The sequence below is a fragment of the Arachis hypogaea genome, chromosome 4 (genome assembly GCF_003086295.3).
Source record: "Arachis hypogaea cultivar Tifrunner chromosome 4, arahy.Tifrunner.gnm2.J5K5, whole genome shotgun sequence".
Taxonomy (NCBI): domain Eukaryota; kingdom Viridiplantae; phylum Streptophyta; class Magnoliopsida; order Fabales; family Fabaceae; genus Arachis; species Arachis hypogaea.
The window spans coordinates 86,395,466-86,539,644 of record NC_092039.1 but is presented as its reverse complement, the minus strand read 5'-3'; the positions used below and the strand labels follow the sequence as shown (position 1 = coordinate 86,539,644).

The 144,179-nt window shown below is 36.9% G+C and overlaps 2 protein-coding genes, 1 non-coding gene and 1 pseudogene across 3 annotated transcripts; 1 reads left to right on the top strand and 3 right to left on the bottom strand.

The window, feature by feature from the left end:
* Nucleotides 1–48,092: 48,092 nt before the first annotated feature.
* Nucleotides 48,093–48,200, bottom strand: LOC112798981 (small nucleolar RNA R71). Its single transcript, XR_003200573.1, has one exon. It is a non-coding gene; the product is annotated as a small nucleolar RNA R71 (small nucleolar RNA).
* A 9,352-nt stretch (nucleotides 48,201–57,552) lies between these two features.
* On the top strand, nucleotides 57,553–58,414 carry LOC112795003 (uric acid degradation bifunctional protein TTL-like). The gene is made up of 4 exons (XM_025836959.1): nucleotides 57,553–57,765; nucleotides 57,893–57,994; nucleotides 58,091–58,217; nucleotides 58,341–58,414. Exons 1-4 carry the CDS (start codon nucleotides 57,553–57,555, stop codon nucleotides 58,412–58,414), a joined length of 516 nt encoding a protein of 171 aa, XP_025692744.1.
* A 3,378-nt stretch (nucleotides 58,415–61,792) lies between these two features.
* On the bottom strand, nucleotides 61,793–100,749 carry LOC112795002 (uncharacterized; annotated as a pseudogene).
* Nucleotides 100,750–102,316: 1,567 nt separating this feature from the next.
* Nucleotides 102,317–104,316, bottom strand: LOC112796931 (thaumatin-like protein). Its single transcript, XM_025839609.3, has 2 exons — nucleotides 104,134–104,316; nucleotides 102,317–103,297 (listed from the first exon to the last, which is right to left on the bottom strand). The coding sequence occupies exons 1-2, from the start codon at nucleotides 104,192–104,194 to the stop codon at nucleotides 102,618–102,620; spliced, it is 741 nt and encodes a 246-aa protein (XP_025695394.1). The 5' UTR covers nucleotides 104,195–104,316; the 3' UTR covers nucleotides 102,317–102,617.
* Between the last annotated feature and the right edge of the window lie 39,863 nt (nucleotides 104,317–144,179).

Here is a 144,179-nt window from a genome sequence, read left to right as displayed (position 1 = left end):
TCCACCTGTAGAATGGTCCAATGACATTTTCGAAAATTCAGAGAGACCATAATAGAATATATCCAATAGGGTCCATTCTGAAAACATGTCAGATGGACATCTTTTGGTCAGCTGCTTGTATCTTTCCCAAGCTTCATAGAGGGATTTACCATCTTTTTGTTTGAAGGTTTGAACATCCACTCTCAGCTTGCTCAGCTTTTGAGGAGGAAAGAATTTATCCAAGAAGGCTGTGACCAGCTTATCCCAGGAGTCCAGGCTATCCTTAGGTTGTGAATCCAACCATATTCTAGCTCTGTCTCTTACAGCAAAAGGGAAAAGCATGAGTCTGTAGACTTCAGGATTAACTCCATTTGTCTTTACAATCTCACAGATCTGCAAGAACTCAGTTAAAAACTGATAAGGATCTTCAGATGGAAGTCCATAAAACTTGCAGTTTTGTTGCATTAATGCAACTAGTTGAGGCTTAAGCTCAAAGTTATTGGCTCCAATGGCAGGAATGGAGATGCTTCTTCCATCAAACTTGGACGTTGGCTTTGTGAAGTCACCAAGCATTCTCCTTGCATTATTATTATTATTTTCGGCTGCCATGTCCTTCTCTTGTTCGAAAATTTCTGAAAGGTTGTTTCTGGATTGTTGTAATTTAGCTTCTTTTAATTTTCTCTTCAGAGTCCTTTCAGGTTCTGGATCAATTTCAACAAGAGTGCTTTTTTTCCCTGTTCCTGCTCATATGAAAGAGAAGAAAACAAGAAAAGAAAGAGGAATCCTCTATGTCACAGTATAGAGATTCCTTTATGTTAGTAGAAGAAGAAAGGGGTTAGAAGAATGGAGATGGGGATTCGGATTTTTTGGATGAAGAGAGGTGAAGAGAAGTGTTAGTAATTAAATAAATAAATAGAAGAAGAAAAGAGAAGGAAGATTTTCGAAAATAATTTTTGAAAAAGAGGTTAGTAATTTTCGAAAATCAAAGACAAAATATAATTAAAATTAAAATTTAAAATAAAAAGAATTTTTGAAAAAGAGAGGGAGAATTTTCGAAAATTAGAGAGGGAAAAGTAGTTAGGTGGTTTTGAAAAAGATAAGAAACAAACAAAAAGTTAGTTAGTTGATTGAAAAAGATTTGAAATCAAATTTTGAAAAAGATAAGAGGATAAGATAAAAGATAAAAAGATAAGATAAAAATTTTAATAAAAAGATATTTTGAAAAAGATTTAATTTTTAAAAAGACTCAACTAACAAGAAACTACAAGATAAGATTCTAGAACTTAAAGATTGAACCTTTCTTAACAAGAAAGTAACAAACTTCAAATTTTTGAACCAATCACATTAATTGTTAGCAAATTTTCGAAAATTTGATATAAAGATAAGAAAAAGATTTTGAAAATATTTTGAAAAAGATTTTTGAAATTTTCGAAATTTATATAAAAAAATAAAAAAGATATGATTTTTGAAAAAGATTTTGAAAAGATAAGATTTTTAAAATTGAAATTTTGACTTGACTTGTAAGAAACAACTAATTTTAAAAATTTTTGACCAAGTCAACCCAAAATTTCGAAAATTTGGAGGAAAATAAGGAAAAGATATTTTTTGATTTTTTTGAATTTTTAATTATGAAAGAGAAAAACAACAAAAATATTCAATGCATGAAATTTTTAGATCAAAACAATGAATGCATGCAAGAATGCTATGAATGTCAAGATGAACACCAAGAACACTTTGAAGATCATGATGAACATCAAGAACATTATTTTGAAAAATTTTTGATGCAAAGAAAACATGCAAGACACCAAACTTAGAAATCTTTAATGCATGGAAAATATGAATGCAAAGGTGCACATGAAAAACAACAAACAACACAAAACAAGAATTCATCAAGATCAAACAAGAAGACTTGTCAAGAACAACTTGAAGATCATGAAGAACACTATGAATGCATGAAATTTTCGAAAAATGCAAGAAAAAAAATTTTAAAAGATGCAATTGACACCAAACTTACAAATTAACACCAGATTCAAACAAGAAACACAAAATATTTTTGATTTTTATGATTTTAAAATTTTTTTCGAAAATAAAGTTTGGAAAAATGAAAAATAAAAAGAAAAAATTTTTGAAAAAGATTTTTGGAAAGAAAATTACCTAATCTGAGCAACAAGATGAACCGTCAGTTGTCCATACTCGAACAATCCCCGGCAACGGCGCCAAAAACTTGGTGGACGAAATTGTGATAAAAGAGTTTCAGCCACTGTTAGAGAAGTTCACAACTCCGTTCAACTAACCAGCAAGTGTACTGGGTCGTCCAAGTAATAAACCTTACGTGAGTAAGGGTCAATCCCACAGAGATTGTTGGTATGAAGCAAGCTATGGTCACCTTGTAAATCTCAGTTAGGCAGATTAAATTGGTTTATGGGTTTCGAAAATAGAAATAAGAAAATAAATAATAAAAGGGATAGAATACTTATGCAGACTCATTGGTGGGAATTTCAGATAAGCAGATGGAGATACTGCATGGCTCAAGGACGTCTGCTCTCCTACTGCTTCAACCCAATCCTTCTTACTCCTTTCCATGGCAAGATGTGTATAGGGGTTCACCATAAGCAGTGGCTACTTTCAATCCTCTCGGGAAAATGATCCTATGCGGCTGTCACTCGCATGGCTAATCGTCTGGAGGCATCACCCATGGTTGATGGCTACATCCCATCCTCGCAGTGAAAACTACGCTCACGCACTCTGTCACAGCACGGCTAATCACTGGTTGGTTCCTGCTCCTACTGGAATAGAATCCCTTGATTCTTTTGCGTCTGTCACTAACGCCCAGCACTTGCAAGTTTGAAGCACGTCACAGTCATTCATTACCGGAATCCTACTCGGAATACCACAGACAAGGTGAGACCTTCCGGATTCCCAGGATCCTACTCGGAATACCAAAGACAAGGTGAGACTTTCCGGATCCTCATAAATGCCGCCATCTATCTAGCTTATACCACGAAGATTCTGTTGGGGAATCTAAGAGATACACATTCAGGCTCTGTTGCATGTAGAACGGAAGTGGTTGTCAATCACGTGCGTTCATAAGTGAGAATGATAATGATCGTCACTTTCATCATTACACTCATCATGTTCTTGGGTGTAAATGAATATCTTGGAATAAGAATAAGAGAGATTTGAATAAAAGAAAATAGAATTGCATTAATACTTGAGGTACAGCAGAGCTCCACACCCTTAATCTATGGTGTGCAGAAACTCCACCGTTGAAAATACATAAGCAAAGGGTTCAGGCATGGCCGAATGGCCAGCCCTCTCCATGATCAAGTGACCGAATGATCAAAGACTTAAAGTGGTCAAAAGATATCTAATACAATAGATAAATGTTCTATTTATAATAAACTAGCTCCTAGGGTTTACATGAGTAAGTAATTGATGCATAAATCCACTTCCGGGGCCCACTTGGTGTATGCTTGGGCTGAGCTTGATCAATCCACGAGCTGAGGCTTCTCTTGGAGTTGAACTCCGAGTTATGACGTGTTTTGGGCGTTCAACTCCGGATCATGACGTTTTTCTGGCGTTTAACTCCAGACAGCAGCATGAACTTGGCGTTCAACGCCAAGTTACGTTGTCAATCTTCGAATAAAGCATGGACTATTATATATTGCTGGAAAGCCCTGGATGTCTACTTTCCAACGCCATTGCGAGCGCGCCATTTGGAGTTCTGTAGCTCCAGAAAATCCATTTCGAGTGCAGGGAGGTCAGATTCCAACAGCATCAGCAGTCCTTTTGTCAGCCTTCTTCAGAGTTTTGCTCAAGTCCCTCAATTTCAGCCAGAATTTACCTGAAATCACAGAAAAACACACAAACTCATAGTAAAGTCCAGAAATGTGAATTTAACATAAAAACTAATGAAAACATCCCTAAAAGTAGCTCAAACTTACTAAAAACTATATAAAAACAATGCCAAAAAGCGTATAAATTATCCGCTCATCAGTACCACCACCAAGTCTACCAACTTCGTCAACTGCTTTACCCTTTTTCTGTCCTCTTCCAGAATTATTCGAGGACATCATGCATGATATCCACCACAAGGAGCAATTGGAGCAAAAGCGTTTTGAGTGGATAGCGGCAAGGCTAGAAGGAAGAGACCCTGGCCCACCTCCTAGAGCTTCATCCGAGCTATCTGGGGAGGAGTATGATGCAGTTGACCAACCCACTTCCGAGTCCACCAGCTGAAGGTGGCCCTTCTTCATTCTCCCGGAGCATAAGCATGCATGGAGGACCGTGCACAAACTAAGTGTGGGGGAGGATCGATGATTACAAGGGGGGTTAAAATTTCTCTTTTCAAGGCACTTTGCAATGTTTCTTGTAGTACTTTTTCCTTATTTTGAGTAGTTTTAAGTCTAGTTCATCTTGTTTCTAAACCAATAGTGCCATGTTCCGAACGCCAAACTAATTCGTTCAGAAATCAGTTGACTGCTTCTATAGATAAGGCGGAGCGTCCTTGGCTCAGCATTATAGCACATAGGGCTTCGGCGCTACTACAGCGCTTCGCTAACCCGAAGCGCCTCGCTATGAGAATCCAGCTTCGCTAACGCCCGGCTAAGTCTTGAACGGGCTAGGCTCTCTATTGATTGGGCTGCGATCAACTGCCACAACATCATCCAGGTTTCATGTCTCTTCATTAATAGCTACCAGGGAAAAAAATGTCTGTAAATATTTCTTTATCGTTTATGGATATGTGGTAGTTAGTATTTGCATGTCGCATGATTGAATGAATAAGTTGGTGAAACACCAAGGAATTTCTATGAGATCTTTTCTAGGGCGTACCATTGATTGAATTGAAGGAAATATTGTGTTTGCCAACTTACTTGGAGTAATTTGTTTGTAGAACATGGAAAAGAGCTCGAACAACATACCTTGTGAGACTTGAGCTTTAATAGATGGTTGCATCTTTTCAACCATAACGTTTTTCTTGTGTGTGATTATACTCCTTTTTTATTGTGATAATTGATTTGCATGATTCTTTATGTCCTGTATTTGTGTTTGGATGCATTTAACATGATTGAGGCCATCTTTGATGTTAAACTCACTAACCTATATGGTCAACCCTTGCATTAACCTTTGTCGAGCCTATGAATCCCCTTTTGTTATGATGATAGCACATTACTCCTCTTAAGCAGAAAACCATTGATATCCCGGAATTACTTTTGGGATTAGCTTGGGTGGATTAGTGTGTAAATTCTAAGTGTAGGGAAATTTTGGGAAACATTGGTAATAGAGGCATGAACTTATTGTGAAAAATTTTTTGGCAATTAGGTAATGCTCATACATTTCATTAATTAAGATATGTGCATTCATAATATATATATATATATATATATATATATATATATATATATATATATATAACTTGTGCATAACAGAGTATGAAATAAAAGAGTAAATAAAGGATGCATATGCCATGTTTGAAAAGAAAATGCATGAGTGAGGTAGGTTGTATTGTTATGTGTATATAGGTGAGATAGGATTAGGTGGACACTCAAGCTAATCAAAGAACTAATTTTTTAAGTCCACTTAACCATACTTCATCCTACCTAAACCCTAGCCCCACTACATCCCTCTAAAGACCTCATGATATTTGTTATTCATGCATTAAATACTAGTTGATTGTTAGATGACTTGTAAATCTTTAAAAAGCATGATAAAAAGAGAATTGAGTGGTTAAACCCTAAACACTGAGAGATTTGAGTGAATACACATCCGGTGAGTGGTTCGATCGCTCAATTCTATATTCTTACACCTTATAGTGTATCTTTTTGCAAGTTGTTTAATTGGATAGTTTTGATAATTTCAATTCAATTCTTTGGACATCGATATTAGCGCATGAACTCTTTGCATTGGCCCTAAAGCTTTCTTGTGATGGATTGGAATTTCATGGTTTGTTCCTACCAACTCTTATCATAGTGCATATTGGCAATTAGCCTTAGAATAGTTGCATGCATTTAAGTAGTTTTTAGCATAAGTCATTTTCCCTTTCATTTACCTCCTTTGAGTGCGTTTAGCATGAGGACATGCTAGTGTTTAAGTGTAGGGAAATTGATGAATCCATATTTGATGATTTTTGGTTAGAATTCAATGGATTTTATCATATAAACTTGCACTTATTCCCTTGAATAGCATGATTGTGAACTTTCCTCCCAAATTGTGCTTGATTATGAAAATATGCTCTTTCGTACCCAATTTGATCTATTTTATTCCATTTGTCTTCCATTCGATGCCTTGATGTTGTTTGTGAGTGATTTCAGGTGTATAAGGTAGGAATGGCTTGGAGAAAATGGAAGAAGAGCATGCAAAGTGGAGGAAACATGAAAAATCAAAGGAGATGAGTTCAGAGACATGTGCGTGCGCACAGCCTCTTGCGCGTATGCACAGGAGCCCAAGCAGAGCGTGTGGATCATTTCGAGCGCGTCGTGCTTCCAGCCAAGCATCGCCTAGTGTGCGTGCGCACAGCTACTTGTGTGTACGCACAGGAAGGGATTTTCGCTAAGTGTGCGGATGCACACGCCTGTGCGTCCGCACAGGTGTCTGCACATGACTTCATTAAAATGGCATGTGACTCGTAATTTGAGGGCTTTGGAGGCCCATTTCTGAAGTCTTTTAGCTCATATTGGAAGGGAAATGAAGAAAAGAACATAGCATATCGTTAGGATAGTTTAGGAGTAGTGGTAGGAAGTTTTGAGGTTAGTTTTCTCTAAGTTTTCTTTATTATCTCTACTAGGGTTTCTATTAGGGTTTTACATTCAAGTGCGATTTCCATTTTTGATCTTGGATTTTGCTAATTTCATTGTAAGTATTCTCTTGTTATTACCAATGTTCTGAAAATCAGACCGGACCAGCCGGTTCAACCGAGTTAACCAAAAATCGGTCACCTAGCAGGTCCGGTCCACATGCAAAACCGCGCTGCAAAAAACCAGTGGAAAAACATGATAAACCGGTGGTTAACTGGTGGACGAAATTGTGATCATCAACAATGGCTCCAAAGGCTTGGTGCTCTCAAACATGAATCACACTTTGTCACAACTCCGCACAACTAACCAGCAAGTGTACTGGGTCGTCCAAGTAATACCTTACGTGAGTAAGGGTCGATCCCACAGAGATTGTTGGTATGAAACAAGCTATGGTCATCTTGTAAATCCCAGTCAGGCGGATTTAACTGGATTAAGATATTATTGGTTTAAATAAAGATAATAAAATAAATAGAAAATAAAGATAAAGTTACTCATGTAATTCAATGGTGGGAATTTCAGATAGGTGTATGGAGGTGCTGTGTTCCTTCTGAATCTCTGCTTTCCTACTTCTTCCTTCTAGTTTTTCATCACTCCTTTCTATGGCAAGTTGTATGTAGGGCATCACCGTTATCAATGGCTACATCCCATCCTCTCAGTGAAAATGGTCCAAATGCTCTGTCACAGCACGGCACATCATCTGTTGGTTCTCAATCAGGTTAGAATAGAATCCAATGATTCTTTTGCGTCTGTCACTAACGCCCAGCCTTCAGGAGTTTGAAGCTCGTCACAGTCATTCAATCCCAAAATCCTACTCGGAATACCACAGATAAGGTTAGACTTTCTGGATTCCCATGAATGCCGCCATCAATTCTAGCTTATACCACAAAGATTCTGATCAAGGAATCCAAGAGATATGCGCCCGGTCTAAGGTAGAACAGAAGTGGTTGTCAGTCACGTGCGTTCATAGGTGAGAATGATGATGAGTGTCACGGATCATCAGATTCATCAAGTTAAAGTGCAATGAATATCTTAGAACAGGAATAAATCGAATTGGATAGAAAATAGTAGTAATTGCATTAAAACTTGAGGTACAGCAGAGCTCCACACCCTTAATTTATGGTGTGTAGAAACTCTACCGTTGAAAATACATAAGTGAAAGGTCCAGGCATGGCCGAATGGCCAGCCCCCAGATCTAAGAACTAAACGTCCAAAGATAGCTAATACACTAGTAAAAAGTTCTATTTATACTAAACTAGCTACTAGGGTTTACAAGAGTAAGTAATTGATGTATAAATCCACTTCCGGGGCCCACTTGGTGTATGTTTGGGCTGAGCTTGATCTATTCACGAGTTGAGGCTTCTCTTGGGGTTGAACGTCAAGTTGTAACGTGTTTTGAACTGGCTTGCCTTTGGAGTCTCTTTTCCATTGAGCTCCTTCCACACATATGTCCATAAGGACTTGGTCCAACCTTTGATCAAAGTTGACCCTTCTAGTATTGGGGCGTTCATCTCCTTGCATCACGGGCAAGTTGAATGCCAACCTCACATTTTCCGGTCTAAAATATAAGTATTTCCCCCGAACCATTGTAAGATAATTCTTTGGATTCGGGTTCACACTTTGATCATGGTTCCTAGTGATCCATGCATTGGCATAGAACTCTTAAACCATTAACATTCCGACTTGTTGAATTGGGTTGGTTAGAACTTCCCAACCTCTTCTTTGGATCTCATGTCGGATCTCCGGATACTCATTTTTCTTGAGCTTGAAAGGGACCTCAGGGATCACCTTCTTCTTGGCCACAACATCATAGAAGTGGTCTTGATGGGTTTTGGAGATGAATCTTTCCATCTCCCATGACTCGGAGGTGGAAGCTTTTGTCTTCCCTTTCCCTTTTCTAGAGGTTTCTCCAGCCTTAGGTGCCATTAATGGTAATGGAAAAACAAAAAGCTTATGCTTTTACCACACCAAACTTAAAATATTGCTCGCGCTCGAGCAAGAGAAGAAAGAAAAGAAGAAGAAGAAGAGAAAATATGGAGGAGAGTAGGGGATGTGTATTCGGCCAAGGTGTAGAAAAGGGGATTGTGTTGTGTGAAAATTAAGGAGAATGGTGGGGTTTATATAGTGAGGGGAGATGGAGTAGGTTCGACCTATTTAGGGTGGGTTTGGGTGGGAAAGAAATTTGAATCTTGAAGGTAGGTGGGGTTTATGGGGAATAGTGGATAGATGTGAGTGGTGAAGGGGGTGATTGAGGTGATTGGTGAAGGGTTTTTGGGAAAGTGTGTTATAGGATTATTAGGAGGTAAGGTGGGAATATGTTAGGTGGGGATCCTGTGGGATCCACAGATCCTGAGATGATCCTGTGGGGTCCACAGATCCTGAGGTGTCAAGGATTTACATCCCTGCACCAATTAGGCATGTAAAATGCCTTTGCATGCAATTCTGTTGTTTAAACACCAAAGTGATGCATGTTCTAGGCGTTCAACGCCCATGTGCAGCATGTTTCTGGCGTTGAATGCCAGTTCCATGCTTGTTACTGGCGTTCAGTGCCAGCTTTCTCAGGGCATATTCCTGGCGTTTAAACGCCAGGATGTTGCTTGTTTCTGGCGTTCAGCGCCAGATCCATGCTCTGTTCTGGCGTTAAACGCCAGCCAGATGCTCCTTACTAGCGTTTAAACGCCAGTAAGTCCTTCCTCCTGGGTGTGATTTTTCTTCTGCTGTTTTTGATTCTGTTTTTAATTTTAAAATTTTTTTCGTGACTCCACATGATCATGAACCTACTAAAACACAAAATAACAATTAAATAAAAATAAAATTAGATAAATAAAAATTGTGTTGCCTCCCAACAAATGCTTCTTTAATGTCAATAGCTTGACAGTGGGCTCTCATGGAGCCACACAGGTGATCAGGTCAATATTGTATAGTCCCAATAGCAAACTTAGAGTTTGGTTGTGGGGATTCAACACCAAATTTAGAGTTTAGTTGTGGCCTCCCAACACTAAACTTAGAGTTTGACTGTGGGGGCTCTGTTTGACTCTGTACTGAGAGAAGCTCTGCATGCTTACTCTCCCTTATTACAGAAGGATAGCCGTGTGCCTTAAACACAAGGTAGTCCCCATTCAATTGAAGGACTAATTCTCCTCTGTTAACATCTATCACAGCTTCTGCTGTGGCTAGAAAAGGTCTTCCAAGGATGATGCGTTCATCCTCCTCCTTCCTAGTGTCTAAGATTATGAAATCAGCAGGAATGTAAAGGCCTTTAACCTTTATCAACACGTCCTCTACTAATCCATAAGCTTGTCTTACTGACTTGTCTGCCAATTGTAATGAGAATAAGGCAGGCTGTACCTCAATGATCTCCAATTTCTCCATTACAGAGAGTGGCATAAGATTTATGCCTGACCCCAGGTCACACAGAGCCTTGTTAAAGGTCATGGTGCCTATGGTACAGGGTATTAAGAATTTACCAGGATCTTGTCTCTTTTGAGGTAAAGTTTTCTGAACCCATGTATCTAGTTCACTAATGAGCAAGGGAGGTTCACCTTTCCAGGTCTCATTACCAAACAACTTGACATTCAGCTTCATGATGGCTCCTAGATATTGAGCAACTTGCTCTCCAGTCACATCTTCATCCTCTTCTGAGGAAGAATAGTCTTCAGAGCTCATGAATGGCAGAAGGAGATTTAGTGGAATCTCTATGGTCTCTATATGAGCCTCAGATTCCTTTAGGTAACGTTTGTTTTCAGGTACTGAGACAGAGATCGAGAGACTGAGATTCAGTATTGTGTTTGTTAGTTCAGAGACTGGTACTAAAATTTCTGTCTCTGTCTCCAAAATTTCAGTATTTCAGTACCTCCAAAAAGTAGGGACACAGGGGACTGAAATTTTTAGAGATGGAGATTGAAACTTTAATAACATTTTATACCTTAAACACTTTCATTTCAATTAATTAATTCCAATTTTACCCTTTGTGCAAATTAAATTAGAGTTTCATTCTTATTTCAATTCCTGTCTCCCATTTTGCACCAAACAGAATACTGAGATTTGTTTCAATCCCTGTCTCTCAGTCTCGGTCTCTCAGTCTCAGTCTTTTTGTCTCTGTCTCTCCACCAAACGCTACCTTGGGTCCTCAATAGGGAACTCCTTCTTGTTTGAGAGACGTCCCAGGAGGTCTTCCTCACTAGGATTTTCGTCCTTCTCCTCCCTTGTGGATTCGGCTATATTGATTACATCAATGGCCTTGCACTCTCCTTTTGGATTTTCTTCTGTATTGCTTGGGAGAATACTGGGAGGAGTTTCAGTGACTTTCTTACTCAGCTGGCCCACTTGTGCCTCCAAATTTCTGATGGAGGACCTTGTTTCACTCATGAAACTTAAAGTGGCCTTAGACAGATCAGAGACTAAATTTGCTAAATTAGAGGGGCTTTACTCAGAATTCTCTGTCTGTTGCTGAGAAGATGATGGAAAAGGCTTGTTATTGCTTAGCCTATTTCTTCCACCATTATTAAAGCCTTGTTGAGGCTTTTGTTGATCCTTCCATGAGAAATTTGGATGATTTCTCCATGATGAATTATAGGTGTTTCCATAAGGTTCACCTATGTAATTTACCTCTGCTATTGCAGGGTTCTCAGGATCATAAGCTTCTTCAGAAGCTGCCTCTTTAGTACTGTTGGATGCATTTTGCCATCCATTTAGACTTTGAGAAATTATGTTGACTTGCTGAGTCAACACTTTGTTCTGAGCCAATATGGCATTTAGAGCATCAATTTCAAGAACTCCCTTCCTCTGAGGCGTCCCATTATTCACGGAATTCCTCTCAGAAGTGTACATGAATTGGTTATTTGCAACCATGTCAATAAGTTTTTGAGCTTCTGCAGGCGTTTTCTTTAAGTGAATGGATCCACCTGCAGAATGGTCCAATGACATTTTGGAAAACTCAGATAGACCATAATAGAATATATCTAATATGGTCCATTCTGAAAACATGTCAGAAGGACACTTTTTGGTCATCTGCTTGTATCTTTCCCAAGTTTCACAGAGGAATTCACCATCTTTTTATTTGAAGGTCTGAACATCCACTCTAAGCTTGCTCAAGTTTTGAGGAGGAAAGAATTTATCCAAGAAGGCCGTGACCAGCTTATCCCAGGAGTCCATGCTATCTTTAGGTTGTGAGTCCAACCATGTTCTAGCTCTGTCTCTTACAGCAAAAGGAAAAAGCATGAGCCTGTAGACTTCAGGATCTACTCCATTTGTCTTAACAGTCTCACAAATCTGTAAGAACTCAGTTAAAAACTGATAAGGATCTTCAGATGGAAGTCCATGAAACTTGCAGTTCTGTTGTATCAAAGCAACTAATTGAGGTTTCAGCTCAAAATTGTTTGCTCCAATGGCAGGAATTGAGATGCTTCTTCCATCAAACTTGGACGTTGGTTTAGTGAAATCACTAAGCATCCTCCTTGCATTATTGTTGTTGGGTTCGGCTGCCATCTCCTTCTCTTGTTCGAAAATTTCAGAAAGGTTGCCTTTGGATTGTTGTAATTTAGCTTCTCTTAGTTTCCTTTTCAGAGTCCTTTCAGGTTCTGGATCAGCTTCAACAAAGATGCCTTTTTCCTTATTCCTGATCATATGAAAGAGAAGAGAAAAAGAAAAAGGAAGAGGAATCCTCTATATCTGGACAAAGAGGATCCTTATTATTAGTAGAAGAAGAAAGGAATAAGAGTGGAGAATCCAATCACAAGGGTGAGGATAGAGGCAGTGATTGGAGATGAAGAGAGGTGAAGAGAAGTGTTAGTAAATAAATAAATAAATAGAAGAAGAGAAGAGAGGGAGAATTCGAAAATAATTTTGAAAAAGTAGTTAATGATTTTTGAAAATTAAAGATAAGATATAATTAAAATTAAAATTTAAAACAATTAAAAAGAATTTTTGAAAAAGAGATGAGATATTTTTGAAAATTAAAGAGGGAAAAGTAGTTAGGTGATTTTGAAAAAGATAAGAAACAAACAAAAAGTCAAATAGTTAGTTGAAAAAGATATTAAAATCAAATTTGAAAAGATAAGAAGTTAAGAAGTTAGATAAGATATTTTGAAATCAAATTTTTGAAAAAGATAAAATTTTGAAAAAGATATGATAAAAAGATAAGATAAGAAGATATGATAAAAAGATAGGATTGAAAAAGATTTAATTTTTAAAATTAAAATTAATTACTTAACTAACAAGAAACTAAAAGATATGGTTCTAGAATTTAAAGATTGAACCTTTCTTAATAAGAAAGTAACAAACTTCAAATTTTTGAATCAATCATATTAATTGTTAGCATAATTTCAAAAATTAAGATAAAATTAAGAAAAAGATTTTTTTGAAAAACATTTTAAAGAATTTTCGAAAATTAATAAGAAAAATGAAAAAGATTTAATTTTTGAAAAAGTTTTAAAAAGATAAGATTTTTTAAAATTGAAAATTTGACTTGACTTGTAAGAAACAACTAATTTTAAAAAATTTTTGACCAAGTCAGCTCAAATTTTCGAAAATTTGGAGAGAAATAAGGAAAAGATATTTTTTTATTTTTAAATTTTTAATGATGAGAGAGAAAAACACAATTATGACCCAAAACATGAAAATTTTTTATCAAAACCAATTATGCATGCAAGAACACTATGAATGTTAAGATGAACACCAAGAACACTTTGAAGACCATGATGAACATCAAGAACATATTTTTGAAAAATTTTTTATGCAAAGAAAACATGCAAGATACCAAACTTAGAATTCTTTAATGCATGGACACTATGAATGCAAAAATGTATATGAAAAACAACATACAACACAAAACAAGAAAATATCAAGATCAAACAAGAAGACTTGTCAAGAACAACTTGAAGATCATGAAGAATACCATGAATGCATGAATTTTTGAAAAATGCAAGAAAAATTTTTAAAGCATGCAATTGACACTAAACTTAAAAATTGACTCAAGACTCAAACAAGAAACACAAAATATTTTTGGTTTTTATGATTTTATGATTTTTTTTGTATTTTTATTATTTTTTTCGAAAATTATATTTTTGAAAAATGAAAATAACAAAAAAATTTTGAAAGATTTTTGAAAACTTTTTTGAAAGGAAAATAAAACGAAAATTACCTAATCTGAGCAACAAGATGAACCGTCAGTTGTCCATACTCAAACAATCCCCGGCAACGATGCCAAAAACTTGGTGGACGAAATTGTGATCATCAATAATGGATCCAAAGGCTTGATGCTCTCAAACGTGAATCACACTTTCTCACAACTTCGCACAACTAACCAGCAAGTGTACTGGGTCGTCCAAGTAATACCTTACGTGAGTAAGGGTCAATCCCACAGAGATTGTTGGTATGAAGCAAGCTATGGTCATCTTGTAAATCTCAGTCAGGTGGATTTAACTGGATTAAGAGATTATTGTTTTAAATAAAGATAATAAAATAAACAGAAAATAAAGACATAAGTTACTCATGTAATTCAATGGTGGGAATTTCAGATAGGTGTATGGAGGTGCTGTGTTCCTTCTGAATCTCTGCTTTCCTACTTCTTCCTTCTAGTTTTTCATTACTCCTTTCTATGGCAAGCTGTATGTAGGGCATCACCATTGTCAATGGCTACATCCCATCCTCTCAGTGAAAATGGTCCAAATGCTCTGTCACAACACGGCTAATCATCTGTCGGTTCTCAATGAGGTTGGAATAAAATCCAGTGATTCTTTTGCGTCTGTCACTAACAACCAGCCTTCATGAGTTTGAAGCTCGTCACAGTCATTCAATCCCGGAATCCTACTCGGAATACCACAGACAAGGTTAGACTTTCCGGATTCCCATGAATGCCGCCATCAATTCTAGCTTATACCACAAAGATTCTGATCAAGGAATCCAAGAGATATGCGCCCGGTCTAAGGTAGAACGGAAGTGGTTGTCAGTCACTCGCGTTCATAGGTGAGAATGATGATGAGTGTCACGGATCATCACATTCATCAAGTTGAAGTGCAACGAATATCTTAGAACAGGAATAAATCGAATTGGATAGAAAATAGTCGTAATTGCATTAAAACTTGAGGTACAGCAGAGCTCCACACCATTAATCTATGGTGTGTAGAAACTCCACCGTTGAAAATACATAAGGGAAAGGTCCAGGCATGGCCGAATGGCCAGCCCCCAGATCTAAGAACTAAACGTCCAAAGATAGCAAATACACTAGTAAAAAGCTCTATTTATACTAAACTAGCTACTATGGTTTACAAGAGTAAGTAATTGATGTATAAATCCACTTCCGGGGCCCACTTGGTGTATGTTTGGGCTGAGCTTGATCTATTCATGAGCTGAGGCTTCTCTTTGGGTTGAACGCCAAGTTGTAACGTGTTTTGGGCGTTCAACTCTAGTTCGTGACGTGTTTCTGGCGTTTGACTCCAGAATGCAGCATGGAACTGGAGTTGAGCGTCAGTTTACATCGTCAAATCTTGAATAAAGTATAGACTATTATATATTGCTGGAAAGCTCTGGATGTCTACTTTCCAACGCTATTAAGAGCGCTCTATTTGGAGTTATGTAGCTCCAGAAAATTCATTTCGAGTGTAGGGAGGTCAGATTCCAACAACATCAGTAGTCCTTTGTCAGCCTCTTATCAGAGTTTTGCTCAGGTCCCTCAATTTCAGCAGAAAATACCTGAAATCACAGAAAAACACACAAACTCATAGTAAAGTCCAGAAATGTGAATTTAGCATAAAAACTAATGAAAACATCCCTAAAAGTAACTAGATCATACTAAAAACTTCCTAAAAACAATGCCAAAAAGCGTATAAATTATCCGCTCATCATTAACCGATGAATCGGGCAAACCGGCCCGGTTTTTCCAAGTAACGGTTTTTCCTCCTGCTATTGAAACGGCGTCGTTTGGCTATTTTATAAAAGAAAAAAAAGAAAAACAGGCTAAAGCGCTGAACAACGCGAGTAGAAGCATCAGTTTACCCTAAATCAATCCTTAATCTCCCAAAATCTTCGAAGAACACTCAACACTCCACTCCCAACCCTAAGCTCGAGGCTGGACAATCTGCATACGACGGACAACTGACAAATGCCGTGAAGAACACTCTCACCGTCGCGGGTCGTTGCTGGTCGTCGCACACTGTTGCCGCTGTTGGTTTCTGGCTTCTGGGTTTCTGGGTTTTGGTCACGGGTCGTGAAGCACCATTGTGGGTTCTGGGTTTCTGGCTTCTGGGTTTTGGTCCCTAGTCGTGAAGCACCGTTGCGGGTTATGGGTTTCGGTCGCGGGTCATGAACCACCGTTGCGGGTTCTGGGTTTCTAGCTTCTGGGTTTCTGGGTTTTTGGCTTCTGTTCGTGCTGTTTTTCTGGCTTCTGTTCGTTCTTCACTTGCGGTAAGTTATGGGTTTCTGGTTTCCGTTCGAATGTTGAATAAATTTGTTCTTCAATTTTTTGTGAGAGGAATAAATTTGTTCTTGAATTTTTTGTATGTTGAATAAATTTGTTGAAATGTTGAATAAATTTTTCTGGCTTCTGTTTGTAACTTCGTATGTTGAATAAATTTGAGAATTCTGCTATGCTCTGTTCTTCAATTTTTTTATCTTTTTAATTCTGCTCTATTCAATTTTTTGATTTTGTGAGCCATATAAATTGTATGAACTATGAACTATGAATTGATATATTGGTCTGGATTCTGGGTTGCTGGCATTCTGAATTTAGATGGAATAGTCACAAAATGATCAGCAACAACAACATAATGCTGTACAAGAATCTCAGACAGGTTCCTCTCGAGAAAAATCTTTGTTTAGTTGAAGTATAGTTTGTTGAATATTGTTTTTTTTTTTGTTGCAAAACATTGTGTTTGTCATTTATGTGCGTTTTAATTTCTTTAGTTATAAACTTTCATATTTGAGGTTATTTATGACTTTTTAATGATAACTTATGTAATTTTTATTTTGTGAAATTGTTAAATTTTGAATCTTATTAGTTTAAAAATTATTGCATTTAACTTTTTAAAATTATATATTGAATTTTTTATAATTTTACTTTATATTTAATTAAACCGGTTCAACTACGGTTTAACCTCGATTGAACTACTGAACCATTAAACCAGTCACTTTACCGGTTCAATGACCGGTCTGGTTCTCACAACCTTAGTTATTTGATGAGCGGATAATTTATACGCTTTTTGGCATTATTTTTAGGAAGTTTTTAGTAAGTTCAAGCTATTTTTAGGGATGTTTTCATTAGTTTTTATGTTAAATTCACATTTCTGGACTTTACTATGAGTTTGTGTGTTTTTCTGTGATTTCAGGTAATTTCTGGCTGAAATTGAGGGACTTGAGCAAAACTCTGAAAAAGGCTGACAAAAGGACTGCTGATGCTGTTGGAATCTGACCTCTCTGCACTCGAAATGGATTTTCTAGAGCTACAAAACTCCAAATGGCGCGATCTCAATGGCGTTGGAAAGTAGACATCCAGAGCTTTTCAACAATATATAATAGTCCATACTTTATTCGGAAATTGACAACATAACTTGGCGTTGAACGCCAAGTACATTCTGCTGTCTGGAGTTAAACGCCAGAAACACGTCATGATCCGGAGTTGAACGCCCAAAACACGTTATAACTTGGAGTTCAACTCCAAGAAAAGCCTCAGCTCGTGGATAGATCAAGCTCAGCCCAAGCATACACCAAGTGGGCCCCAGAAGTGGATTTATGCATCAATTACTTACTCATGTAAACCCTAGTAGCTAGTCTAGTATAAATAGGATAAGTTACTATTGTATTAGACATCTTTTGACAGTTTAATCTTTTGACTCTTTAGTCTTTGATCATTCGGTCTCTTGATCATTCAGGGGGCTGGCCATTCGGCCATGCCTGAACCTTTCACTTATGTATTTTCAACAGTGGAGTTTCTGCACACCATAGATTAAGGGTGTGGAGCTCTGCTATACCTCAAGTTTCAATACAATTACTATTACTTTCTATTCAATTCTCTTTTATTCTTATTCCAAGATATACGTTGCACTTCAACTTGATGAATGTGATAATCCGTGACACTCATCATCATTCTCACCGATGAATGCGCGTGACTGACAACCACTTCCGTTCTACTCTAGGCTGGGCGCATATCTCTTAGATTCCCCAACAGAATCTTCGTGGTATAAGCTAGATAGATGGCGGTATTCATGAGAATCCGGAAAGTCTAAACTTTGTCTATGGTATTCCGAGTAGGATTCTGGGATTGAATGACTGTGACGAGCTTCAAACTCCTGAAGGCTGGGCGTGACGACAAACGCAAAAGAATCAAGGGATTCTATTCCAACCTGATTGAGAACCGACAGATGATTAGCCGTGCTGTGACAGAGCATAGGACCATTTTCACTGAGAGGATGGGATGTAGCCATTGACAACGGTGATGTCCTACATACAGCTTGCCATGGAAAGGAGTAAGAAGGATTGGATGAATGTAATAAGAAAGTAGAGATTCAAGAGGAGCACAGCATCTCCATACGCCTATCTGAAATTTCCACTATTTATTTACACAAGTATTTTTATCCCTTTTATTTTCTATTTATCATTAATTTTCGAACTCATCATAAACCAATTTAATCTGCCTAACTGAGATTTACAAGGTGACCATAGCTTGCTTCATACCAACAATCTCTGTGGGATCGACCCTTACTCACGTAAGATATTACTTGGATGACCCAGTACACTTGCTGGTTAAGTTGAACGGAGTTATGATCACACCAGGGATTATTAAGATCCCAATTTATCACACCATGATCTCTTTGGGGTATTTTTGATTTCATACAAATACAAAGAGACCAACTTTGAGGATCACAATTTCGTCCACCAAGTTTTTGGCGCCGTTGCCGGGGATTGTTCGAGTATGGACAACTGACGGTTCATCTTGTTGCTCAGATTAGGTAATTTTCTTTTCAAAATTTTTTTCAAAAATCTTTTGCAAAAATTTTCTTTTCTTTTCCATTTTTCCTAACTTTATTTTCGAAAAAAATAATAAAAATCCAAAAACAATTAGAAAATCATAAAAATCAAAAATATTTTGTGTTTCTTGTTTGAGTCTTGAGTCAATTTTTAAGTTTGGTGTCAATTGCATGCTTTAAAATTTTTTCTTGCATTTTTTGAAATTCCATGCATTCATAGTGTTCTTCATGATCTTCAAGTTGTTCTTGATAAGTCCTCTTGTTTGATCTTGATGTTTTCTTGTTTTGTGTTGTTTGTTGTTTTTCATGTGCATTTTTGCATTCATATTTTCCAAGCATTAAAAATTTTATAAGTTTAGTGTCTTGCATGTTTTCTTTGCATCAAAAATTTTTCAAAATTATGTTCTTGATGTTCATCATGATCTTCAAAGTGTTCTTGGTGTTCATCTTGACATTCATAGTGTTCTTGCATGCATCATGTGTTTTGATCCAAAATTTTTAAGTTTTGGGTCATTTTTGTGTTTGTCTCTCTCATAATTAAAAAATTCAAAAATCAAAAAAATATCTTTTCCTTATTTTTCTCATAATTTTCGATAATTTGAGTTGACTTAGTCAAAAATTTTCAAAATTAGTTGTTTCTTACAAGTCAAGTCAAATTTTCAAAATCTTATCTTTTCAAAATCTTTTTCAAAAATTATATCTTTTTCATTTTTTTCTAATTTTCAAAAATTTCAAAAATCTTTTTCAAAATATTTTTCAAAATCTTTTTATTATCTTTATATCAAATTTTCGAAAATATGCTAACAATTAATGTGATTGGTTCAAAAAATTTGAAGTTTGTTACTTTCTTGTGAAGAAAGGTTCAATCTTTAAGTTCTAGAATCTTATCTTGTAGTTTCTTGTTAGTGAAGTAAGTAATTTTAAATTTTTAAATTAAATCTTTTTATCTTTTATCTTATCTTTTTCAAAAATTCTATCCTTTTCAAAATTTGATTTCAAAATATCTTATCTAACCTCTTATCTTCTTATCTTTTCAAATTTAATTTTAAATATCTTTTTCAACTAACTCTTTGACCTTTTGTTTGTTTCTTATCTTTTTCAAAACCAACTAACTACTTTTCCCTCTCTAATTTTCGAAAATGTCTCATCTCTTTTTCAAAAATTCTTTTTGTTTTAAATTTTAATTTTAATCTTATCTTATCTTTGATTTTCAAAAATTACTAACCCCTTTTTCAAAATTATTTTCAAAATTCTCCCTCTCTTTTCTTATTCTATTTATTTATTTAATTACTAACACTTCTCTTCACCCCTCTTCACCTAAATATCCGAATCCCCTCTTCTACTTTCTTCCCCCTTTCTTTTTCTACTAACATAAAGGAGTCTCTATACTGTGACATAGAGGATTCCTTTTTCTTTTCTTGTTTTCTTCTCTTTCATATGAGCAGGAGCAAGGATAAAGGCACTCTTGTTGAAATTGATCCAGAACCTGAAAGGACTCTGAAGAGAAAATTAAGAGAAGCTAAGTTACAACAATCTAAAAGTAACCTTTCAGAAATATTAGAACAAGAGAAGGAGATGGCAGCCGAAAATAATAATAATGCAAGGAGAATGCTTGGTGACTTCACAAAGCCAACGTCCAAGTTTGATGGAAGAAGCATCTCCATTCCTGCCATTGGAGCCAATAATTTTGAGCTGAAACCTCAGCTAGTTGCCTTAATGCAACAAAACTGCAAGTTTTATGGACTTCCATCTGAAGATCCTTATCAGTTTTTAACTGAGTTCTTGCAGATCTGTGAGACTGTAAAGACGAATGGAGTTGATCCTGAAGTCTACAGACTCATGCTTTTCCCTTTTGCTGTAAGAGACAGAGCTAGAATATGGTTGGATTCACAACCCAAGGATAGCTTGAACTCCTGGGATAAGCTGGTCACTGCCTTCTTGGATAAATTCTTTCCTCCTCAAAAGCTGAGCAAGCTAAGAGTGGATGTTCAAACCTTCAAACAAAAAGATGGTGAATCCCTCTATGAAGCTTGGGAAAGATACAAGCAGCTGACCAAAAGATGTCCATCTGACATGTTTTCAGAATGGACCATATTAGATATATTCTATTATGGTGTGTCTGAATTTTCGAAAATGTCATTGGACCATTCTGCAGGTGGATCTATTCACCTAAAGAAAACGCCTGAAGAGGCTCAAGAACTCATTGACATGGTTGCAAACAACCAATTCATGTACACCTCTGAGAGGAATTCCGTGAATAATGGGATACCTCAGAAGAAAGGAGTTCTTGAAATTGATGCTCTGAATGCCATATTGGCTCAGAATAAAGTGTTGACTCAGCAGGTCAACATGATCTCTCAAAGTCTGAATGGATGGCAACATGCATCCAACAGTACTAAAGAGGTAGCTTCTGAAGAAGCTTATGATCCTGAGAACCCTGCCATGGCAGAGGTTAATTACATGGGTGAACCTTATGGAAACACCTATAACTCATCATGGAGAAATCATCCAAATTTCTCATGGAAGGATCAACAAAAGCCTCAACAAGGCTTTAACAATGGTGGACACACTAGGCTAAGCAATAGCAAGCCATATCCATCATCTTCTCAGCAACAGACAGAGAATCTTGAACAAAACACTTCTAATTTAGCCAATATAATCTCTGATCTGTCAAAGGCCACTTTCAGTTTCATGAATGAAACAAGATCCTCCATCAGAAATCTGGAGGCACAAGTGGGCCAGCTGAGTAAGAAAGTCAGTGAAACTCCTCCCAGTATTCTCCCAAGCAATACAGAAGAGAATCCAAAAGGAGAGTGCAAGGCCACTGATGTGATCAATATGGCCGAATGCACAAGGGAGGAGGAGGACGAAAATCCTAGTGAGGAGGACCTCCTGGGACGTCCCTCAAGCAAGAAGGAGTTTTCTATTAAGGATCCAAAGGAATCTGAGGCTCATACAGAGACCATAGAGATTCCATTAAATCTCCTTGATGTGACTGGAGAGCAAGTTGCTCAATACTTAGGAGCTATCATGAAGCTGAATGCCAAGCTGTTTGGTAATGAGACTTGGGAAGGTGAACCTCCCTTGCTCATTAATGAACTAGATACCTGGATTCAGCAAACTCTACCTCAAAAGAAACAAGATCCTGGCAAGTTCTTAATACCTTGTACCATAGGCACCATGACCTTTGAAAAAGCTCTGTGTGATCTGGGGTTAGGGATAAATCTTATGCCACTCTCTGTAATGGAGAACTAAGGAATCATTGAGGTACAACCTGCCTTGTTCTCATTACAATTGGCAGACAAGTCATTGAGACAAGCTTATGGAATAGTGGAGGACGTGTTAGTAAAGGTTGAAGGCCTTTACATCCCTGCTGATTTCATAATCTTAGACACTAGGAAGGAAGATGATGAATGCATCATCCTTGGAAGACCTTTCCTAGCTACAGCAGGAGCTGTGATAGATGTCAACAGAGGTGAATTAGTCCTTCAACTGAATAGGGACTACCTTGTGTTTAAGGCACAAGGCCATCCCTTTGTGACAAAAGAGAGTAAGCAGGAAGAGCTTCTCTCAGTTCAGAGTCAAGAAGAGCCCCCACAGTCAAACTCTAAGTTTGGTGTTGGGAGGCCACAACCAAACTCTAAGTTTGGTGTTAAGATCCAATATCCAAACTCTAAGTTTGGTGTTGGGACTATACAACATTGACATGATCACCTGTGGGGCTCCATGAGAGCCACTGTCAAGCTATTGACATTAAAGAAGCACTTGTTGGGAGGCAACCCAATTTTATTTATCTAATTTTTATTTTGTTTTATTTTATTGTTATTTTGTGTTTTATTAGGTACATGATCATGTGGAGTCACAAAAAAAATAGAAAAATTAAAAACAGAATCAAAAACAGCAGAAGAAAAATCACACCCTGGAGGAAGCACAGGCTGGCGTTCAACGCCAGTAAGGAGCATCTGGCTGGCGTTCAACGCTAGAACAGAGCATCATTCTGGCGCTGAATGCCAGAAACAAGCAATATTCTGGCGCTGAACGCCAAGAATGTGCCTAAGAGGAAAAACTGGTGCTGAACGCCAGTAACAAGCATGAAACTGGCGTTCAACGCCAGAAACATGCTTTACATGGGCGTTGAACGCCCAGAATATGCACCACACGGTGTTTAAACGCCAGAATGGTGTGCAAAGGCAATTTACATGCCTATTGGGTGCAGGGATGGAATTTCTTGACACCTCAGGATCTGTGGACCCCACAGGATCCCCACCTACTATATTCCCACCTTACCTCCTAATCCTATTTTGTGATGAGTATTCCCCATGTCACACTTCCCAAAAAAAAACCCTTCACTAATCACCTCAATCTCTCTTCCCAGTCACCTATTCACCACTCACATCCACCCACTCTTCCCCATAAACCCCACCTACCTTCAAAAATTCGAAAATAATTTCCCACCCATTCCCACCCTAAATGGCCGAACATACACTCTCCCCTCTCCCTATATATACCCTTCCATTCTACTTCATTTTCACACAACACTACCCCCTCTACTATACCTTGGCCGAATCCATCTCCCCTCACTCTCCTCCAATTTCTTCTTCTTTTTCTTCTCTTCTTTCTTCTTTTGCTCGAGAGCGAGCAATATTTTAAGTTTGGTGTGGTAAAAGCATAAGCTTTTTGTTTTTCCATTACCATCAATGGCACCTAAGGCCGGAGAATCCTCTAGAAAAGGAAAAGGGAAGACAAAAGCTTCCACCTCCGAGTCATGAGAGATAGAAAGATTCATCTCCAAAAGCCATCAAGACCACTTCTACGATGTTGTGGCAAAGAAGAAGGTGATCCCTGAGGTCCCTTTCAAGCTCAAGAAGAATGAGTATCCGGAGATCCGACATGAGATCTGAAGAAGAGGTTGGGAAGTCCTAACCAACCCCATGCAACAAGTCAGAATCTTAATGTTTCAAGAGTTTTATGCCAATGCATGGATCACTAGGAACCATGATCAAAGTATGAACCCAAATCCAAAGAATTATCTCACAATGGTTCGGGGAAAATACTTAGATTTTAGTCCGAAAAATGTGAGGTTGGCGTTTCACTTGCCCATGATGCAAAGAGATGAACGCCCCTACACTAGAAGGGTCAACTTTAATCAAAGGTTGGACCAAGTCCTTACGGACATATGTGTGGAAGGAGCTCAATGGAAGAGAGACTCCAAAGGCAAGCCAGTTCAACTAAGAAGACTGGACCTCAAGCCTGTGGCTAGAGGATGGTTGGAGTTCATTCAACGCTCCATCATTCCCACTAGCAACCGATCTGAAGTTACTGTGGATTGGGCCATCATGATTCATAGTATCATGATTGGAGAGGAAGTAGAAGTTCATGAAGTGATCTCCAATGAAATCTACAAAATAGCCGAAAAGCCCTCCACCATGGCAAGGCTAGCTTTTCCTCACCTTATTTGCCATCTATGTTACTCAGCTGGAGTTATCATAGAAGGAGACATCCCCATTGAAGAGGATAAGCCCATCACCAAGAAGAGGATGGAGCAAGCAAGAGAGACCCTTCACGGTTCTCAAGAGATGCATGAGGAAGCTCATCATCAAGAAATCCCTAAGATGCCTCAAGGGATCCACTTTCCTCCCAACAACTATTGGGAACAACTCAACACTTCCTTAGAAGATTTAAGCCACAATGTGGAACAATTAAGGGTGGAACATCATGAGCACTCCATCATTCTCCATGAAATAAGAGAAGATCAAAGAACAATGAGGGAGGAGCAACAAAGGCAAGGAAGGGACATAGAAGAGCTTAAGGACATTGTTGGTCCTTCAAGAAGAAGACGCCACTAAGGTGGATTCATTCCTTGTTCTTATTTCTTTTTATTTTTGGTTTTTTTAATGTTGTGTTTATCTATGTTTTGTGTCTCCACTTCATGATCATTAGTATGTAGTAACCATGTCTTAAAGCTATGAATAAATTCCATTAATCCTTCACCTCTCTTAAATGAAAAATGTTTTAATTCAAAAGAACAAGAAGTACATGAATTTTGAATTTATCCTTGAATTTAATTTAATTATATTGATGTGGTGACAATACTTTTTGTTTTCTGAATGAATGATTGAACAGTGCATATGTCTTTTGATATTGTTGTTTATGAATGTTAAAACTGTTGGCTCTTGAAAGAATGATGAACAAAGAGAAATGTTATTGATGATCTGAAAAATCATGAAATTGATTCTTGAAGCAAGAAAAAGCAGTGAAAACGAAAGCTTGCGAAAAAAAATTGGCGAAAAAAATAGAAAGAAAAAGAAAAAGCAACCAGAAAAAGCCAATAGCCCTTAAAACCAAAAGGCAAGGGTAAAAAGGATCCAAGGCTTTGAGCATCAATGGATAGGAGGGCCCAAGGAAATAAAATCCAGGCCTAAGCGGCTAAATCAAGCTGTCCCTAACCATGTGCTTGTGTCGTGAAGGTCCAAGTGAAAAGCTTGAGACTGAGTGGTTAAAGTCGTGATCCAAAGCAAAAAGAATGTGCTTAAGAGCTCTGGACACCTCTAACTGGGGACTCTAGCAAAGCTGAGTCACAATCTGAAAAAGTTCACCCAGTCATGTGTCTGTGGCATTTATGTATCCGGTGGTAATACTGGAAAACAAAGTGCTTAGGGCCACGGCCAAGACTCATAAGTAGCTATGTTCAAGAATCAACATGCTTAACTAGGAAAGTCAATAACACTATCCGAAATTCTAAGTTCCTAGAGAAGCCAATCATTCTAAACTTCAAAGGAAAAAGTGAGATGCCAAAACTGTTCAGAAGCAAAAAGCTACAAGTCCCGCTCATCTAATTAGAATTAATATTCATTGATATTTTGGAATTTATAGTATATTCTCTTCTTTTTATCCTAATTGATTTTCAGTTGCTTGGGGACAAGCAACAATTTAAGTTTGGTGTTGTGATGAGCGGATAATTTATACGCTTTTTGGCATTGTTTTTAGGAAGTTTTTAGTAAGTTCAAGCTACTTTTAGGGATGTTTTCATTAGTTTTTATGTTAAATTCACATTTCTGGACTTTACTATGAGTTTGTGTATTTTTCTGTGATTTCAGGTAATTTCTGGCTGAAATTGAGGGACTTGAGCAAAACTCTGAAAAAGGCTGACAAAAGGACTGCTGATGCTGTTGGAATCTGACCTCCCTGCACTCGAAATGGATTTTCTTGAGCTACAGAACTCCAAATGGCATGCTCTCAACGGCGTTGGAAAGTAGACATCCAGAGCTTTCTAGAAATATATAATAGTTCATACTTTTTTCGGAAATTGATGACGTCACTTGGCGTTGAACGCCAAGTACATGCTGCTGTCTGGAGTTAAACGCCAGAAACACGTTATGATCCGGAGTTGAACGCCAAAAATACGTTATAACTTGGAGTTCAACTCCAAGAAAAGCCTCAGCTCGTGGATAGATCAAGCTCAGCCCAAGCATACACCAAGTGGGCCCCGGAAGTGGATTTATGCATCAATTACTTACTCATGTAAACCCTAGTAGCTAGTCTAGTATAAATAGGATAAGTTACTATTGTATTAGACATCTTTTGATAGTTTAATCTTTTGACTCTTTAGTCTTTGATCATTCGGTCTCTTGATCATTCAGGGGGCTGGCCATTCGGCCATGCCTGAACCTTTCACTTATGTATTTTCAACAGTGGAGTTTCTGCACACCATAGATTAAGGGTGTGGAGCTCTGCTGTACCTCAAGTTTCAATACAATTACTATTACTTTCTATTCAATTCTCTTTTATTCTTATTCCAAGATATACGTTGCACTTCAACTTGATGAATGTGATGATCTGTGACACTCATCATCATTCTCACCTATGAACGCGCGTGACTGACAACCACTTCCGTTCTACTCTAGGCTGGGCGCATATCTCTTAGATTCCCCAACAGAATCTTCGTGGTATAAGCTAGATAGATGGCGGTATTCATGAGAATCCGGAAAGTCTAAACCTTGTCTATGGTATTCCGAGTAGGATTCTGGGATTGAATGACTGTGACGAGTTTCAAACTCCTGAAGGCTGGGCATGATGACAAACGCAAAAGAATCAAGGGATTCTATTCCAACTTGATTGAGAACCGACAGATGATTAGCCGTGCTGTGACAGAGCATATGACCATTTTCACTGAGAGGATGGGATGTAGCCATTGACAACGGTGATGCCCTACATACAGCTTGCCATGGAAAGGAGTAAGAAGGATTGGATGAATGTAATAAGAAAGTAGAGATTCAAGAGGAGCACAGCATCTCCATACGCCTATCTGAAATTTCCACTATTGATTTACATAAGTATTTCTATTCCTTTTATTTTCTATTTATCATTAATTTTCGAACTCATCATAAACCAATTTAATCTGCCTAACTGAGGTTTACAAGGTGACCATAGCTTGCTTCATACCAACAATCTCTGTGGGATCGACCCTTACTCACGTAAGGTATTACTTGGATGACCCAGTACACTTGCTGGTTAAGTTGAACAGAGTTATGATCACAGCAGGGATTATTAAGATCCCAATTTATCACACCATGATCTCTTGGGGTATTTTTGATTTCATACAAATACAAAGAGACCAACTTTGAGGATCACAATTTCGTCCACCATTATTACTCTTTATAGTTACATTGTCATTACTCTTTCTTCTAATTCAAGCTATAGTTCAATTTTACTTCTCCTTTGCAATTTCAATTTTTTGTTGATGAATTTGATGTTTGATGTTTGTTTTATGCTTTCTTATGTTATTCTTGTTGATTGAGATCAATTGTTGCTTTTACTTTCAAATCTTTTCTCACTTTTCATATGTTTAAGCTTTTTGCCCACCAAGTGTTTGACAAAATGTCAAACATGGTTTTAGGCTAAATTTTTGTCTTTTGGCTTGGATAAAGTGAGAAATTGGGATCCTAGAGTTGGAATGTCCAACATCTAGTGTCAATTCTTGGATTGTTAATTGTTCTTGTTCCCACTAACGCTAATTTGTTGCTAAGGCAATTAGCAAGCAATTTAGGATATGTGGGTTAAGAACACTTATGATCATTTAACTTACTTTCCGATGTGAGGGTTGATCAAGTGAGACTAATCCATCATAATTGTCATAGTTGTTGTTCCAACAAGGAAACGACCCTTAGCTCACTCCAAGCCAAGACTCTTTTTATGCTTTCAATCTTTCATACATTGTTATGTTAATCTCTTTTATACTTTACTTGTTTATATTACTTAGTCGGTTCTTTAATTTCTTTATTAGTTCAATCATTACAATTTTGCATGTTCTTTTATTGCTTTATATGTTCATTTCTTTATTGACAATCCATTGATCACTACAACCAGAATTTGCACACTCATTGCTCTCAAGTGATTCATTGGGAGACGACCCGGGAGTCAAATACTCTCGATTTTAGGTTGGTTTTGAATTGTGACACATCTTTTGAACTTCAAACTTGATTGTGAGAGTTGTTGTTGGTTTGGGCTATGCTACCAACGGATTGATTTCATGTTTTGATTGAATTCCGAACCGACACAAAATTCTCGCTCATCACTTATTCTGAAGCATGTTCAAACATCCTGTATTTATTAAATTCTTATGAAAGCATCAGTGCCCAGAGGGTAAATCTTAATAAATCTGCTGTATTCTTTAGCCACAACACTCCCTCCACTACTCGTACACTACGGGCTAACTCTATGGATATTAATCATATTGGGGCTCAGGATAAATACCTTGGTTTTACCTTCTACAGTCTCTAAATCGAAAAAGGCTTATTTTAGTATGATCAAAGATAAGGTTCGGAAAAGAATCCAAGGGTGAAAGCGCAATCTTCTATCGTCAGGTGGTAGACATGTATTGCTTAAGACAGTGGGAGAAGCTATTTCTATCTATACATTGTCTTGCTTCAAGTTGCCTGATGGTTTAATTTTGAAAATTCACTCTCTACTTTCTCAGTTCTGTTGGGGCCAAAAAGGTTCTAAAAGGAGGATGACTTGGATTAGCTGGGACACTATGACTGGCCCACGAAGAGAAGGAAGCCTTGGATTTAAAGATCTCAGAATCCAAAATCTGGCACTTTTAGGCAAAAAATTTTGGTGACTCGTAACACAGCCTACTTCCCTATTATCCAAAATCCTAAGAGGTAAATACTTTAGCAATGGTAATGTTATAACGGAAAAAATTAGAGTCTTACCTTTTTGGGGATGGAGGAGCATAATGGAAGGCCGAAAGATTGTTGAAAAAGGTCTTAATTGGACTGTGGGTACTGGAGAGAATATCCGAACCTTTGAGGATCCTTGGTTGCATCCTCTGTATCCTTTAATGATTTCTGACATGCCAAATAGATAGGCTATTTCTGAGTTGGTTCCAAGAGTTAAAGATCCAATTACTGAAGATAGAAATTGAAATCAGAATCTCATTCAAGAATTATTTCTCGAAGACGTTGCAAACAGGATTTTGTCAGTAAAAATTCAGCAGAGTAGGGACAAATTTTAATGGGATTTGAACAAATCCAAGCAATATGATACAGCTTCAGGTTACAGAATTGGTTATTTATTTTACCATCCATCTCTAGAGCTTTGCCCTAATTATATGCAACAGAAAAAGCTGTAGATTGATCTATGAAAGTTGAACTTGCCTCACAAAATTAAGCTATTTATCTAGAAAGCTCTCCATGGCCGGCTTCCGGTGCTTGCTCAGATTCATCACCTCATCCCATCTATATCACCAATATGCCCCTGCTGTCATGAAGCAACAGAAACAGTCACTCATTATTTGATCGATTGCTCTAGAATTAAAGATGTATGGTCTCAGAGTTATCTTCGTGACTGTCTTTCCCCTAGAGTCCTAACGACTTTTGGACATGGTGGAATGCATCAACAGAGATGCTTAACCCGTTGAAGAATATTGATCGTAATCCTCGATTGCTTGCCATCATTTGCTGGAACGGCTGGAAAACTCGCAACCAGCTAATTTTTGAAGGTTCTATTTCAATGCCGTCTGCCATTCTAGCAAGCTCTATCAAGTTGTTCCGTGAAATCCAAAGAACTCTAGCCTAGGTCGTCTTCTCCATGAGGCAAATTTTTAGTTAGTTTCATTCAATTTGATTTATCATTCCTTCTTCTTTAAGATTTTTCTTCGTTTTTTGACCACGCACCATTGGATGAATACTTTTAATGTAGTATTTTTGGGAAATCTTCACCTTTTATTATGCTATCCTGTTTTTGGATATTTTTGTATTTTATTTTTTAATAATAAATGAAATATAATGTACTATCTTTAGGAAAAAAATCAAATTAATCATTTTGTTAACAAAAATGATGTATCACGAATTATTCATGCTACATGTCATCATTTAAATGATAAAATGACCATTCACAGTTGATATAGATTAATTATAGTTCATTAATTGGTATGAATTATATAAATTATGTGAGTTTGGATCTAAAGAATTTAAAGAAATAAATTGAGAAATATTTTAAAAAATATGTCATATTAATTTTATTATTTAAAAGCAGAAATTTGATTTTAATATAAAAAAATATTAGAAAATTATCAGAATTTATTATTTTTTTTATTATTATTTAGTTACCAATTTAATTTTTTTATTATAATTTTTTTAGTCTAGTAATCAAACCATATATTTTATTCTATAATTTTAAACATTAATAGCTAACCGATGGCCAAAAATAATAAATTTTAATGGCTTTTTAGTATTTTTCTTAGTATAATATAATAAAAAGAAATATTAGAAAACCATCAAAATTTATTATTTTTAGTCATTAATTAGCCATCAATATTTAAATTATGAAATAAAATATATTATTAAATTATTATATTAAAAAATTACATTAAAAAAATTGTATTTATGATTAAGAAATAATAAAAAATAATAAATTCTATAAACTTCTAATATTTTTTAGATAGTATAAAAAATGTTGGTTAAATAAAATTTATTTTTGACTGTCATCCTCTAATTGTAATTGATAGGGTGTTTGCGGTGTGATTTAGATCGGTTTTGAGTAAAAAATTTATTCGATTCGAACACTATTTTTATTTGCGGTGCGATTTGGATTGGATAATTTTTTAAAAAAAAATCCGATCCGATTCGGTCAAATTTCAAGCGGTTTGGATTGGATTAGATTTGCGATTTTGTAAATTAAAAAAATTAAATATATATAACAAGTGTCAAGATTAAATTTTAAATAATCAACAATGACTTAACAAGTCTCAACAAGATCTTTAAAAATCAACAATAACATAACAAATAGAAATAAAATTATAAGTTAGTTAAAATAAATAAATAAATCACAAATATAAAATATTTATTAAATAATAATAATAATACATGAATAATATAAAAGCTATAACAAATTGAACATGTAATAAGTATAATTGTAAATATAATAATAAAATAATAATATTATAGCACATTGTGCGATTTGAATTGGATTGGATCGATTATAAAAAGTAGATCCAAAATCCGATCCGATTTATCGGTTTGCAAAAAATAGAATCCAATTAAATCTAAATTAATGTGATTTTAACTAATTTTCAATTTAAACTAGATTAGATGAACGATCTAATTTAGATCGATTTGAATTTAAACATCCCTAATAAATAATCATGAAATTGATATATGAAACTTCACATCTACGAAGTGATATTCAAATAATGGTATTCGATAATTAAATATGGAAACTTTACATCAATATTAACTTCAGAATTATATTTATTTAAAGGTCTGAGTCTGACATGCATTTTGATTTTTGATGTTCTCATGTGCTGATTGGCTTTGCACTTGTTATATGTCTGTAGCAGTTAGCTCAATTGATGTAGTTTTAATTTTCTTTCTTCCCATATTCTAGAATAATAAACTTATATTTAACGTACCAAGAGAGCAACCACTTACTGATAAGTCCGAGTTAAGTGAAGAACACTAAACTACTTAGATAGGATTATATTAGTAAAGTGTCCTTCTTAGCACTGAAGCAAAAAATGTAATTGCTAATGCATATTTTCCTTTTCAACCTCTCTTTTGTTTTTTTTTTTTTTGGTGTTTTTTTTTTGTTGAGAATCTTCCCATGAAGAAGACCATTTAAGGAAGAACAACCTAGGACAGAACAATGCCTAATATACCCTTTATAAAGCATTAATGAAAATATTCCTTTCCTTCTTTCCTATATTTATTAGCAGATCTGTGAGGACCCTTGTTCTTGAGTTCTTTTTGACATCATTATCCTTATAAAGGACTGAAAATATGGGATTTTTAATTTCTTGAAGTTTAGGTATCCTTATAAAATAAGTTTCTTCCATGCTTTGCTAGTTTCACCATTACTTGGTCGTGTTTTTTTCATTTTCAGTTAATATTAGACTCTTGTCAAGAAGATCAAGGTTTATTAGAGACAAATAATACATATTATATTACCACTTTTTTTCAAAAGTTTAAATTAATAAAAAGAGACATATAAATAATTATAGACTTATTTGAGTGAATTTTTCAAAAAATATATTTTTTGAGTTATTTTTTTTAAAGATTCTATTCATAAAGGAAAAGTAATTTTATGTTTAGATATCTCATGTAAAAAGATCTTTTTATTTATTAATTATGTTTGGATATAATAATATAAAATTATTTATTTATTTATTATGTAAAAATATCTTCTTTTTAAGAAAAAAATCTTTTAAAAAATATATAAATTGTAATTTTTAAAAAAAGATATTTTTATTTTTGTAATACTTTTATTTTTATTACTAAAAATTTATCAAATATTCTAAAAGAAGATATATTTTTTATTAAATTTTTTTTCTATCAACTTAACCTAAACAAGCACTATATCTTACTCTAATTCAAGTTCTAACGCAAGAGCCTCTTTTAAGTTTTACGTGAATTATATCATACTCTAATACTATGTTATGATATCATTTTTCTCAAGAATTTAAACCGATAAATAACGCATATAAACGACTATATCTTACTCTAATAAAACCGTATGCTGTATATTAAGTTCATGTTCTAATAATATATATTCCTACCAATTGCACTTTTCTTTTGGTAGAACTTTTTCTTTGCTCGTGTCAATTTAGTTTTGGTTCTTTAACTGCAATTTGTGCCATCCGAGATTGGAAGAAGAAGAACTAGCCAATGTCCATCAATTATTTGAAGCTACACTACACCATTTCTGACAAATAGCAATAGTTATATACAGGATTAGCAGCGGTTTCTAATCGGTATCAAACGGATAGCAGCAGTTGATATATCTGCTGAAAGATAGTCTATGGCTAAATCGTTAGTAGCGGTTAATAGCAACCGTTAGAACAATCGCTGCTAAATGGTATTTTGCAGCAGTATAATTTTGCAGCGGTTCTTTTCACAAAAAAAAATCGTAAGAATATGACTGCTTGGAGATGGCAGTGGTTGTTAACCGCTGCAAAATGCTATCCGTTGACTTATTATGTTAAGATATAGCAGCGGATTTAAAATCACTGCCAAATGTAGAGTTATACTTTGTTTATAAAAAAACCCGAATTTGCATTCAAGAGCTAAATTGATGAGAATCAATCAGCTTTGGTGATGAAAAGAACATCACCTTGAAACACTAGAATTCATTCTTTAAGAACTCTGAAAAAATACCTAATCTAAGCAACAAGATGAACCGTCAGTTGTCCATACTCAAAACAATCCCCGGCAACGGCGCCAAAAACTTGGTGCACGAAATTGTGATTCATTCTTTTCAAAACTCAAACAGCCCCCAGGTAATGGCTCCAAAAACTTGGTGCTCAATACCATGGTCTAAACATAATTTCACAACTTCGCATAACTAACCAGCAAGTGCACTGGGTCGTCCAAGTAATAAACCTTACGCGAGTAAGGGTCGATCCCACGGAGATTGTTGGTATGAAGCAAGCTATGGTCACCTTGTAAATATTAGTCAGGCAGATTCAAATGGTTATGAATGATATATGAATAAAGCATAAAGATAGAGATACTTATGTAATTCATTGGTGAGAATTTCAGATAAGCGTATGAAGATGCTTTGTCCCTTCCGTCTCTCTGCTTTCCTACTGTCTTCATCCAATCCTTCTTACTCCTTTCCATGGCAAGCTGTATGTTGGGCATCACCGTTGTCAGTGGCTACAATCCCGTCCTCTCAGTGAAAATGTTCAACGCACCCTGTCACGGCACGGCTAATCATCTGTCGGTTCTCAATCAGGTTGGAATAGAATCCATTGATTCTTTTGCGTCTGTCACTAACGCCCAGCCTTCAGGAGTTTGAAGCTCGTCACAGTCATTCAATCATTGAATCCTACTCAGAATACCACAGACAAGGTTTAGACCTTCCGGATTCTCTTGAATGCCGCCATCAATTCTAGCTTATACCACGAAGATTTTGATTAAGGAATCCAAGAGATAAACATTCAAGCCTTGTTTGCTTGTAGAACGGGAGTGGTTGTCAGGCACGCGTTCATAAGTGAGAATGATTATGAGCGTCACATAATCATCACATCCATCAAGTTCTTGAGTGCAAATGAATATCTTAGAACAAGAATAAGCTGAATTGAATAGAAGAACAATAGTAATTGCATTAATACTCGAGGTACAGCAGAGCTCCACACCTTAATCTATGGTGTGTAGAAACTCCACCATTGAAAATACATAAGAACAAGGTCTAGGCATGGCCGTGAGGCCAGCCCCATGATCTAAGATAGCATAAGACTAAAGATAGCTACCCAGATCAAAATACAATAGCAAAAGGTCTTATTTATAAAGAACTAGTAGCCTAAGGTTTACATAGATGAGTAAATGACATAAAAATCCACTTCCGGGCCCACTTGGTGTGTGCTTGGGCTGAGCATTGAAGCATTTTCGTGTAGAGACTTTTCTTGGAGTTAAATGCCAGCTTTTGTGCCAGTTTGGACGTTTAACTCCCATTCTTGTGCCAGTTCCGGCGTTTAACGCTGGGCATTCTTAAGCTGAATTAGAACGCCGGTTTGGGCCATCAAATCTCGGGCAAAGTATGGACTATTATACATTGCTGGAAAGTGCAGGATGTCTACTTTCCAACGCCGTTTAGAGCGCGCCAATTGGGCATCTGTAGCTCCAGAAAATCCACTTCGAGTGCAGGGAGGTCAGAATCCAACAGCATCTGCAGTCCTTTTCAGCCTCTGAATCAGATTTTTGCTCAGGTCCCTCAATTTCAGCCAGAAAATACCTGAAATCACAGAAAAATACACAAACTCATAGTAAAGTCCAGAAAAGTAAATTTTAACTAAAAACTAATAAAAATATACTAAAAACTAACTAAATCCTACTAGAAACATACTTAAAACAATGCCAAAAAGCGTACAAATTATCCGCTCATCAGAACCCATCAAATCCTATTAAAGGAATCAGGCTGAATCTCTTTTACAATATCTTTCTACAGGCATGGACAACAATAACAAAGTTGAAAGGTGAAGGGGTTTTTGGTCGAGAGGGTTGAGGATGAGCAGACCAATATAGTAAGATAAAGAAAACATATAATAATTAACCACCTCAAACGAACTTACATATTATCAAAAGACACATCATTAGACATGAACAATTCTCGGCAACACAATTCAAAGAAGTGAACAAAAAGAAACCCAACATGCACTATCCTTTTCTAATTTACCAGACTAAAACAAAAAATTAGAAAACCAAAGAAATCCACCTACTAATAGAGTATAACAGCACATAAAAACAGCAACCCAATAGCTAGGAAATAATTAAATAATGTCTCAACAAATAATTAAAACCATAAAACATTCAAAATTTCAAAGTTAGAAAGGTAACAGAATCAACTTGTGCAAATGTGTTCCATATTTATTTTTCTCTGACATTTTCATTTAACCAAAAGTCATAACCTATAGCTACTCACTCTCTAATTGTTTACAATGGGAGCAGCTTTAACATTCTCATGAGGTTTATAAGTTTATCATTATTATTGTTATTATTATTACTACTACTATTAGTTACATTGCTATACACGAAGGACCGGATTAATTGGGGATTAAGTTATATAATAAGGTAGTGCAATTTACACTATACAAAAAAGTCCTTAGAAATTTATCGATATTCTATAAACAAATCTATATGGTCGATATCATGTGTGTGCGTCTTAATCTTTCCTTGAGTTGTTCATTTAATAGATAAAAGAAAGCATTTTACACCAAGCATTGGTAACGCCTTACTTTATATAAAAAAAACTAAACATTACCTTAAATTGGTCAAACGCATGCTCCTTGGAAGCCTTGCTCATTGTCTTCCAACTTTTTTCACAAATAGGTAACTGTTGAAAATCAAACGCCAATGTCCCCAAGAACCTGCTCAATAGGCCCGCTGCCTGACCAACTTGTTACAACTCTCTGTTATGGTTTAGCACGATATTCTTTCCAGGAGGAAGTGCTAATGCCTCCTTAATAATCAGCTCCATACAAGAAGTCACACCATTTTCTAACAGAGGGAACAAACTTTAATAGTTTACTAAGAGAATTAGAATGCACGGAGAAGAGTAATTACACTTTCTATGAAACAAGCATAAAAAGAATACCTGCATAAAAAGAATACCTATGACATCAACAACCCAATAATCGGTGACCTTTTTTTGCTGTTGGCATTGCCTTGACATTCAACTTCATGTGCGGCAAATAAGTCGTTGACATGGTCATCGAACGACTCGACCTCATCCTCATCCGGGTCATAGTCTTCATCTTCTGAATGGTCATCTACAACTTCATGTAAATCCGGATGCTTTCTATTTGTTGCAGGAGCTCGAGTGTCCCCAATGTCACTTGACAGAGCCACCCGTGTTTCATTACGCAGTGGTCAAAATGGTATAGCGTTAACACGAGATTGTCGAGCACCGTTGCTGGATTACAGAGGTGGAGGCGGTCTAGCACGTCACTGTGCAGTTGACGTATTTGCTCACGCATCATGCGTTCCATCCGTGTGATAAAAACAAAGTAGTTAGTACATCAACCAATTTTTTTCAGATTTTCCACAAATTATATTGAATAAAAGTCTATCTTAAAAGGCAAATGAGCATTCGAAATAAGTGGTGCATTAATTAACTCACCGGAGTAACGTGGGTTTGACTATTAGGGGCAGCTAAAGTTTCGGCCGCAGTACTAACGGTGTACCGAGGTTTCCTTGGCATTTGATTATTCCTTTACACAACACAAGGTCACTAGACAATTAGCAAGAGAACGACAATGTAAAACTCAATTGTAACACCCTACCATACAGAGTCTTATGCTTAAGTCATAATTCAGAGATGGCAAGGTATTACGACCTCTAAAATAAAAATTTAGTACGTATAGTAGTATGAATGATTGATTATAACTAGGAGCCTTTGTAGAAAAAGGGGTAAACAAAAATCGCAACTCTAAAGTGCAACACTCCGATCGATAACGTAACAAACAAGGATAACCAACGCGAGATTGTATATATACAAAGGAGTGTCAAAAACAGGAATATCAAGACTCGAAATCCGGCTGCGAAGATAACCGGTCCGAGCATAGCAATATATACATATGATAAAATAAGGAAAACCCCAAAGGAAACCCAAAGGGACACAAATACATAAAACCTATTCGTCATCACAGATTGAATTATTTAATGGAGATAAAGTATCTAAGCAAAACATATAAACCAAAACATAGTCCCGAGAACAAAGGATCTTCGCAAATCTAGAAGTCTCCAGCATGCCTCAGCGGAAAACCTCACGTCCTGCATCTGAAAACCACAAAATCTGCATGGGTGAGAACCAGAGGTCCCCAGCATGGTAACAGCTTCCACATATATAATACATAATAATAGAGGAAAGCCGAAGGCAATCCTAGAACTTCCTCCAGATAATATCAAAGCTTATAAACAAGCTAAACCATATGTGGCGACTGACTAAAGATTCTTCAGTCTAACTAATACTTCCCTTTCCAATTCCTTCACACCTCCCAACCACCAGCAGGAGTATAATGTAGCAAACACAGTTATATCATACAAGAAATATACAAGTAGGAACAAATAAGACATTTAGACAGTTAGCAAGTAATATGAGGTAAAATAGGCAATCTCAAACAGTTCATATAGTATGCATATGATGAATGCATGTCCCTAGTGGCTGATGATATCATCTGTCGGTTATAGAGCCAACCCGACAAGTCTTGGCAGCTAACCATTGGACTGTCCCTCTGTCGTGTCTCCCCAACTTGAGTCATACTCAATATAAACTTGATCATAATCATGATCCATATCCATCACCCTCACTGGTGAATATTTATGGGGGTGAGCTCATCCGGGGCTTTCACAGTGCCCGGCCACCCTGACAACATAGGGTCAAAAGAGCTTCAAGTCTCAACCTAGAGCACGTGGTGGCTAGCCACTGCTTTCTCCCAGGGAAACTCTCATCTCTGATAATGGAAGTGCAACATTCACAATTCATTCAACAGCATATATATGCATTTATTCTTAGTCATAATCATGGCTCCGCCGTAACACGGCAATAATCCAGCCATCCGGCTCACGGTTGAATCCATAACCAGCCATCTGACTCACGGTTAAATCCATAACCAGCCATTTCATTAACAATTACGACCTTTCGGCCCATGGCATAACAAGCACTTCCACCACCATCCTCCGCATCTTACATAATCATGCTTGATCCTCATTGATCATTCATTTTTCCCTTGCTTCACTCGCAAGTTACCACATCCCCTAGCTCCTTTTCTAATTGCTAGGCATATCATAATGATTTAAGACATAAGTGGTGAGATCGGAGGCTTAGAAGTATGAGATTTGGCTTTTAAAACTCAAAAATCAACTTCGGGATGAAAACAAGGCCACGCGTACGCGCACTCCACGCGCACGCGTGGATGGCCTCAAAAACTCCTCGACGCGTAAGCGTCATGCATGCCAACGCGTGGATTGAAAAATAGCCAAACAACGCGCACGCGTCAGCCACGCGTACGCGTGGGTAATCTCGTGCCCCAGGCACAAAACTGGCACTGTTCTGGCATAATTCTCTGGAAAAATGGTTGGGCATTGGGTGCAGCACATCGGCGCGCCCGCGCACATCACGCACACGCGTAGATGGCGTTTTCAAGAAGAACGGCGCGTACGCGCCAAGTGCGCTTACGCGCGGGGGGTCATTCTGCTAAAAATTTCTAAGTTAAAAACTGCAGAATTCACAAATCCAACCCTCAATCTTCCGACGGACATAACTTCCTCATTTTAAATCGTTTTTCACCCGTTCTTCAAATGGCATGGACATCCCAGATCCAATTTCATTTCTAAACAGATTTGGCACAAAACAAAGATCCGTATTCCAAGTTATGTCCCGTCATAGCATGCCCAAAAACCATGTTTTTCATACAAACCACAAAGTGCCATTTTCAAAACAAGTCATTTTCAACTCTTTTCAAAATCATTCAAAACATGCCAATTTCATCCCTTTTCTTTGAAATCAATCAAAATATATCAAATTCAACATCAAGCCTCCTCAACTCACACATTGACACATTATCTCAATTTACCAAAATCACTATCCCATCATTCTGACCTACTTCACCCAAGTGGTTCAAACCCAAACACATTGACATATCATATACTCTTTCTCATGCCAATTCTCAACAACACCAATTTCTAATAAATCATTATTGTACACAATCAATATCATACTCACCATCAACTTGGTTCAACCCACAATTCAACCATAACCAATCATCAAGCATATATCACAACATGCATATTTCTCATACATCATACCACCAAGGCATCAATAATCATCATCACATATATGACCACATCATATATCTCAATCATTCAACAACATCAACCATTCAATGCCTATCTTAGGGCCTCTAGCCTATGTATTTCCTACCACATTACATATTATATACGGGAAACCGAAACCATACCTTAGCCGATTTCCTAAGCTCAACCGGAGCACTTCCAAACCACTTTTCCTCAAGCTCTCAAGGCCTCAATACCTCCAAGAACAGATTTTTCACCACCAAACCCTTTCCAAGCTTTTCAATATCCCCAATCAAGCTCCAATATTCACATATACACAACCTAAGCCACAATCATCACACCCATACACAACATCTCAAAACCCAAACATCATAGAACAAAAAATTACACTAGGGTTGAGAATCTTACCACACCCAAGGTCCAAGGAGACAAGATTAACCTTCTCCTTCAAGAGAGTTGGGTCCTATAACATCAAAGAGCCCAAAATCTTAACATTTTTGCTCATGAAACTCGAAAACAAGGCTAGAAATTCGAAGAACAAAACATGGCTTACCTCATGATTGATTGTATGGGTTTTGTAGAGCTCTCTGCGGTGAACACGTGGCCATAAACGGTGCGGCAATCGGAGCTCTAGATCAAAAGTTATGGTGGTTTGAAGATCAAGTGAGAGATAGAAGTTTGAGAGAGTGTTCTTCCCCCATTCTTCTCCTTTTCAGCGTGTGTGTGTGTGTCTAATGAGGAGAGAGAGTGCTGAAAACTAGGGTTTTGGTTTACTTATGTTGGGCCAAGGGCCCACTTGGGGTCCGGTTGGCCCGGTTTGGCCCGTTCGGTCCAATCTTGGTCTGAATTCTATAAAATTGGTACCAAAATTCTCGTCTCAATCTCCTCTATCATATTTAGCCACAAAAATCACATTTTGGGCTTTCTAGAATACATTCTCATTTATAGGTTAATTAGCCGTTAATTAACCGAATTTTACATTCTACCCACCTAATTGGGAATTTTGCCCACAAAATTCAAATGCAATTACCTGAGAATAAGTGCGGATAATCTGTTCGCATCTCCGACTCAAGTTCCCAAGTGTGTTCCTCAACACCGCCTCGACTCCATGCCACTTTGACTAATGAAACCTCTTTTCCACGCGACCATTTGATACTAGTATCATCAATTCTGACCGGAGCCACTAGAAGCGTCAAATCTTCCCTTAACTGAATCGACTCAGGTTCTAACACATGGCTAGCATCAGGAGTGTACTTCCGAAGCTGCGACACGTGAAACACGTCGTGCAGGTTCGAAAGATGAGGTGGTAGAGCCATCCGATACGCCACCGGTCCAATCCTCTCTAGGATCTGAAATGGACCAATGTATCGAGGATTCAACCTCTTTGTTTTAATCGCCCTACCTACTCTCGTGGTCGGAGTAACCTTAAGGAAAACATGGTCTCCTTCCTCAAATTCTAAGGGCTTTCGCCTCTGATCGGCGTAACTCTTTTGACGACGCTGCGCCGTAAGCGTCCTATCACGGATTTTCTTGACTTGTTCAGTGGTCTCAGCTATCATTTCCGGCCCCAACAAGCCTTTCTCCCCAGCTTCATACCAACATAGCAGAGATTGACATTTACTCCCATACAAGGCCTCATATGGAGCCATTCCGATGCTCGCATGATAACTATTATTGTATGCAAACTCCACTAATGGCATATACCGATCCCAACTTGCCGGTTGGTCCAAAACACAAGCTCTCAACATATCCTCTAGTGTTTGGATTGTCCTCTCAGATTGACCATCTGTTTGAGGATGGTAAGCTGTGCTCAAGCTTAATTGGGTTCCAAAAGCTTTCTGAAATGCACCCCAAAACCTTGAAGTGAAACGAGGATCTCTATCAGAGATTATAGTAGCAGGTACACCATGAAGTCTCACAATCTCCTTTATGTATAACCGTGCTAGCTCCTCAAGGGTGTAAGTCATACGAATGGGTAAAAAGTGAGCTGACTTCGTCAGTCGGTCCACAATCACCCAGATAGCATCAAAACCAGCCCTAGTCCTTGGCAATCCCGACACAAAGTCCATTGCAATACTTTCCCACTTCCATTGTGGAATCTCTAAAGGTTGCAACATCCCGGAAGGTCTTTGATGTTCAATCTTTACCTTTTGACAAGTTAAGCACTTTGAAACATATTCCGCCACATCATTCTTCATACCCGGCCACCAAAACATTGCCTTTAAATCATGGTACATCTTAGTACATCCCGGGTGAATGGAGAATCCGCTTTTGTGTGCCTCCTTTAAGATATCTTGCCTCAAAGTGCCAACATCCGGCACAATGATCCTACCGTTGAACCTCCATAACCCATCTTTTTCTTCCGACACTCTCCACTGTTTCCCTTGCTCAATAGCCGGTAACACCTTCCATAATGCTTCATCGTTTTGATGAGCCTTTAGGAGTTCGGACTTAAAGTCACTTGAGATTTCTAATCGGCTCAAACACAAAGTTCCGGATACTTCTTGAGCCCCAATTTTCAGACTCTTGAATCCCTTGAGCAACTTCTCCTCTTGAAGCATCATCCAAGCCGCATATAATGACTTTCAACTTAACGCATCCGCCACTACGTTCGCCTTTCCCGGATGGTAATGCAACTCAAGGTCGTAGTCCTTCAACAATTCCATCCACCTCCTCTGCCTCATATTAAGCTCTTTCTGATCAAAGAGATATTTCAAGCTCTTATGATCAGAGAAAACTTGGAACTTAACCCCATAGAGGTAATGCCTCCACACCTTCAAGGCAAACACAACTGCAGCGAGTTCCAAATCGTGCGTAGGATAATTAACTTCATGCGGTCTCAACTGTCGTGAGGCATATGCCACCACATTATGATGCTGCATCAGCACGCACCCTAGACCCTTCAATGAGGCATCACAATACACCTCAAAAGGTTTGTTCGGCTCGGGTAACACTAACACAGGTGCAGTAGTCAACTTTTTCTTCAATGCCTGAAAGCTCTCCTCGCACTCAGGAGTCCAAACAAACGGAGTGTCTTTGCGGGTTAACTTTGTCATTGGCAAAGCTATCTGTGAAAAGCCCTTGATAAACCTTCGGTAATAGCCAGCTAAGCCCAGAAAACTCCTTATCTCCGTTACGGTGGTTGGTTGCTTCTAATCCATCACAGCCTCTACCTTAGTTGGATCTACGGCTATTCCCTTCTTACTCACCACGTGACCCAAAAACTTCACCTCACTCTTCCAAAACTCACACTCAGACAGTTTTGCATAGAGTTTCTTCTCCTTTAGAATCTGTAATACGGTTCTCAAGTGTTCCTCATGCTCTTCCTCAGTCTTGGAATAAATCAGTATGTCATCAATGAAGACAACAACGAATTCATCCAGAAACAGACGGAAGACTCTATTCATGTAATCCATGAATACCGCAGGAGCATTCGTCAACCCAAAGGACATTACAGTGTACTCGTAATAACCATAACGAGTCCTGAAAGCGGTCTTAGGGATATCCTCACCCCTCACCCTTATCTGGTGATAGCCGGATCGCAAATCGATCTTAGAGAAAACCCCAGCTCCTTGCAACTGATCCATGAGATCATCAATTCTCGGCAATGGGTACTTATTCTTTATTGTGACCTTGTTCAGTTGCCTGTAATCCACACAGAGCCGTATACTCCCATCTTTCTTCTTTACCAGTAGCACTGGCGCACCCCACAGAGAGACACTTGGTCGTATAAAATTCTTTCCCAACAAATCCTCTAACTGAGACTTTAGCTCGTTCATCTCTAACGGTGACATCCTATAAGGAGCGCTTGAGATTGGTCCCGCCCCGGGCACCAACTCAATAGCAAACTCAACCTCTCGGTTAGGTGAAAACTCATCAATATCATCGGGAAACACTTCCGGAAACTCACAGACAACCGGAATCTGCTCCAACCTTTGATCATCACCCGAAACACCCACGGTTAACAACAGGATACCCTGACATTCGATTCCAGAATAGTTCACCATCATCGAATTCAAGTAATAATTATTTACCACGACCGGCCCTTTTGTATCTTTCGGCATAAAGTACACCGACTTTGTAAAACAATCAAGCAGGACATGGTTCTTAGATAACCAGTCCAATTCCAAGATAAGATCAAGACCGATCATCGGCAAGCAGACTAAATTATGAACAAGATCACGCTGCTTGAACCTAAAGGAAACTTTCGGGCATCCTAGCCTAGTTACCGTGGCTTCATGGGTAGCATTGTACACTCTTAGATCATAACCTAAGGTTACGATCTTCAATCCTAACTCATGGGCTTTCTCAAATGCAATGAACGAATGCGATGCTCCCGAATCAAATAAAGCATTTAAAGTTTGACCAGCCATTTCACAGTTACCTCTAATGAGTGTCTTGGATCCCTCGGCACCTATAGCTGAGGTGGTGAACACCCGACCAGTCTGTTGTGCCTTTCTAGCACATTGTTTCTGCTTCTCCGGACAATTTGCGACTTTATGCCCCGCCTTTCCACAATTGTAGCACAAACCCCATCCGGCCTTGCATGGTGCTCCCGGATGGTGACTTCCATACCTAGTACAAGCTTGATCATTCTGAGGCTGCTTCCCAAACTTCTTTCCTTGGGAGTTATTGTTGTTGGGCCTCCTGAAAGAGCTTCCCCTCTTGAAAGACGGACCTCTAGGTGCAAAGCGCTTCCCTCAATTCTGTGGGAATGATCCTTTGTGACTCCCTTTCTCAGCGGTTGCCCTTTTCACACACTCTTCAGCAACCCTACACTTGTTCACCAATTCGGAGAAAGTCCTAATCTCCATTGGTCCCACTGAGCTAAAGATATCGCTCTGGAGTCTTCCATTGATGAGCGGATAATTTGTATACTTTTTGGCATTGTTTTTAGTATGTTTTTGATATGATATAGTTAGTTTTTGGTATATTTTTATTAGTTTTTAGTTAAAATTCACTTTTCTGGACTTTACTATGAGTTTGTGTGTTTTTCTGTGATTTCAGGTAATTTCTGGCTGAAATTGAGGGACCTGAGCAAAAATCTGATTCTGAGACCAAAAAGGACTGCAGATGCTGTTGGATTCTGACCTCCCTGCACTCGAAGTGGATTTTCTGGAGCTACAGAAGCCCAATTGGCGCGCTCTCAACGGCTTTGGAAAGTAGACATCCTGGGCTTTCCAGCAATATATGATAGTCCATACTTTGCCCAAGATTTGATGGCCCAAACCGGCGTTCAAAGTCACCTCAGGAAATCCCAGCGTTAAACGCTGGAACTGGCACCCAAATGGGAGTTAAACGCCCAAACTGGCACTAAAGCTGGCGTTTAACTCCAAGAAGAGTCTCTGCACGAAATTTGCTTCATTGCTCAGCCCAAGCACACACCAAGTGGGCCCGGAAGTGGATTTTTATGTCATTTACGCATTTCTGTACACCTTAGGTTACTAGTTTTCTATAAGTAGGACCTTTGAATCTTTGAATCTTTGAGTCTTTGGATCTTTATATCTTTTGATTACTTTAGATCTTAGATCATTGGGAGGCTGGCCATTCGGCCATGCCTAGACCTTATGCTTATGTATTTTCAACGGTGGAGTTTCTACACACCATAGATTAAGGTGTGGAGCTCTGCTGTACCTCGAGTATTAATGCAATTACTATTGTTCTTCCATTCAATTCCTCTTGTTCTTGTTCCAAGATATCACTTGTTCTTCAACTTGATGAAGGTGATGATTGACGCCCATCACTATTCTCACCCATGAACAAAGTGACTGACAACCACTCTTGTTCTACAAGCATTTGAGGCTTAGTGAATATCTCTTGGATTCTTTAATCGGAATCTTCGTGGTATAGGCAGGACCTGATGGTGGCATTCAAGAGAATCCGGAAGGTCTAAACCTTGTCTGTGGTATTCTGAGTAGGATTCAATGACTGAATGACTGTGACGTGCTTCAAACCTGTAACTTACTGGGCGTTAGTGACAGACGCAAAAGAATCACTGGATTCTATTCCAGTAGGGGAGGGAACCACACCGGTGATTGGCAGCACTGTGACAGAGTGTGTGCATTAGCTTTCACTGCGAGGATGGGAGGTAGCTGCTGACAACAGTGAGACCCTACACGAGCTTGCCATGGAAAGGAGTAAGAAGGATTGGATGAAGACAGTAGGAAAGCAGAGAGACGGAAGGGAAGGCATCTTCATACGCTTATCTGAAGTTCCTACCAATGAATTACATAAGTATCACTATCTTTATCTTTTATGTTATTTTCGTTCATCACCATATACATTTGAGTTTGCCTGACTAAGATTTACAAGATGACCATAGCTTGCTTCAATACTAACAATCTCCGTGGGATCGACCCTTACTCGCGTAAGGTTTATTACTTGGACGACCCAGTGCACTTGCTGGTTAGTTGTGCGAAGTTGTGTAATGCCATGGTATTGAGCCACCAAGTTCTTGGAGCCATTACCGGGGATTATGAGAGTTGTGAAAAAGTATAGTTCACAATTTCGCGCACCAAGTTTTTGGCGCCGTTGCCGGGGATTGTTTAGGCTGGACAACTGACGGTTCATCTTGTTGCTTAGATTAGGTATTTTTTTTCTCAGAGCTCTTAAGAATGAATTCTAGTGTTTCAAGGTGATGTTCTTATCATCACCAAAGCTGATTGATCTTCATCAATTTAGCTCTTGAATGCAATGTCCTGCTGAAGCTTGGCCGGCCATGTCTAATTTCTTTAGACTAAAGCTTTAGACTAACATTGCATGATTCCTGGAATTCTCATTAAGAACTTTGATACCTTTATTTTCTTTTTCTACATAATTTTCGAAAAATCCAAAAAAAAATTATAAAATCATAAAATCCAAAAATATTTCTTTTTTGAGTCTAGAGTCTCATCTTAAGTTTAGTGTCAATTGCATGTTTCTATTCTTATTGCATTCATGCATGTGTCCTCATTGATCTTCAAGTTGTTCTTGATGATTTCCTTGTTCTGATCTTTGAATTCTATTGACTTGAGTGTTTTGTGTGTCTCATATGCATTTTCGTTTTGTTAGTGTCAGTAGTATACAAACTGCTAAGTTTGGTGTCTTGCATGCATTGTCATTTGATTCTTGTTGCATTTTGGTTTGTCCTTATTATTAAAAATCCAAAAATATTTTTAATTTGTGTCTTTTCAAGTCAATAATACAGAGAATTGAAGATTCAGAACATACAGCAGAGGAATTGCACAGAAAAAGCTGGGCGTTCAAAACGCCCAGTGAAGAAGGACAGACTGGCGTTTAAACGCCAGCCAGGGTACCTGGTTGGGCGTTTAACGCCCAAAAGGGTAGCATTTTGGGCGTTAAACGCCAGAATGTATACCATTCTGGGCGTTTAACGCCAGGATGGCTAGGGGAGGAAGATTTTGTTTTCAAATCAGATTTTTTCTAAGTTTTCAAAATCTTTTCAAAATCAAATCTTTTTCAAATCAATTTTCAATCAAATCTTTTTCAAAATTAACTCCTTTCCTTTTTCAAAGATACTTACTATCAATTAATGATTTGATTCAACATTTCAAGTATGTTGCCTTTTCTGTTGAGAAAGGTTTAATGATTGAATCATATCTTTTCTTGTTAGTCAAGTTTTTAATTTTCAAATCAAATCTTTTTAAAATTGTTTTCAAATCATATCTTTTTAATCATATTTTTTTTTCAAAATAAGCTTTCAATCAAATCTTTTTGATTTCTAATTTCAAAATCTTTTTCAAAAATCACTTGATTTCTTTTCCATTTTCATTTTCGAAAATTAAGTGATGTTTTTCAAAAATGTTTTCAAATTTCCCACTTAATTTTCGAAAATCACTTCCCTCCTTCTCACATCCTTCAATTTATGGACTAACACTATCCCTTAAGGCAAAATTCGAACTCTATCTTCTTTGTTAAGTTCGAATTTTCCACTTCTGTCTTCTACTCTTCTTTTCCTCTGACACCTAAAGGAATCTCTATACTGTGACATAGAGGATTCCACATTTTCTTGTTCTCCTCTCTATCTTATGAGCAGGAGCAAGGACAAAGGCATTCTTGTTGAGGCTGATCCTGAACCTGAAAGGACCTTGAAGAGAAAGCTAAGAGAAGCCAAAGCACAACTCTCTTTAGAGCACCTGACCGAATTCTTCAAGGAAGAAGAACACATGGCAGCCGAAAACAACAACAATACCAACAATGCAAGGAAGGTGCTGGGTGACTTTACTGCACCTACTCCCGACTTCTATGGGAGAAGCATCTCTATCCCTCCCATTGGAGCAAACAAGTTTGAGCTTAAGCCTCAATTAGTTTCTCTAATGCAACAGAATTGCAAGTTCCATGGACTTCCAATGGAAGATCCTCATCAGTTTTTAGCTGAGTTCTTGCAAATCTGTGACACAGTCAAGACTAATGGGGTTGACCCTGAGGTCTACAGACTGATGCTATTCCCTTTTGCTGTAAGAGACAGAGCTAGAACATGGTTGGATTCTCAACCTAAAGAAAGCCTGGACTCTTGGGAAAAGCTAGTCAATGCCTTCTTGGCAAAGTTCTTTCCACCTCAAAAATTGAGTAAGCTTAGAGTGGAAGTCCAAACCTTCAGACAGAAGGAAGGAGAATCCCTCTATGAAGCTTGGGAAAGATACAAACAATTGATCAGAAAGTGTCCCACTGATATGCTTTCTGAATGGAGCATCATAGGTATTTTCTATGATGGTCTCTCTGAACTGTCCAAGATGTCCTTGGATAGCTCTTCTGGAGGATCTCTTCATCTGAAGAAGACGCCTACTAAAGCTCAAGAACTGATTGAAATGGTTGCAAATAACCAATTCATGTACACTTCTGAAGGAAATCCTGTGAACAATGGGACTAGTCAGAAGAAAGGAGTTCTTGAGATTGACACTCTGAATGCCATTTTGGCTCAGAATAAAATATTGACTCAACAAGTCAATATGATTTCTCAAAGTCTGTCTGGAATGCAAAATGCACCAAGCAGTACTAAGGAAGCTTCATCTGAAGAAGAAGCTTATGATCCTGAGAACCCTTCAATAGAAGAGGTGAATTACATGGGAGAACCCTATGGAAACACCTACAATCCTTCATGGAGGAATCATCCAAATCTTTCATGGAAGGATCCACAGAGACCTCAACAAGGTTTCAACAATAATAATGGTGGAAGGAACAGGTTTAGCAATAGCAAGCCTTTTCCATCATCTTCTCAGCAACAGACAGAGAGTTCTAAGCAGAATACCTCTGACTTAGCAACTATGGTCTCTGATCTGATCAAAACCACTCAAAGTTTCATGACTGAAACTAGGTCCTCCATCAGAAATCTGGAAGGACAAGTGGGTCAGCTGAGCAAGAAAATTACTGAACTCCCTCCAAGTACTCTTCCAAGCAATACAGAAGAAAATCCAAAAGGAGAGTGCAAAGCCATTAACATGGCCGAATTCTGGGAGGAAGAAGAGGCAGTGAACGCCACTGAGGAAGACCTCACTGAACGTCCACTGACCTCCAATGAGTTCCCCAATGAGGAACCTTGGGAATCTGAGGCTCAAACTGAGACCATAGAGATTCCATTGGACTTACTCCTGCCATTCATGAGCTCTGATGAGTATTTTTCCTCTGAAGAGGATGAGTATGTCACTGAAGAGCAAGTTGCTAAATACCTTGGAGCAATCATGAAGCTAAATGACAAGTTATTTGGAAATGAGACTTGGGAGGATGAATCCCCTTTGCTCACCAAAGAACTGAATGACTTGTCTAGGCAGAAACTACCTCAAAAGAGGCAAGATCCTGGGAAGTTTTCTATACCTTGTACCATAGGCACCATGACCTTCAAAAAGGCCTTGTGTGACTTAGGGTCAAGTGTAAACCTCATGCCCTTCTCTGTAATGGAGAAGTTAGGAATTTCAGAGGTGCAAGCTGCAAAAATCTCACTAGAGATGGCAGACAACTCAAGAAAACAAGCCTATGGACTTGTAGAGGATGTTCTTGTTAAAATTGAAGACCATTACATCCCTGCTGATTTCATAGTCCTAGAGACTGGGAAGTGCATGGATGAATCCATCATCCTTGGCAGACCCTTCCTGGCCACAGCAAAGGCTGTGATTGATGTTGATAGAGGAGAGTTGATCATTCAAGTGAATGAAGAATCCTTGGTGTTTAAGGCCCAAGGATATCCCTCTGTCATCATGGAGAGGAAGCATGAAGAGCTTCTCTCAAAACAGAGCCAAACAGAGCCCCTACAGTCAAACTCTAAGTTTGGTGTTGGGAGGCCACAACCAAACTCTAAGTTTGGTGTTGAACCCCCACATTCAAACTCTAAGTTTGGTGTTGGGAGGTTCCAACACGGTTCTGAGCATTTATGAGGCTCCATGAGAGTCCTCTGTCAAGCTAGTGACACTAAAGAAGCGCTTGTTGGGAGGCAACCCAATGTTTTATAATTAATTATTTTCTTTTGTTATTTTATCTTTTTTGTAGGTTGATGATCATAAGAAGTCACAAAAATAATGAAAAAAGCAAAAACAGAATGAAAAATAGGAAGAAAAACAGCACACCCTGGAGGAAGATGCTGCTGGCGTTCAAACGCCAGTAAGCCTAGCAGTTGGGCGTTTAACGCCCAGTCTGGCACCATTCTGGGCGTTTAACGCCAGAAAGGGGCACCAGACTGGCGTTAAACGCCAGGAAAGGGCAAGAACCTGGCGTTAAACGCCAGGAATGGGCACCAGCCCGGCGTTTAACGCCAGAAATGGCTCAAAACGTGGATTTTGATGCCATTTGGTGCAGGGATGCCTTTTCCTTGACACTACAGGATCTGTGGACCCCACAGGACCCTACCATCACTCTCTCTCTTCTTCCCCCATTCACCAATCACCTCAACACCTCTTCCCCAAAAACCCCTCACCTATCAAATCCTACCCTTCTCTTCACCACTCACATCCATCCTTCATAAATCCCCACCAACCTCACCCTTCAAATTCAAACCACTTTCCCTCCCAAACCCACCCATAATGGCCGAACCTTTACCCCCCTCTCTCCTATATATACCCTTCTTCAACCCTTCCTTTTTAAACAACCTAAACACCACTTTTCCCCCTCTTTGGCCGAACACACCACCATCTCCCTCTTCCTCATTTCTTCTTCTTCTACTCTCTTCTTTCTTCTTTTGCTCGAGGACGAGCAAACATTTTAAGTTTGGTGTGGTAAAAGCGTTGCTTTTTCGTTTTTCCATAACCTTTATGGCATCCAAGGCCGGAGAAACCTCTAGAAAGAGGAAAGGGAAGGCAAAGGCTTCCACCTCCGAGTCATGGGAGATGGATAGATTCCTCTCAAGGGTGCATCAAGTCCACTTCTATGAAGTTGTGGCCTTGAAGAAGGTGATCCCCGAGGTCCCTTTTTCACTCAAAAAGGGTGAATATCCGGAGATCCGACATGAGATCCGAAGAAGAGGTTGGGAAGTTCTTACCAACCCCATTCAACAAGTCGGAATCTTGATGGTTCAAGAGTTCTATGCCAATGCATGGATCACCAAGAACCATGACCAAAGTGTGAACCCGAATCCAAAGAATTATCTCACTATGGTTCGGGGGAAATACTTGGATTTTAGTCCGGAGAGTGTGAGGGTAGCGTTCAACTTGCCTATGATGCAAGGAGATGAACATCCTTACACTAGAAGGGTCAACTTTGATCAAAGGTTGGACCAAGTCCTCACAGTCATATGTGAAGAGGGCGCACAATGGAAGCAAGATTCAAGGGGAAAGCCGGTCCAATTGAGAAGGCATGACCTCAAGCCCGTGGCTAGAGGATGGTTAGAGTTCATACAACGCTCAATCATTCCCACTAGCAACCGGTCCGAAGTTACCATAGATCGGGCTATCATGATCCATAGCATCATGATTGGAGAAGAAATAGAGGTTCATGAGGTCATAGCCCAAGAACTCTATAAAGTGGCGGACAAGACCTCCACCTTGGCAAGGTTAGCCTTCTCTCATCTCATTTGTCACCTCTGTTATTCAGTTGGAGTTGACATAGAGGGAGACATCCCCATTGATGAGGACAAACCCATCACCAAGAAAAGGATGGAGTACACAAGAGATCCCACTCATCATGAGATCCCTGAGATTCCTCAAGGGATGAATTTTCCTCCACAAAACTATTGGGAGCAACTAAACACCTCCCTAGGAGAGTTAAGTTCCAACATGGGACAACTAAGGGTGGAGCATCAAGAACACTCCATCATCCTTCATGAGATTAGAGAAGATCAAAGAATCATGAGGGAGGAGCAACAAAGACAAGGAAGAGACATTGAGGAGCTCAAGCACTCCATAGGATCTTCAAGAGCAAGGAAGAGCCGCCATCACTAAGGTGGACCCGTTCCTTGATTTCCTTGTTATCTATTCTTCTGTTTTTCGAATTTTATGCTTATGTTTATCCATGTTTGTGTCTTGTGATCATTAGTGTCTTAGTGTCTATGCCTTAAAGTTATGAATGTCCTATGAATCCATCACCTTTCTTGAATAAAAATGTGCTTAATTGAAAAAGAAAAAGAAGTGCATGAATTTTGAATTTTATAACAGTTTAATTATTTTGATGTGGTGGCAATAATTTTGTTCTCTGAATGTATGCTTAAACAGTGCATGTGTATCTTGAATTTGTGGTTCATGAATGTTGGCTCTTGAAAGAATGATGAAAAAGGAGACATGTTACTGAGGATCTGAAAAATCATAAAAATGATTCTTGAAGCAAGAAAAAGCTATTCAAAAAAAAAAAAAAAAGAGAAAAATCGAAAAAAAAAAAGAAAAAAAGAGAAAGAAAACGAAAAGAAATAGAGAAATAAGAGTTGTGATCCAAGGCAAATAAGAGTGTGCTTAAGAACCCTGGACACCTCTAATTGGGGACTTTAGCAAAGCTGAGTCACAATCTGAAAAGGTTCACCCAATTATGTGTCTGTGGCATGTATGTATCCGGTGGTAATACTGGAAGACAGAGTGCTTTGGGCCACGGCCAAGACTCATAAAGTAGCTGTGTTCAAGAATCATCATACTTTACTAGGAGAATCATTAACACTATCTGGATTCTGAGTTCCTAAAGAAGCCAATCATTCTGAATTTCAAAGGAGAGAGTGAGATGCCAAAACTGTTCAGAGGCAAAAAGTTAAAAGCCCCGCTCATCTAATTAATACTGATCTTCATAGATGTTTTTGGAATTCATTGCATATTCTCTTCTTTTTATCTTATTTGATTTTCAGTTGCTTGGGGACAAGCAACAATTTAAGTTTGGTGTTGTGATGAGCGGATAATTTGTATACTTTTTGGCATTGTTTTTAGTATGTTTTTGATATGATATAGTTAGTTTTTGGTATATTTTTATTAGTTTTTAGTTAAAATTCACTTTTCTGGACTTTACTATGAGTTTGTGTGTTTTTCTGTGATTTCAGGTAATTTCTGGCTGAAATTGAGGGACCTGAGCAAAAATCTGATTCTGAGACCAAAAAGGACTGCAGATGCTGTTGGATTCTGACCTCCCTGCACTCGAAGTGGATTTTCTGGAGCTACAGAAGCCCAATTGGCGCGCTCTCAACGGCTTTGGAAAGTAGACATCCTGGGCTTTCCAGCAATATATGATAGTCCATACGTTGCCCAAGATTTGATGGCCCAAACCGGCGTTCAAAGTCACCTCAGGAAATCCCAGCGTTAAACGCTGGAACTGGCACCCAAATGGGAGTTAAACGCCCAAACTGGCACTAAAGCTGGCGTTTAACTCCAAGAAGAGTCTCTGCACGAAATTTGCTTCATTGCTCAGCCCAAGCACACACCAAGTGGGCCCGGAAGTGGATTTTTATGTCATTTACTCATTTCTGTACACCTTAGGTTACTAGTTTTCTATAAGTAGGACCTTTGAATCTTTGAATCTTTGAGTCTTTGGATCTTTATATCTTTTGATTACTTTAGATCTTAGATCATTGGGAGGCTGGCCATTCGGCCATGCCTAGACCTTATGCTTATGTATTTTCAACGGTGGAGTTTCTACACACCATAGATTAAGGTGTGGAGCTCTGCTGTACCTCGAGTATTAATGCAATTACTATTGTTCTTCCATTCAATTCCTCTTGTTCTTGTTCCAAGATATCACTTGTTCTTCAACTTGATGAAGGTGATGATTGACGCCCATCACTATTCTCACCCATGAACAAAGTGACTGACAACCACTCTTGTACTACAAGCATTTGAGGCTTAGTGAATATCTCTTGGATTCTTTAATCGGAATCTTCGTGGTATAGGCAGGACCTGATGGCGGCATTCAAGAGAATCCGGAAGGTCTAAACCTTGTCTGTGGTATTCTGAGTAGGATTCAATGACTGAATGACTGTGACGTGCTTCAAACCTGTAACTTACTGGGCGTTAGTGACAGACGCAAAAGAATCACTGGATTCTATTCCAGTAGGGGAGGGAACCACACCGGTGATTGGCAGCACTGTGACAGAGTGTGTGCATTAGCTTTCACTGCGAGGATGGGAGGTAGCTGCTGACAACAGTGAGACCCTACACGAGCTTGCCATGGAAAGGAGTAAGAAGGATTGGATGAAGACAGTAGGAAAGCAGAGAGACGGAAGGGAAGGCATCTTCATACGCTTATCTGAAGTTCCTACCAATGAATTACATAAGTATCACTATCTTTATCTTTTATGTTATTTTCGTTCATCACCATATACATTTGAGTTTGCCTGACTAAGATTTACAAGATGACCATAGCTTGCTTCAATACTAACAATCTCCGTGGGATCGACCCTTACTCGCGTAAGGTTTATTACTTGGACGACCCAGTGCACTTGCTGGTTAGTTGTGCGAAGTTGTGTAATGCCATGGTATTGAGCCACCAAGTTCTTGGAGCCATTACCGGGGATTATGAGAGTTGTGAAAAAGTATAGTTCACAATTTCGCGCACCATCCATCATACTTAACAAACTTCCATTCTTCATATTCCACCGGAGTCCCTTGGCACATACGAGAGAATCTGAACAGCTCCTCAAACTTGTCAGTATACTTAGATACGAACATAGTACCCTGCTTCAGCTGTAACAATTCAAGCTCCTTGGTCGTCCTAGCAAAAGTCAGAAAGTACTTCTTATAGAACTCCTCTTGAAAGACATCCCAGGTGATATAATCATCGCCCTGCTGATTATTCCCGGTCCTAAAATGCCGGGTAACGACATCGATGTTCATTTGGAGCCCTTGGTGGATGAGTTGAAGCAACTCTGGGATGGCGTTGAAACTTATGATGCTAATAAGGGGACCACTTTCAAGATGCGTGTGGCGCTAATGTGGACTTTTAGCGATTTTCCAGGGTTAGAATTTATCTGGGTGGAACACTTACAGTGGGCTAGCTGTCCCACGTGTAACGTGGACGCTGAGGCTCAACGACTAACATTCAGTCGAAAATGGTGTTACACGGGGCATCGCTGCTTCTTGAATTAAGGTCATAAATATAGACTAGACCGGAGTAGATTTGACAGACAAGTTGAAAGCAGAGATCCACCGAAGAAATATTCTGAAACAGATGTCTTAAGGCAGTAGTGTAACATATAAATATCGTTTGGGAAGAACTCAACTTTGACAGCCAAAAGAAGATGCATTGGTAAAGTTACAGATCAAGATGACTTATATTGAAAAAAGAGGAGTGTGTTCTTTGAACTCCCGTACTGGAAGGACCACATGTTACGTCATAACCTTAACGTGATGCATATAGAGAAAAATATTTGTGACAATATGGTCTTCACTATCTTAAATGATAGCGTCAAATCAAAAGATAATCTTAAAGCTCGCAAAGATTTACAAAGCATGGGCATAAGGCCTGAATTATGGCCAGACGAAGGTGGTAAATATCCTTCAGCAATCTTCACAATGTCGAATCCACAGAAGGATGTATTCCTAAAGACTCTACAGAACGTGATCTTTTCAGATGGTTACTCGAGCAATATTGCTCGTTGTGTTGACATCAGGCAGCGCAAGTTGTATGGGTTGAAAAGTCATGAATGCCACATTCTAATGGAACAATTACTTCCAATTTTAGGGAAGAATGCATTGCCAAGTCCGGTATAGACTATGATTGCGAATCCGTCCTTTTTTTCCAAGAACTCTGTGGAAAAGCTGTAAACCTTATGCAGCTTGGCGCTCTTCAGAATTATGTTGTGCAAACTCTGTGTTAGATGGAAATGATTTTTTCTCCATCCTTCTTCACTGTCATGGTTCACCTTACGGTGCATCTTGTTGATGAACTAAAACTTGGTGGCCCAGTACATTATCGGTGGATGTATCCAATAGAAAGGTTAGCTTGCTACTAAACGTATTTAAGACATTTTTTTCAATTTTGTTACGTATATACTAAGCGTTATGTCGTATTCATGTAAAACATACTTAGGACAATTGAAGCAATACGTGCGTAACAGGGCACAAGCAAAAGGCTCAATTGCGGAGGGCTATTTATTTGAGCAGATTTTGACATTTTGCTCCAAATATTTGGATAATATTGAGACTAGAATCAACCGACCAGTGCGAGTTGACGATCGACCTATTGATATTACAAACAATACAGGATGTACTATGCTCCCATAAATTGGAAAAGCTTCAGGGGCTGTATCACATTTTGTACTGACCCAAATGGAAAGAGATCAGGCACATCGTCATGTGCTAGTCAATTGCGAGGTCGTCACTCCATTTATTGAGTAAGTATGCACATGTAATCATTAAGCACGATTATAACCAATTTCAAGCACTTAGTCATTGGACTAATTTCTTGTTATGTCGTAAAGTACATTTAGGGCAGAAACCAAGCAAAAATTATGGGATCAAACAAGGTCACAATCTAAGATAGACCGTGTTTTGCATGTAGAATTTCCTTGCCGGTTCAAGCGTGAGGTTCGTAGAAACTTAACCTGACCAACTTATTTGTGCCCTAGAACTATAAATTATAAATTCCAATTTTTATATGAACAAACTCTAATTTATTGTGCTAGGTTCCAATGGATAGTACTGTACATTCGAAAGAAATGAAGTTGCTGGCACGTGGTCCCATGCTTTAGGCAAGACATTTTGGGGCGTACAACGTCAATGGGTACAAGTTTAGAACTATCACAAAGGAAGACGGGCTGAAAACACAAAATAGTGGAGTTTATGTCTCATCTAATACAAGAAATTATGCAGCATGCGTGACAACAGAGTGGCTGTTGGTAGTGTTCCATATTATGAAAAAATTGTGGACATAATCGAACTGAACTACAGCTGCCATTTCACAGTGGTTTTGTTCAAATGTATTTGAGCTGATACAACTACGAGTAGAGGAATCTAACAAGACCATCTGGGCTTTACCAGCGTTAATTTCACTCGTCCAATTCACACCGATGATCGAGAAGAGGATGAACTGTACATATTGGCATCAGAAGCTCATCTCGTGTACTATGTACGTGATGAAGTAGATCAAGAATGGAGTGTAATGGTTCATGTAAAACCACGAGACTTGTATGACATGGGAGGAGAGAATGAAGATGTTGAAGCTGCTTTTTCTCCACAGCCCGGGTTGAACATGTCAGCAGCAGGTGACATCAGTGATTTACATTTAACAAGGGATGATGATATAGAAGACCCAGTAGCAGATGTTTCTGATAACATCGATTATGTGGCATAGTGAAAATACGGCAAAACATGTACATCATTTTTAGAGTATCTGTGTGTGTTTGATAAGTTTAATAGTGTTTATGATGTACGCAGTTTGCTGGTTACATTACTATCTGTGTTTTTGTATTTGAATTAAGTTTTCATTTTAAGTTGATTTTCATGAATACCACCTGTTCCTCATTTTTTCCAACGATTTTTGCTTTTAAAAGTTAGTTTTCAAGGCTTTATTGTTCTCATCATCATTGTTATTGTTCTTAACCTCCAATAAAGAAAATTATGATATCGAGTAAATTATCTTGAATTACGATATTGTTATCATTGACAAATATATTTAATATAAAATGATGTTGTAACAGGAGTAATGAAAATGGAGGATTTCTCATCATGCTGTGCAGGCACAACATTCGCTAACGAAATGGCTATGGCCTCTCCATTCTCTTCATTGGAACATGCAATTACGGTTACCAGAGACATATGGTACCGTAAGTTGAATGTTAGGTCTTGGTTGGAGGCCATATCAGGACGATCTTGTTCTAATGAATACTTGGAAACGGTGAATGAAGCTACTGTGCAGGTCTGTTCATTAGCCATACCCTTAAACACTTGAGTTAAACATTATTTGATTAATAAGTATTTTACTTTGATATATGCGTACAACATTTAACCAATGATAGTTGTTACGTTCATGCTAAAATTTCTAGGAACTTCATGAATGGGGATCAAGGTACGAGGAGAAATTAGGCTATGTTTTTGTGACATTTGTAGCTGGTAGGACATCTGAAGACATACTTGCTGAATTAAAGGTTAGAAATAAATTTTCTAGCATAGAAAGTGAATTACAGAGACACAATACGCTTTACAAAAAAAGACCATCAACGATACATTTTATTATGGTGCAGATGCGCTTTAATAACTCGCATGGTATTGAGTTGGAGATTACTTCAACAGAGAAATTGAAGTATATAGAATGTGCTATTAGAGAACTTCTTTCCAAGAAATCTATCCAAACTACCGACAAAGGAGATGGTAATAGTTAATTTTGTATTTGTTAATTTTGAAAGTCCTCTTTCCATAATTCTGCAATTTTTTCCTTAATAATAAGTAATGACCTGGAAGTTATCAGTATCTTTTAAGTAGATTTATATTCAGTGTCAGCTGAATATTCAGGCGAAATAGTTGTTGACACTCTAGATGGAGTAGACACTGATTCAGAAGACGATTAGATGCTATCTCCTCCAGTGGATATGACATCTCCAGGGATGTTGAGCTCAATAAGGTTCCAGAATACAATGAAACTTTAAACACCCAACATAGAGAAGATGTCGTAGGTGCTGCAAAAAGGGGTTTCGATCTGAAAAAGTTGCCATGGTTTGGAGATGACTTATTAGATCCGTTATCACGTCATTGCAGTGGATTTCTGAAATAGTATTTCTGGCCAGGTCAATACGATGTTGATGAGAAATTTTGACTCAAAACTTGTTTGTCTACTTTAGTAATTCTGATTTTTATGCTCTATTGAACTTTGTTGAGTTTATGAATTCGGACGTTCACTTGATTTTTATGTTACCATTTATGGTTGAATACAAACTCAAAATGGCTGATAGTACAAGAGAAAACATGATTCGTAAATTTGTTTTTAGTTATTCATTTATAAATATTTTTTTAATTAATAAATTATTATTTATGTAACACAAAAATGAAATTTTATTTAATGCATTAAGTTGCAGTATTTGAAACATGTTTTTTCAGTCAAAAAAATAGCGAGAACTAGAATAGCTTTAAGAAGGAAATAATGTTTATACAAAAAAAATTCAGCGGTTGGAAAAAAACCGCTGCAAAATGAGATTATTTGGTTACGTCTCCTAAAATCGCCACAAGAACCGCTACCAAATGGGTACATTTCGCAGCGGTTACCGAAAAACTGCTGCAAAATGAGATCATTTGGTAGCGTCTCCTAAACCTCCATAAGAACCACTGGCAAATTCTATTTAGCAACGGTTGAAGAAAACCGCTGCTAAATATACGCCGCTATCTGCCGATTTTCTTGTAGTGCTATAAATTAAAAAAGAGCTAGACTTTAACCATCATAATGAAATTCTGATTTAGTCTTTGATGTTCAAAGGTTGGTTTTGGTTTATACTTTTTCTACTAAACCTTTTCCTTTGCCACTCCATGGGTTATAAAACCATGAGGTCAATTAACCAAAAGAGTAATGATATTTGCATACCAAAAAAAATTATTTGTGGACACATTTACTTCAATCTAATGGTGAAAAAAATATAACAAATAGAACATTAGAATGAGAATCTTACTAAAATGTACGAGTAATAGACTAGGCCTTTATACAGGGTATAAAAATCAGGTTGTTGAAAGAACGCTCAAAATTGACCTATAATCACTACAAGAAACCATTGATTTTGTTATGCTTTTAAAGCATAGCAAAAAACTACCAAAAGCGTAGCAATAGCTTTTGGCCATGCTTTTTAAGCTACTAGCATGCTTTTGAAAGGATCACATCTGCAAGCGTGCCAGTTATTCTATCACCACGCTTTTGGTGACTGACGGAGGAAAAATGTCGGTAAAGATTTTCACAAAAATATCACGTTGCAAGTATAGTTCTAAACTGACAATTAAACCTCAATCAATATTTAAATTGTTTGTCACTTAAGCAAACCCAATAAAATTAACCGAAGTATTTAAACCTCGGGTCGTCTCTTAAGGAATTGCAGGGAAGTGTTTATTATTGGTTATGATAAAAGTATATTTTTGAGTTTTGTGAAAAAAGACAAGTAACGTAAATAACAAGGAAATAAAATAACAACTAAGAAAAGTTCTAACAAGGATTAAGAATTGGAATTCCTATCCTTATTATCATCATCAATTGTGATGATAATTGCCTTTTGCTCTCACTTAGTTAACCTCTAACAATGAAGGAAAGTCAAATGAGCAAAATCAACTTAATTTCATAAGTCCTAATCAAAGACTAGATTTAGTGAAGCCTAAGCTAACTAGCAATTTTCAATCACCAATCAACAAAAGAATTTTGATAACTCAAGAGTCTCTAATTGATCAATCCGAGTTAAGAACATAAAAATCTAATTTAAAATCTAACCAAGCATTTTATCAAACACTTGGAAGGTACAAAATAAAGGCATAGAAAAGTAACAAGGAATATTAAGTCTAAACACCCAATTGAAACAAATTAACAATGACAACTGAAGAAAGCAATAACAATATGAATATATAAATTGCATTAACAAATATCCAAAGCATCAAGAGTGCATAAACATAAGGATAACAAAGTGAAGGAAATAACAAGTAGAATTGAAGAACAAAGGTGCTAGAACAATAACTTGCAAGGAATTGTAAATAAAAGCGAAGAAAATTGGAGTAGAAATCCTAAAACCTAGAGAGAGGAGGGAGCCTCTCTCTCTAGAAAACTACATCTAAACCTAACTAATGTGAATGAAAGTATAAATAAATGATGGATTCCCCTTTCCAGCTTCACTTTGCAGCCTCTAATCAGTATTTTCGGGCCTGAAACTAGGTCAAAAGTAGCCTAGAAATCGCCCCGAGCGGTTTCTGTAATTGCAGCACGTGAAGCTCTGTCACGCGTACGCATTAGTTACACGTACAAGTCACTAAACAAAATCCTGGTCACGCATATGCGTCATTTACGCATGCGCGTCGCTCGTCTCCTGCACCAGTCACGCGTGCGCATCGTCCACCCGTGCGCATCGCTACCAGCTTCTCAAAACTTCAACTTCTTGTGTTCCTTCCACTTTTGCATGCTTCCTTTCCATCTTCTAAGCCATTCCTGCCCTAGAAAACCTAAAATCACTTAACAAACATATTACGGCATCAAATGGTAATAAAGGAGAATTAAAAATTAACAATTTTAAGGCCTAGGAAGCATGTTCTCAATCATAGCACAAAGTTAGGAAGGAAAATGTAAAACATGTGAATTCTATGAATAAGTATGAGAATAATGAATAAAATCCACTCAATTCAGTACAAAATAAACCATAAAATAGTGGCTCATCATTGACCTATCGCCACGCTTTAATTTTTGCATTGCTTTTATAGTTGCCACGCTTAAAAGTATGGCTGTATGTGCCAAATATAGCCCTCTTTTAAAGCATGCCAATAGCGAGAGATATGGCTACGCTTTTAAAGTATACAAATAGTGAGAAATATATTTACACTTTTAAAGCGTGGCTATTGATTACTATTGTAGAATATGGCCACTCTTTTAAAGCGTGGCTATACGTTTATTCAGTAACCTATTTTTTTTTAATCTTTGTAGTAAAACCTTACAAAACTCATAGATGATTTTAAAATTTAGACAATGATAAGTAATTTTAAACCAACTAATCCAACTTTCATAAACTTGTCACAAAAAAAATGTGTTTGATCACATGACATTTTCTAAAAAATACCAAAAATCAAAGTCATAACAACTACCCATGAATTCCTAATACATGAATTATAATTCCAACAACTATTACATTATCTACTTTTTTTACATACTTCATTACAAAATATAAAATTTCATGATTACTGATCTTGATTTATTATTGTTGTATATAATCATTTTGTTGCTACTGAAGAGGAGCAGAGTCCAACATAGTAAGGTACTGAGTCTTGGCTTCTCCTTTAATGTTGACTTCAATGTCATAGTCAGCCAATGCATCTGAGCTTGATATGTTTGCAGATATTTCAGCTTCCATCTCCACATCTCTCTTTGAATCTGATGATGATGATGATGATGCACCTTCACCACCAACATTATTGCTATTTAAATCTTAGTTTTCAACATCAGAACTAGCAACATTGTGTGATGCTGATGAGTTTACTACTGCTTCAGATTGTGGCATCATCATTCTTTGCATGATTTCATTTGGGGTCCCACCACCTTCAACAACAACAACAACAACCACTCCTAATAAAAAGTATAATGAATTAGTGATTACATTATATTATATCAAAACTATATCACTATTCATTTAGTAAACTACTTTAGTACCTCTTGATCTCTCAAATCCCATATGCACATATCTCTCAATTTTAGAATAGGTATCCTGTCTTTATTTTTTTTCTTTTCTTTGAATCAATATAATCCTTCATGATAACAACAGTTGTTACATATTAATAAGACTAAGTGATGAGCGGATAATTTGTACGCTTTTTGGCATTGTTTTTAGTATGTTTTTAGTATGATCTAGTTAGTTTTTAGTATTTTTTTATTAGTTTTTAGTTAAAATTCACTTTTCTGGACTTTACTATGAGTTTGTGTGTTTTTCTGTGATTTCAGGTATTTTCTGGCTAAAATTGAGGGACATGAGCAAAAATCTGATTCAGAGACTAAAAAGGACTGCATATGCTGTTGGATTCTGACCTCCCTGCACTCGAAGTGGATTTTCTGGAGCTACAGAAGCCCAATTGGCACGCTCTCAACGGCGTTGAAAAGTAGACATCCGGGGCTTTCCAGCAATATATGATAGTCCATACTTTGCCCAAGATTTGATGGCCCAAACCGGCGTTCAAAGTTACCCTCAGAAATCCCAGCGTTAAACGCCGGAACTGGCACCAAAATGGGAGTTAAACGCCCAAACTGGCATAAAAGCTGGCGTTTAACTCTAAGAAGAGTCTCTACATGAAAATGCTTCAATGCTCAGCCCAAGCACACACCAAGTGGGCCCGGAAGTGGATTTTTATGTCATTTACTCATCTCTGTACACCCTAGGCTACTAGTTTTCTATAAGTAGGACATTATACTATTGTATTTTCATCTTGGTTCTTCTGGTTCCCTATTTGGGACCGAAGCCAATGATCACTCTTGTTCTTATGTATTTTCAACGGTGGAGTTTCTACACACCATAGATTAAGGTGTGGAGCTCTGCTGTACCTCGAGTATTAATTCAATTACTATTGTTCTTCTATTCAATTCCGCTTGTTCTTGTTCTAAGATATCACTTGTTCTTCAACTTGATGAATGTGATGATCCGTGACACTCATCATCATTCTCACCTATGAACGTGTGACTGACAACCACCTCCGTTCTACCTTCGATTGGGTGAATATCTCTTGGATTCCTGATACACGATGCATGGTTGATCGCCTGACAACCGAGTGCTCGCCTGACAAACGAGCCAGCCATTCCGTGAGATCAGAGTCTTCATGGTATAGGCTAGAACTGATGGCGGCATTCAAGAGAATCCGGAAGGTCTAACCTTGTCTGTGGTATTCTGAGTATAATTCAATGATTGAATGACTGTGACGTGCTTCAAACTCCTGAGGGCGGGGCGTTAGTGACAGACGCAAAAGAATCACTGGATTCTATTCCGGCCTGATCGAGAACCGACAGATGGATAGCCGTGCCGTGACAGGGTGCGTTGAACATTTCCACTGAGAGGATGGGAGGTAGCCACTGACAACGGTGAAACCCTTGCTTAAGCTTGCCATGGAAAGGAGTAAGAAGGATTGGATGAAGACAGTAGGAAAGCAGAGAGACGGAAGGGAAGGCATCTTCATACACTTATCTGAAATTCCTACCAATGAATTACATAAGTATCTCTATCTTTATCTTTATGTTTTATGCGTTTATCACCATACCCATTTGAGTTTGCCTGACTAAGATTTACAAGGTGACCATAGCTTGCTTCATACCAACAATCTCTGTGGGATCGACCCTTACTCGCGTAAGGTTTATTACTTGGACGACCCAGTACACTTGCTGGTTAGTTGTGCGAAGTTGTAGTGATCACAATTTCGTCCACCACTAAGACATGGTGTAATTAGTTAGTAAGTAGTAGTAATTAACCTGTAAATTAAAATTGATCTCAGGTTTTATGAGATCATCTAATGCTTTGTCACTATCATTTTCATTTCTTCTAAGTGCTTCAGCTACAACCTCCTTCTCAAAACTGCCACAATTGAAATTAGCAACAGCAAATTTTAAGAAAACAAAGCTAAAAATGAATGATAATTTTTTGACCTAATAGAGACTAATTCATCCAATTTCAGAAGATCAACAGGTTTCTTCAGAGGTGTAACCCCATACTAGCCTGACAGATCCACAAACATAAATAGAAAGAATTGATACAAGTTTATAGTACTAAATAATAATTATAATAATAATAAAGATCAAGTTAAGTGTAAGTGTAAGTGTAAGTTTAACCAACCAAATCTCATTCCTTCTTTAGATATCTTCCATCTACTTTTGCCACTTCTTGGCCTTTTCCTCAAGAAGAAATGGCTCCCCTAACATTTTGATTGGTCATTCACAATGTTCGCTTTGCATTAACCTCTTAGAAGCACATTTGTATAACAGCTGATAAAGTTCCATCAGACACTTGTAGCTGCAATATAATCAAACAAGTAAGCCAATATATGTTCAAATTCTCAATTCTAATTATAAACTCATCTCAAGTCCCACTAGGCCTTTTTCATACCCGAGAAAATTTTTCTTTTGCAGAAGTCGATGCTACTCTTGCTTTTTCAAAATGTCCACTATGATAAGCCACCACTCCCTCAGAAGCTCCCATCTCAAATGCCTATATATACAAACTCATACACATTAATAGTCTTCTCTAAGGAGTGATGAGCGGATAATTTATACACTTTTTGGCATTGGTTTTAGGTAATTTTTAGTATGATTTAGTTAGTTTTTAGTATATAATTATTAGTTTTTATGAAAAAATTACATTTCTGGACTTTACTATGAGTTTGTGTGTTTTTCTATGATTTCAGGTATTTTATGGCTAAAATTGAGGGACCTGAGCAAAAATCTGATTCAGAGGCTGAAAAAGGACTGAAGATGCTGTTGGATTCTGACCTCCCTACACTCGAAGTGGATTTTCTGGAGCTACAGAAGCCCAATTGGCGCGCTCTCAATTTCTTGGAAAGTAGACATCTTGGGATTTCCAGCAATGTATAATAGTTCATACTTTTCCCGAGATTTGATGGCCCAAATTGGCGTCAAAACACCGATCAGAGACCCTTTACTGGCGTTAAACGCCAGAACTGGCATAAAAGCTGGAGTTAAACGCCCAAACTGGCACCAGAGCTGGCATTTAACTCCAAGAGAAGTTTATGCACATGAAAGCTTCAATGCTCAACCCAAGCACACACCAAGTGGGCCCCGGAAGTGGATTTCTGCATCATTTACTTATTTCTGTAAACCCTATGTTACTAGTTCACTATAAATAGGACCTTTTACTATTGTATTTTTATCTTTTGATCATCTTTGATCTCGGAATCAGGTCTTTGAACCCTTTCTCGATTGTTTCATGTTATTTGGGAGGCATGGCTGAACCTTCATCACTTATGTATTTTCAACGGTGGAGTTTCTACACCTCACAGATTAAGGTGTGGAGTGGTGCTGTTCCTCATGAATTAATGCAATTACTACTGTTCTTCTATTCAATTCAAGCTTTTTCTTATTCTAAGATATTCACTCGCACTTTAACTTGAAGAATGTGATGATCCGTTACACTCATCATCATTCTCCCTTATGAACGCGTGCTTGACAATCACTTCCGTTCTACATGCTATAGCTTGAGTGTGTATCTCTTGGCTTCCTGGTTCACGATGCATGGTTGCCTCTCCTGACAACAGAGCCTTCCATTCCGTGTGATCAGAGTCCTCGTGGTATAGGCTAGAATCAAATGGGCAGCATTCTTAAGATCTAGAAAGTCTAAACCTTGTCTGTAGTATTCTGAGTAGGATCTGGGATGGGATTACTGTGATGTGATTCAAACTCGCGACTGTGGAGCGCAGTAACAGTGCGCAAAAGGATCAATGGATCTTATTCTGACACGATCGAGAACCGATAGCTGATTAGCCATGTGGGAAACCATAGAGGACCATTTTCACTAAGAGGATGGATGGTAGCCATTGACAACGGTGATCCACCTACATACAGCTTGCCATGGAAAGGAGTATAAATGATTGGATGAAGGCAATAGGAAAGAAGAGGCTCAGAGGGAACAAAGCATCTTCATACGCTTATCTGAAATTCCTACCAATGAATTGCATAAGTATTTCTATCATATTTTATGTTCTATTTCATTCTTTTAATTATCAAAACCTTATAACCATTTGAATCTGCCTGTCTGAGATTTACAAGATGACCATAGCTTACTTCAAGCTGACAATCTCTGTGGGATCGACTCTTACTCACGTAAGGTATTACTTGGACGACCCAGTGCACTTGCTGGTCAGCTGTACGAAGATGTGTATCACGATTTCGTGTACCAAGTTTTTGGCACCGTTGCCAGGGATTGTTCGAGTTTGGACAACTGACGATTCATCTTGTTGCTTAGATTAGGTAATTTTTTTTATTTTGTTCTACAGAATTTTTAAGAACAAACTCTAGAGTTTCAGATGATGCTTTTAACATCACAAGAGCTAGTTGATTCCCATCAATTTGGCTTTTGTATGTAATGTCATGCTGAAGCTTGGCTGGCCATGTCTAATCTTTTTTTAGACTGAAATTTTAGACTAACATTGCATGATTCCTGGAATTCGTATTAAAAATTTTGAGTTTCTTATTTTCTTTTTTAAAATAATTTTCGAAAAAACAAAAAAAAATTAAATTTATAAAATCATAAAAAAACCAAAAATTTTATGTTTCTTGTTTGAGCCTAGTGTCAATTTTTAAGTTTGGTGTCAATTTCATGTCTTTATTTTTCTTGCATTTTTCAAAAACTCATGTCTTTCTTATTGGCATTGTTGTTATTTTTGGCTGCCATGTCTTTTTCTTTTTCAAAAATTTCTATCAGGTCTTATCCAGAGAGTTGTGCTTTAGCTTCTCTTAGCTTCCTCTTCAAAGTCCTTTTAGGTTCAGGAACAGTTTCAACAAGAATGCCTTTATCTTTGTTCCTACTCATATGAAAGAGAAGAAAACAAAGAAAGTATGGAATCCTCTATGTCACAGTATAGAGATTCCTTGGTGTGTCAGAGGAAAAGGAGAATAGAAGGATGAGGTAGATAAAGAAGAATTCGATCATATAAAGAGGGGAGAGGGTTCGAATTATTAAAAGAGGAGGAGTGCTAGTGATTAAATCGAAGGAGATGAGAGACGAAATTTTTGAAAATTTTTAAATAAAATAAAATTAGAGTTTAAAACAATTAATTAATAAAAAAGATTTTTGAACAAGTTGTTAATGGTTTTCAAAAATTAGAGAGAGAGTAGTGGTTAGATGGTTTTGAAAAAGATGAGAATTAGTGAAAAGATTTGAAAATCAAACTTTGAAAAGATAGGAAGTTAGAAATGATTTTTTTGAAATCAAAATTTGAAAAAGATATGATTTGAAAAAGATTTAATTGAAAAAGATATGTTTGAAAAGATATGATTGAAAAACAAATTTTTAAAAGAGATTTGATTTTTAAAAATTTGATGACTTGACTAACAAGAAATTAAAAGATATGATTCTAAAATTCAAATATTGCACATTCCTTAACAAGAAAGTAACAAACTTGAAATTTTTGAATCACAACATTAATTGTTAGCAAGGATTTTTGAAAATATTAAAAGAAAAATGAAAAAGATTTGATTTTGAAAAAGATATAATTGATATGATTAGATATGAAAAAGAAAAGATTTTGAAAAATCAGTTTTAAAACTTGAAAAATTGAAAAAGATATGATTTGAAAGCAAAATTTCCTCCTTGGTTCTATCCTGGCATTTCCATTCTGGCGTTTAACGCCCACTTGTCTACCTTTTTGGGCGTTAAACGCCCAGCCAGGTACCCTGGCTGGCGTTTAAATGGCAGAATTCCTTCTTCATTGGGCATTTTGAACGCCCAGCTTTTTCTCTGTGATTCCTCTGCTGTATGTTCTGAATCTTCAATTCTCTGTATTATTAACTTGAAAAGACATAATTTTTTTGAAAATTTTTAGAAAAGAAAAAACATGCAAGACACCAAACTTAGAAATTTTCATGCTAGAGACACTAACAATTTGAGAATGCATATGAAAAACAACAAAAGACACAAAACAGGAGAATATAAAGATCATAGCAAGGAAGATCATCAAGAATAACTTGAAGATCAATGAAGAACACCATGCATGAGTTTTCAAAAAATGCAAGAAAAATAGAAACATGCAATTGACACCAAACATAAAAATTGACACTAGACCCAAACAAGAAGCACAAAATTTTTGGTTTTTTTATGATTTTATAAATTATTTTCTTTTTTTTTCGAAAATTATTTTGAAAAAGAAAATAAGAAACTCAAAATTTTTAATAAGAATTCCAGGAATCATGCAATGTTAGTCTAAAGCTTCAGTCTAAAAAGATTAGACATGGCTACCCAAGCTTCAGCAAGAAATTACATACAACAGCCAAACTGATGGGAATCAACTAGCTCCTGTGATGATAAAAATATCATCTGAAACTCTAGAATTCGTTCTTAAAAATTCTGAAGAACAAAATAAAAAAATACCTAATCTAAGCAACAAGATGAGCCGTCAGTTGTCCAAACTCGAACAATCCCTGGCAACGGCGCCAAAAACTTGCTACACGAAATCGTGATACACAACTCCGTGCAGCTGACCAGTAAGTGCACTGGGTCGTCCAAGTAATACCTTACGTGAGTAAGGGTCGATCCCACAGAGATTGTTGGCTTGAAGAAAGCTATGGTCATCTTGTAAATCTTAGTTAGGCATATTCAAATGGTTATGGGGTTTTGATAACTAAAAGAATGAAATAGAACATAAAATAGGATAGGAATACTTATGCAATTCATTGTTGGAAATTTCAGATAAGCGTATTAAGATGCTTTGTTCCCTCTGAGCCTCTACATTCCTATTGCCTTCATCCAATCATTCATACTCCTTTCCATGGCAAGTTGTATGTAGGTGGATCACTGTTGTCAATGGCTACCATCCATCCTCTCAGTGAAAATGGTCCTCTACGGTTTCCCGCATGGCTAATCATCTGTCGGTTCTCGATTATGTCGGAATAAGATCCATTGATCATTTTGCACACTGTCACTGCGCCCAACACTCGCGAGTTTGAAGCTCGTCACAATCATTCCATCCCAGATCCTACTCAAAATACCACAGACAAGGTTTAGACTTTCCTGATCTCAAGAATGCTGCCCATGTGATTCTAGCTTATACCACGAAGACTCTGATCGCACGGAATGGAAGTTCTGTTGTCAGGAGAGGCAACCATGCGTCGTGAACTAGGAGGCCAAGAGATACACACTCAAGCTCTCGCAGATAGAACGGAGGTGGTTGTCAGGCACACATTCATAAGGGAGGATGATGATGAGTGTCACGGGTCATCACATCCATCAGATTGAAGTACGAGTGAATATCTTAGAACAAGAATATGCTTGAATTGAATAGAAAACAATAGTAATTGCATTGATTCATGAGGAACAGCAGAGCTCCACACCTTAATCTATGGGGTGCAGAAACTCTACTGTTGAAACTCCACCTTAATCTATTGGCTGAGCATTGAAGCTTTCACGTGCATAGGCTTTTCTTGGAGTTAAACGCCAGCTTTAGTGCCAGTTTGGGCGTTTTACTCTAATTCTGGTGCCAGTTTGGGCCATCAAATCGCCAGCAAAGTATGGACTATTATACATTGCTGGAAAGCCCAAGATTTCTACTTTCCAAAGCAATTGAGAGCGCGCCAATTGGGCTTCTGTAGCTCTAGAAAATTTATTTCGAGTGCAGGGAGGTCAGAATCCAACAGCATTTGCAGTCCTTTTTCATCCTCTAAATCAGATTTTTGCTCAGGTCCCTCAATTTCAGCCAGAAAATATCTGAAATCACAGAAAAATACACAAACTCATAGTAAAGTCCAGAAATGTGAATTTTTCATAAAAACTAATAATTATATACTTAAAACTAACTAAATCAAACTAAAAACTACCTAAAAATAATGCCAAAAAGTATATAAATTATCCGCTCATCACTGGTCAGCTGTACGAAGTTGTGTATCACGATTTCATGTGCCAAGGAGCAATTAAAAAGGAGAACAGAGTTAAATGGCTCAAAATGCAAGTTTTAGAAAGAGACGACCTTGCAAGAGCCTGAGGCAGAGCAAGTTCTTGCCATTAGTGCGCTCTAGTCCATCTATAGCCGTTTTATGACGATGTCCTGCTTCCGAAAGTGAACTTATGTCGTGCAACATAAAGTAACACCACTCCATGTTTATTTGCAAAATGGGTATGTTATCAATAAGCTGAAACCAAGAAAAACACACAATTGTTAATTATATTCAAACAGGTAGAATTCATTATACTAGTGCCTCAAATAATTTTCATAATTTTCATAATATATACATTGACCAACAAATTCAAGTCTAGAATTCAGTGTCAAAAGTGAAGAGATTTGTGATAAGTGATAGAATAGAATGTATCACTGACCTCAAAGACTTTTGAATCACAGAGAGAAAATGCTTCCCGCAATAACAGTGATTAGAATTATTGATAAAATGCTTTGTAAAAACACATATGAAGGTGATAAATATCAAATTTCCTTAACTAACCTCTCGCATAGTAAGAACTTTAAGTGCATATTTGTAGTTTCTTGTCTAATAAGGAGCTTTTCATTTGCATCAAGCATTAACCCCATCATTACAGCCCTGCCAGCCAAACCCAAAACAGGAACTTAAAATCCAAAAAGATAACAACAGAATTGTTTCAAGTTTATTATGGATGGTTGCTTAATTATACCTCTGATCATTCTCAAAACCAAGTTGTACTTTCTTTCCACTTTGATCTTTAACTTCAATGATGAAGTCTTCAACATGTAATGATCCATCAGCATGCCTTCCAGCAAGTGCAGTAGCAATAGTCCTTGTTGCAAGTAATAAATTTTAGATAAAAAGAGCCACAAAGATTCAATATATATCAAAACCAACGATACTACATATACATAAAAAATTCAATAGCCATACCTTCATGTGATAAATTTTGATAAATGCTCATATTAAGTAAAATTAATTGTATAGCCCAAGTGAAAACTAGAAAGTTAACCAACAACCATCTACAATCCTCTTATTTTCTGCTCTGACTCTAATGATTGATTAATGTATACAATGCATTTTCATGTGAAAAAATTCAACCACTAAATAACAATAACTTCAATTAACAATAATCCTATAAAGTGCAGAAGAGCAAAGGTCTATGTGTCACATAAAACATACCTTCCTTTACTCGTAATGCCTACCAAATCCTTTAGGCAGGTAGAGAGTATCTTCACTAGATTACCATACCTACCCGTTATTACCTATGGTATATAACAATGTAGTAGCCATTGATGCTTTACTCAACAACTTATTTAGGGGAAGCAAAGGCAATAAGATTGGATGAAGTAGAAAAACAAAATTGTTCTTATATTTAAGGTTAATAAAATTAGTTCTTCCAGCTTTTTTTTAAAGAACAAAATTGAATGAGAAATAGCAAAGAATACAAACTCACCTAAAGTAGAGGCAAAAGCTGAGATAGGGACACAGAGAAGATTCGGAGTTTGGAGCTTCAGCATAGCCACACGGATAGGATGACGAGATGTAACACCCTAACTTTTAGCACCTCATGATCCAATTAAAACTACAGGCGTTATCTACCTATACTCCTTTAATTTTAATACTATATTTATTTAATATTGAGCCTTCGTGGATACAAACTGGAATTTTACTTAAAAAATGAAAAGTCTTTACTTTAAACCACTTGATCACATAAGTATATATTCACATAACATATATACATAGACTGATTCAATGATTCTCAAATACAACTCCTACCCCTCTAAAACTAAAACAATAAATGACGAGGGAAAAAATAAAATCTAAGACTAAACCAAATACAGAAAATATGAATACATATATACATAAAGTTCTGTAGTTCGGTTGCGGCTTGCCAAGTATTCCTGAACCTATCGCTGAAAAGAAAAATGTGTAGGGGGTGAGAACATCATCCTCGCAGGTTCTCAGTAGGAAAAGTGAATACCGTGAGAGTAAAGAAATAAAATACAAAAATTTCTTTATAACTTTAAAATAAATACCTTTATTTAACCTCTAGAATTCTTTAAAACTTACTTTAAAGACTTTATTCAGTTTCTACAAATTATGTTACTTTAAATAAATCTCAATCATGTTACTCAGTTTTGAGTTACATTGATCACTTTTCAATTATAGAAATCAGTTCATAGTCACCTCAATTTCATTAGTTATTCTTCAATTAAACAAATTAGATAGTTCACACATAAGTTCTAGTTACCTTAATCCTTGGCATATTCAAGAATCAACAAACACAAGCAAACACACAATACAAACATATAAATAATTCACACATAAATCAATTAGCAAGGAATCTACAAATAACACAACACAACAGTATAGGAACACTTAAGCAATTCATACAAATGCATATGATAAATGCCTTTCCTATGTAGGTCATGAGCTCATGTGTTGGTTGTCTACCTGCAACCCGACGTTACCCAGGGCAAACCCCGAATGTGGTTTCTCACTAAGTCAGTCAGGCACTGGAATCATCATGGGTGAACCCATGTTAGTCAGGCCGCGGCATCACGGATTTATCCATGTCAGTCGTGCCGGAAATAATAATAATAATTCGCTATAGCTTAGAAAAGTGCATCTTAGTGAAAAATAGGATATCAGTTAGATGGGCATCCCCACATTAGCAATTAGCACAAAGGCCCAATTAAGCAACCAGTTCTCATGTATAATGATAAGTTTTCAGTCATTTGTTCATCATTCACACTTTCTCAATTCATCGGTTCTAATTCCTTTTCTTTTTGTCATACCTCCACATCACCAAATAATCAATCATACCTCTGCATCACCACATATTCATTCACACCTCTGCATCACCATATGATCATTCACACCTCCGCATCACCAGAAAGGTACACTTTTAGCCATTTATCAATCATAACATCAAAACGTTTAGGTTATAAGTATTCGAACATCTTTAACATTTAATCGAGATAAAATTCATCTTCTTAATAAATCGAACTCAAATCAAAATATTTTTCTCAATAAATTAAACTCAAAACATAATACTTTTCTTAATAAATCGAACAAAAAACATGATTCTTTCCATAATAAATCAAAATCAAATAATGTGATTCTTAAATCAAATTTTCTTTTAAATAACGCTTCAAACAAATTCCCGGAGTTTTATAAAAATTTTGACAGCATCTCCTCTAAGATTTGAACTTAAACCACCCTTACATGTTCCCTCTTTCTATAACACCCTACCATATAGAGCTTTACGCTTAAGTTCTAAATCAAGGTGGCGAGGTATTATGACTTCTAAAAATAAATATATACTTAGGTATATAAGAAAAGAAGATTTAACTAGGAGCCTTAAAGAAAAGGTTAAACAGGAAACCAAATAACAGAGAACTGCATCACACTCCTTGGATAAAAGTAGAAGGATAAATAAGATTGAAAGGAAAACCGATATATATATCTATATATATATATATATATATATATATATATATGAAACCAGAGTTCCAAGGATACAAATATGAAGCTCCAGACTCAACCTGCGAAGCAAAGGCTGCCCAAAGTATATATATATACATATATACAACCTAACAGAGTATCCCAAAAATACAAAATATAACACTTGTTACTCCAAGTCAACATTTAGGAGGGACATAACATAAAATATACAGGGTGGAGAATACATGTACTATATATATATATTACATAAACAAAATACAAAACACCAAGTCCCAAAATAGTTCTTCGCTTCCAAAGAGACTCTAGAATGCTCAGCGAGGTGCCTCTTGTCCTGCATTTGAAAAACAACAGAATTTTGTATGGAATGAGAACTAGGGGTTCTCAGTATGGTAAAGATGCCCACATAGATAATATATAAGGCCCCAAAAAATTCAGAGGCATTCCTAGAACTCCGACAACACAGATCAAACTTAAAGTTCATATTAAACTAGAAAATTCGGTAATCTATCTAAGGGATTCTTGTAAAACCCGGTCAAACCATAATTAATTAACTAATAAATTAAATAGGAACGAATATGGTTAGAAAATTTAGCAAATGGAATTTGATAATTTAAATATGATATTTGGACTTAGTGAATTTTTCTAAGTAAGAAAAACATAATTTTCTGCGAAAAAATGCGCACTGAAAGTTGGACGGCAGTATCGGCTGAGATCTATCTGGTACTACAATTTAGGAAATTAATTATAATTAAATAAGGTTAAGAAATGAGAATTTATAAATTGGGACAGTATAAATATTTAAAATACGATTTAAAACCCTAACCTTAGAGGTTTTGGCCCAAAATTGGATCAACGGACTAAACCAAGTGAATTGGGCCCAAGTGGGCCCAAGACCCAACATATATAAATATTAGTTATGAGAATTTCAGCTTATTTACACTAGAAAATGAGAGAGAGGTGCAGCTATGGAGAAGAGAGGAAGAAGAGAGAAAATCCTAACTCCATCAAACTTTAAATCACCATAACTTTTGATCCAGAACTCAGATTGACGAGCTGTTTGTGGCCACGCATCGCTCTTCTTATCCTCTACAATTATATCTAAGTTTTGTGGTGAGTATTCTAGTGTCCTCTGCCTAGTTTTCATTTTTCTCTTTAAATTCGAATTTGGCTTGGATTTTGAGGAAATCTTGTGATTTTGGTTATTTAGGGGTGCTCTAGTATGAGCCATTGGTGATATTCATCATAAAAAATAGTGGGTTAAGGTAAGAAACCCTCCAAACCTTGTGATTTATCATTTTTATGAACCCTAGGTTGATTGTAAGTGTCAATTTGATCATGTTAGAGTATTGGTTGATTTTGGTGCACAATTGGGAGGTTGGTTTTTCTTGTGGAGCTTTGGTGAGGCTTAGAGCTAAGGTTGGTGGAGACTTCCAAAGAAGAGGCTCAATTGGTTTTGCTTCAAGAGGTATGGTTTAAGTTTCATTTAAGTACCGTATGGTGTGATGAGAATTCCTAGGTTAGATGCCCTTGGAATTAAGTTTGGATTGTGTAAATGATTGGTACTAATATGTATAATTGATATATAATGTAAATTAATGATTGGGTTGAGAATTGTGTGAATTTGTATGTTTGGTGTGTTGAGAATTTGATGAATTGGATAATAAATGTTGGTTTGTGGAATATGCATTTAAATTGTGAATTTGGGCCAGAGGCCGTGAATCTTGGGCCGAAGACCGAAAAGAGGTAAGGAAGGTAAATGATGTATGTATTGTGTGATGTCATACCACACATGCATACAAAGAAGATAATGTGACAATCATGCAATTTAAAGTGCTAGAAACAAATGAGAGGAAAAGGAACTTTACAACCTTGTAGTCCATCTTCTCTATTGTTGTCATTTTCCTCCCATTCTTCTCTTTCCCATACCAAATCAGAATGCTTGCTCTTCCTTAAGCAACAATTAGAACAATGGTGGTGGGGTCTAAAATGGATCATGAATGTCTCACACAAAAGGATGTCAGTAGCATATGTGTTTAGGCAAGCAAGATTAAGATAACAATCAAGGCACAGAGAAACAAAAACACTATGATTGCAAACATAAGAGAGTGTGCATGATACATTGCAAAAAAAATAAGTGGCACACCAAACTTAGTGTGACACTTTCACTTGAAATTAATGCAAGTATCTAGTAAGCATTGGAACCAAATTTTGTTGCATAGCAACACCAAACTTAGAATGCAACCATATGTCAATTTATTTGAACTAAAACTAAACAAAAGAAACTGTTATATGTTAAATACAATCACCAAGCCAAGAATATGTCATGAATAAGGATCTCTTGGTGATATATTAACAAAAATAGTTAAGAAGCAAAATAAGTGGAAGTATTAAAAATAAAGAAATAACTAAAGTAAACAGAATAATAAAGTGTCAAACCAAAAGAAAAACAATACTGCAAAGGCCTTATGATTATGCAGACAAGTAGTGTTGCTTAATGAATTGCATAGAGAATTAAGTGGCACACCAAACTTAGAATCTTAGTGTGTCACTTCCATTTTTGATTTGATGCAATCATCCAAAAAGATTGAAAACAAGTTGTTGCAAGACAACACCAAACTTAGAATGTAACCATATGCCCATTTATTGAATTTAAACAAAGTAAAGAAAGAAATGTACCTACAGTTGGGTTACCTCCCAACAAGTGCTCTTTTAGTGTCATTAGCTTGACATATTGCTCTTCACTTTCTTCCTCTTCTTCCAGTTTGTTAAGAGGAATGACCTCAAATGGGGAGAAGATTCAGCTACTATCCCTTGCCTTGGCATTTCCTCAGCAAGCTTCCTTTTGCAAATGGCTTGATTGATCTTGCTTGCTGGATTAGGGACAGAATTGGTGCTCTTGTTAGTTGCCTTCACTTCTTTGAATTCAAGACTTGGTTGTTGTGTGATTATTGGAGTTTTGTATTCATCCAGGGCTTTTTGCATTGGTGGTTCCATGAGCTTTTCGTCTATGTACTTCTCTGCTTCACTTGAGTTTGACTTCTCTTGAGTATCCTCCTCACTAGCTTGTTCTTCCACTTCCTCTTTTACACTCAACATTTGCTTTAATAGCTCTTTCATGGAGGAGGTTTGTTGATTTTCCCAAGCTTTCTTCATCTCCTCTTTATATTTTTCGATCAGTGTTGAGCATCTTTGGTCCAGGGGAGTTTGAGGAGGTTGTGAGTGTTCAGGTTCTCTTGTCATCTCAAGTGCAGTTTTAGGTTCAAATGTTTCCACCACCTCTTCCTTCTTTGCAATTTCACTTGATGCAGTAGCCTCTTCCTCTTGTTTTTCCTCCTTTTTCGTTGCACTCACCACTTGAGCTACGTGCACTTCCATGTTTGTGAAGAAGTTTTCTTTTCTTTTCCAGAATTTCTTTGTCTCCTCCTCATATTTTTTGAACATGGACTCAAGCTTTGAGAGCCTTGAGTGGTTCATGGAAGTTTGTGTGGGTGGTGAGTTTTGAAAGGGGCTTTCTGTTGAAGTATGGTCAAGTGATGATGTGTTTGGATGAATATCACATGGAGCACTAGAATTCCCTTCCCAGCCATTGTTAGAATCATGACTTGCATCATTTTGTGGTGGAGGGAAATATCCCATATGATTTTCTTTCTCATCTTGTGGTTCTGAAGCATAGCTCCATGAATTGGAGTGCTCAGAATCTGTATCTTCTTGGTGATATTCCCAACCATCATTAGAATAATGACTTGAATCATATTGTGATGGTGGGCAATATCCTATGAAGTTTGGTTGATTAAAAGATGAGGTGAACTCCATTTGAATTTTGTAGAACACAACACCAATGAAAATTGAAATTACTCATATCAGATATGAGTTTTGCTTAGTGAGGCAAAAACACAAACACCTTGGTTTCAATTTGAATCAGAGAACAAAAATAAAAAAAATGCTTGATCTAGACTTCTCACCCACTTAATCATTGTTGATCTAAATCAATCCCCGGCAACGGCGCCAAAAACTTGATGGTGTTTTTGTGGAAAAACGAATTTCCAACACACAAATCCAACCGGCAAGTATACCGGGTCGCATCAAGTAGTAATAACTCACTTAGAGTGAGGTCGATCCCACAGGGATTGATGGATCAAGCAATTTTAGTGGGTGATTAGTTTAGTCAAGCTAACATTGAAGTGAAGTTGGATGAAGTGTAACCAACAGAAAGTAAATAGCAAGGAAAATTAAAGTGCAGAAAGTAAAATTGCATAAAACTTAAAGAACAAGAAAGTAAAAGAGCTGAAACTTAAATTGCAAGAAAAGTAAATTGCATGAAAAGTAAAGGGGTTTGGGTGCAGGAAATTTAAAGGAAAGCAACAAGCAGCACTTATAATAATTGCAGAATAATTAAATTGCATGAAAAGTAAAAGGACTTGGGTGCTGGGAATTAAAATTCAACAAGAGAATGTAAGGAGCAATCAAGCAGAAGAGTTACTTGCAACAAATCTTAAACAGAAAGCAGAATTGCTTGAAGAAGCAAACAGAAATTAAATTCAGATTAATTGCCAAATGAGGTTGAAGATCTCAGGAACTCAAAGAGACTAGAAAACAAGTCTAGATCTCAATTCCTTCCTTGATCCAACCAAGAACGATTGCAGAAGGAGAGAAGATAAATGAATTGCAGAATTAAAAGAGAAGATGAAGCAGTATGTGAATTTCAATTATGCAGAAAAAGTAAACAAGAGATCTCAAGGTGAGAATGAAACAGAATTCCTCCAATCTCACTCAAGATTCAAAGCAGATAAGAAAACTAAAGGAGAGAACTATCTATTCCTAATGGAGCCGGCCTCCTTCTAATGGAGCTCCTCTTATTGATGCCTTTATATAGGCTTTACAAAATAAAAAATGAAAATGAAATTAAACAAATTACAAAAATGAAAATCCTAATTTAATTGATCCATGTGCCTTTGAGTCATGTTGAGTGGGCTTTGTTTGCTTTGGATTTGAGGAGAAATGGGTTTGGTTGGCCTTGATTCAATTTGTTGAAGAATTGAATTAATGTGAATTTTGGTTGATTTTGGCCCATGTTGCTCCCAGGAGGCTGCCCTGCCCTTGTGGAGGGCAGGGCAGAAAATTGAAGCTTGGTGCGTGCAATTGGTGCGTGTTGGTGCAGCCTTGTGCGAGTCTGGCACGAGTTTGGTGCGCCAGAGGCTGCCCTGCCCGTGCCAAGGGCAGGGCGGGAAAGTTGGTGCTGCCAGATTGAGGATTGCGTGCGGATGGTGCTGCCAGGAGAGGAAATTGGTGCGCCAAATTTGTTGCTTGGTGCGCCAAGTTCTTGTGCCATCCAAATGCTGCCCTGCCCGCGCCAAGGGCAGGGCAATGTTCCTTCCTTCACGTCCCAAGTTCGAATCACGGAGGAGGCAAACACGCTACATCATTTTCCTTGGCTTCTTTTTGCTTATTTTTGGCCCTTAAAGATGCCTCTCGTTCCTGCCCCAATTGTGCGCCAAATATGGATTTCTATATATCGTTGGAAAGCTCTGAATGTCAGCTTTCCAACGCAACTGGAAGCACATCAATCGGACTTCTGTAGCTCAAGTTATAGCCCTTTGAAGGAGGCATGGTCATGCTGTTAGCGCCCAGATTTTACCTTAGCGAAATTCTTGCTTCCATTCCTCAATGTGCATCACGATTCTGCCCTTGGCAAGGGCAGGGCAGAATCGTGCTGGCTGTTTCCTTCCTTGATTTGGTCATGGGCCACGCTTTTAAAAGCGTGGCCTAAGGCTCCAAAGTGTACCCCAACTTCAAAGTGTACCCCAAAGCTCTTTTTTTCTCCTTTTTTTGTGCTTCTTTGCTTCTTTTTCTTCTTATTTCCTACAAGATTTATAAAATTAAAATATCAAGAAAATATATCATTTAAGTACAAAAAGCATTCAATATTTAAGCACAAATCATCAATTTCTTGTATGAAAAAGCATAGAAAATGGGTATATGATGACATGTCATCACAACACCAAACTTAAATCTTGCTTGTCCCCAAGCAAGAAAAGAATCATGCAATAGAAATTGACAATCCAAGGTAAGAAGAGTAGCAAGTTAATGTTCATGGCAAGCTAGTTTTCTATGCATGCTACAATTACAAAAGAGATGTAAATGATTGATGCTTCTATCTAGCTTATTTTATGAAATCTTTTTCTTATAATTCTTCCTTGAAACAAGCTTTTGATTTTATATTTTTTTTTTAGCTTTTGGGTGCTTTGCCCCATGAGTTAATAACAAAGCTACGACTTCTAAATGCTTTGTTTTCAAGTATTACCACTTGATACATAAGCACCACAAGCATTTAATTAGAGGACTTCATTAAGCTCATTTTTTCTTTTCTTTTCTTGACTCTCTAATCATTGATGCTCAGAGCCTTGAGCTTTGAGGGAGTGCTTTTGCACTTGAGCCTAGCCTTGACTTCTAAGTGTTTTGTTTTCAAGCATTTGGCTTGATACATAAACACCACAAGCACTTAGCAAATAAATTGCCATTGGTACTCAGAGCCTTCAACTTTCTCATTCCTTCCCTTTTTCTTTTCTTGCCTTAATTATATTTGCTTCTTCAAGGTTTTCATGATTTCAAAAGATTTCACAAAATGTACTAGATGAAAGACTTCAATTAAATAAAATCCAATGCAATTGAGCAACAATTAATCATACTAGCTTTCCAATACTTGTATGCACATGCTAAAATCTTCTTTACTGCCTTGTTTGTTTATGATCATGATGCTTTATTGCTTTTGAATTCACAAAGCTCAAGTTGGTAGTTATAATGCCACAGCAACATATTATAAATCAAAATTCAAGCTATGCTTATTCATACCACACATGCATACAAAGAAGATAATGTGACAATCATGCAATTTAAAGTGCTAGAAACAAATGAGAGGAAAAGGAACTTTACAACCTTGTAGTCCATCTTCTCTATTGTTGTCATTTTCCTCCCATTCTTCTCTTTCCCATACCAAATCAGAATGCTTGCTCTTCCTTAAGCAACAATTAGAACAATGGTGGTGGGGTCTAAAATGGATCATGAATGTCTCACACAAAAGGATGTCAGTAGCATATGTGTTTAGGCAAGCAAGATTAAGATAACAATCAAGGCACAGAGAAACAAAAACACTATGATTGCAAACATAAGAGAGTGTGCATGATACATTGCAAAAAAAAATAAGTGGCACACCAAACTTAGTGTGACACTTTCACTTGAAATTAATGCAAGTATCTAGTAAGCATTGGAACCAAATTTTGTTGCATAGCAACACCAAACTTAGAATGCAACCATATGTCAATTTATTTGAACTAAAACTAAACAAAAGAAACTGTTATATGTTAAATACAATCACCAAGCCAAGAATATGTCATGAATAAGGATCTCTTGGTGATATATTAACAAAAATAGTTAAGAAGCAAAATAAGTGGAAGTATTAAAAATAAAGAAATAACTAAAGTAAACAGAATAATAAAGTGTCAAACCAAAAGAAAAACAATACTGCAAAGGCCTTATGATTATGCAGACAAGTAGTGTTGCTTAATGAATTGCATAGAGAATTAAGTGGCACACCAAACTTAGAATCTTAGTGTGTCACTTCCATTTTTGATTTGATGCAATCATCCAAAAAGATTGAAAACAAGTTGTTGCAAGACAACACCAAACTTAGAATGTAACCATATGCCCATTTATTGAATTTAAACAAAGTAAAGAAAGAAATGTACCTACAGTTGGGTTACCTCCCAACAAGTGCTCTTTTAGTGTCATTAGCTTGACATATTGCTCTTCACTTTCTTCCTCTTCTTCCAGTTTGTTAAGAGGAATGACCTCAAATGGGGAGAAGATTCAGCTACTGTCCCTTGCCTTGGCATTTCCTCAGCAAGCTTCCTTTTGCAAATGGCTTGATTGATCTTGCTTGCTGGATTAGGGACAGAATTGGTGCTCTTGTTAGTTGCCTTCACTTCTTTGAATTCAAGACTTGGTTGTTGTGTGATTATTGGAGTTTTGTATTCATCCAGGGCTTTTTGCATTGGTGGTTCCATGAGCTTTTCGTCTATGTACTTCTCTGCTTCACTTGAGTTTGACTTCTCTTGAGTATCCTCCTCACTAGCTTGTTCTTCCACTTCCTCTTTTACACTCAACATTTGCTTTAATAGCTCTTTCATGGAGGAGGTTTGTTGATTTTCCCAAGCTTTCTTCATCTCCTCTTTATATTTTTCGATCAGTGTTGAGCATCTTTGGTCCAGGGGAGTTTGAGGAGGTTGTGAGTGTTCAGGTTCTCTTGTCATCTCAAGTGCAGTTTTAGGTTCAAATGTTTCCACCACCTCTTCCTTCTTTGCAATTTCACTTGATGCAGTAGCCTCTTCCTCTTGTTTTTCCTCCTTTTTCGTTGCACTCACCACTTGAGCTACGTGCACTTCCATGTTTGTGAAGAAGTTTTCTTTTCTTTTCCAGAATTTCTTTGTCTCCTCCTCATATTTTTTGAACATGGACTCAAGCTTTGAGAGCCTTGAGTGGTTCATGGAAGTTTGTGTGGGTGGTGAGTTTTGAAAGGGGCTTTCTGTTGAAGTATGGTCAAGTGATGATGTGTTTGGATGAATATCACATGGAGCACTAGAATTCCCTTCCCAGCCATTGTTAGAATCATGACTTGCATCATTTTGTGGTGGAGGGAAATATCCCATATGATTTTCTTTCTCATCTTGTGGTTCTGAAGCATAGCTCCATGAATTGGAGTGCTCAGAATCTGTATCTTCTTGGTGATATTCCCAACCATCATTAGAATAATGACTTGAATCATATTGTGATGGTGGGCAATATCCTATGAAGTTTGGTTGATTAAAAGATGAGGTGAACTCCATTTGAATTTTGTAGAACACAACACCAATGAAAATTGAAATTACTCATATCAGATATGAGTTTTGCTTAGTGAGGCAAAAACACAAACACCTTGGTTTCAATTTGAATCAGAGAACAAAAATAAAAAAAATGCTTGATCTAGACTTCTCACCCACTTAATCATTGTTGATCTAAATCAATCCCCGGCAACGGCGCCAAAAACTTGATGGTGTTTTTGTGGAAAAACGAATTTCCAACACACAAATCCAACCGGCAAGTATACCGGGTCGCATCAAGTAGTAATAACTCACTTAGAGTGAGGTCGATCCCACAGGGATTGATGGATCAAGCAATTTTAGTGGGTGATTAGTTTAGTCAAGCTAACATTGAAGTGAAGTTGGATGAAGTGTAACCAACAGAAAGTAAATAGCAAGGAAAATTAAAGTGCAGAAAGTAAAATTGCATAAAACTTAAAGAACAAGAAAGTAAAAGAGCTGAAACTTAAATTGCAAGAAAAGTAAATTGCATGAAAAGTAAAGGGGTTTGGGTGCAGGAAATTTAAAGGAAAGCAACAAGCAGCACTTATAATAATTGCAGAATAATTAAATTGCATGAAAAGTAAAAGGACTTGGGTGCTGGGAATTAAAATTCAACAAGAGAATGTAAGGAGCAATCAAGCAGAAGAGTTACTTGCAACAAATCTTAAACAGAAAGCAGAATTGCTTGAAGAAGCAAACAGAAATTAAATTCAGATTAATTGCCAAATGAGGTTGAAGATCTCAGGAACTCAAAGAGACTAGAAAACAAGTCTAGATCTCAATTCCTTCCTTGATCCAACCAAGAACGATTGCAGAAGGAGAGAAGATAAATGAATTGCAGAATTAAAAGAGAAGATGAAGCAGTATGTGAATTTCAATTATGCAGAAAAAGTAAACAAGAGATCTCAAGGTGAGAATGAAACAGAATTCCTCCAATCTCACTCAAGATTCAAAGCAGATAAGAAAACTAAAGGAGAGAACTATCTATTCCTAATGGAGCCGGCCTCCTTCTAATGGAGCTCCTCTAATTGATGCCTTTATATAGGCTTTACAAAATAAAAAATGAAAATGAAATTAAACAAATTACAAAAATGAAAATCCTAATTTAATTGATCCATGTGCCTTTGAGTCATGTTGAGTGGGCTTTGTTTGCTTTGGATTTGAGGAGAAATGGGTTTGGTTGGCCTTGATTCAATTTGTTGAAGAATTGAATTAATGTGAATTTTGGTTGATTTTGGCCCATGTTGCTCCCAGGAGGCTGCCCTGCCCTTGTGGAGGGCAGGGCAGAAAATTGAAGCTTGGTGCGTGCAATTGGTGCGTGTTGGTGCAGCCTTGTGCGAGTCTGGCACGAGTTTGGTGCGCCAGAGGCTGCCCTGCCCGTGCCAAGGGCAGGGCGGGAAAGTTGGTGCTGCCAGATTGAGGATTGCGTGCGGATGGTGCTGCCAGGAGAGGAAATTGGTGCGCCAAATTTGTTGCTTGGTGCGCCAAGTTCTTGTGCCATCCAAATGCTGCCCTGCCCGCGCCAAGGGCAGGGCAATGTTCCTTCCTTCACGTCCCAAGTTCGAATCACGGAGGAGGCAAACACGCTACATCATTTTCCTTGGCTTCTTTTTGCTTATTTTTGGCCCTTAAAGATGCCTCTCGTTCCTGCCCCAATTGTGCGCCAAATATGGATTTCTATATATCGTTGGAAAGCTCTGAATGTCAGCTTTCCAACGCAACTGGAAGCACATCAATCGGACTTCTGTAGCTCAAGTTATAGCCCTTTGAAGGAGGCATGGTCATGCTGTTAGCGCCCAGATTTTACCTTAGCGAAATTCTTGCTTCCATTCCTCAATGTGCATCACGATTCTGCCCTTGGCAAGGGCAGGGCAGAATCGTGCTGGCTGTTTCCTTCCTTGATTTGGTCATGGGCCACGCTTTTAAAAGCGTGGCCTAAGGCTCCAAAGTGTACCCCAACTTCAAAGTGTACCCCAAAGCTCTTTTTTTCTCCTTTTTTTGTGCTTCTTTGCTTCTTTTTCTTCTTATTTCCTACAAGATTTATAAAATTAAAATATCAAGAAAATATATCATTTAAGTACAAAAAGCATTCAATATTTAAGCACAAATCATCAATTTCTTGTATGAAAAAGCATAGAAAATGGGTATATGATGACATGTCATCACAACACCAAACTTAAATCTTGCTTGTCCCCAAGCAAGAAAAGAATCATGCAATAGAAATTGACAATCCAAGGTAAGAAGAGTAGCAAGTTAATGTTCATGGCAAGCTAGTTTTCTATGCATGCTACAATTACAAAAGAGATGTAAATGATTGATGCTTCTATCTAGCTTATTTTATGAAATCTTTTTCTTATAATTCTTCCTTGAAACAAGCTTTTGATTTTATATTTTTTTTTTAGCTTTTGGGTGCTTTGCCCCATGAGTTAATAACAAAGCTACGACTTCTAAATGCTTTGTTTTCAAGTATTACCACTTGATACATAAGCACCACAAGCATTTAATTAGAGGACTTCATTAAGCTCATTTTTTCTTTTCTTTTCTTGACTCTCTAATCATTGATGCTCAGAGCCTTGAGCTTTGAGGGAGTGCTTTTGCACTTGAGCCTAGCCTTGACTTCTAAGTGTTTTGTTTTCAAGCATTTGGCTTGATACATAAACACCACAAGCACTTAGCAAATAAATTGCCATTGGTACTCAGAGCCTTCAACTTTCTCATTCCTTCCCTTTTTCTTTTCTTGCCTTAATTATATTTGCTTCTTCAAGGTTTTCATGATTTCAAAAGATTTCACAAAATGTACTAGATGAAAGACTTCAATTAAATAAAATCCAATGCAATTGAGCAACAATTAATCATACTAGCTTTCCAATACTTGTATGCACATGCTAAAATCTTCTTTACTGCCTTGTTTGTTTATGATCATGATGCTTTATTGCTTTTGAATTCACAAAGCTCAAGTTGGTAGTTATAATGCCACAGCAACATATTATAAATCAAAATTCAAGCTATGCTTATTCATACCACACATGCATACAAAGAAGATAATGTGACAATCATGCAATTTAAAGTGCTAGAAACAAATGAGAGGAAAAGGAACTTTACAACCTTGTAGTCCATCTTCTCTATTGTTGTCATTTTCCTCCCATTCTTCTCTTTCCCATACCAAATCAGAATGCTTGCTCTTCCTTAAGCAACAATTAGAACAATGGTGGTGGGGTCTAAAATGGATCATGAATGTCTCACACAAAAGGATGTCAGTAGCATATGTGTTTAGGCAAGCAAGATTAAGATAACAATCAAGGCACAGAGAAACAAAAACACTATGATTGCAAACATAAGAGAGTGTGCATGATACATTGCAAAAAAAAATAAGTGGCACACCAAACTTAGTGTGACACTTTCACTTGAAATTAATGCAAGTATCTAGTAAGCATTGGAACCAAATTTTGTTGCATAGCAACACCAAACTTAGAATGCAACCATATGTCAATTTATTTGAACTAAAACTAAACAAAAGAAACTGTTATATGTTAAATACAATCACCAAGCCAAGAATATGTCATGAATAAGGATCTCTTGGTGATATATTAACAAAAATAGTTAAGAAGCAAAATAAGTGGAAGTATTAAAAATAAAGAAATAACTAAAGTAAACAGAATAATAAAGTGTCAAACCAAAAGAAAAACAATACTGCAAAGGCCTTATGATTATGCAGACAAGTAGTGTTGCTTAATGAATTGCATAGAGAATTAAGTGGCACACCAAACTTAGAATCTTAGTGTGTCACTTCCATTTTTGATTTGATGCAATCATCCAAAAAGATTGAAAACAAGTTGTTGCAAGACAACACCAAACTTAGAATGTAACCATATGCCCATTTATTGAATTTAAACAAAGTAAAGAAAGAAATGTACCTACAGTTGGGTTACCTCCCAACAAGTGCTCTTTTAGTGTCATTAGCTTGACATATTGCTCTTCACTTTCTTCCTCTTCTTCCAGTTTGTTAAGAGGAATGACCTCAAATGGGGAGAAGATTCAGCTACTGTCCCTTGCCTTGGCATTTCCTCAGCAAGCTTCCTTTTGCAAATGGCTTGATTGATCTTGCTTGCTGGATTAGGGACAGAATTGGTGCTCTTGTTAGTTGCCTTCACTTCTTTGAATTCAAGACTTGGTTGTTGTGTGATTATTGGAGTTTTGTATTCATCCAGGGCTTTTTGCATTGGTGGTTCCATGAGCTTTTCGTCTATGTACTTCTCTGCTTCACTTGAGTTTGACTTCTCTTGAGTATCCTCCTCACTAGCTTGTTCTTCCACTTCCTCTTTTACACTCAACATTTGCTTTAATAGCTCTTTCATGGAGGAGGTTTGTTGATTTTCCCAAGCTTTCTTCATCTCCTCTTTATATTTTTCGATCAGTGTTGAGCATCTTTGGTCCAGGGGAGTTTGAGGAGGTTGTGAGTGTTCAGGTTCTCTTGTCATCTCAAGTGCAGTTTTAGGTTCAAATGTTTCCACCACCTCTTCCTTCTTTGCAATTTCACTTGATGCAGTAGCCTCTTCCTCTTGTTTTTCCTCCTTTTTCGTTGCACTCACCACTTGAGCTACGTGCACTTCCATGTTTGTGAAGAAGTTTTCTTTTCTTTTCCAGAATTTCTTTGTCTCCTCCTCATATTTTTTGAACATGGACTCAAGCTTTGAGAGCCTTGAGTGGTTCATGGAAGTTTGTGTGGGTGGTGAGTTTTGAAAGGGGCTTTCTGTTGAAGTATGGTCAAGTGATGATGTGTTTGGATGAATATCACATGGAGCACTAGAATTCCCTTCCCAGCCATTGTTAGAATCATGACTTGCATCATTTTGTGGTGGAGGGAAATATCCCATATGATTTTCTTTCTCATCTTGTGGTTCTGAAGCATAGCTCCATGAATTGGAGTGCTCAGAATCTGTATCTTCTTGGTGATATTCCCAACCATCATTAGAATAATGACTTGAATCATATTGTGATGGTGGGCAATATCCTATGAAGTTTGGTTGATTAAAAGATGAGGTGAACTCCATTTGAATTTTGTAGAACACAACACCAATGAAAATTGAAATTACTCATATCAGATATGAGTTTTGCTTAGTGAGGCAAAAACACAAACACCTTGGTTTCAATTTGAATCAGAGAACAAAAATAAAAAAAATGCTTGATCTAGACTTCTCACCCACTTAATCATTGTTGATCTAAATCAATCCCCGGCAACGGCGCCAAAAACTTGATGGTGTTTTTGTGGAAAAACGAATTTCCAACACACAAATCCAACCGGCAAGTATACCGGGTCGCATCAAGTAGTAATAACTCACTTAGAGTGAGGTCGATCCCACAGGGATTGATGGATCAAGCAATTTTAGTGGGTGATTAGTTTAGTCAAGCTAACATTGAAGTGAAGTTGGATGAAGTGTAACCAACAGAAAGTAAATAGCAAGGAAAATTAAAGTGCAGAAAGTAAAATTGCATAAAACTTAAAGAACAAGAAAGTAAAAGAGCTGAAACTTAAATTGCAAGAAAAGTAAATTGCATGAAAAGTAAAGGGGTTTGGGTGCAGGAAATTTAAAGGAAAGCAACAAGCAGCACTTATAATAATTGCAGAATAATTAAATTGCATGAAAAGTAAAAGGACTTGGGTGCTGGGAATTAAAATTCAACAAGAGAATGTAAGGAGCAATCAAGCAGAAGAGTTACTTGCAACAAATCTTAAACAGAAAGCAGAATTGCTTGAAGAAGCAAACAGAAATTAAATTCAGATTAATTGCCAAATGAGGTTGAAGATCTCAGGAACTCAAAGAGACTAGAAAACAAGTCTAGATCTCAATTCCTTCCTTGATCCAACCAAGAACGATTGCAGAAGGAGAGAAGATAAATGAATTGCAGAATTAAAAGAGAAGATGAAGCAGTATGTGAATTTCAATTATGCAGAAAAAGTAAACAAGAGATCTCAAGGTGAGAATGAAACAGAATTCCTCCAATCTCACTCAAGATTCAAAGCAGATAAGAAAACTAAAGGAGAGAACTATCTATTCCTAATGGAGCCGGCCTCCTTCTAATGGAGCTCCTCTTATTGATGCCTTTATATAGGCTTTACAAAATAAAAAATGAAAATGAAATTAAACAAATTACAAAAATGAAAATCCTAATTTAATTGATCCATGTGCCTTTGAGTCATGTTGAGTGGGCTTTGTTTGCTTTGGATTTGAGGAGAAATGGGTTTGGTTGGCCTTGATTCAATTTGTTGAAGAATTGAATTAATGTGAATTTTGGTTGATTTTGGCCCATGTTGCTCCCAGGAGGCTGCCCTGCCCTTGTGGAGGGCAGGGCAGAAAATTGAAGCTTGGTGCGTGCAATTGGTGCGTGTTGGTGCAGCCTTGTGCGAGTCTGGCACGAGTTTGGTGCGCCAGAGGCTGCCCTGCCCGTGCCAAGGGCAGGGCGGGAAAGTTGGTGCTGCCAGATTGAGGATTGCGTGCGGATGGTGCTGCCAGGAGAGGAAATTGGTGCGCCAAATTTGTTGCTTGGTGCGCCAAGTTCTTGTGCCATCCAAATGCTGCCCTGCCCGCGCCAAGGGCAGGGCAATGTTCCTTCCTTCACGTCCCAAGTTCGAATCACGGAGGAGGCAAACACGCTACATCATTTTCCTTGGCTTCTTTTTGCTTATTTTTGGCCCTTAAAGATGCCTCTCGTTCCTGCCCCAATTGTGCGCCAAATATGGATTTCTATATATCGTTGGAAAGCTCTGAATGTCAGCTTTCCAACGCAACTGGAAGCACATCAATCGGACTTCTGTAGCTCAAGTTATAGCCCTTTGAAGGAGGCATGGTCATGCTGTTAGCGCCCAGATTTTACCTTAGCGAAATTCTTGCTTCCATTCCTCAATGTGCATCACGATTCTGCCCTTGGCAAGGGCAGGGCAGAATCGTGCTGGCTGTTTCCTTCCTTGATTTGGTCATGGGCCACGCTTTTAAAAGCGTGGCCTAAGGCTCCAAAGTGTACCCCAACTTCAAAGTGTACCCCAAAGCTCTTTTTTTCTCCTTTTTTTGTGCTTCTTTGCTTCTTTTTCTTCTTATTTCCTACAAGATTTATAAAATTAAAATATCAAGAAAATATATCATTTAAGTACAAAAAGCATTCAATATTTAAGCACAAATCATCAATTTCTTGTATGAAAAAGCATAGAAAATGGGTATATGATGACATGTCATCACAACACCAAACTTAAATCTTGCTTGTCCCCAAGCAAGAAAAGAATCATGCAATAGAAATTGACAATCCAAGGTAAGAAGAGTAGCAAGTTAATGTTCATGGCAAGCTAGTTTTCTATGCATGCTACAATTACAAAAGAGATGTAAATGATTGATGCTTCTATCTAGCTTATTTTATGAAATCTTTTTCTTATAATTCTTCCTTGAAACAAGCTTTTGATTTTATATTTTTTTTTTAGCTTTTGGGTGCTTTGCCCCATGAGTTAATAACAAAGCTACGACTTCTAAATGCTTTGTTTTCAAGTATTACCACTTGATACATAAGCACCACAAGCATTTAATTAGAGGACTTCATTAAGCTCATTTTTTCTTTTCTTTTCTTGACTCTCTAATCATTGATGCTCAGAGCCTTGAGCTTTGAGGGAGTGCTTTTGCACTTGAGCCTAGCCTTGACTTCTAAGTGTTTTGTTTTCAAGCATTTGGCTTGATACATAAACACCACAAGCACTTAGCAAATAAATTGCCATTGGTACTCAGAGCCTTCAACTTTCTCATTCCTTCCCTTTTTCTTTTCTTGCCTTAATTATATTTGCTTCTTCAAGGTTTTCATGATTTCAAAAGATTTCACAAAATGTACTAGATGAAAGACTTCAATTAAATAAAATCCAATGCAATTGAGCAACAATTAATCATACTAGCTTTCCAATACTTGTATGCACATGCTAAAATCTTCTTTACTGCCTTGTTTGTTTATGATCATGATGCTTTATTGCTTTTGAATTCACAAAGCTCAAGTTGGTAGTTATAATGCCACAGCAACATATTATAAATCAAAATTCAAGCTATGCTTATTCATACCACACATGCATACAAAGAAGATAATGTGACAATCATGCAATTTAAAGTGCTAGAAACAAATGAGAGGAAAAGGAACTTTACAACCTTGTAGTCCATCTTCTCTATTGTTGTCATTTTCCTCCCATTCTTCTCTTTCCCATACCAAATCAGAATGCTTGCTCTTCCTTAAGCAACAATTAGAACAATGGTGGTGGGGTCTAAAATGGATCATGAATGTCTCACACAAAAGGATGTCAGTAGCATATGTGTTTAGGCAAGCAAGATTAAGATAACAATCAAGGCACAGAGAAACAAAAACACTATGATTGCAAACATAAGAGAGTGTGCATGATACATTGCAAAAAAAAATAAGTGGCACACCAAACTTAGTGTGACACTTTCACTTGAAATTAATGCAAGTATCTAGTAAGCATTGGAACCAAATTTTGTTGCATAGCAACACCAAACTTAGAATGCAACCATATGTCAATTTATTTGAACTAAAACTAAACAAAAGAAACTGTTATATGTTAAATACAATCACCAAGCCAAGAATATGTCATGAATAAGGATCTCTTGGTGATATATTAACAAAAATAGTTAAGAAGCAAAATAAGTGGAAGTATTAAAAATAAAGAAATAACTAAAGTAAACAGAATAATAAAGTGTCAAACCAAAAGAAAAACAATACTGCAAAGGCCTTATGATTATGCAGACAAGTAGTGTTGCTTAATGAATTGCATAGAGAATTAAGTGGCACACCAAACTTAGAATCTTAGTGTGTCACTTCCATTTTTGATTTGATGCAATCATCCAAAAAGATTGAAAACAAGTTGTTGCAAGACAACACCAAACTTAGAATGTAACCATATGCCCATTTATTGAATTTAAACAAAGTAAAGAAAGAAATGTACCTACAGTTGGGTTACCTCCCAACAAGTGCTCTTTTAGTGTCATTAGCTTGACATATTGCTCTTCACTTTCTTCCTCTTCTTCCAGTTTGTTAAGAGGAATGACCTCAAATGGGGAGAAGATTCAGCTACTGTCCCTTGCCTTGGCATTTCCTCAGCAAGCTTCCTTTTGCAAATGGCTTGATTGATCTTGCTTGCTGGATTAGGGACAGAATTGGTGCTCTTGTTAGTTGCCTTCACTTCTTTGAATTCAAGACTTGGTTGTTGTGTGATTATTGGAGTTTTGTATTCATCCAGGGCTTTTTGCATTGGTGGTTCCATGAGCTTTTCGTCTATGTACTTCTCTGCTTCACTTGAGTTTGACTTCTCTTGAGTATCCTCCTCACTAGCTTGTTCTTCCACTTCCTCTTTTACACTCAACATTTGCTTTAATAGCTCTTTCATGGAGGAGGTTTGTTGATTTTCCCAAGCTTTCTTCATCTCCTCTTTATATTTTTCGATCAGTGTTGAGCATCTTTGGTCCAGGGGAGTTTGAGGAGGTTGTGAGTGTTCAGGTTCTCTTGTCATCTCAAGTGCAGTTTTAGGTTCAAATGTTTCCACCACCTCTTCCTTCTTTGCAATTTCACTTGATGCAGTAGCCTCTTCCTCTTGTTTTTCCTCCTTTTTCGTTGCACTCACCACTTGAGCTACGTGCACTTCCATGTTTGTGAAGAAGTTTTCTTTTCTTTTCCAGAATTTCTTTGTCTCCTCCTCATATTTTTTGAACATGGACTCAAGCTTTGAGAGCCTTGAGTGGTTCATGGAAGTTTGTGTGGGTGGTGAGTTTTGAAAGGGGCTTTCTGTTGAAGTATGGTCAAGTGATGATGTGTTTGGATGAATATCACATGGAGCACTAGAATTCCCTTCCCAGCCATTGTTAGAATCATGACTTGCATCATTTTGTGGTGGAGGGAAATATCCCATATGATTTTCTTTCTCATCTTGTGGTTCTGAAGCATAGCTCCATGAATTGGAGTGCTCAGAATCTGTATCTTCTTGGTGATATTCCCAACCATCATTAGAATAATGACTTGAATCATATTGTGATGGTGGGCAATATCCTATGAAGTTTGGTTGATTAAAAGATGAGGTGAACTCCATTTGAATTTTGTAGAACACAACACCAATGAAAATTGAAATTACTCATATCAGATATGAGTTTTGCTTAGTGAGGCAAAAACACAAACACCTTGGTTTCAATTTGAATCAGAGAACAAAAATAAAAAAAAATGCTTGATCTAGACTTCTCACCCACTTAATCATTGTTGATCTAAATCAATCCCCGGCAACGGCGCCAAAAACTTGATGGTGTTTTTGTAGAAAAACGAATTTCCAACACACAAATCCAACCGGCAAGTATACCGGGTCGCATCAAGTAGTAATAACTCACTTAGAGTGAGGTCGATCCCACAGGGATTGATGGATCAAGCAATTTTAGTGGGTGATTAGTTTAGTCAAGCTAACATTGAAGTGAAGTTGGATGAAGTGTAACCAACAGAAAGTAAATAGCAAGGAAAATTAAAGTGCAGAAAGTAAAATTGCATAAAACTTAAAGAACAAGAAAGTAAAAGAGCTGAAACTTAAATTGCAAGAAAAGTAAATTGCATGAAAAGTAAAGGGGTTTGGGTGCAGGAAATTTAAAGGAAAGCAACAAGCAGCACTTATAATAATTGCAGAATAATTAAATTGCATGAAAAGTAAAAGGACTTGGGTGCTGGGAATTAAAATTCAACAAGAGAATGTAAGGAGCAATCAAGCAGAAGAGTTACTTGCAACAAATCTTAAACAGAAAGCAGAATTGCTTGAAGAAGCAAACAGAAATTAAATTCAGATTAATTGCCAAATGAGGTTGAAGATCTCAGGAACTCAAAGAGACTAGAAAACAAGTCTAGATCTCAATTCCTTCCTTGATCCAACCAAGAACGATTGCAGAAGGAGAGAAGATAAATGAATTGCAGAATTAAAAGAGAAGATGAAGCAGTATGTGAATTTCAATTATGCAGAAAAAGTAAACAAGAGATCTCAAGGTGAGAATGAAACAGAATTCCTCCAATCTCACTCAAGATTCAAAGCAGATAAGAAAACTAAAGGAGAGAACTATCTATTCCTAATGGAGCCGGCCTCCTTCTAATGGAGCTCCTCTTATTGATGCCTTTATATAGGCTTTACAAAATAAAAAATGAAAATGAAATTAAACAAATTACAAAAATGAAAATCCTAATTTAATTGATCCATGTGCCTTTGAGTCATGTTGAGTGGGCTTTGTTTGCTTTGGATTTGAGGAGAAATGGGTTTGGTTGGCCTTGATTCAATTTGTTGAAGAATTGAATTAATGTGAATTTTGGTTGATTTTGGCCCATGTTGCTCCCAGGAGGCTGCCCTGCCCTTGTGGAGGGCAGGGCAGAAAATTGAAGCTTGGTGCGTGCAATTGGTGCGTGTTGGTGCAGCCTTGTGCGAGTCTGGCACGAGTTTGGTGCGCCAGAGGCTGCCCTGCCCGTGCCAAGGGCAGGGCGGGAAAGTTGGTGCTGCCAGATTGAGGATTGCGTGCGGATGGTGCTGCCAGGAGAGGAAATTGGTGCGCCAAATTTGTTGCTTGGTGCGCCAAGTTCTTGTGCCATCCAAATGCTGCCCTGCCCGCGCCAAGGGCAGGGCAATGTTCCTTCCTTCACGTCCCAAGTTCGAATCACGGAGGAGGCAAACACGCTACATCATTTTCCTTTGCTTCTTTTTGCTTATTTTTGGCCCTTAAAGATGCCTCTCGTTCCTGCCCCAATTGTGCGCCAAATATGGATTTCTATATATCGTTGGAAAGCTCTGAATGTCAGCTTTCCAACGCAACTGGAAGCACATCAATCGGACTTCTGTAGCTCAAGTTATAGCCCTTTGAAGGAGGCATGGTCATGCTGTTAGCGCCCAGATTTTACCTTAGCGAAATTCTTGCTTCCATTCCTCAATGTGCATCACGATTCTGCCCTTGGCAAGGGCAGGGCAGAATCGTGCTGGCTGTTTCCTTCCTTGATTTGGTCATGGGCCACGCTTTTAAAAGCGTGGCCTAAGGCTCCAAAGTGTACCCCAACTTCAAAGTGTACCCCAAAGCTCTTTTTTTCTCCTTTTTTTGTGCTTCTTTGCTTCTTTTTCTTCTTATTTCCTACAAGATTTATAAAATTAAAATATCAAGAAAATATATCATTTAAGTACAAAAAGCATTCAATATTTAAGCACAAATCATCAATTTCTTGTATGAAAAAGCATAGAAAATGGGTATATGATGACATGTCATCACAACACCAAACTTAAATCTTGCTTGTCCCCAAGCAAGAAAAGAATCATGCAATAGAAATTGACAATCCAAGGTAAGAAGAGTAGCAAGTTAATGTTCATGGCAAGCTAGTTTTCTATGCATGCTACAATTACAAAAGAGATGTAAATGATTGATGCTTCTATCTAGCTTATTTTATGAAATCTTTTTCTTATAATTCTTCCTTGAAACAAGCTTTTGATTTTATATTTTTTTTTTTAGCTTTTGGGTGCTTTGCCCCATGAGTTAATAACAAAGCTACGACTTCTAAATGCTTTGTTTTCAAGTATTACCACTTGATACATAAGCACCACAAGCATTTAATTAGAGGACTTCATTAAGCTCATTTTTTCTTTTCTTTTCTTGACTCTCTAATCATTGATGCTCAGAGCCTTGAGCTTTGAGGGAGTGCTTTTGCACTTGAGCCTAGCCTTGACTTCTAAGTGTTTTGTTTTCAAGCATTTGGCTTGATACATAAACACCACAAGCACTTAACAAATAAATTGCCATTTGCGGGTCACGACTAGTGGCTAATTATTTATGTTATATATCTATATTTTGTTTTATCTTATTCTTCTCGACGAAATTATCCTTATATTGTCTTAGTTCAAGCTTTACCTTCTTTTGCTCGATACGTGAGTGATACGACTTCGCAATTTTATTTTTACTCTTTTCATGCTTCTCGATTAATACTCGCTTCAATTATACTTATAATTATGTATTGAAAATCCCCCTCGAGATTCGTACCACTTTATTATTATTGAATTATGACTCGAGCTTAGGGATTTGAATATTAGGGTGTTACATTCCAGTCCGAATCTATCTCTTTCCGTTTCGTCTTCTGCAACCTCCAGAAATCACCAAGATATAACCCTCAACACTCCTCCACTACTGAGGGATCTCTTAGATAAAAACACAGGAAAAATAGAAAAGGAAAGCACAAGTATAGATAGCAGTTACAACAGATAGATCAAATAGCAGTTAATTACAGTTAAGCAACTAGGCAATCCAAAACAAATGAAAACTCAAACAAATCATTCAAATGCATATAATGCATGCCTGTCCAACTGGCCATGAGCTCACGTGTTTGTTATTTAGCCAGAACCCAACACATTTGGTAGCTAACCCGGATATCGTCTCTTTGACATGCATCCACACTCTTGGGATATAATGCTCGTTACACTCTTGGGATATAGTTCCTGCCATACTCTTGGGATATAGTACCCGTCACATTTTTTGGGATAAAGTGTTCCCACAATCTTGGGATATAGTGCTTGCCATACTCTTGGAATAAAGTGTCTGTCACATTCATGGAATATAGTGTTCGACACACTTTCCAGCGTAAAGTACTCTCATACTCTTGGGATATAGTTCCTGCTACACTCTTGGGATATAGTGCCCGACACACTCTTGGGTTATAGTGTCCGACATACTTTACAAACAGAGAGAATATGATGCATCCAAAGCGGAACAAATTATACAAATCAATATGCTCATCACACTTATCTTTAACATATTCAAGATCAATCATATTCAAGATTAAAAACAAAATCACAACTCTATATACTCATCCAATCACAATTTCACACCACATTAACTTAATTATTCACTCATCAATTTCCTTCAATATCAATTTAGCTGTTACGGTAGTTTACAAGATTTTCAGGAAGGTCAAACAGTTAAAAACAAAGTTTTAGTGCAAAAAAGAACATCGTGTGTACGCATCATATTGTGCATACTCACACACCAGACAACTTTCCCACTGTGTGCATACGCACATGTAAAATCCATTGGGTGTGCATGCGCACACTCCTCTTGCATACGCACGAGCTTCAATATTTGCTCTGGTCTGTGCATGCGCACAATAGTGTGTGTGGGCACACATACTAGAATTTCTATTTTTCTGCAAAATTCTATTTTTAGACCAAATTTCAAACGTGAATAACATTTTCGTTAAAAATAATTTTTCGTCCGTTCTTCAAACGTCATAAACTACTCGGACCCAATTTTTATTTAATATAAGTTTCACCAAATTTGAGGGTTCAAGGGCCAAGTTACAGTGCGTCAAAGTTGGTTAAAAATTATTTTTTTTACCAAAAACTCAAAACCTCAAGTTTTTCAAACTTCCCAATTCAAAACCAAACAAATCATAACCAAAGCCATCCCAAGCATTCTCATCATTCACCAAATACTAATCCACTACTTGTCAATCATTTAGTCACCAAAAATACTAATACTTCATTATCAATTCCATATCATATTCATCACATATATACATATATGCATCAAATCCCACCATTTCACTACCAAATCCAACATCATACTCATTACATACATAGATATACATTTATTCCATTAAAAATCTAACCATTCAAACATTCAAGCCTATTCTAAGGCAACTAACCTAAGTTTTCACGCTAATTATAAATTAACTACAAGAAACCAAAATCATACCTTAACCGATTTCCTCCCAAGTAACAAAACACCACAAAACCTTGTTTTCACAATTTCCAAGCCTTCGAAGTCTACTTGACAAGCTTTGATATGTGCTTCAAATGTTCGTGATATGAAGAATTCAAGAGTTATTTAGAAGATATTTTAGTTTACATTTTTAGAATATTTTATTTAATGTATTTTGATTTTGTTTATTTAATTACTAGATTGGGTCTTATGTTTATGAGCTTTAGGGTTTTTCTTTGTTTTAACCTAATAAGAGGTTATAAATACCTCCTTAGCTATTGTAGTCGTAGTATAGAATTTTTAGAAGTTTTAAAAACCCCTTTTTGGTTTCGTGATGAAACCATGGTGTGGACAATTGAGGTTGAGGAGTCCCTCTCTTGTTACATCGGGGAATTGAGTAGAAGGTTGAGGAGTTCCTTTGATTCAATTTCCAAACTATGGCATTGGCAAGTTAGGTTGAGGAGTCCCTTTCTTGTTGCGTCAAGAAATTGGGTAGAAAGTAGAGTGGTTCTCTTTGTACTCAATTTCAACCTATCCCTTTTTATTTTTTTTTTCAATTTCAATGCATCTTTTTTATTCAATTTAAATTCTTGTCTTCTTTTTCCTTTTATTTTCGTATCATCTGGTAACAAAGCTCAGGCATTAGATTAATTCTTATTAATTTATATTTATTCTTCTTTTATCATAAAAAAGAGTCCAGTATCTATCGCATCTTTCATTAAAGTTCTTGTGTTTTTATTTTTTGTTTGTGTTTTATTATTATTGATTTTATTGTTTAAAAAAGACAAAAAAAAGCATACAGTGTAAAAAAGAAAAGAGAAAAAATATACAAGAAAGAAAAGAAAAAAATCTAAAATAAAAAATTATCTTCTTTGTAATTATTGTCCTTTTCATATACTATCTTTTTACCTACAAGATTCGAGGACGAATCTTTTTTGAAGAGGAGAAGAATGATACGTGCTTCAAATGTTCGTGATATGAAGAGTTCAAGAGTTATTTAGAAGATATTTTAGTTTATATTTTTAGAATATTTTATTAAATGTATTTTGATTTTGTTGATTTAATTACTAGATTGGGCCTTATGTTTATGGGCTTTAGGGTTTTTCTTTGTTTTAACCTAATAAGAGGTTATAAATACCTCCTTAGCTATTGTAGTCGTAGTATAGAATTTTTAGAGGTTTCAAAACCCCTTTTTGGTTTCGTGATGAAACCATGGTGTGGACAATTGAGATTGAGGAGTCCCTATCGTGTTGCATCGGGGAATTGAGTAGAAGGTTGAGGAGTCCCTTCTATTCAATTCCCAAACTATGGCGTTGACAAGTTAGGTTGAGGAGTCTCTTTCTTGTTGTGTCAAGAAATTGGGTAGAAAGTAGAGTGATTCTCTTTGTACTCAATTTCAATCTATCTTTTTTGTTTCTATTTCAATTTTAATGTATCTTTTTTATTCAATTTTAATTCTTGTCTTGTTTATCCTTTTATTTCTTTATCAAGCTTCCAAGGGTTCTAAATCAATTCATCAATCTTCAATCACCACAATTTTATTCCAATTTCAACAATTTGACTTCAACTTTACATATATTCAACCTAATTCCATATAATTTCATACACATTCAAAATTTTAAAATCCTGACCTCATAAAATTGGAAGATTCAAAAGAGTTAATGGTTTCTTACCTCACCCATTAATGATTAGAATAAAACCCAACAATTATCCAAGGCTAGATTGCACCTACACCACTAAAATCATCAAAATATCCCAATACCCACAACCAAAACACAAAAATAGAAAGGAAGAGGAAATTGGGCATAAAATACAAAGTGAATAGAATTGAAGAGGACTTTGAGATGAACACATGGCCACAAACGGCTGATCAATTGGAGATCCGAATTGAAAGTTATGTGAAAATGAAATTTGGCAAAGAATGAGGGTTTGTATATATTCTTAACCTCCACCTTTTTCTCAGTGTTCTTCTTAGGGAATGAAGGGGAAGAGTGGCTATGATAAGGTTTTATATGTTGGGCCTTGGGTCCAATATGGGCCCAGTTCAGCTAGTTCGGTCCGTCGGCTCAACTTTAGGCTAAAATCTTTAAAATTAGTGTTTTAATTCGTGTTTTTAATATTTTTACTCCTTCTAATTATAAAATTTTATTCCCTAATTTTCTTGGCTCATAATTAATTTATTGATTAATTATTTATTAACGTACAAGATTTTACACTTTCTCAACAATTCACGAGTCTGGTTCCAACAAATATCAAAACAGTATGATTCTCAATAATCAATCTACCTTAATTTAGTATAATAACCAATGTAATATTTTCAACATAACCAGGAAGAATCAGAATTTTCAAGAAATCAGTTTGTCAAGTAAACTTTAACTCGTTCAATAATTTTTAATTTTAATCTCAGTTCATCCAAATTCACTTCAACACTCAACACAATAATATCCAATCAAATTAACATATCCAGTAAACAACGATTTCCAAACCAGCTTGCAACAGTACCCACCATCATCAAATGAATTTCAATTCATACACCAAATCAAGAAATCAACATAACTAGAAATTCTAGCAACAATCACAACCTCAATCCAAACTCAATTCATGAATTACTCATACACTAATAAATCATTTATAATTACTCAATAAGTTTTTTGGGGATTATTAAATTAACAACTTTTAATTTAAAACAAACCCCCTACTTTAATGTCACATTTAAGAGAAATTGGAGGCAAAATTGTTGCAGTAGCGATTGAGCCAGCAAGAACAACAGCTTCAATATCCACTGGCATTGACAACAGTAGCTCCAGCGGTGTGACCTGGACGTTGGCTACCACTACAACTCACGGTAGCAGCTTCAATGGTGGTTTCTGTGTTTCTGGCAATGGCGACGATACGTGACAGCAACAACGACGACAGTCCAGCAGCGGAAGGAATGACCTCCTCCTTCCCCTCCTCACCGTGTCTCTTCCCGTTATCTCTGTCTTGATCTCTCTCTCTCTCTCTCGCTCTCTCTTTCTCTCTCTCTCTCTCTCTATCTATCTCTAGCGACGAAGTTAAGGAGTGGCGGCGATGATAGAGTCAGGTTCTCCTTCATCCTCACTTCGCGATTTGTTTAGTAGTGGTACTGGGCAAAGGCGACGGACCTTCCTCAATTGCAACCCTCTCTTCCCCTTCTATCTTTGATGGCGTCAACGACGACGAAGGTGCGGCAACGGCTCTGAGCAGTGACTTCCTCGCGATTACTCTCTCTCTCACAAGGTTAGCTTCAGTCTCTCTCAACTTCTCCTTCTCACCCACATGACGGTGGCGGCGGCGGCGGCGACGATGGGAGTGACGCCTACCGGTGCCATCTCCATCCTTCCCCTTCCTTCTTTCTTCTTCCCTCCTACATCCTCCCTTTTCTGATTTCTTTTTGCGTGTGTGTAGCGCATTTTTGTGTGTGAGGGAGTGGCTCAGAGTGAAACGCGTATGTGAATATGGGAGGGATTAGTGTCACGAGCGTGTGTGTGTGTGTGTGTGTTGGGTAAAAGGGGTTAGAGTTAATGAAATTAGGGTTTGGAACCGAAAATTTAGGGTTAGAGTTAGGTTTTTATAAAGGAATAAAGATAGAATAGATATTTTTATGAAATTGGTGGATAGAATAATAATTTTTAAAACCAAATATACTCTATTAAAAATATTTTGAGAACACTATTTTACTCAGTTCAAATAATTATTTCTAATTTAATTTATAAAATAAACATATTAATCACATTTTATAAAATATAGTTTAAATCTAAAATATTAATTATTCAAATTAAGTGACATAACTTTTTATTATTTTTCAATTATTGATATTATAATTTCAATTATATCAATTATCCAATTATGGTAAAAATTATAATTAATTTAAACTCTAATTATTGTGAAAATTATATATGACTCCTAATTAATTTTAAATTCAAAGTATCATAAAATTTTATTTAATTACTTTTAATAAAATAATTTTCTTAGAATAAAATCCTCAATAAATATAATAACAACGTATTATTTAATTTTAAAAAATTCAGGACGTTACATGAGACACGCGAAGGAGGCAGAAATTGGCGACCAGGAACATGACATGGAGGAAGGATAATAAAGACTGGCAGCACGAAAGGAATGCAACAGAGCCTTACGGAGCATGACGGAGGAGTGATGTTTGAGGAGAGAGAGAGAGAGAGAGAGAGGGGTGGGGAAGAAGGATTGGAGGCGCAATGAAGAGGCTTTGGGGTTAAGATTGGAGGCGCGATAAAACATAGTGAAGAGTGATAAAAAAATGCGCATTTAAGTATTTTTGGTCACTGTAACTCTATTGGCATGCTTTAGAAGTATGCCCGTTTTTCCCTATGACCTCGCTTTTGAAGTGTGGCACCAAAATATATAGTCAAATCGCTAATCAATTGTCACCCTCTTAAAAGCGTGGCCATTAACCTTTTTGGCCATGCTTTTGAAATTTAACAAGAAAAAACGCAGTCAAATCTCTAATCGATCGTCACTCTCATAAAAACATATCGATCGTCACTCTCATAAAAACATGGTCACTGACCCTGTTGGCTAACTTTTGAAGCATAACAAGAAAAAAGTATGGCAACAATTGTTAAACAAAAATATATCATTTATACACTAAACAATCTTAACAATCATTAAAAAATACAATTGTTACTAATTAATTGTGTATTTAAATTATTTTTTTATTTTTATATAAAATAAAGAAAACACCTATTTAGTTATTAAAAAAATACTGGTGTTAAAATCAGTGTTTATCATAAAAAGTATAGACGTAACGGCGGGAGTGAAAAATCATAAGAAAAGATATATGTCACTAACATTTTCATTATTTATTACCGAAACATTGGCAAATTCTTAATATAAGCTATTGTGCAGCCCACAATTTCTGCTATCTGCTGATGTTACTCAAATTTTAATTTAACTTTTTGCACAAGTGCAATATCTAGTGAACTGTACAAAGATTTCAACTACTGTTTCAAATTAAATTAGAGAATATATTCCATACATTGCAAAGCATAATCAACAACCACTCCCAAAAGACACAGGGAAGAAAAAGGGTGAAACTAATTATTATCACTCTAACCTTCCTACACTATCTACACAAGAAATAACATTTGCTAATGACTAATTGAAAGAACATCACTACACCAATTTAATCCAAAGAAAATACTAAAATATCAATTTAGAAAAGAACATCATCAGTGATAACTGACAATGATCTTAGCAAACCGGCAGCTACGTTAATCCAGATCGATTCTGATAAATATGGTTACAGCATTGCAGGAGGACAGAAAGTTATAACATACCTTGAAGCCCTGCATCTATTAAGGCTACTAGAGTCATCATATGCATAACTATAAGCCTTAGGACAAATAGCCTTAAAAAGATGAGCAAATAGTGTAGGCTTGCAAGTTTTTGGATCAGAGTAACTGCCAGTGCAACAATACTTAGCTGATTGCATAGCCAAACAAGCACTCTTACACCCAACAACTTTCCCATTCCTCTTCACTTCAAGTGCTGAGGGACAACAAACATTCAAATCAACCTCACAAGAAGCTACGCCACATCCCGCCCCGCCTCCTACCGGCTTCATCGACACCGGCAAGTTGAATCCGTCCACCAAGCTCACGTCGTAGAAATGGAGTGGCGATTTTGAGGAGCCAAGTGTCATTTCGACCACGGTTGCCGGAGGTATTCCTCCGTTGCCGTTACAATGTAGCTGGCCGTTGCAGTCACCCGTTAGGCAGTGGCCTTTTCCGTTTGTGTCGAAGGTGCAGCCTTGCCTGCCCCAAATCCTCCCCGACCACTTCTCCGGCACGTCGAGAACTACTTCTTCGCCACTTCCGAGGTGCAGTCCGCCGTCTTGTGGAGTTGGTTGCCCTGCACTTCCAAGTATCCCTGGCCACACACTTTCAAGACAGTTGTTCACTATAATCAGTTGAGCTCCATCTGTAACCAATAGAATACATATGGTTAGAAATTAGAATGACAGCATTTTGTTGAGAAGAAAGTCTTGTATACATTTTATTTCGTCACTTTTCATATATACTTTCTTAGTCAATGTATCAGAATACAAATTAATGTGACAAAGGTAATCTTGCATAGTGTTTTGGATCACACTAGTTATGTGACAAAGGTAATCCTGTCTCAAATTTCAACCGTTACAATGGCACTGGTTGTTTGTGGAGATATCTTTAAGTAAAGATGATATTAGATGATATTGTGAACCGTTAAATAATTTAATATATTTAATTAAATATGTTTGATTGAATTATTTAACTGTTCGTAACATACTTTTAAAATGCTAATGAATTATAATTCAAATGACATAATATTTGATAAAAAAAAACATACCATTAAAATTTTTAAGAGATTAAAGATGAAAATGATGATAGTAAGGAAATAGATCCTCCGACTCCCATGTTTCTTATCCACGTGACCAATTCATACTAGAAATAAAAAAGAAAAAAAAGACACCCTTTTAAATTTTGTTGAGCTCGGTTTAGCTGATTGAGTGACTCTTCTTCATGTGTATCCACCACAATTTGAGTCTATCTATTGTTTTCACATGACTTTGATATGAGTTGGATAAAAAAAAAAGCAATTATACGTTAATCATTGTAATAATAAAAAGACAATTATAGGTGAAATCAAGTATGTATATATAGGGGAAAAAAAAACCCTTATGGCAAGTGACAAGTGCATTTACCAAATTAGCATTCAAAAACTCTCTTTACAAATAGAGAGAGCAATCGACAAGGATTAAAAAGATGAAATAACATTACCTATGAACATGAAGGAGGAAAATGCAACAATGTAGAAGAGAATGGAGGAAGTTATTGGCATTGTTTCAGGTCAATTTTGTAGGTATGTGAGTGAAGCTTCCTACCTATAGAGGCATGAGTAGTGGCAAGTGTGTGTGAGGATTTCAAGTTCCAAGTATTTTGCCCTCGACTATATAGGTCGTGCCAAGTGCTAACTTTTTGTTTATTATTTATAAACAACGTTTTTTATTTTGGTAACTTCCCGCTTTCACCCTCATGAAGCTTTTGTCTCGTGCCTTTATTTTCTCGACTTACTTTCAACTTTCTCTTTCATAACAAAGGGGGCATTAGGCATATATGCATTGCTTCCAGCTGGAGATTTCTTTTCTACTTAACTGTTTAATTAAATTAATTATTATTGTTATTAATTAGCGAATCAATAATAATCACTTACGTGCTTACGAATTGTGAGAATTTGATTCAGGTTATATTCCTTATCAATTTTATTTTATCACTTAGTTATTTTCATGATTATTATGTCACATAATATATATACTCAAAAAATGTGAAACAATAAAATATGATTAAACAAATACTATATATTATATCATCTAAAAAAAAATTTTAAAAATAATTTAATTTTAATATATGGATGACAATATACAAAAATTACAAAGTAATACTAGAGAACTAACTTTTTGAGCTAAACATCAGATAATATTTTAAAATTTATTTTGTTTATCTTAAATTTTAAACCTTAAATTATAAATTCTAAATTTAGACCCTAAATTATAAATCTTAAAGTAAAGTTAGTTAACATTGGCTAACTAAAAATTAGTTTTATATACTTTTTCTTAATGACTTGTTATCTTAATAAAATAACTAATTTTCACTTCTGCTACATACATAAATAATCATTTAAAATCGAATATGATTGAATAATTATTAAAAAATATTTTATATTGTCAAATATCAACACATTGAAATTAAATTCTTTAAAAATATAAATTAGATATAAAATTAAGGTAGTTTTTCTCTTTAATTTTCTTGATAATATGTATAGATGTAGTTTATTAAAATATTCTGTTTAGAATACTGCTATTTTGCTACTAACTTGGCAAGTTGCAGCATCTTTCATCAAATCAGAAAAATAAAGCAATTGTCAAAAAACTGTTGCATGTGATACGAACTTTAGTTTCATTAGATAATATTCCTATGATAAACTTTAACGACGCGGGATTCTTTTTCCTAGACATGGAAAACATAATAGCGCTAGCTAGAGTATTTTTGCTTTACATCACCAATATCTGCTTCTGTTATGAAATGGAAAGGCATAATAGCACAAACATAATTAAGACCATTACTTTTGTTCAGCCTTGTAGCTTAAGATTTCTTTTATTCTTAATTGGTGTCACATATGACTATTAATTTAAGCAAAATTGAATTACCTACAACTGTTTTGAAAAAAAAAAAATTAACTATTCTATTGGTTCTTATAATTTTACCAAATTTTATTAATTAAATTTTTATATTTTTTTCAGTTAAGTCTTTAAATTACTTTTTAATTTTGTAATTAAGACTTTTTATGTCAAAAATATTAAAATTAACAAAATATTTCTCTTAAAAAATATGTGATAAAAAATTTAAGTAGGCTTTTAATTATAAATATATTCAATTTGTGAAAAAATATTCAGTTAATTCTCATATTCTTTTATACTAGAAATGACCTAGTTATAAAACTAAAAGCAGAGTAAGAACTCAATCGAAAGGAAAAAAAAGTATAGATACCTAATTACAAATTTAGTAAAACTATAGGAATCAACAAAATAATTAAACAAAAAAAATTACTTGTCCTGCTCGTGATCGATGAAAACTTGATTAGTAATAACCTAGAAATTTTGTGATTTGATTGTTATTTTTTATCAAGTATGATTTAAATGATTCGAAATATCAAGAGAAATATTAGGTGAATAAGTTATTTTCATAATCAAATTTAATTCAGTTTTTGTTTGTAGTCTCTTATTTCTTCTTCACTTTTTTTTTGTGGTTAAGTATGATTTTAGTCTCTTAGATATAGGTTGAAAAATTTTTTTATTTTAGACCTTTTTATGCATACAAAATGGTTCCTAAGGTTAATTTAGTTTTAAAATCGTCTTTTTTATTTAAATCTTAAATTTTATTACCAAATTATCCCTAACAAAAAAATGTATAAAATAAAAAAAGAAAAAGAGGAGAAAGAAAGTTCTGGAGTTGAGAGAGAGAAGCAGAACCATAGGGAAGGGAAAATGATGGTGAGGGAAGCAGCGCTAGGGACAAGCCAATGACTGTGGTGGTCGCTGACGCTGGTAGCTACAGGAACAGAAACAAAGGTCGCAACATTTGTCACGGTGGAGGAGAGAAGAGAGGGGAAGAAGAAGAAGAATAATGGGTAGCTCGCCGGTGGTTGGGACATTGGGGCTGGCAGTGGCAGATTGATAGTAGCAGCGAACTTGTGGAGAAAATAGGCCGGCTTCGGTGGTCTTTGTTTTGTGAGAAAATTGATGGCGAGGACAGGTGAACAGCTAGGTTGGGGAGGGATAAAGGAGGGAGATGTCACGGCGGCCTGGATTTCGATTACGGTGCTAGGGTTGGGTTCGTGGAGAGGGGAAGATAGAGGTGAAACCACGGAGATGGAGGTTACCTCGGCGATGGGTGATGTAGAGAGAAAGAAAAAGATGTGGCGGTGTTGTGGCGTGTTTTGGGAAGGGAGAGGCTGCGCTTATGGTGGCTGATGGCTTTCGACGGACGTCGACGGTGGGTGGCGGTTGGGAGGAAGAGGAAGATAGAAAGAAGGGGAGGAAGAAGGAGGGTAGAACCGGTGCAGTAAGGGTAGCAACGGTCGAAGGTTGGGTTGATAGCCTCTATTTTTTCTGCTTTTGATTATGATTTTGTTTTGGTTGTTGTTGTGCGTCTGATTCTAATTCTATTTACTTGAATTCATTGTTATTGCGCTTCTAATTTTATTGTTCTTCTGATTTCATTATTCTTCTGATTGAATTACTGATGATGAAGAAGAAGAGATGATGCTGCGATGGAGAAGAAGAACTGGTATTTTGGTAAAAGAGGATAAGGGTATTTTGGTTCGAAGAACGATTTTAAAACCAAGTTAAACCTTAGGGACGATTTTGTATACAAAAAAAAGTTTGGCGAAAAAAAGCCTATTGGTGCACGAAATTGTGATCTCTAATAATGGCATTCAACTTGCTATGCGCGTTTATAATTCAGCACTTTCTTCACAACCTCGCATAACTAACTAGCAAGTGTACTGGGTCGTCCAAGTAAAAAAACCTTAGGTGAGTAAAGGTCGATCCCACGGAGATTGTTGGTATGAAGCAAGCTATGGTCATCTTGTGAATCTCAGTTAGGCGGATTTAAATGATTATAATGGTTTTCAAAATTAATAATAATAAATAAACAGAAAATAAAGATAGAAATACTTATGTAAATCATTGGTGGGAATTTCAGATAGGCGTATGAAGATGTTGTGCTCCTTTTGAATCTCTACTTTCCTACTGCTTTCATCCAATCCTTCCTACTTCTTTTCATGGCAAGCTGTATGAAGGGCATCACCGTTGTCAATGGCTACATCCCATCCTCTCAGTGAAAAAGGTCCAAATGCTCTGTCACAGCACGGCTAATCATCTGTCGGTTCTCGATCATGCTGGAATAGAATCCATTGATTCTTTTGTGTTTGTCATCACGCCCAACAATCGCAAGTTTGAAGCTCGTCACAGTCATTCAATCCCTGAATCCTACTCAGAATACCACAGACAAGGTTTAGACTTTTCGGACTCTCATGAATGCTGCCATCAATTCTAGCTTATACCACGCAGATTCTGATTAAGGAATCTAAGAGATATGCGTTCGGTCTAAGGTAGAACGGAAGTGGTTGTCAGTCATGCGTTCATAGGTGAGAATGATGATGAGTGTCACGGATCATCACATTTGTCATGGTGAAGTGCAACGAATATCTTAGAACAGGAATAAACTGAATTGAATAGAAAATAACAGTAATTGATGGCAGAGCTCCACACCCTTAATCTATGGTGTGTAGAACTCCACCGTTGAAAATACATAAGTGATGGTCCAGGCATGGCCGAATGGCCAGCCCCCAAAATGTGATATGAATTCAAAAATAGGGAGAAGGACTAGATATGTGGTCAAAAGACGACTAATACAATAGTAAAATGTCTTATTTATATTAGACTAGCTACTAGGGTTTACAGAAGTAAGTAATTGATGCAGAAATCCACTTCCGGGGCCCACTTGGTGTGTGCTTGGGCTGAGCTTGAGCTTTACACGTGCAAAGGCTTCTTTTGGAGTTGAACACCAAGTTGTAACGTGTTTTTGGCGTTCAACTCTGGTTCGTGACGTGTTTCTGGCGTTTAACTCCAGAAAATCGATTTCGAATGCAGGGAGGTCAGAATCCAACAGCATCAGTAGTCCTTTGTCAGCATTCTTATCAGAGTTTTGCTCAGGTCCCTCAATTTCAGCTAGAAAATACCTGAAATTACTGAAAAACACACAAACTCATAGTAAAGTCCAAAAATGTGAATTTAGCATAAAAACTAACGAAAACATCCCTAAAAGTAGCTAGATCCTACTAAAACCTACCTAAAAACAATGCCAAAAAGTATATAAATTATCCGCTCATCACAACACCAAACTTAAATTGTTGCTTGTCCCCAAGAAACTGAAAATCAAATAGGATAAAAAGAAGAAAATATACTATAAATCTCAAAATATCAATGAATATTAGTTCTAACTAGATGAGCGGGACATGTAGCTTTTTGCTTCTGAACAGTTTTGGCATCTCACTTTATCCTTTGAAGTTTAGAATGATTTGCATCTATAGGAACTTAGAATTTCAGATAGTGTTATTGATTCTCCTAGTTAAGTATGTTGATTCTTGAACACAGCTACTTCTATGAGTCTTGGCCGTGGCCCTAAGCATTTTGTTTTCCAGTATTACCACTGGATACATAAATGCCACAGACACATGACTGGGTGAACCTTTTCAGATTGTGACTCAGCTTTGCTAAAGTCCCCGATTAGAGGTGTCCAGAGCTCTTAAGCACACTCTTTTTGCTTTGGATCACGACTTTAACCACTCAGTCTCAAGTTTTTCACTTGGACCTGCATGCCACAAGCACATGGTTAGGGACAGCTTGATCTAGCCGCTTAGGCCTGGATTTTATTTCCTTGGGCCCTCCTATCCATTGATGCTCAAAGCCTTGGATCCTTTTTTTACCCTTGCCTTTTGGTTTTAAGGGCTATTGGCTTTTTCTGCTTGCTTTTTTTTTTCTTTCTATTATTTTTTTTGCCACTTTTTTTTCGCAAGCTTTTGCTATTCACTGCTTTTTCTTGCTTCAAGAATCAAATTTATGATTTTTCAGATCATCAGTAACATTTCTCTTTGTTCATCATTCTTTCAAGAGCCAACAATTTTAACATTCATAAACAACAAGATAAAAAATATGCACTGTTCAAGCATTCATTCAGAAAATAAAAAGTATTGTCACCACATCAATATAATTAAACTAAATTCAAGGATAAATTTGAAACTCATGTACTTCTTGTTCTTTTTGTATTAAAACATTTTTCATTTAAGAGAGGTGAAGGATTCATGTATTTATTCATAGCCTTAAGACATAGTTACTAAATACTAATGATCATGTAATAAAGACACAAACATAGACAAACATGAAGCATAAAAATCGAAAAACAGAGATAAGAACAAGGAAATTAAGGAATGAGTCCACCTTAGTAAGGGTGGCACTATTTTTTGAAGGACCAATGGTGCTTTTTGAGCTCCTTTATGTCTCTTCCTTGCCTCTGTTGCTTGATCCCTAGTGATTTTGGTGCTCCTATCCTTAGTTGCTCCCAATAATTGTGTGGAGGAAAATGTATCCCCTGAGGTATCTCAGGAATTTCTTCATGAGGGAATTCCTCATGCTCTCTTGATGTGCAGTCAAATGCTCTACTACTGAGCTATGGACCCTTGAGATGAATATCTCCATCTCACATGACTCAGAGGTGGAAGCAATTGCCTTCACTTTCCTCTTTCTTGAGGTTTCTCTGGCCTTAGGTGCCATAAATGGTTATGGAAAAACAAAAAAAGCTATGCTTTTACCACACCAAACTTAGAATATTGCTCGTCCTCGAGCAAAAGAAGAAAGAATAGAAGAAGAAGAAGAAGAAGAAGAAGAAGAAGAAGAAGAAGAAGAAGAAGAAGAAGAAGAAGAAGATATGGAGGAGAGGGAGAGATGTTTGTGTTTCGGCCATGCAGGGTGGGTTTGGGTGGGAAAAATGGATGGATGTGAGTGGTGAAGAGGTGATGGGGAAGAGAGATTGAGGTGATTGGTGAAAAAGAGAGAAGGTGAGTTAGGGTAGGTAGGGATCCTGTGGGGTCCACAGATCCTGAGGTGTCAAGGATTTACATCCCTGCACCAATGAGGCATGTAAAATGCCCTCTGCATGCAATCCTGATGTTTAACGCCAGATTGATGCTTGTTTCTGGCGTTAAATACCAGTTATATACTTGTTTTGGGTGTTCAACGCTAGTCTGCAGCATGTCTCTGGTGTTGAAAGCCAGCTTTCCTCAGTGTGCAATCCTGGCATTTAAACGCCAGATTGCTGCATGTTTCTGGCATTCAACGCCAGATCCATGCTCTGTTCTGGCGTTGAACGCCAGCCAGATGCTCCTTACTGGCGTTTAAACGCCAACAATGTCTTCCTCCAGGGTGTGCTGTTTCTTCTACTGTTTTTGATTCAGTTTTTAATTTTAGTATTTATTTTGTGACTCCACATGATCATGAACCTAATAAAATATAAAAGAACAATAAAAGAAAAATAAAATTAGATAAATAAAAATTGGGTTGCCTCCCAATAAGCGCTCATTTAATGTCACTAGCTTGACAGTGGGCTCTCATGGAGCCTCACAGGTGATCAGGTCAATGTCGTAGACTCCCAACACCAAACTTAGAGTTTGAATGTGGGGATTCAACACCAAACTTAGAGTTTGGCTGTGGCCTCCCAACACCAAACTTAGAGTTTGATTGTGGGGGCTTTGTTTGACTCTGTACTGAGAGAAGCTTTTCATGCTTCCTCTCCATGTATACAGAAGAATACCCTTGGGTCTTAAACACAAGGTAGTCCCCATTCAATTGAAGGACTAATTCTCCTCTGTTAACATCTATCACAGCTCCTGCTATGGCTAAGAAAGGTCTTCCAAGGATGACGCATTCATCCTCCTCCTTCCTAGTGTCTAAGATTATGAAATCAGCAGGGATGTAAAGGCCTTCAACTTTTACCAACACGTCCTCTACCAATCCATACGCCTGTCTTACTGACTTATCTGCCATTTGTAATGAGAATATGGTAGGCTGTACCTCAATGATCCCCAGCTTCTCCATTACAGAGAATGGCATAAGATTTATGCTTGACCCCAGGTCACACAGAGCCTTTTCAAAGGTCATGGTGCCTATGGTACAGGGTATTAAGAATTTACCAGGATCTTGTTTCTTTTGAGGTAAAGTTTGCTGAACCCATGTATCTAGTTCACCAATGAGCAAGGGAGGTTCACCTTCCCAAGTCTCATTACCAAACAACTTGGCATTCAGCTTCATGATAGCTCCTAGATATTGAGTAATTTGCTCTCCAGCTACATCTTCATCTTTTTCAGAGGAAGAATAGTTTCCAGAGCTCATAAATGGCAGAAGGAGGTTTAATGGGATCTCTATGATCTCTATATGACCTTCAGATTCCTTTAAGTCCTCAATAAGGAACTCCTTCTTGCTTGAGAGACGTCCCCTAAGGTCTTCCTCATTGGGATTCACGTCCTCTCCTTCCTCTCTAGGTTTGGCCATGTTGATTATGTCAATGGCCTTGCACTCTCTTTTTAGATTCTCTTTAGTATTGCTTGGGAGAGTGCTAGGAGGAGTTTCAGTGACTTTCTTACTCAGCTGGCCCACTTGTGCCTCCAAATTTCTGATGGAGGACCTTGTTTCACTCATGAAACTTAAAGTGGCCTTAGACAGGTCAGAGACTATGTTTTCTAAGTTAGAGGTGCTTGATGAGTGGATATTTTATACGCTTTTTGGGGGTAACTTCATGTAGATTTTAGTATGTTTTAATTAGTTTTTAGTAAAATATTATTAGTTTTTAGGAAAAAATAATATTTCTGGACTTTACTATGAGTTTGTGTGTTTTTCTGTGATTTCAGGTATTTTCTGGCTGAAATTGAGGGAGCTGAGCAAAAATCTGAGTTAGGCTGAAAAAGGACTGTTGATGTTGTTGGATCCTGACCTCCCTGCACTCGGAATGAATTTTTTGGAGCTACAAGAGTCCAATTGACGCGCTCTTAATTGGGTTGGAAAGTAGACATCTAGGGATTTCCAGCAATATATAATAGTCTATACTTTGCACGAAGATAGATGATGTAAAACGCCAGTTTCATGTTGCAGTCTAGCGTCCAGCGCCAGAAACAGGTTACAAGTTGAAGTCCAGCGCCCAAAACACGTTACAACCTGGCGTTCAACTCCAGAAACAGCCTAGGCACGTGAGAAGCTTAAGTCTCAGCCCCAGCACACACCAAGTGGCCCTAGAAGTGGATTTCTGCAGCAATTATCTTAGTTTACTCATTTTCTGTAAACCTAGGTTACTAGTTTAGTATTTAAACAACTTTTAGAGACTTATTTTGGATCTCATGACATTTTTAGATCTGAATTTTATACTCTTTGATGGCATGAGTCTCTAAACCCCATTGTTGGTGGTGAGGAGCTCTGCAGCATCCCGATGAATTAATACAATTCTTTCTGTTTTCCATTCAAACACGCTTGTTCCTATCTAAGATGTTCATTCATGCTTCACTATGGAGAAGGTGATGATCCATGACACTCATCACCTTCCTCAATCCATGAACGTGTGTCTGACAACCACTTCCGTTCTACATCAGATTGAGTGAGTATCTCTTAGATTCCTTAATCAGAATCTTCGTGGTATAAGCTAAAATTGATGGCGGCATTCATGAGAATCCGGAAAGTCTAAACCTTGTCTATGGTATTCCGAGTAGGATTCAAGGATTGGATGGCTGTGACGAGCTTCAAACTCACGATTGTTGGGCGTGATGACAAACGCAAAAGAATCCACGGATTCTATTCCGGCATGAACGAGAACCAACAGATGATTAGCCGTGCTGTGACAGAGCATTTGGACCATTTTTACTGAGAGGATGGGAAGTAGCCATTGACAACGGTGACACCCTACATACAACTTGCCATTGAAGGAGCCTTGCGTGTGGGAAGAGGAATACAAGAGGAAAGCTTAAATAAGAAGGACAAAGCATCTCCAAAACTCCAACATATTCTCCATTATTGCATAACAAGTAATTATTTCACGCTCTTTTATTTTTCTAATAATTCAAACTGATAATTATAATTGATATCCTGACTAAGAATAATAAAATAAACATAGCTTGCTTCAAACCAATAATCTCTGTGGGATCGACCCTTACTCACGTAAGGTATTACTTGGACGACCTAGTGCACTTGCTGGTTAGTGGTACGAAATCATAAGAAATCTTGATTTTGATATTGGGATTACAATTTCATACACCAAGTTTTTGGCGCCGTTGCCGGGGATTGTTTGAGTTTGAACAACTAAAGGTTTATTTTGTTGCTTAGATTAGGAATATAGTATTGATGCTATCGAGTCATTAAATTTGAGTCCTTTAATTCCTTTTCAAAAAATTTTCAAAAATATTATTTTTCTTTATCAAATTTTAATTTTTTTTCGTGAGTTTAGTGTCTTGTTCTAAGTTTGGTGTCAATTGCATATTTTATATTGTCCTTTTAAATTTTCGAATTTGTGTTCTTTGATCTTCAAGTTGTTCTTGTTTATTTTTCTTGTTTGATTTTTAGTTTTTCTTGTTCTGTGTCTTTTCTTGTTTTTCTTGTTCTTTTCCAAAAGCATTAGTCTTCCAAAAGGAATAATATAAATATACCTCTTCAAAACAAGTGTTACCTTTACTGCCCAATTGGCTAGAGTGTTGGTCTATGTTCTTGGTAATTGGGTATCTATTTTTTAAAATCTTTTTCAAAAATTATTTTTCTTTGATTGAGTCTTGTGCCAAACTTTAAGTTTGGTGTTTTATTGTTAATCTTTTTATAATTTTCGAACATTTTATTGAAGCTTTCTAAAATTTTAAGTTTGGTGTTCTTTCTTTTGTTCTTGTTGTTCTTGTGAATCTTCAAAGTGTTCTTGAGTCTTCTTTATGTTTTGATCTTAAAATTTTTAAGTTTGGTGTTCCTTGGTGTTTTCCCTCCAAAATTTTTGAAAACAAGGAGCATTAGATCTAAAAATTTTAAGTCCTGTGTCTTTTATGTGTTTTTCTCTTTCATCATAAAATTCAAAATTCAAAAAAATATCTTTTCTAACTATTTTTAAGCCATATTTTCGAATTTTTTTTATAAAAATTCATATTTCAATTTCAAAATTTTTCAAATCTTATCCTTTAAAAAAAATTATATCTTTTTCAAAACAAATCTATATCTTTTCCTTCCTAAAATCTTTTCAACTCATAAATATCTTTTTCAAATCTTCACAATATCTTTTTCAAAACAAATTTATCTTTTTCAAATATCTTTTATATCTTTTCAATCTTCAATTATATCTTTTTCCTATCATATTTATCTTTTACAAATCATATCTTCCATCTTACCTTTTCTCATAATTTTCGAATTACTTGGGTTGACTTGGTCAAAATTTTTCAAATTATATCGTTTTCAAAACTTCCTAACCACTTTTTCTCTCCTCAATTTTCGAAAATTATATCGAAAATTTTTCAAATCTTTTCAAATAATTAATTATTTTCGTTTTCAATTTTTTTATTTTATTTATTTTGGTTTTCTAATTTTTGAATTTTATTTAATTTTTCATTTATTTTATTTTATCTTCCTTTTAATTTTTTATTTTCAAAAAAAAAATCCACATCATCTCCTTTTCTCCATCATAGAACTAAGTGGAAATGAACAATCCAAAAGGACTCTGGGGTCATATGCTAACCCCACTACTGCTTCATACGGGAGTAGTATCTGTATACCCTCCATAGGAGTCAGTAGCCTTGAGTTGAATCCTCAGCTCATTATCATGGTGCAGCAAAGTTGCCAGTATTCTGGTCTTCCACAGGAAGAACCTACAGAGTTTCTAGCACAGTTTTTACAAATTGCTGACACAGTACATGATAAGGAAGTAGATCAGGATGTCTACAGATTATTACTATTTTCATTTGCTGTAAAAGACCAAGCTAAGAGGTGGTTAAATAACCAACCTAAAGACAGCATAAAGACATGGAAACAGCTGTCAGAAAAATTCCTGAATCACTATTTTCCTCCCAAAAGGATGACATAGCTAAGGCTAAGCATCCAAGGCTTCAAACAAAGAGATAATGAATCCCTTTATGATGCCTGGGAGAGATACAAAGAGATGCTAAGAAAATGCCCCTCTGAAATGTTTTCAGAGTGGGTGCAATTAGACATCTTCTATTATGGGCTTACAGAGAAAGCTCAGATTTCTCTAGACCACTCAGCCGGTGGATCTATCCACATGAGAAAGACAATTGAAGAAGCTCAAGAGCTCATTGATACAGTTGCCAGAAATTAGCATCTGTACCCAAGCAGTGAACCTTCCATGAAAGAATAGGCTAAAACAGTAACTGCTGAACTCAGTCTTGTAGAACAAGTTACTGAATTCAATCAGCAACTGAATTTTCTAACAAAACAGCTAGCCGAATTCAAGGAGATACTACAAGAAACAAGAATGGCTAATATAAATATGGAAGTACAGTTGAAGCAAACAAAACAGCAGTTATCAAAACAAATAATAGAAGAATGCCAAGCAGTTCAATTAAGAAGTGGAAAAACATTAAATACCTCACTTCAAGGTAGCAGGAAGCCAAGAAATGAGCAAAATACCCAAAATCCATCTGAGGACAGTAAGAGCCCAGAGAGGAACAATTCTGGCACTCAAACGCCAGAAAATGGGTGGAAAGCTGGCATTGAACGCCGAAACCATGCTCAGTCCTGGCGTTCAACGCTAGAAACAAGCAAGGAATTGGCGTTGAACGCCCAAAGGAAGCCTAGTTCTGGCGTTCAGACGCCAGAAACAGGTGAGGAGTTGGCGTCTAACGCCACTCCAGCTTCCACCCCTGGCACTCAAATGCTAGTGGGGGATCAGACACATACAAGTGCTGATAATAACCCTTCTAAAAAGGCTTCTCAACCTACATCTATAGGTAATAAACCTATAGCAACTAAGGTTGAGGAATACAAAGCCAAAATGCCTTATCCTCAGAAACTCCGCCAAGCGGAACAGGATAAGTAATTTGCCCGCTTTGCAGACTATCTCAGGACTCTTGAAATAAAAATTTCGTTTGCAGAGGCACTTGAGCAAATACCCTCTTATGCTAAGTTCATGAAAGAGATCTTAAGTCATAAGAAGGATTGGAGGGAAACTGAAAAAGTTTACCTCACTGAAGAATGCAGTGCAGTCATTCTGAAAAGCTTACTTGAGAAGCTTAAAGATCCTGGAAGCTTTATGATACCATGCACATTAGAGGGTACTTGTACCAAGCAAGCTCTATGTGATCTTGGGGCAAGTATCAACCTAATACCTACATCTATTATCACAAAGCTTGGTTTGACTGAAGAAGTCAAACCAACCTGGATATGTCTCCAACTTGCTGATGGCTCCATTAAATACCCATCAGGCGTAATTGAAGACATGATTGTCAAGGTTGGGCCATTTATCTTTTCTACTGACTTTGTGGTGCTGGAAATGGAGGAGCACAAGAGTGAAACTCTCATTCTAGGAAGACCTTTCCTAGCAACTGGCCGAACCCTTATTAATGTCCAAAAAGGGGAAGTAACCCTGAGAGTCAATGAGGAGGAGTTCAAGTTGAATGTTGTCAAAGCTATGCAGCATCCAGACACCCCAAATGACTGCATGAGTGTTGATATTATTGACTCTTTGGTAAAATTGGTCAATATGACTGAGAGTCTCGAATCAGAGCTAGAGGATATCTTTAAAGATGTTCAGCCTGATCTGGAGGAATCAGAGAGAATGATAGAACCTCTGAAAATCCCGCAGGAAGAGGAGAAACCTCATAAACCCGAGCTCAAACCATTACCACTATCCCTGAAATATGCTTTTTTGGGAGAAGGTGATACCTTTCCTGTAATCATAAGCTCTACCTTAGAGCCACAGGAAGAGGAAGCACTAATTCAAGTTCTAAGGACACACAAGACAGCTCTTGGGTGGTCCATCAGTGATCTTAAGGGCATTAGCCCAGCCAGATGCATGCACAAGATTCTATTGGAAGGTGACGCCAAGCTAGTGGTTCAACCACAAAGGTGGCTAAATCCAGCCATGAAGGAAGTGGTGCGGAAGGAGGTCACTAAATTACTAGAAGCTGGGATCATTTATCCTATTTCTGATAGCCTCTGGGTAAGCCCTGTCCAAGTTGTCCCTAAGAAAGGTGGCATGACAGTAGTTCCTAATGAAAAAAATGAACTGGTTCCTACAAGAACAGTTACAGGGTGGCGTATGTGTATTGATTATAGAAGGCTCAATACAGCCACCAGAAAGGATCATTTTCCTTTACCATTCATATACCAGATGCTGGAAAGACTAGCAGGTCATGAATACTACTACTTCCTGGATGGATATTCAAGTTATAATTAAATTGCAGTAGATCCCCAGGATAAAGAGAAAACAGCATTCACATGTCCATCTGGAGTATTTGCATACAGAAGGATGCCATTTGGCTTGTGCAATGCACCTGCAACCTTTCAAAGGTGCATGCTCTCAATTTTCTCTGATATGGTGGAAAAATTTTTGGAAGTCTTCATGGATGACTTTTCAGTATTTGGAGACTCATTCAGCTCCTATCTTGACCATGTAGCACTTGTTCTAAAAAGGTGCTAAGAGACTAACCTGGTTTTAAACTGGGAAAAATGTCACGTTATGGTGACTGAAGGAATTGTCATTGGGCACAAAATCTCGAATAGGGGAATAGAGGTGGATCAAGCTAAGGTAGAGGTAATTGAAAAATTACCACCACCAGCTAATGTTAAGGCAATCAGAAGCTTTCTGGGGCATGCAGGATTCTATAGGAGGTTTATAAAGGATTTTTCAAAAATTGCCAAACCTCTAAGTAATCTGCTAGCTGCTGACACGCCATTTATCTTTGATAAGGAGTGTCTGCAGGCATTTGAGACTCTGAAAGCTAAGCTGGTCACAGCACCAGTATCTCTGCACCAGACTGGACATTACCATTCGAATTAATGTGTGATGCCAGTGACCATGCCATTGGTGCAGTGTTGGGACAAAGGCATGACAAGCTTCTGCACGTCATTTACTATGCCAATCGTGTTTTAAATGACACACAGAAAAATTACACAACCACAGAAAAAGAGTTGCTTGTAGTGGTTTACGCCATTGACAAGTTTAGATCCTATTTAGTAGGATCAAAAGTGATTGTGTAAACTAATCATGCTGCTCTTAAATATCTACTCACAAAGCAGGATTCAAAACCCAGACTCATTAGATGGGTGTTGCTTCTGCAAGAGTTTGATATAGAAATAAGAGACAGAATATGGACAGAGAACCAAGTAGCAGATCACCTGTCCCGAATAGAACCAGTAGAAGGGGCGTCCCTCCCTCTTACTAAGATCTCTGAAACCTTTCCGGATGAGCAACTCTTTGCTATCCAGGAAGTGCCATGGTTTGCAGACATTGCAAACTACAAGGCAGTGAGGTTCATACCCAAAGAGTACAGTAGGCAGCAATCAAAGAAATTGATCATAGATGCAAAGTACTATCTTTAGGATGAACCATATCTCTTCAAGAGATGTGCAGACGGAGTAATCCGTAGATGTTTGCCTAAAGAAGAAGCACAGAAGATCCTATGGCATTGCCATGGATCACAATATGGAGGACATTTTGGAAGTAAGCGAACAGCCACAAGAGTCCTCCAATGTGGCTTCTACTGGCCTACTCTCTATAAAGATTCCCGAGTGTTTGTACTTAATTGTGACAGTTGCCAAAGATCTGGTAATCTGCTCACAGTTATGCCATGCCTCAACAAGAGATCTTGGAGATTGAGTTGTTTGATGTATGGGGTATTGACTTCATAGGGCCTTTCCCACCATCATACTCAAACACTTATATTTTGGTGGCAGTGGATTATGTATCCAAATGGGTGGAAGCTATTGCTACACCCACTAATGACACTAAGACAGTGTTAAAATTCCTCCAGAAACACATCTTCAGCAGATTTGGCACCCCTAGAGTACTAATCAGTGATGGGGGCACTCATTTCTGCAATAAACAACTTTACTCTGCTTTGGTTCGTTATGGAGTTAGCCACAGGGTGGCCACTCCATATCACCCACAGACAAATGGGCAAGCTGAAGTCTCAAATAGAGAACTCAAAAGAATCCTGGAACGGACTATAATTAACCATAGAAGGGATTGGGCAAGAAGCTTAGATGATGCTCTGTTGGCATACAGAACAGCATTCAAGACCCCTATAGGGACCTCTCCATACCAGCTTGTGTATGGAAAGGCATGTCACTTACCAGTGGAACTGGAACATAAGGCCTACTGGGCAACCAGATTCCTGAACCTTGATGTCAAGTTAGCTGGAGAAAAACGATTTCTCCAGTTAAATGAGCTAGAGGAATTTAGACTCAATGCTTTCGAGAATGCAAAAATTTACAAAGAGAAAGCAAAAAGATGGCATGATAAGAAGTTGTCATCCAGAGTCTTTGAGCCAGGGCAGAAAGTTCTGCTATTTAATTCTAGGCTCAGATTATTCCCCAGAAAATTAAAATCCCGGTGGAGAGGACCATATGTGATTACAAGTGTGTCACCATATGGATACGTAGAGCTCCAAGATAATGATTCTAACAAAAAGTTCATTGTTAACGGACAGAGAGTCAAACATTATCTTGAAAACAATTTTGAGCAAGAATGCTCAAAACTGAGACTTAACTAAAGCTCAGTAATAGTCCAGCTAAAGACAATAAAGAAGCGCTTGCTGGGAGACAACCCAGCCATTTATAAAGCTTATTTGTTAATTAATTAATTTTTACAGGTATATGTCAAGTATCTTCAAAGTAAAATAGCAACTGCTTAAGTTCACAGAGTTACAGAAGGAATCAGAGGATAAAACAGCAAAAAGGAAGCTCACTAGTGCGAAAAAGCCGGTAAAAGCTGTTTTGGGCGTTGAACACCCAAAAGAAGCACCTACTGAGTGTTCAACGCCAGTAAGGATAGCCATCTGGGTGTTAAACGCCAGAAAGGAGCATCTTATGGGCGTTGAATGCCAGAAAGAAGCACCTTCTGGGCGTTCAACGCCAGATTTGCAGCGTCCTGGGCGTTCAGAAAAATGCCCAGTGACAAAGGACTTCCTGGCGTTCAACGCCAGAAAGAAGCAACAGCTGGGCGTTGAACGCCCAGGAGAAGCTGCACATGGGCGTTAAACGCCCAAAACATGCAGCGTTTAGGCGTTTAACGCCAGGATGGTGAGGAGGAGGTAAATTCGTTTTTACTTCAATTTTTTAATTTTTTTTCCGTTTCATTCATGATTTCTTGCATAAACTTGTTACAAACTCTCATCCTTCAATTCAAAAAATTTTTTATCCTAATTTCTAAAATCCATTTTTCAAAAATATCAAATGTATCTTAATCCATAAACACAAATCTTTTTCCAATCCAACTCTTTTTCAAATCCTTTTCAACTCATCATATCTTTTGAATTTCGAAATTGCCTCTCCCTCTATTCCTCTCCTATCCTTTCTTTTGCTTGAGGACAAGCAAACCTCTAAGTTTGGTGTGATTTGCCATGATCACTGAGCTAAAACTCATCAAGATCATGGCACCTAAGGGAACAGGAAGAGCAAGGATGTGACTTGAAGGAACTGAAGCGTCAGAAATTATCTCTTGAAGGATCAAGCATCCCACAGACTAGAGGAACACCCACTTCCCAAAATAAAGGTTGTTGAGTCCTAATCTTTGCCTTAACTCTGTGATAACTGTTCTTATTATGAATTTACCTTAGAAGTTATATATTAGTAGTAGTAGTTAGTATCTCTATTTTGATTTTATCTCCAATTAAGCTATAATTTATTTTTCTCATCATCATCAAACATGAATAAAATTGTAGATTTTTTAGAATAAAGAGGCAATATTTTTTTCGAGTTCTTAATAAGAAAAATTCTAATTATTTATATGTGGTGGCAATACTTTTTGTCTTCTGAATGAATGCCTGAACAGTGCATATTTTTGATATTGACTTTTATGAATGTTAAAATTGTTGGCTCCTGAAAGAATGATGAACAAGAGAAATGTTATTGATGATATAAAAAATCATGATATTGATTCTTGAGGCAAGAAAAAGCAGTGAAAAACAAGCTTGCGAAAAAAAATGAAAAGTCAGTAATTTGCGAAAAAAAAAAGCAAAAGAGGTAGAAAAAGCCAATAGCCCTTTAAACCAAAAGGCAAGGGTGAAAAGGATCCAAGGCTTTGAGCATCAATGGATAGGAGGGCCCAAGGAAATAAATCCAGGCCTAAGCGGCTAAATCAAGCTGTCCCTAACCATGTGCTTGTGGCATGCAGGTCGAAGTGAAAAGCTTGAGAATGAGTGGTTAAAGTCGTGATCCAAAGCAAAAGAGTGTGCTTAAGAACTCTGGACACCTCTAATTGGGGACTTTAGCAAATCTAAGTCACAATCTGAAAAGGTTCACCCAGTTATGTGTCTGTGGCATTTATGTATCTGGTGGTAATACTGGAAAACAAAGTGCTTAGGGCCACGGCCAAGACTCATAAAGTAATTGTGTTCAAGAATCAACATACTACACTAGGAGAATCAATAATACTATTTGAATTCTGAGTTCCTATAGATGCCAATCATTCTGAATTTCAAAGGATAAAGTGAGATACCAAAACTGTTTAGAAGCAAAAAGCTACCAGCCCCGCTCATCTAGCTAAAATATGAGCTTCACTTGAAACTCTGAGATATTATTGCTTCTTAATTTCTTTTCATCATGTTTTATTTATCTAGTTACTTGAGGACAAGCAACAGTTTAAGTTTGGTGTTGTGATGAGTGGATATTTTATACGCTTTTTGGGGGTAACTTCATGTAGATTTTAGTATGTTTTAATTAGTTTTTAGTAAAATATTATTAGTTTTTAGGCAAAAATCATATTTCTGGACTTTACTATAAGTTTGTGCTTTTCTATGATTTCAGGTATTTTCTGGCTGAAATTGAGGGAGCTGAGCAAAAATCTGAGTTAGGTTGAAAAATGACTGCTGATGCTGTTGGATCCTGACCTCTCTGCACGCGGAATGGTTTTTTTGGAGTTACAGGAGTCCAATTGAAGCGCTCTCAATTGTGTTAGAAAGTAGACATCCAGGGCTTTCCAGCAATATATAATAGTCCATACTTTGCACGAAGATAGACGACGTAAACTGGCGTTCAACGCCAGTTCCATGTTGCAGTCTGGTGTCCATCGCCAGAAACAGGTTACAAGTTGGAGTCCAGCGCCCAAAACATGTTACAACCTGGCGTTCAACTCCAGAAACAGCCCAGGCACGTGAGAAGCTTAAGTCTCAGCCTCAACACACACTAAGTGGGCCCTAGAAGTGGATTTCTACACCAATTATCTTAGTTTACTCATTTTCTGTAAACCTAGGTTACTAGTTTAGTACTTAAACAACTTTTAGAGAATTATTTTGGATCTCATGACATTTTTAGATCTGAATTTTATACTCTTTGATGGAATGAGTCTCTAAACCCCATTGTTGGGGGTAAGGAGCTCTGCAGCGTCCCGATGAATTAATGCAATTCTTTCTGTTTTCCATTCCTATCTAAGATGTTCATTCGCGCTTCACTATGGAGAAATTTTAAAAAGAGGGAGAAGTTTTCGAAAATTAGAGAGAGAAAAGTAGTTAGGTGGTTTTAAAAAAGATAAGATATAGTTAAAACAAACAAAAAGTCAAGTAGTTAGTTGAAAAAGATTTGAAATTCAATTTTAAAAAGATAAAAAGTTAGAAAAGATATTTTTAAATCAAATTTTTGAAAAAGATAAAATTTTGAAAAAGATATGATAGAAAAGATATTTTGAAAAAGATTTAATTTTTAAAATTAAAATTAATTACTTGACTAACAAGAAACTAAAAGATATGACTCTAGAATTTAAAGATTGAACCTTTCTTAATAATAAAGTAACAAACTTCAAATTTTTGAATCAATCACATTACTTGTTAGTTAAGTTTCGAAAATTTGAATAAATTAAGAAAAAGATTTTGAAAAATAGTTTTAAATTTTTGGAAATCATAAGATAAAAGTAAAAGAGATTTGATTTTTGAAAAAGATTTTGAAAAGATAAGATTTTCAAAATTGAAAATTCGACTTGACTTATGAGAAATAGCTAAGTTTTAAAATTTTTTGACTAAGTCAACTCAAATTTTCGAAATTTTGAGAGAAAAAAGGAAAAGATATTTTTTTTTAATTTTTAATGATGAGAGAGAAAAACACAATTATGACCCAAAACATGAAAATTTTGGATCAAAACACATGATGCATACAAGAACACTATGAATGTCAAGATGAACACCAAGAACACTTTGAAGATCAAGATGAACATCAAAACTTATTTTTGAAAAATTTTCAAGAAAAGAAAACATGCAAGACACCAAACTTAGAAATCTTTAATGCTTGGACTCTAACAAACGAAAAATGCATATGAAAAACAAGAAAAGACACAAAACAAGAAAATTCAAAGATCAAACAAGAAGGCTTACCAAGAACAACTTGAAGATCATGAAGAACATATGCATGAATTTTCGAAAAATGCATAAATTAGATGAATATGCAATTGACACCAAACTTAAAACATGACACTAGACTCAAACAAGAAACACAAATTTTTTTTTGGTTTTTATGATTTTATTAATTTTTTTGTATTTTATTTTATTTTTTTCGAAAACATATAGGAAAAAGGAGGTAATGAATTCAAAGTCCTCAATCAAAATTCCAGGAATCATACCAAGTTAGTCTAAAGCTTGATGGCCAGCCAAGCTTCAGCATACCATTTTGAAACTCTAGAATTCATTCTTAAAAACTCTAAAAGGATTTTTCGAAAATAGAGGGAGAAAAAGAAACTTTTTTGAAAGATTTTTGAAAATTTTTTTTGAAAATAAATGAAAAGAAAATTACCTAATCTGAGTAACAAGATGAACCGTCAGTTGTCCAAACTCGAACAATCCCCGGCAACGGCGCCAAAAACTTGGTGCACGAAATTGTGATCTCTAATAATGGCATTCAACTTCGTATGCGCGTTTATAATTCAGCACTTTCTTCACAACCTCGCACAACTAACCAGCAAGTGCACTGGGTTGTCCAAGTAATAAACCTTACGTGAGTAAGGGTCGATCCCACGGAGATTGTTGGTATGAAGCAAGCTATGGTCATCTTGTGAATTTCAGTTAGGCGGATTTAAATGATTATAATGGTTTTCGAAATTAATAATAATAAATAAACAGAAAATAAAGATAGAAATACTTATGTAAATCATTGGTGGGAATTTCAGATAGGCGTATGAAGATGCTGTGCTCCTTTTGAATCTCTGCTTTCCTGCTGCTTTCATCCAATCCTTCCTACTTCTTTCCATGGCAAGCTGTATGTAGGGTGTCACCGTTGTCAATGGCTACTTCCCATCCTCTCAGTGAAAATGGTCCAAATGCTCTGTCACAGCATGGCTAATCAGCTGTTGGTTCTCGATCATGTCGGAATAGAATCCATTGATTCTTTTGCGTTTGTTATCACGCCCAACACTCGCGAGTTTGAAGCTCGTCACAGTCATCCAATCCCAGAATCCTACTTGAAATACCACAGACAAGGTTTAGACTTTCCAGATTCTCATGAATGCCGCCATCAATTCTAGCTTATACCACGAAGATTCTGAATAAGGAATCTAAGAGATACTCATTCATCTGATGTAGAACGGAGGTGGTTGTCAGGCACATGTTCATGGATTGAAGAAGGTGATGAGTGTCATGGATCATCACCTCCTTCATAGTGAAGCGCGAATGAACATCTTAGATAGGAACAAGCATATTTGAATGGGAAACAGAAATAATTGAATTAATTCACCGAGACGCTGCAAAGCTCCTCACCCCCAACAATGGGGTTTAGAGATTAATGCTGCCAAAAGGTACCAATTTCAGATCTAAAAATGTCATGAGATATAAAATAAGTCTCTAAAAGTTGTTTAAATACTAAACTAGTGACCTAGGTTTACAAAGAATGAGTAAACTAAGATGGATAGTGCAGAAATCCACTTCTAGGGCCCATTTGGTGTGTGCTGGGGCTGAGACTTAAGCTTCTCACGTGCCTGGGCTATTTTTGGAGTTGAACGCCAAGTTGTAATGTGTTTTTGGCGTTCAACTCTAGTTTGTGACGTGTTTCTGGCGCTGAACGCCAGACTGCAACATAGAACTGGCGTTGAACGCCAGTTTACGTCATCTATCTTCGTACAAAGTATGGACTATTATATATTGCTGGAAAGCCCTGGATGTCTAATTTCCAACCCAATTAAGAGCGCGTCAATTGGACTCCTGTAGCTCCAAAAAATTCATTCTGAGTGCAGGGAGGTCAGAATCCAACAGCCTCAGCAGTCCTTTTTCAGCCTGAATCAGATTTTTGCTCAGCTCCCTCAATTTCAGCTAGAAAATACCTGAAATCACAGAAAAATACACAAACTCATAGTAAACTCCATAAATATAGTTTTTGCTTAAAAAATAATAAAAATCTACTAAAACTAACTAAAACATACTAAAATCTACATAAAATTACCCCCAAAAAGCGTTTAAAATATCCGCTCATCACAACACCAAACTTAAATTGTTGCTTGTCCCCAAGCAACTAGATAAATAAAATAGGATAAAAAGAAATTAAGAAATAATAATATCTCAGAGTTTCATGTTTGATGTTGATGAGAGAAATAAATTATAGCTTAATTGGAGATAAAATCAAAATAGAGATATTAATTACTACTACTAATATATAACTTCTAAGGTAAATTCCTAATAAGAACAGTTATAACAGAGTTAAGGCAAAGATTAGGACTCAACAACCTTTATTTTGGGAAGTGGATGTTCATCTAGTCTGTGGGGTGCTTGGTCCTTCAAGAGATAATTTCTGACGCTTCAGTTCCTTCAAGTCACATCCTTGCTCTTCCTGTTCCCTTAGGTGCCATGATCTTGATGCGTTTTAGCTTAGTGATCATGGCAAATCACACCAAACTTAGAGGTTTGCTTGTCCTCAAGCAAAAGAAAGGAAAGGAGAGGAATAGAAGGAGAGGCAATTTCGAAATTCAAAAGATATGATGAGTTGAAAAAGATATGAGAAGAAATTAAAAAGATTTGAAAAGAAATTAAAGAAAAATCAAGAAATATGTTTAGGATTAAAAATTTTTTGAAATTGAAGTTGAAAGATGAGAGTTTGTGACATGTTTATGCAAGAAATCATGAATTGAAACATAAAAAAATTAAAAATTTGTGAAGAAAAAACGAATTTACCTCCTCCCCACCATCCTGGCGTTAAACGCCCAAACGCTACATGTTTTGGGCGTTTAACGCCCAAATGCTGCTTCTTTCTGGCGTTGAACGCCAGGAACTCCTTCGTCACTGGGCGTTTTTCTGAATGCCCAGGTCACTGTAAATCTGGCGTTGAACGCCTAGAAGGTGCTTCTTTCTGGCGTTCAACGCCCAGAAGGTGCTTCTTACTGGCGTTTTCGCACCAGTGAGCTTCCATTTGCTATTTTTATCCTTTGAATCCTTCTATAACTCTGTGAACTCAAGCAATTGCTATTTTACCTTGAAGATACTTGACATATAATTGTAAAAATTAATTAATTAACAAATAAATTTTGTAAATGGATGGGTTGCCTCCCAGCAAGCGCTTCTTTATTGTCTTTAGCTGGACTATTACTGAGCTTTAATCAAGTCTCAGTTTTGAGCATTCTTGCACAAAATTGCTTTCAAGATAATGTTTGACTCTCTGTCCATTAACAATGAACTTTTTGTTAGAATCATTATCCTGAAGCTCTACGTATCCATATGGTGACACACTTGTAATCACATATGGACCTCTCCACCGAGATTTCAATTTCCCAGGGAATAATCTGAGCCTAGAATTAAACAGCAGAACTTTCTGCCCTAGCTCAAAGACTCTGGATGATAACTTCTTATCATGCCATTTTTTTGCTTTCTCCTTGTAAATTTTTGCATTTTCGAAAGCATTGAGTCTAAATTCCTCTAGCTCATTTAACTAGAGCAATCGTTTTTCTCCAGCTAACTTGGCATCAAGGTTTAGGAATCTGGTAGCCCAGTAGGCCTTATGTTCCAGTTCCACTGGCAAGTGACATGCCTTTCCATACACAAGCTGGTATGGAGAGGTCCCTATAGGGGTCTTGAATGCTATTCTGTATGCCCACAGAGCATCATCCAAGCTTTTTGTCCAATCCCTTCTACGGTTAATTATAGTCCGTTCCAGGATTCTTTTAAGTTCTCTGTTAGAGACTTCAGCTTGCCCATTTGTCTGTGGATGATATAGAGTGGCTACCCTGTGGCTAACTCCATAACAAACCAAAGTAGAGTAAAGCTGCTTCTTGCAGAAATGAGTGCCCCCATCACTGATTAATACTCTAGGGGTACCAAATCTGCTGAAGATGTGTTTTTGGAGAAATTTTAGCACTGTCTTAGTGTCATTAGTGGGCGTTGTAATAGCTTCCACCCATTTGGATACGTAATCCACTGCCACCAGAATGTAAGTGTTTGAGTATGATAGTGGGAAAGGCCCGATGAAGTCAATACCCCATACATCAAACAACTCAATCTCCAAGATTCCTTGTTGAGGCATGGCATAACTGTGAGGTAGATTTTCAGATCTTTGGCAACTGTCACAGTTAAGTACAAACACTCTGGAGTCTTTATAGAGAGTAGGCTAGTAGAAGCCGTATTGAAGGACTCTTGTGGCTGTTCGCTCACTTCCAAAATGTCCTCCATACTGTGATCCATTGCAGTGCCAGAGGATCTTCTGTGCTTCTTCTTTAGGCACACATCGATGGATTACTCCGTCTGCACATCTCTTGAAGAGATATGGTTCATCCCAAAGATAATATTTTGCATCCGTGATCAACTTCTTTGATTACTGCCTACTGTACTCTTTGGGTATGAATCTCACTGCCTTGTAGTTTGTAATGTCTGTAAACCATGGCACTTCCTGGATGGCAAAAAGTTGCTCATCTGGAAAGTTTTCAGACATCTTAGTAAGAGGGAGGGACGCCCCTTCTACTGGTTCTATTCGGGACAGGTGATCTGCTACTTGATTTTCTGTCCCTTTTCTGTCTCTTATTTCTATATCAAACTCTTGCAGAAGCAACACCCATGGGTTTTGAATCCTGCTTTGTGAATAGATATTTAAGAGCAGCATGGTCAGTGTACACAATCACTTTTGATCCTACTAAATAGGATCTGAACTTGTCAATGGCGTAAACCACTGCAAGTAGCTATTTTTCTGTGGTTGTGTAGTTCTTCTGAGTGTCATTTAGAACACGACTGGCATAGTAAATGACGTACAGAAGCTTGTCATGCCTTTGTCCCAACACTGCACCAATGGCATGGTCACTGGCATCACACATCAGTTCAAAAGGTAATGTCCAATCTGGTGCAGAGATGACTGGTGCTGTGACTAGCTTAGCTTTCAGAGTCCCAAACGCCTGCAGACACCCCTTATCAAAGATAAATGGCGTGTCAGCAGCTAGCAGATTACTTAAAGGTTTGGCGAGTTTTGAAAAATCCTTTATAAACCTCCTATAAAATCCTGCATGCCCCAGAAAGCTTCTGATTGCCTTAACATTGGCAGGTGGTGGTAATTTTTCAATTACCTCTACCTTAGCTTGATCCACCTCTATTCCCTTGTTCAAAATTTTGTGCCCAAGGACAATTCTTTCAGTCACCATAAAGTGACATTTCTCCCAGTTTAAAACCAGGTTAGTCTCTTGGCACCTCTTTAGAACAAGTGCTAGATGGTCAAGGCAGGAGCTGAATGAGTCTCCAAATACTGAAAAGTCATCCATGAAGACTTCCAGAAATTTTTCCACCATATCAGAGAAAATTGAGAGCATGCACCTTTGAAAGGTTGCAGGTGCATTGCAAAAGCCAAATGGCATCCTTCTGTATGCAAATACTCCAGATGGACATGTGAATGCTGTTTTCTCTTGATCCTGGGGATCTACTGCAATTTGATTATAACCTGAATATCCATCAAGGAAGCAGTAGTATTTATGACCTGCTAGTCTTTCCAGCATCGAGTCTATGAATGGTAAAGGAAAATGATCCTTTCTGGTGGCTGTATTGAGCCTTCTATAATCAATACACATACGCCACCCTGTAATTGTTCTTGTAGGAACCAGTTCATTTTTTTTATTAGGAACCACTGTCATGCCACCTTTCTTAGGGACAACTTGGAAAGGGCTTACCCAGGGGCTATCAGAAATAGGATAAATAATCCCAGCCTCTAGTAATTTAGTGACCTCCTTCTGCACCACCTCCTTCATGCACTACAAGAAAAAGGCGCATTTGTAACAAAAAATATTGTTACAAAACATCAAAATTTTGAAACAAAAGTTTTTTGTAACAAAAAAAGGGTCCATTGCAGTAAGTCCCGTTACAAACAGTTTTTGTAACGAAAAATGGAACTGTTACAATTCAATACCATATTTTGTAACAATTTTTTCTGATACAAAAAACCAGAAGCCGTTACAAAAGTGGTAACAAATTTTGATCTTAAAGGTATTTTTCGTGACAGTCAATTTTTTTCCTATCAAAAAATTTTGTTACAAAATGTAACATAATTTTGTAACATTTTTTTCCTTTAGTTACGAAAGCAAATTAATTATTTTGTAACAATTTTTTTTATTACAAATTACATGCATAATTTACTAAATTATTTTTTAAATTAACTAATATATTAACGATTTTAATAAGCAAGTTTACATGGATATAATATGCAAAAACATACATAAGTCAAACAAGATCCTTTAAGCTAAAATAAAATTGTCTTGAAACAAAATAATATTAGCTAGTGAATACATTGATTAGTTCAACAAAAACATAAAAGTTCTAACATAAAAGTTCAACCAAAACATAAAAGTTCTAACATAGATTAGTGTCTCTATGCATCAAAACATTCTTGAGCCCTCAAGGTAGCATATGGTCACCATTTCAGCACTCCTGTCAATAAGAAAAACCGAAACAAAAAAGTTAGAAACCATAAGCAACTTTAAGAGTACCTTTAGGGTCTAGTTTGTTTCATTGTCAGAGCGAGCTATGAGAGAGTTCAACATACTGTTGCACACTACAGTATACACATCTCAATATGTTCTACCTTACTATTACTCAAGTATGAAACATGTTTCAAATAGCACTTATCTATTACTTAAAAAATTCAAGGCAGCCAATGGGTAACACAAGAATTTAGATTGAATCAAAATCAATGATACTTACCTCTATTAACCGTCCATTTGCAACAAGCCTTGGGCACAAATCATAGTAAAGATAACCAGCAAGAAAAGTGGAATGATTTGGAACAGAAACCTAGGAGATTAAAAGAGAACAGAGTGATAATTTTGGATAAAAGAGTATGATAAAGTCTTCCTAAAAACAAACCTTACATTTGAAATCAGTTCCAGAGCAGCCTTTCGAACATCATCAGCTGTAATGTCATTTTGAAAAGAATCTCCATTACAGCAAGAATTTTTCTGAGAGCTAGAAAGTAAAAAATGAGAAAATTTGTTGAAACCCTATTAATGATGAATGGTTTCCTTGAAGATAACGTGTCCAAGATCCAATATTTGAAAGTTTATTAAAGTGCTCTAATGAATTCTGGAATGCCTCACAGATAGGTGAAACACATAGAGCATGACTTAGCATTCTACTTTCCCAAAGAAAAGCCAACCACTTTTCAATTGAGACATTCTTCCATTTAAACATTCTAGTCAGCAGCTTGTATGCATTACCCGAGAGTTCCATGAAACCCTGGGGATATGCCAATGAAAACCAAAATCTTGTTACTGAACATATTATGCAACAACCTCAGCAACCAATATGACAAAGGAAGCAAACTGAACCTTCAGTTGTATTAAATCTATTATATTGCAGAGTAGAATCATTATACTGTTAGGCAGATAACAGTCTCCATCCTCAAAGCAACCAAGAGGAGAAATACCCAACCATAGATCCAATGTAGCTTTGACATCTTCAAAGATTTGCTGGTTAATATACAAAACAAAGAAAGCTTACTAGCTTAGCAAAATAAGAAATTCAATAAGACAAAGTATATAATTGATTCTAAGACCATAATTGAGGACAACATTCACCTTAATTGGGCGTATAACAACGATGAGAACTCCTCCACTCCTTCTTCCATTTAAACATTCTAAATTCAGTTTATTGTATCTACCAAACAAGTTAATGTATCCTCTCCTTCTTCCAACTCTTGTTATTTCAGCTTCTTTTATACTAAGTTACAAATGATTAAATAGACTAGTTCTATCATTAAATCACTCCTTGACCTTAACCTATTACGAATGTAAAGCAGCTTCTTGTTTCTTTATTTTTGTATGTTAATAACATGAATGACAACAATCAAGACAACCTAAGCAATTTGCAATTATATTTAGAGCATGTATGATATATTTTCTCTAATTATTTAGCTTAGCGGAAGGCCCTAGTTGCCTTAAGGATGGTAAAAATTACAACACATACCTTATGTTTCAAATTTAAGTGGCACTTGCTAACCTGTATGACAAATACTTGGCTATATATATTATGTGATGACTTAATCTGTAAGTACTAAGTAGTGGTAAAACCAGTATTGAAGCATTGAGAAATATCATACATACATAACTTCCTAAATTTTATAGATCTTGGACAACACCAGAATTTGTGTAACCTTGCAGATTCAACAATCAACATCAGCATATCCAGCACCAAATTCATCAATCAGCAATCCCAATCCGATGATTCAGGCCAACTCAAACTCAGAATTTTCACTACTCAGCAACAATGCAACAAAGCTAGCTGCAGAGAATTCAATAATCACAGAAATAGCCAACTCACTATCTCAATAACAACTTAATATTCAGAAATACCAACTCAAAGATATACTTACATAACAAAGGAGAAACATGGAGACGAAGCAATGGCAGCAGCTCCGACACCTAGAAAAACAAAACCCGTCATAAACGAACCATGGTCCGAACCCAAACTGGAGTGGGATAGGGTTTGGCAGCTGTAGGGGAGTCCTCTAGCGGCTACAGCAGCGGTTTTCCAGCGCCATTCGGCGAGGCAGAACAGCGGCGGCAACTTCCTCCGTCGTCACCTCCTCTCTTCCGGCGACAAGCTCCAGCGGCAAGGATGGTCGAGCTCCTTTCTAACAATGGCAACGATGTTACTTTCTCCCTCTCTACCTAGTTCGATGACGACGGCTCGGCTGGGGTTCGGTGGTAGTGATTTCTTCGTCGGCGACCATAAGATGCGGCTTCTCGATCGTGTCTCTCGTTGGGCTCCCACAAGCGACGGCGACGGACTCAGAGGTGGCGGCGACGGCACACGCAGCAGCAGTCCGTGATGGTGATGATGGCAGCACTGGCTTCTTGGCGAGGACCATGGCGGCGCTGGCTTCATGGCGAAGACGATGGCATCTGCAGGAACACTTGGAGACGACGACGAATGCGAGGACAGGGGCTTCTCCTTCCTCGCGCACGCTATCTGGTCCCTGACGACGGTGGTTCAACCATGGTTCAGTGAACAGAGGAGAAGAGAAAGGAGTAGAGGAGGAAGAAAAAGAGAAGGGTGGTTCGGGTAGCTGAGGCAGTGAACTTGCTGAGGAGCAAGGGGGTGAATGGTGGTGATGAGGTGGTGATGATCAAACTTGAAGATAATGGCTAAATGGGGGATGAAGTTGCTCTGAAGAGGAGGAAAAGTGAAAGGGAGGGGCTGCGCTAGGGTTCCTGGGTAAAAGGGAAAAATTATGGGTTAATTAGGATTAGGGTTTATAGGGTTTAATTTGGTATTAGAGTTTAATTTGGGGTAAAAGTGAAATTAAGAATTTTGGGTAAATTGGAATTTGGTAAATTTTTAATAAAATTAAAGCATATTGTATAAATTTAAAATTTAATTTAATCTCTTAAAATTACTTTAAAAATACTACTCAATTATCAATTTACTAATCAGTTTTTAATCAAGTATTCTAATTTAAAATTAGAAATAATATAATTTATTTTTTGTTTATAAAAATTAAAGTATTAAATTCTAAAATCTCAATTATTTAAATTAGATCATATAAAATTCTTATTATTTTATATTTCCTAAATTTTATTATTTAAATATAGAAAATAATTCGATAATTATAAAATCAGATAAAACCTTAAATTCGAAGACTACCGAAGACCACCAGGCCGCCACTCACAACACAACGGCAGAGGAGACGGTAATAACAAACGAGATGACGACGAGAAGAACGTTTTTCGGGGGCTACGCCGATCCTTCTTCTTCCGGCGGGATCTTCATTGCGCTTTCTGGAGTGGTAGACGGTGCAGAGTGTTCGTAAGTGAGGAGTTGGGGAGACTTAGGATTTTTTACTGCAGTGTATCCCTTTTTACAGCTTTTAGTATTTTGTTTTTTTTTCTTTTTAGTTACTTTTATTTATAATTATAATTTAATAAAATTTCTTTAAGTGACATAAATTAATTTTTAGTTAATTTTAAAAATCTGATTATTAATAAAAATTATATATTAATTATTTAGAAGAATATAAAATAATATTTATAATTTTTAAAAATTAATGAATACATACATTATATAAAAAATTTTAATTTTTGAAACAAAATAAAATTATTTTAAAAAAAACATATACACAATTTTTTTATTTTTAAAGTGTTTAACATTTTGAAAAAAAAAATTGTTATAAAATATACTTATATTTTGTGACAAATAATTAACTTGTTACAAACAATATTGAATTTCTAACAAATTAATTTTTTGTTACAAAACAATTAGAGTTTTTGAAACAAAAAGTTGTTTTGTTACAAAATAATTGGAGTTTTTGAAACAAAAAAAAAGTGTTACAAAATATTTTGAATTTTTGTAACTTGTTTTTTTTTTTTGTTACAAAATATTACAATATTTTGTAACAAAACACTATATCGTTACAAAAACTAACATAATTTGTAACAAAATAAAACAGATTGTTACAAAATATTATCATGTTTTGTAACAACTTGTAATGTTGTTACAAAACATTATTCTTTTGTAACAATAAAAAATTGTTATTACAAAATACTATTTTTTTGTAACAATTTTAAATTTGATACAAAATTTTTGTTACAAATGTTCCATTTTCTTGTAGTGATGGCTAGGTTCAGCCACCTTTGTGGTTGAACCACTGGCTTAGCGTCACCTTCCAATAGGATTTTGTGCATGCATATGGCTGGGCTAATGCCCTTAAGATCACTGATGGACCACCCAAGAGCTGTCTTGTGTGTCCTTAGCACTTGAATTAGTGCTTCCTCTTCCTGTAGCTCTAAGGTAGAGCTTATGATTACAGGAAAGGTATCACCTTCTCCCAGAAATGCATATTTCAGGGATAGTGGTAATGGTTTGAGCTCGGGTTTAGGAGGTTTCTCCTCTTCCTGAGGGATTTTCAGAGGTTCTATTATTCTCTCTGATTCCTCCAGATCAGGCTGAACATCTTTAAAGATATCCTCTAGCTCTGATTCGAGACTCTCAGTTATATTGACCTCTTTTACCAGAGAGTCAATAATATCAATGCTCATGCAGTCATTTGGGGTGTCTGGATGCTGCATAGCTTTGACAATATTCAACTTGAACTCATCTTCTTTGACTCTTAGGGTTACTTCCCCTTTTTGGACGTCAATAAAGGTTCGGCCAGTTGCTAGGAAAGGTCTTCCTAGAATGAGAGTTGCACTCTTGTGCTCCTCCATTTCCAGCACCACAAAGTCAGTAGGAAAGGTAAATGGCCCAACCTTGACAATCATGTCTTCAATCACGCCTGATAGGTATTTAATGGAGCCATCAGCAAGTTGGAGACATATCCGGGTTGGTTTGACTTCTTCGGTCAAACCAAGCTTTGTGATAATAGATGCAGGTATTAGGTTGATACTTGCCCCAAGATCACATAGAGCTTGCTTGGTACAAGTACCCTCTAATGTGCATGGTATCAAAAAGCTTCCGGGATCCTTAAGCTTCTCAGGTAAGCTTTTCAGGATAACTGCACTGCATTCTTCAGTGAGGTAAACTTTTTCAGTTTTCCTCCAATCCTTCTTATGACTTAAGATCTCTTTCATGAACTTAGCATAAGAGGGTATTTTCTCAAGTGCCTCTGCAAAACAGAATCTTTATTTCAAGAGTCCTGAGATAGTATGCAAAGCGGGCAAATTGCTTATCCTGTTTCGCTTGGTGGAGTTTCTGAGGATAAGACATTTTGGCTTTGTATTCCTCAACCTTAGTTGCTGTAGGTTTATTGTCTACAGATGTGGGTTGAGAACCCTTTTTAGAAGGGTTATTATCAGCATTTGTATGTGTCTGATCTCCCATTGGCAATTGAATGCCAGGGGTGGAAGCTGGAGTGGCGTTAGACGCCAACTCCTCACCTGTTTCTGGTGTCTGAACGCCAGAACTGTGCTTCCTTTGGGCATTCAACGCCAATTCCTTGCTTGTTTCTGGCGTTGAACGCCAGGGCTGAGCATGGTTTGGGCGTTCAGCGCCAGCATTATTCCTCTCTGGGCTCTGATTGTCCTCAGAGGGATTTTGGGTAGCCGTTTGTTCATTTCTTGGCGTCCTACTACCTTGAAGTGAGGTATTTAATGGTTTTCCACTTCTTAATTGAACTGTTTGGCATTCTTCTGTTATCTGTTTTGATAACTGCTGTTCTGTTTGCTTCAACTGTACTTCCATATTCATATTAGCCATTCTTGTTTCTTGTAATATTTCCTTGAATTTAGCTAACTGTTTTGTTAGAAAATCTAATTGCTGATTGAATTCAGTAGCTTGATCTGCAGGACTGAGTCCAACAGTCACTGTTTAGCCTTTTCTTTTATGGAAGGTTCACTGCTTAGGTACAGGTGCTGATTTCTGGCAACTGTATCAATGAGCTCTTGAGCTTCTTCAATTGTCTTTCTCATGTGGATAGATCCACCAGCTGAGTGGTCTAGAGAAGTCTGAGCTCTTTCTGTAAGCCCATAATAGAAGATGTCTAACCGCACCCACTCTGAAAACATTTCAGAGGGGCATTTTCTTAGCATCTCTCTGTATCTCTCCCAGGCATCATAAAGGGATTCATTATCTCCTTGTTTGAGGCCTTGGATGCTCAGCGTCAGCTGTGTCATCCGTTTTGGAGGAAAATAGTGATTCAGAAATTTTTCTGACAGCTATTTCCATGTCTTTATGCTGTCTTTAGGTTGGTTATTTAACCACCTCTTAGCTTGGTCTTTTACAGCAAATAGAAACAGTAATAATTTGTAGACATCCTGATCTACTTTCTTATCATGTACTCTGTCAGCAATTTGTAAAAATTGTGCCAGAAACTCTGTAGGTTCTTCCTGTGGAAGACCGAAATACTGGCAACTTTGTTGCACCATGGTAATGAGCTGAGGATTCAACTCAAAACTACTGACTCCGATGGAGGGTATACAGATACTACTCCCATATGAAGCAGTAGTGGGTTAGCATATGACCCCAGAGTCCTTCTGGACTGTTCATTTCCATTTAGGTCCATGATGGAGAAAGGGAGATGACTTAGATTTATTTTATTTATTAAAAATTTTGAAATAATAATAATAAAATAAAATAAAATAAAGACGACATTAAAAATAAATAAAAATAAAAATAAAATAAAAAAGAATTTAAAAATATTTTATGAAGATTTTCGAAAAAGTGAGGAGAGAGAAAGTGGTTAGGATATTTTGAAAAAGATAAGAAACAAACAAAAAGTTAATTAGTTAGTTGAAAAAGATTTGAAAATCAACTTTTGAAAAGATAAGAAGATAAGAAGATATTTTGAAATCAAATTTTTGAAAAAGATTTGATTTAAAAAGATATGATATAAAATATATGAGAAAAAGATATGATTAAAAAAAGATTTAATCTTTAAAATTAAAATTAATTACTTGACTAACAAGAAACTAAAAGATATGATTCTAGAATTTAAAGATTGAACCTTTCTTAACAAGAAAGTAACAAACTTCAAAATTTTTAAATCAATCACATTACTTGTTAGCTAAATTTTCGAAAATTTGAAATAAAATTAAGAAAAATATTTTGAAAAATATTTTTAAATAATTTTCGAAAATAATAAAAAGAAAAAGAAAAAATTTGATTTTGAAAAAGATTTTGAAATGATAAATTTTTTTAAAATTGAAATCTTGACTTGACTTACAAGAAACAACTAATTTTAAAAAAAAAAATTCTTGACTAAGTCAACCCAAAATTTCGAAATTATGAGAGAAATAAGGAAAATAATTTTTTTTTGAAATTTAAAATCTTAAAAGGGATAAGATTTGAAAAATTTTGAAATTGAAATCTGAATTTTTAAAAAAAAATTCGAAAATATAGCTTAAAAATAGTTAGAAAAGATATTTTTTTCAATTTTGAATTTTTTTTATGAAAGAAAAACACACAAAAGACACAAGACTCAAAATTTTTAGATCTAATGCTCCTTGTTTTCGAAAATTTTAGAGGGAAAACACCAAAGAACACCAAACTTAAAAATTTTAAGATCAAAACACAAAAAAGGCTCAAGAACACCTTGAAGATTCACAAGAACAACAAGAACAAAAGAAACAACACCAAACTTAAAATTTTTTTGAAAACCACAATAAAATTTTCGAAAATTATAGAAAGATTAACAAGAAAACACCAAACTTAAAGTTTGACACAAGATTAAATCAAGAAAAATTATTTTTGAAAAAGATTTTAAAAAGAAGACATCCAATTACCAAGAACATAAGCCAATGCTCTAGCCAATTGAGCTGTAAAGGTAACACTTGTTTTGAAGAGGGATAATTCCTTTTAGAAGACTAATGCTTTGGAAAAGCACAAGAAAAAAAAGAAAGGACACAAAACAAGAAAAACTAAAGATCAAACGAGAAAAATAAACAAGAACACTTGAAGATCAAAGAACACAAATTCAAAAATTTAAAAGGAAAAAATATAAAATATGCAATTAACACCAAACTTAGAACAAGAAACTAAACTTACGAAAAAAATTAAAAATTGATAAAGAAAAATAATAATTTTGAAAAAATTTTTGAAAAGAAAATAAAGGACTCAAATTTAATGACTCTATAGCATCAATACTCTATTCCTAATCTAAGTAACAAAATAAACCTTTAGTTGTTCAAACTCGAACAATCCCTGACAACGGCGCCAAAAACTTGGTGCAAGAAATTGCAATCACACTTTTGCAATCCACACAACTAACCAACAAGTGCACTGGGTCGTCCAAGTAATACCTTACGTGAGTAAGGGTCAAATCCCACGGAGATTGTTGGTTTGAAGCAAGCTATGGTTATCTTCTAATTCTTAGTCAGGATATCAATTATAATTATCAGTTTGAATTACGAAAAATAAAAGAGCGTGAAATAAATACTTATTGTGTAATAATGGAGAATATGTTGGAGTTTTGGAGATGCTTTGTCTTCTGAATTCCTGTAATGTAATATTTCACTCGTGAAAATGTGCAAAGTTCCTTCCATGGCAAGCTGTATGTAGGGTGTCACCGTTGTAAATGGCTACTTCCCATCCTCTCAGTGAAAATGGTCCAAATGCTCTGTCACAGCACGGCTAATCAGCTGTTGGTTCTCGATCATGTCGGAATAGAATCCATTGATTCTTTTGCATTTGTCATCACGCCCAACACTCACGAGTTTAAAGCTCGTCACAGTCATCCAATCCCAGAATCCTACTCGAAATACCACAGACAAGGTTTAGACTTTTCGGATTCTCATGAATGCCGCCATCAATTCTAGCTTATACCACGAAGATTCTGATTAAGGAATCTAAGAGATACTCATTCAGTCTGATGTAGAACGGAGGTGGTTGTCAGGCACACGTTCATGGATTGAGGAAAGTGATGAGTGTCTGGATCATCACCTCCTTCATAGTGAAGCGCGAATGAACATCTTAGATAGGAACAAGCATATTTGAATGTGAAACAGAAATAATTGCATTAATTCATCGAGACGCTGCAGAGCTCCTCACCCCCAACAATGGGGTTTAGAGACTCATGCTGCCAAAAGGTACAAATTTCAGATCTAAAAATGTCATGAGATATAAAATAAGTCTCTAAAAGTTGTTTAAATAATAAACTAGTGACCTAGGTTTACAGAGAATGAGTAAACTAAGATGGATAGTGCAGAAATCACCTTCTGGGGCCCACTTGGTGTGTGCGGGGCTGAGACTTAAGCTTCTCACGTGCCTGGGCTGTTTCTGGAGTTGAACGCCAAGTTGTAACGTGTTTTGGCGTTCAACTCTGGTTTGTGACGTGTTTTTGGTGCTGAACGCCAGACTACAACATAGAACTGGCGTTGAACGCCAGTTTACGTCGTCTATCTTCGCGCAAAGTATGGACTATTATATATTGCTGGAAAGCCCTGGATGTCTACTTTCCAACCCAATTGAGATCGCGCCAATTGGACTCCTGTAGCTTCAAAAAATTCATTCTGAGTGCAGGGAGGTCAGAATCCAACAGCATCAGCAGTCCTTTTTTAGCCTGAATCAGATTTTTGCTCAGCTCCCTCAATTTTAGCTAGAAAATACCTGAAATCACAGAAAAATACACAAACTCATAGTAAAGTCCAGAAATATGATTTTTGCTTAAAAACTAATAAAAATCTACTAAAAATTAACTAAAATATACTAAAATCTACATGAAATTATCCCCAAAAAGCGTATAAAATATCCGCTCATCATAAATGCTCACAAGATGTAAGAGATTAGTTAAAAACAAGGTCAAGTATGATATTCATAGAGATGAAAGGCTTAAGAGATACTTTAGTCCATTCATAAGAAGAAAGCTATGTGTCCAACATTTTCAAAAGAAACAGCAATGGCATAAACCATATGGCATGCTAAATCAAACTCAATTCAAAATAAGTTAAGTAAAGCTTATCAAAAGAAACTCAACCGGAATAAAAGTGAAAAATCCTTTCTTTTCAAAATTTAAAAAATACCCAAATACATAATCAAATGAAGATGCGCATTGAAACTATAGTAAAATTATTAGAAAGTCAAATTGTATTTTAAAGTAAATGCATTTCCATGAACCAGTAAAAGCACGGGTGAGATAGTAGAAATAAGTAGTTGTTAAAATGTGTAAGAAATCTTCAAGGTTCCACATATAGATAAGTGTATATCTAGTCAACAGCAATTTTTATAAAAATCTCAAAATTGGCTGTGATCACTGTCAATTAAGAGAAAAACTGAATCAACAATTTCTCTAAAAATGGACTCGGACTCGGGAGTCAAAATGTACAACGCAATAGGATAAGTTCAAAGCTGTATCAAAGAACACGTGAATCAAGAAAAACTCAAACAGAGAAAGACAGATACAACAAAGATTTCAAACAAGCATATGCACTTAGGATCAAACAAGAGTACATATGAATAGAGGAATAGAGTGGAACATCAAACTACTTTTCAAGAGGAGTAGCAAACGAGAACTTCAAGTTAGGACATCAAAGAACAGGTCGACTCAAAAAAAATTCAAGACACACAACTGAATAGCCTCGAGAAATAGTTCCAAACGTTCCCAAAACTCCCGATTCACTTTACTCAAAACTCGTATATCATCTATGATAACTCATTAGTGCTTTCATATACAAAATTCACTAGTATTAAGCTGGCCAAACTTAATACCAAGAATTATGCAATGCAAGACTAACAGCGTTAATCAATAGATCGTCATGTGCACAAAGCTCTAATTCTCGTCATTCGACAAGACCTAATACATGACAAACGCTCAGAGTTATGCAATTGAAGCATAGTCGGTCCATTCCTCAGGCTCTATAGGAAAGACCGCTCTGATACCATAATGTAACACCCTAACTACCAAAGCTCACGCTTCCGGCTGCGCAACTCTGATAGCTCGGATATTACGACGACACTTATACTATTTAATACTAAAATATGAGCCTGTTTAAAACTTTAAACCGCAATACCGCTCCCAAAATACTTTTGCTATACAACGTACATCCATACATACCATACAACTTCTAGAAACTCATAAAGAGTACATCCATATATATATATATATATATATATATATAATATTACAAGCATTAACCAATACAATTCCTATCCCTCTTACAGAATATATCAAGATAAAGGTGAGGGTACAATAAACCATAACTAAAACAATACAGAGCATTTCAACAACTAAATAAACTCTTCGTGACTTCTGTGTCCATATCCTGAAAGGGGAAAAAATGTAGGGGGGTGAGAACATCATCCTCGAAAGGGTTCTCAGTAGAGGGTTTTTGGAAATTACTGTAATAGGATACATGAAGATAAACCGTACCAGTGATTAATAACCGTCCTATGCCTATTTTCAAAAACAATAGTTTACAATAGAAGTAAAGTCGGAAATCTTTTCTGAAAGAGGAACCGTTCAATTCTCAAAACATCAAAACCTTTCAAAAAGGCTTATCTATACCGAACCAAAATAACCTTTCGTATCTTATTCCAAACTAGAAACACAAAACCAAAATCAACCATCGGTTCATCTCATTCAACCATGGCCCTAGGCCCAAACAATCCAACCACAACCAATCCACCACAATCCAACAGAGTTCCAGATGCAAACACAAGTAGGAAGATGCAAACACAAACAAACAATTATTGCAAGTAGAACAATTAGCAGATAATCACATAGGCAAACCAAGTACAATATGCACACCCAAACAATGTCACATAGATGCATATGATGCATGCCTGTCCCTAGTGGCTGATGATATCATCTGTCGGTTATAGAGCCAACCCGACAAGTCCTGGTAGCTAACCATTGGACTGTCCCTCTGTCGCGCATCCCTAACTCGAGTTATACTCATCATAAACTTGATCATAATCATGATCCATATCCATCACCTTCACTGGTGAATATTTACGGGGGCGAGCTCATCCGGGACTTTCACTACTTTCCCTAACAGAGTCTCGAGCCTCCACCTGGAGCACGTGGTGGCTAGCCACTACTTTCTTCCAGGGATCTCGTGCCTCTGATAATGGAAGTGCAAATCACAATTATTTATAATTCAGCATATACATGCATTCATTCTCATCCATGGATCAACATCCATCTCAGCCATCTAGCATAATCATACACAGCCATTCTGGCCCATAACAAAACAACACTTCCACCATCCAACATCATCAAATTCATAAAATCGGCATTTAAGCCATAAATCACTTTTTCTCAAATCGTTTCACTTTGAAATCAAGTTTCAACTCTTTTCAGCCTTGGCTTTAGAAATCTCGTTTCTCAAATCATCTCAGGCTCATAAGCCAAATTTACTCAAAGTGAGTTCCCTTTTTTAAAACAAAGCCACTCTCGGCATTCTCTTTCCAAAACTTCCAAAACCATGGCAAGTTAAGGATTTATTTCAAAGTATTCAAAATCACCCATACAACAATGGGATTTTATAACAAAGGTTCCTCGGCAGAGTCCCAAGTCTTTAGGGGAGAATAACATAACTCATTTAGCCAAATTCATTTAAAATCATTAAAACCTTGACTTTCCGATTTGAGTAATAAAATAGGATCTAAGCCAAACCGAGTCACGTAATCATTTACTTTCTTCAAAGCCGTTTCCTTTACTTAGGCTAAACCAACTTCAACCCCCATGATAAATTCTAGAACGTTTCAACTGTTCAAAATTGTTTTAGTCTTGCAATAATTCGGAATTCAAAGAGTACTTAAAACATTTCTCAAAACATTTCAAAATGAAACTTGTCAATAGACATTCAGGTTCTTTCAAAGTCAGTGAAACTCCTCTAATTGAAACCATCAAGTCAAATTCAAAGGCATTGCCCTTGTCACATTTAAAACAGCTTTAAAACATAAGTCTCATCTAAATAACTTCATCCTGAAAGAGATACAATACCTTTCTTAAGAAGCAAGACTAAATCACAATTTTCTCTTTAATAATTCATTTCAAAAGCATGAATCATCCTTTTCTTGATAATTCAAATAAAATAGTAGAAATCTTTAACTCATCATCTTTCCAGGAAACATTCAATAAAGACTTAAATTTTATAGAAATTTCGGCAGCATCTCCCCTAAAACTTGGACTTTTGCCACCCGGTTCGGATCCCAACTAAACCATTTCTCATTCCTTTTCAACAGCTCAAAACCAGTAATCAATTCAAAAGCAAGCTAAATCCAACAGTCGCCTCAGTGGCATATCTCAAGGAAACCATTTCAAATTCACCTCAATATCAACTGATTTAACTCATACCCAAAGTTTAAAAGAATCGGTTCAGCAACAAATCATTTATCAAAACCAAATCAATTAAAGCAACCCAGGCTGAATTTCGAGAGTATTCTATCTTTCACATCATCAAGATAATTGACTCAATTCAAACCAATACTCAACGGATTAAACTCATATTTCAAATCTTTAAAGAATCAACTTGAAAAGCATTCTGTTTCACAAAACCACACAACAATCCGTTCATCAAAACCAAATAATAATCCATTCAAACATATAATTACATTCATCCAGGATAATCAACATCACATAAGGCTTATACAATCACCAAGTACATTATCTCACGTCAGTATCCATATGTAATAATTCCGACATATAAAATATAGTTTTTACAAA

Coding starts and splice junctions, on each gene's coding strand:
- LOC112795003 (XM_025836959.1), top strand. CDS start 57,553: ATGAAAATGGAGGATTTCTCATCATGCTGTGCAGGCACAACATTCGCT. Junction 57,995..58,090: donor ACATACTTGCTGAATTAAAG/GTTAGAAATAAA, acceptor ATTATGGTGCAG/ATGCGCTTTAATAACTCGCA. Junction 58,218..58,340: donor AACTACCGACAAAGGAGATG/GTAATAGTTAAT, acceptor ATTTATATTCAG/TGTCAGCTGAATATTCAGGC.
- LOC112796931 (XM_025839609.3), bottom strand. CDS start 104,194: ATGCCAATAACTTCCTCCATTCTCTTCTACATTGTTGCATTTTCCTCC. Junction 103,298..104,133: donor TTCCTCCTTCATGTTCATAG/GTAATGTTATTT, acceptor TATTGGTTACAG/ATGGAGCTCAACTGATTATA.